Raw genomic sequence first — 144,179 nt, 5'->3', positions numbered from 1 at the left:
TATATGGTATGGCAATATCCCGGAACAGCTTAGGGAGTGGTTCCCGACAGCTGCAGACAGGCTCAGCTCATGCCAGAGCACCATCTCACATATTTCCAAGCACTCTGCCTCCAGGATTGATGAGGCCTTCCATAGGAGTGGCTGATAGGAACATATGTGTCCAGTTTAGGGTTAGGCACAGACATACTGTACCTAAGTAAGAGGTGGTTACACCGACTTACCCCAGCTGAGTGATCAGCCAGTTGTGTCAAATATGGAGGCCAGGCCAGGGGTGGCACAATACGTGCTGCAGCCCCTGGTAGGCCTTGGATACACCTATGCCCTGGGCACCTAGGGTGCACTATTACAGGGGCTCATAAGGTGAACCAGTTCCAATTCGTAATGCACCTAGAGTGCATTGGCAGTAATTTAGAGAGAGAACAGCAGGCTGTGGGTCTGATTAGCAGGCCCACAGCCACATTAAGTCAGAAACCAGTGAAGCAAAAAGCAAAAATTTGGGGTGACCATAGGATAGCAGACCCTACTCTCCTACATAACCCCCCCCCAAACGCAGGGACATTAGACTAACCTTGACCAGTTGTGTCTTCATGTTCTAAGTGGAAGTACCTGGAGAGACCATCTGCGTTGCCATGGTCAGTCCCTGGGCGGTGCTCCACTGTAAAGTCCATCCCCTGTAGGGAAATGGACCACCTGAGTAGTTTGGGGTTTTCACCCTTCATCTGATTAAGCCATAGGAGGGGCTTATGGTCGGTCTGAATCTTGAAGTGAGTGCCAAATAAGTATGGTCTCAACTTCTTCAGGGCCCACACCACAGCAAAGGCCTCCCTCTCTATAGCTGACCAACGTTTCTCTCTGGGGGTCAGCCTTCTGCTAATGAAAGCAATGGGCTGGTCCTGGCCATCTACATTAAGCTGTGAAAGCACTGCTCCCACTCCCAACTCAGAAGCATCTGTTTGGACAATGAACTCTCTTGAGTAGTCAGGACTCTTCAGGATAGGTGCAGAGCACATGGCCTTCTTCAGGTCATCAAATGCCTTTTGACAGATTTCTGTCCACTGAACCTTTTTGGGCATCTTCTTGGATGTCAGATCATTAAGAGGAGTCACAATGGACCCATAGTTCTTAACAAACTTCCTGTAGTACCCAGTCAGGCCCAAGAAAGCTCTGACCTGAGTCTGGGTAGTTGGAGGGGACCAGTCCTTGATGGTCTGGATCTTACTCTCCAGTGGTTGAACTTGGCCTCCACCTACAAGGTGGCCCAGGTATACAACCTTGCTCTGCCCTATCTGGCACTTTGTTGCCTTGATAGTGAGGCCTGCCTTCTGCAGAGCCTCAAGCACTTCCTTCAGGTGGATCAGGTGATCCTCCCAGGTGGAGCTAAAGACAGCAATATCGTCCAGATAAGCTGCACAAAAGTCATCCAACCCAGTGAGGACTTGGTTCACCAACCTTTGGAAGGTGGCAGGTGCATTTTTCAAACCAAAGGGCATCACCACAAACTGATAATGCCCACTAGGGGTAGAAAATGCTGTCTTGGCTTTAGACTCCTCAGCTAACCTGATTTGCCAGTAGCCAGCTGTTAAGTCAAATGTGCTCAAATATTTGGCAGAAGCCAACTTGTCAATGAGCTCATCTGCCCTTGGAATAGGGTGTGCATCTGTCCTGGTGACAGCATTGAGTCCTCTGTAATCCACACAGAACCTCATCTCTCTCTTGCCATCTTTGGTGTGAGGTTTGGGGACCAGAACCACTGGGCTAGCCCAGGGGCTCTCTGAAGGCTCAATGACACCTAATTCCAGCATCTTTTGCACCTCAGTCTTTATACAGTCCCTGACGTGGTCAGGTTGCCTGTAAATTTTGCTTTTTACAGGAAGACTGTCACCAGTGTCCACCACATGTGTACACCAGTTAGTCTGACTGGGTGTCAATGAGAACATATGCCTGTATGCCTGTAGAACTTGTCTGCAGTCATGTTGCTGATGTTCAGTGAGGCTGCCACCTAAGGCCACACCATCAACTGAGCCATCCTCAGGGTTCTGAGTGAGCAGGTCTGGGAGAGGGTCACTCTCTTCCTCCTGTCCCTCATCTGTAGCCATGAGCAAGCCCATGTCTGCCCTGCTGACATATGCCTTCAATCTGTTCACATGGAGCACCCTGTGGGGGCTCCTGGGAGTTCCTAGGTCCACCAAGTAGGTAACCTCTCCCTTCTTTTCCAGAATTGTATGGGGTCCAGACCACTTGTCTTGGAGTGCTGCTGGGGCCACTGGCTCCAACACCCATACCTTCTGTCCAGGCTGAAATTCAACAAGGACAGCCTTTTGGTCATGCCAAGCTTTTTGTAATTCTTGGCTAGCCTCAAGGTTTTTGGATGCCTTCTCCATGTACTCTGCCATCCTGGAGCGGAGACCAAGTACATAGTCCACTATGTCCTGTTTAGGCTTTTTGAGAGGTAACTCCCATCCTTCCTTCACAAGACACAGGGGTCCTCTTACAGGGTGCCCAAACAACAATTCAAAGGGGCTGAAGCCAACCCCCTTTTGAGGGACCTCTCTGTAAGCGAACAAAAGGCAGGGCAGAAGGATGTCCCATCTTCGCCTGAGCTTTTCAGGTAATCCTTTAATCATGCCCTTTAGGGTCTTGTTAAATCTCTCAACAAGCCCATTGCATTGTGGGTGATAAGGGGTGGTGAACTTGTAGTTGACACCACATTCCTTCCACATAGCTGTCAAATATCCAGACATGAAGTTGGTACCTCTATCTGATATTACCTCCTTAGGAAACCCCACTCTGGAGAAAACTCCAAGTAAGGCCCTGGCCACAACAGGAGCTGTTGTGGTCCTAAGGGGAATTGCCTCTGGGTACCTGGTGGCATGATCCACTACCACCAGTATGAATCTGTGCCCAGATGCTGTAGGGGGATCCATTGGTCCAACAATATCAATCCCCACTCTTTCAAAGGGAACCCCCACCACAGGTAGTGGTATCAGGGGGGCCTTTGTTGTTCCACCTGCTTTACCACTGGCTTGGCAGGTTTCACAGGAGCGACAAAACTCCTTGGTGTCTTCAGACATGTGAGGCCAGTGAAAGTGAGGGACAAGCCTGTCCCAAGTCTTGTTCTGGCCTAGGTGTCCTGCTAAAGGAATATCATGAGCCAAGGTGAGTAGGAAGCCCCTAAATTGCAGAGGTATAACCAACCTCCTGGTAGCACCAGGCTTGGGGTCTCTAGCCTCTGAATAAAGGAGTCCATCGTCCCAATATACTTTATGGGCACCTTGAGCATTCCCAGCAGCCTCAGCAGCAGCCTGCTGTCTGAGGGGTTCAAGAGAAGGACAGGATAACTGAGCCTGCCCCAAGTCTGCCCTAGAAGGTCCCCCTGCCCCCAGAAACTCAACCTGATCAGGTTCAAGTTCTTCAGGGACAGTTCCTTCAGGGGTCTCAAGATCAGTTTCCTGTGAAGCCTGATCCTCACTTGTAGGCAGTTGGGAAGGCGCAGCCTTAACCCTCCTGTTCTTCTTCTTGGGAGGTACTTGGTCCATTGTTCCAGGATCCAAGACCTGAGGTTCAGAGAGGCACTTTTTGGCCTGTGACCTGGTCACAGCAAGGACATGTGATGATATCCCTAACATCTCTGCATGAGTCCTGTACTCAACTTCTGACCATAGAGAGTTCTCCAGGTCATTGCCCAACAAGCATTCTACTGGGAGATCAGCACTAACCACAACTTTCTTTAGGCCAGTTACCCCTCCCCAGGAAAAGTTAACAAGTGCCACACTATGTGTAGTAGTGACATTGCTGGCATTGGTCACCAGGTAATCATCGCCTGGCATGTATTGTCCAGGGTCCACAAAGTTAGGTGTCACCATAGTGACACTGGCACATGTGTCCCTGTAAGCTTGAGCCACTTTGTTGTTAATCAAAGGTGTCTGTCTGTATTTGCCCAGGTTACTGGGACTTATGTCAGGGGTCAAATCTATGTCCCCTTCACAAACCAGAACAGCCTGTGTAAGAGTTCTGACTAGGTCAGAATCTCCTTCAGTTCCCAAAGTGATTCCCACTAAACCCTTGGCTTGAGGACCAACACTGCTAACTGTACTAGTGGGTGCAGGTGCCTTAGGGGCTGCAGTGCTGGGGGCTCCACCCTTTTTACACTCACTTGTCCAGTGAGAGGTGTTCTTACAAGTTTTACACCAGGGTTTCTTCTGACCTTCTTTCTTCTTCTTCTTGGAAGTTTGGGACCCACCCTCTGTCTCAGTTTGGGGCCCTGTTGAAGACTTCTGGTCTTTAGTTTTCTGCTCCCCACCCTTCTGGTCTGTTTTCTTCTGGTCACCACCCTGGTTCTGGTTCTGATTCTTTTGCTTAACTCTGGTTCTTACCCATTTATCTGCCCTCTTTCCCAATTCTTGGGGAGAGGTCAAATCTGAGTCAACCAAATGTTGATGCAACTGCTGGTTCTGACAATTATTTAAAATTTGTTCTCTCATCAGCAAATTATACAATCCTTCATAGTCTGTAACCTTGCTTCCCAGCAACCATCCCTCCAGAGCCTTAGTGGCACACTCAACAAATTCAGACCAGTCCTGAGTCTGTGTCTTCTGGGTATCTCTGAACATTAACCTGTACTGTTCAGTGGTTAAGCCTAACCCATCAATCAGAGCACTCTTCAGGACCAGGTAGTTTCTAGAATCCCCATCACTAACTGTGAGGAGTCTGTCTCGGCCTCTACCTTCAAAGGAGAGCCACAAGATTGCTGCCCACTGCTCCTGAGGGATCTGCTGTACTCTGCAGGCTCTCTCCATTGCAGTAATCCATTTATGGATGTCATCCCCAGCTTTGTAGGGGGGCACAATCTTACTCAGGTTTCTATTATCAAAAGACCTGTCTTTATCCTTGTGGATATTGCTGCCACCAGTGGGTTCTATTACCCCACTCTCTCTAGGCTGTCTTGCTCTAGCAAGTTTCTCTTGGGCCAGGGCAATCTCTAACTCTTGTCTCTGGACTCTCAATTCAGCCTCTCTAATTTGAGATTCTCTCAATTTGGTCTCATGTTCCCTTCTCTGAGGGCTAGTCATCCTCCTTCTGGAGTGACCATGAGAACCTCTAGAAGCATAGGAGTTGTCAGAGTCACCTGAGTGAATCCTTCTCCTCCTAGGCTCCTGGTTAAGTCCACCTGAGGGTCTGAATGGGTTGTTACCTGATTCATTCCCAAGTTGACTTAAGTTAGCCTGGTTCAGTCTACTGACCAGCACATGACTATCTCTGTCATCATCTGACTCACTGCTTTCCACCTCCTCCCCCTCTTCTTCTTCCTCTTCCTCTACATCTACTTGAGGAGCTCCAGTGATGGAGGCATCCTCATCTACTAGGATGATAGGGGCAGGGGGGTCTACAGTGTCATCCTCTGAAGGATGGCCTCCTTCAGCATTCCCTGTGGGGTTTGCTTTAGAGGTCTTTAGAGCTTCAGACTGATCCAAAAGCTCTCTTAGGTGGTCTGCAGTAGGGGAAGGCCCTGTCTTCAGACCCCTTAAGACACAAAGCTGTCTTAATTCCTTAAAGGGAAAAATAGCAAATTTGGATGGTGCCCTTGGAGGGTCACTCTCAACAGAGACATTCCCAGTGGAACCCTCTGCTCCAGACATTGCTCTAGTGTGGGTGGATGTGTTGCAATCTACCTACACTGGTGTTTACCTACTAAACCTATCTAGTAGTTGTAGCTAGGGTGTGCTACTCCCTTTGCTCTACAACAACTAAGTTCAGTAGAACTTAAGTATACTAGTCTTGTTTTATATGTACCTAGCAGGTACCTGTATGATCTTTCAAATGATAATCTCAAAGATTGTAATGGTAAAACAACAGCAAGCTCAGATCCCAATCCGCTGCTCACCAATGTGAGAAGTTGGCCTGGTATATAATGCTCACTAGTTCTAGTGATCACTTTGTACCATGCCAAGCAACCCTTATGATGATGGTTGTAATTCAACCTTTTAGACCAGTTATCCTAGTGGTAACGTGGACAAAGCAGTCTTAGGCTAAACTCTGAAAGGCATGTGAAGCCAGCTGTTATACCATACACAACCCCCTTGAATACCAAATGAAAGGGACACCACACAGATATATATTGAAAATATATATTGATTTATTAACTATAAAATCCCCTGGACTCTTTATGAGCACAGAAGCACAAGCGTTAAATCACAAGACAGTTTAAAATACACAAAAGTTGCACAATATGGATGAGCCCTAGGGGCCACCTAAACCATATACTAAATAAGTGGTATAAGAGATACCAGGAGGAAAGTGAAGAGGCCTAGGGCCTTGGGAATCGCTGGAGCTATTCGAGACTGGAAATAACTAAGTCGGGAAAGGCCCACGGGACTCGGGTGCAGTGTTCAAAGTGCACGCACTTTACAATACAAAGTCTATGGTGCGTAAAAAGCACAAAGTTAGAAAGTTAGGAACCTTCCGAGTGACCTACGGAGCTGAAACTTAAAACACAGGCCCTTGGGATGTGTACCAGTGCAGGAGCACCGGCGGAGCTGAGTTACCTCACCCACAGGAAGCGGGTGCACAGGGTCGAAGATGTGTCGGGTTTCGTCACGCTGGTCGATGGTGCTTGGAGCTGAAGATGCTGCAGGCGGCTCGATGAGAAGAGTTCCGGTGGATCCAAGGGTGGATCTGAAGAGTTGAAGACCTGAAAGCAGAGGGGACAGTGTTCAAAGTCACTAGCCAGTGACTACCGTGGAACCAGATTGGAACCAGGCGATGTCGGGTGCAAACAGGCGTTGTCGGGTAGCTTCTTTCTGCAGCCACGTGGATACCCGGGGTCGAGGACGTCCAGGAGTCGGTCACGAGCTGTCCCACGTAGGCTTCTCGCTGTTGGCGGTGTCGGCGACCTGATCGGAGCAAACAGGCCTTGGCAAATGCAAGCCACGCAGAAGTTGAAAGATGCTGTTCACTCGGACCAGCAAGGTCAGAGCGGGTGCTCCTTTTCACAGGAGCTTGGGTAGGTCTGGAGCAACCAGACCTGCTGTTTAAATCTTCGGGTTCGTCGCCAAGATGGCCGCTGGCCGCGTGGCTAGTGGCCGGGATGGCGCGTCGAGTGGCACAGTGCAAAAGGGCCCCACGCAGATCGTGGAGATGCTGGGGGGCTGATCTTCGGTGCAAGGGCTGCTCGGTGGTGGGGGTTCTCAGTCCCCAAAGCACAACGTCGAGGATGCCTCAGAAGCTGCGCAGTCAGCTTTACGAGTGTCTTCCAAGAGGTCCGGTCCCACGTCACTCGGTGCCTCCACGGGTCCCTTCTTTGCAGGGACTGTGGATCGGGCTCTGAGAGGTCTGGGAATCTGGTTCTTGTCGGGCTCTGGGCTCGGGCTCCGGCGGGAGGCGGCGGCAAAGCAGACGTCGAGTTGCTGGTTGGTGCCTGTGTTCACAGGGTGGTCACTCCTTGGCCACAAGGGAGATTCTTCTTCAGTCTTCTGTGCAGCAGAATGTCGAAGTCCAGTCTTCTTCTTAGTTTTAAGTTGATTTCGGGATGATCTGCTGTGCAATGGCACTGCTCCCCTTCTTATTCCAATCTAGGGGGTGGATCACCTACTAGGTCCCTCCTCTGGGAGGAACCAGGAAGGGGGGCGGTTACACCCCCTTTCCTTTGTCCAGCTCCGCGCCAGGACTGGGGCTGGAAGGCCCCAGAACCGGTTTGGGCTGGCCTATGCACGGGGACACCTTGTGTGCCCCGGGCATGTCTGATTCTATTCAGCCCTGTCCTACCCAATACACAAAATCCTGTCTGGGGTGGTGCTCGCACCTCCCAAGGCAGGAAACCCTTTGTCCAGGCCACCATCTGCCGAGTTTCGGTCAGCAGCAGGAGGCCAGACTTGTGTCTGTGGTGGCAGCGTCCATTTTGTGTAGCTGAGGCTCTGTTTAACTTTAACCGGGGTTAGGGTTACACACATGTCGTATCCCTCTAGAAGGGTGGAATGCTATCCCCGTCGCCAGAATTGGCGAGGGGATAGTATTCCAATTCGTATGACACCTTACTCGACATGTTTTGATAAAGCCAAACCAAAGATAGCATTTAACCGCGAGGATTATAATGCACTTAAGAGTATATGGTATGGCAATATCCCGGAACAGCTTAGGGAGTGGTTCCCGACAGCTGCAGACAGGCTCAGCTCATGCCAGAGCACCATCTCACATATTTCCAAGCACTCTGCCTCCAGGATTGATGAGGCCTTCCATAGGAGTGGCTGATAGGAACATATGTGTCCAGTTTAGGGTTAGGCACAGACATACTGTACCTAAGTAAGAGGTGGTTACACCGACTTACCCCAGCTGAGTGATCAGCCAGTTGTGTCAAATATGGAGGCCAGGCCAGGGGTGGCACAATACGTGCTGCAGCCCCTGGTAGGCCTTGGATACACCTATGCCCTGGGCACCTAGGGTGCACTATTACAGGGGCTCATAAGGTGAACCAGTTCCAATTCGTAATGCACCTAGAGTGCATTGGCAGTAATTTAGAGAGAGAACAGCAGGCTGTGGGTCTGATTAGCAGGCCCACAGCCACATTAAGTCAGAAACCAGTGAAGCAAAAAGCAAAAATTTGGGGTGACCATAGGATAGCAGACCCTACTCTCCTACAAGTTCCAAGCCAGGTGTATAAAATCTGCTTGGTCGTGACCACATGTTTTGCATCTTGCCTCATCTCGTAAGCCATATCTATGTAGTTGGGTTGGCGTGTAATATACCTGATGTAGGTATTTGAAGTGAATTATGCGCAGATTACCATTTGGCGTGAGCAGTTTTGTGAGTGTGCATGTTGTTTCCCATTCTTTTTCTGTAAGAGGGACTTCTAGTACTGTGTTCCACCTGTCTTGTGCCTTGGTCGCCCTATGGGCTAATTCAGCCTGTGCCTGAGAATATAGCCTTGAGACCATATGTGATGTGTTTGGGGAGGTAATCAACAATTGCAGGGTATCCATTGTTTGCGGTTCGTCTGGGAAGGTCGGGTAATGTTGTTTTAACGCCCCCTTAAGTCTATGGAACGTGAAGCGGAAAAGCAGTGTCGGGTTCTGTATAAAGGCCAAGTCCTGTTCTGTGATAATGGCACCGTCTTTATAGATGTCTCCAATGGTGCACAGTCCCACCTGTTTTAAAATGTTCATGCCCACCTCCTCACTTGTGACAAATAAATTCGGGTGGTGGTGAAGGGGTAGCGCCGGAGCATAGAGTGGCAGTTTGTGCATCATTTGGCCCAGAGTTCTCCAAGCCGAGTTCGTAGCGTCTATTGTGTTTATGTCGTTATTTTGAAGTGGAAGTCTAATATGTGTATTGATGGCATCTAATGGGATCGGTGCAGCGTCACCCTCCTCCACCGCCACATGAGTTAGGTATGGAGTTCTGTGATACCATTGTGTGGCATATTGGGCCTGAGCGCATAAATAATATAACTAAAAGTCTGGCACGCCCTAACCTCCTTTGTGAATGGGAAATATAAGTGTATCTAAATTTATGCGCGCCTTTTTGCCAGCCCATATCAGTTTCAGCACCATTGCGGTTATACGTTTGAATACCTAGTTTCGCCTTGGCACCGTTGGATTCTCTCCGAGCTTGTTGTAATGCTTGCGTGTAGTCAGGATAGAATTTATTATTTTTTTTTTTTTTTGTGTATCTTATATAGCGCACGGCTACCCCAGGGTGTCCCGGCACTTGCATTGGGAACCCGTCCTGGCTTTTCCCTGTGAGATAACCCGTACTTGGCATCCCCAAGGTGAAAGCCAGGCATCCCGCCGCGGGGGCCGTAGTGGAGATTAAGCAAGCTATTGCCCAGAGTTGCAGAGTGTGAACCCATGATTCGAGTAGGCACCGAAGTGAGAGTTATCGAGTCCGTGGACACTTGGGCTCAGACCCTGCCGGGTCGGGAATTGAACCCTGGTCCCGGGTCTGACCTCAGCTTCCGGGTGTGCCTCCTCTAACCATTGAGCCACACTTCTCCACTTCTCCAATTTCAAGTTTGTTGTTTTGGAATTGAAGATCTTTCTGCTCCCATGCCATCCGCAATATTGCATCTCTGTCACGGTAGTTCAATATGCAAGCCACTATTGGTCTTGGTGGCGTACCTGGTGGCGGTCGTGGTGCCAATGTTCTATGTGCCCTTTCCACAATGAATACATGGGACAGTTTCTCTTTGCCAAACAGGGTGAGGCACATTTCCTCCACATACGTCTCCATGTTGCCTATGTTCGTTGATTCCGGTACGTCCGCTATGCACAAGTTGTTGCGGCACGATCTCGCTTCTAAATCTTCAGACTTAGATCGTATCACCTCTAAAATATTCTCGAAGCCCGTGCACTCAGAGGTGCTTGCATGCGATTCATCTTCAACCGCAGATATCCGAGTCTCTGCTTCATCTAGTCGTTCGCCATGTCGATCCACTTTTGCTGCCATGGTGTCCATGCGTGTTGTTAAATGGTCCAGTTTGCCGTGCATATCTTGCAGGCTATTTTGTATTGCCTTTAGCATAGCCTGCATGCCTTTGGATGGCGAGTGTTCTGTTTCTGCTTCAGTGTCTGAATGTGGGTGCAACCCTCTGGTTGGGCGTCGTTGTTCAAAGTTAAGTTTGGGTTGTTGCTTGTCAGGTTTCCCCATTTTGATGATACACTACCACTTTATGTGATGTTTCGGTGGTGCTTTTGGATACTTCCGAACTCCAATGACGGTATAGATATTGTGCCTCACGGAGTAGCAATGAAATGTAGAGCAGTGACTGGTGCCGTGACATCCACAGATTCTGTGGCACCTGTAATTACGGTCATCCCATGTAGTTACCTTCTTGACGACCTTTTGGCAATTTTGATCGTTGATTTTCGCCACTTATAAGCCTATCATGTGATGGTGTTGATTAGGTGCTCATTGCGCGAACTTCTACTACAACATATGCTTCTACAATGAACAGGGCGTGCAATCAATAAGTGTTGGCATCCATATATGTTGCTTCTTCTCCCCGACACGTTTACGGCATATGTATTCAGAAATGTTCGTCACTTCACGTCGATCGTGCAAGTCTGGAGCCTCAACAATGTCGTGTGCGCTAGTGGTAACACCTATCTCCACAGATTTTCATGCTATTTAATGCCGCGGTGTTGCTTCAGGTTTGGAATGTGCTTAAACTGAGTTATAGTGCTACTCACGTTTTTTGTGCCAATCAAGCATTGCCGCCATGTTCCCACGTAAGTGCATCGCACGCGTTGTGCGCTTCGACACTGGGCTGATTTAACAACAGTGATGGTAGGGGTTGTAGAGCAATTCTTGTCCTGAGCTTGGCCAGATACAGACGTAGGCAGCAGTGTCACTTTTCGAAACTCCCTGTAGCGCAAATATTTTATGTTCCTTCAACCATTCCAGCCCCTACGCACAATTAGCACCGTTTTTGCAGCTTCCAACAGACAAGCGGCGAACGACAGGGGTATATTGATCCCATGTACCACTCCAGCTACAAACAGCAGATAAGCCTTTGGTGCGCTGTTATGCTTCTAATTCGGCCAAATCTTTAGTCACAAACACGGCGTTGGTAAACAATTAGACAGTTCTGGGCGCCGCCGTCTTTGCGAGCATTTTCCGCGCCTTTATTTGTATACGATTGCATTTGGCTGTATCTTTCCTGCGTTAGCACTGCCGCTGTTACACCTGCACCAGCAATTGTAGCTCCTCTTACCCCAGTCGCTCAATGTCCGCTTCTCCGATGTCGAGGTGTATACGTAGAGTCGGGTCGGGTACAAACCAGCCGATTAGGAGCCGTCATTACAGTTTATCGCATATGAGAGTACTTGGTACGTTGTTGCCCGGTCCGCTCCTTATTATGTGTTTTGTGCTCACACGCCTTATCTCCGCATTTCCGTGCAAGTCGGCTGTCGGTCATCGGTGTGTCCTTGCATGGGTTTGCTCGGGGGTTCCGGGCGCTGGTTACACCGTAGACCCCAGGTAGCCGCCATCTTGCCTGCTCTGATCACGATCATCGGCGATCCTTCCAGGTCAAATTTCTCCCATTCCACTTTGAGGTCGGGTTAGAGATCTACACCATTGTGTGCCGCTCTCCTTCCGCCGATCGATTTTCTATTTTAGTATTGGAATCCGTAGCTATATTTACGTTAATTACAGCAATGCATGAGACGTCTGGCGGAGCTGCCTAATTAGCCAGCCATCCTGCAGTGCGCCCTCTAGCGACCCAATGGGCTGCATCCTTGACGTCCGAGGATGTTCCATTTATTTTTGACGCCTCATTACGGTCGCAGGAGTACTTACAGTATGAATTTGTTCATCCGGCTCCTTTAGCAATTCCACCTTTGGAGGATTTTCATTGCATCATTTACACTGATGGTTCCTCATGTGCCATTGTGGTCGGTGCCATGGTGAACGATGAGTTCAAGTCCAGTGTTGTGCACACGCAGACACTAGGGGACTGCACCGCACAATTTGCAGAACTTCGTCCTCTGATGCTCGCATTGGAGTACGCTGATCCTAGTGTGACGACTTTGATTGTAAGTGATTCTTACTACTGTGTCCAGTCTTACAATGAGAACTTGTTCTTTTGGATTCAGAATGACTTTCGTGATTCCAAGGGTAGCACAATAAAACATAAGATGATCTGGGTTCGGGTGGCCGGACTTAAGGAGAAGTTGCCACTTGTGTTTGTAATTCATACTCTTGGCCATCAGCGTGTTGGAGTCCACGCTGTTGGTAACTCGCTTGCTAATGAGCGGCGAAATCAGCGGTATCGAAATATGTAGTTGCAGCAGTTACACGGTCCAAAAGTAAAATAGATGATGACATCTTGGCGGCTATAGCTGCCACTGAGATGGGAGGTGAATATCCTACGGGGTTCCCTTCGAAGTACACATACCACTCAAGACCCGATAAGGTTCCTTATGTTAAAATTCTTGAAGTTGGGGAACGGTTGATTCCCAACTTGGATCGTAGGGCTACGTTGATTACAGCAGCACATGAAGGTGTAGCATCTGCGCATGCGGGCGTCTCGGCCACTGTAACTCAGCTATAACAACGTTTCTGGTGGCGGGGACTATACAAACAGACGCGCGATTATGTCCTTCAATGTGACATTTGCCAGCAGATTAAGCCTTCGACTGCTGCGTCCGCCTCAGACACAGTTGTACATATCTAATAAACCACCGGTTGCGTTTATTTGGATCACTGCGGTCCTTTTTCTTCTGATACTGCGTATAAGTACATCTTAGTAGCAGTTGATTCATGCACGCGCTGATTCACGGACTGTCATAAGAGATTTGCGTGTCTTTGTAGGGATTTTTGCCTGTGGTACCTTCCATTCGGATCAGGGTCTGGCTTTCGCCTCTAAGGCGTATAAGGATGCTATGATTTTGTTGGGGGTCCAAGTCAAGTTTTCGTCTCCATACAGACCTGAGGGTTATAAAGTAGTGGAACGAATGAACCGTGGCTTAAAGCAATCTTTGACAGCACGAGTTATAGGCACTGGCAGAAACTGGTTGGCCCATCTCAATGGCGTGCAGCGTGCTCCTAATATTCTCCCTAGAAAATCTCTGGGTGGGCGGACCCTGTACGAATTGCTCTTTGGTATCAAGATGTATGTCCCTGACCTCGACGGTCTAGACTGCGTGGCCCAAGCCACAGCCTTTGACGTAGATGAACATTGCAATATTTTACAGGATCTACAAAAGACCAGAGACAGTCTTGCATAGGAACATTTGCCCTCCACATCGGATGTTGCTTTGCAGATCCCGGTAGTTGGCTGGCTACCCCGAGTTGGAGAACTGGTTCAAGAGAATATCGATAACAAGAAAGAATTTGGTCCTTCCTATCAAGCTCTGGTTCCCGTTCTTGGAGTGAAGGGCACAAGAACAGTCATTTTACCACCACTTCCAGGTCGTAAGGAAAACAGGTTTATCTCAATTGACAATGTCAAGATACAAAGGGTGGCCGATTCTTAATAGTATGACACCGGCGGTCTCCTGTCCTTCGATTGTGAGAAATTCTGTTTTGGCCACTACTTCTAATGCTGAGCCAGAAGTGGCCCTCGAGATGCCTGCTGTTTCCAATCCTTTATTAAGTACTTTTCCTGTTAATAACATTGATGACCTAGATTACACCTATCCGGCTGATTTATCGATGCCTGATTTGCAAGTACGTTTGGCCACTGAATCCAGATTCTCCTTTGACTCTGTTTCAGTGAATTCGAAAAATCCCTCACGTTGTGCAGTTTATGCCTCTTTATTTGAAAAGCATTTTTTGATTCCCCCTTGGACATATATTTGGCTGGTACTTTTTTCAGTTTACCTTTTTATGTCAATTTGTTTTGTGTTTTATTTTTTCTGTCTCATCGATGGACACTATGTCGAGGAGAGAACATGTATTCGGCATCTTAATGGAACTTTGGCCCCCCTTTCCTCGTCACATTCAGCACACAGACTGAAGAGAAACTTGAATTTTGTTAACATCATTGCTTGGCCTGTTCTTGATGGGATTGTGAGGGATGCGGTTACATTTCAAATCCATGGCCCTACTGAAGTGGTTAATGTCCCTAATCTTCTTAGAGTGAACATGGGGATGTGGTGAAACAAAACATACGTTCTGGTGATTGGGATATTCAGGCTGTAGAATAATTATTCTTTGATTTGAAATATTATGCTGCCTTTGATGCTGAAGATTTATATTTAGAATCTGCTAATTATGGTGAATTATTTTGCTTTCAATATTTTGGTAACCGTTATCTGCATAAGACAAGTTCCAGAAGGGGTACTGTGAATTACACACAGTGGGAACATTGCCCAGCACCATTACAAGGCAGCCCTAGTACATTTTTGAAAAAGTACACTTACTTTACTGACTTTAATCAATCAAATCCTGAGTACTTTTTTTTTAAAATGACACAAAAGTCCATGTCCAAAGTTAGACTTACCGATACTAAATTGTTGTATTAAAAGTCCTTTCTAGACAAATTGGCTGTAGAGGGCTACGAGCTATGGAAGAAAACCATTGACCTTAAATCAGTTTGGGGTTCTAAAAGTTGGCAGGTACAATTCATTGAGGCTTTGCACCGTGCATGTCTCATCCCAAATCATATGTTGTTTTTGAATTCTACCATTTTCCAGACAACGTGGTTTGGATTGGCTACTTCTAAAAAATTAAATACACCTACTATCCCCAATTTGGAAGAATATTCCCTTTGGAATAATGTAACACAGTTTTCCATTCGTGAATTGCAGACACTTTTGCACAATTCATCCTTTAATGTATCCAGTTTGGATCCGAAGGGTTGGCTGATGTGGTACAGATGCTCTGATTCCTGCCAACGTCGCTTTCTGTGTTTAGCTGAAGGGTTTACACAAGTCAGACCTGATCCCCGTTTTGATTCTGACCATTCTGTCACCGCTTACTCAGTAGGCAAATTTTGTCAGAATTGGCTTCAACATTCTACATTAGCTGCAGTTTAATTTCATCTATCCAAGCTGACTGATAATGTGGATTTAAATGATTTCATAAAAGGCCCGGCTAGTGGTAGATCTAAAAGATGGATTTATGCGATTTACAATAAAATCTGAAAACTTCACAAGTTGAGGCTGCTAAGCGCCTTAGAGCAATTGACCAAGCTAATTTGGAAAAGGTGCTTGCTGTTGTGGATAATAGTATTAACATGCTTTCTTCTCGCATTTACACGTTGAATAATATTGTATCTTCTGTTTTTGATATTGTACATGATGAAGTGTCTGTGTTATACCTTGGTCAAAGTCAATTGCGTTCCATTATGCAATTTGCGTGGACCCTGCAGACACTTAAGGCTGGTAGGGTGCATTGGAATTACATGAACGTGTCCTCCCTCTTTGCCCCTTTTAATTTGACAGACAAACAACGCATGCTTTCAATGCGTGATGCATCCTTTTCCATGTTACACATTGAGAGGTTGGAATCTTTACTGTTCTCTGTAGCTGAGGCCACTGCTGCAACGTGGCTGATCCACAGATTAATCACATTACCATTTGCTGTGTACAAATTTACAAATTGTTTGCGATATATTGCGATAGGGAGATATGAACCATTAGGTAGCTCGTTTCTCCATGAGGCATGGTCGCTTCAATTCACTTATAGGTGCCTGAAAGACGAGAAAGAAGTTTATCTTAAGGGGGAGGAATGCACAGAGACACCTGATCATTCATTGATATGCAGACACATCCAGTTGCATGGTTCTTGTAATCAGGACCGTCCGAATTTAGCCTGTGTTTTAAAAGGTACTCCGGTTCCCGCAATCGTTCCAACTTTCACATTACAAGCAAACGGTAGTTATTTACTGTTGAATATACAACAAGAAGTGGTGCCCAAATCAACTACTGATCACAAATAAGCACATGTACTGGTGCAGCAGCATAGTGAGACACTGCTGAGAGAGCAAAGATGACCAGCAAGGATACCAACAAGGGTCCCAAGCAGAGGCTTTGCAAGCTAAATATCTCAGAAAAAGAACTGCTTGCCAGCCAATACAGGGCAGCCATTGTGGAAAGTTTGTGATGCATTCTGGGTGTCTTTTTATGGGTTGGACCTGATTACCACCAGTTGCTGTTTAGTGGTAAATTACATGCGCAAAATGGACTTTTTGCGTGTTATGTACATGCAATTTTGCGACTCGCAAATTGCAATACGCAATTTGGTAGTCGCAAATTGCATGAGCTATTTTTGGGTGTTGGTATTTACTTGCAATTTCATCGAAGCAATTGCGAGTAGCTTTTGCACATGGTAAACTGCCATTTTTGCATGCGCAATTCATTTTGCGACTGATTTTGCACATGCAAAATGGTTGTACATCTGGCCCTTAGTCACTATGTTATAGCCACTCTAGTTACTTTTCATGTTTAAATAAGAGTGTACCCGCCTATGTCAGCATTGGCATCAGTGTGTGAACGGGTATATCACTGTATGCATCAGTGTGTGCCCAGGTGTTTCGCCGTATGGATCAGTGGGTACCTATGTGGCTGGGTGTGACAGTTTATGCGTAGGTGTGTGCCTGGGTATGATAGTGTATAGATCAATTTGTAAGCGGGTGTATCAGTGTATGCATAATTGTCTCAATAAGTGTGTTATTGTATGCATAAGTGTGTCCCTGGATGTGTCAGTGCATACATCACTTTCCGCTTTGATATGTATATGTATATATCAGTGTCTGACTTGGTATACTACTATATGCATTATAGTGTATCTGGGTTAGCCAGCATCTCAATCACTGTCTACCTGGATGTGTCAATATATGGATCATTCTGTTCCTGAATGTCTTACTGTATGGGTCAGTGTGTGACTGTGAGTGTTAGTGTGTACATCAGAGTGTGCCTGGGTATAACAGTGTATGCATTAGTGTATGTCTGGCTGTATCACTGTATGCATCAGAATGCACATACCTCCCTTCCCTATGGCCTACCTACAGAGTGCCTTAGGGGTACCTTTATGTAGAAAAAGGGGAGTTTAAGATTTGGAAGGAGTTTTAAATGGGACTTCAGCCTGGCTGTAAAACTTTCCCCTTAGCCTCTGCAGTAACAGTCCAAGGCATGTTTAAACAGCTACGTGTCTGAAAGGATAACTTCCTTGTGTCAGTACTTGAGTATATCTGAGTGAGTGTATCAGTATCTCTTTCAGTGTGTGACTGTATGTGTATGTAAATATCTGTAAATAAGCAGCTCTGCTACTAACTATTTAGTTCTGGAAATCTGTATGCAAGTGGCAGTATGGACAGCTTATTTTCTGTGTAAGTTAGTGCTGGGGTATATAACTGTGTGTAAGTCATGTAGTGCTAGATACATAACTGCTGTATGGTTGAATGAATGGTGTGTAAGTGCCTGGAGCTCTCTGACTGGAAATAAAACTGCATGTATGCTTTTGTAAAAACGTTTATGAGTTGCAGTATGGGTGGGTGACCCAGTATAACTGGGCACATGGGTCTGTCAGTGTACATGTAACTCAGTGTATTTTACAGGTACATGTATTACCTTTTGAGCATTTAGCACCTTGCTCTATGGCCTGCCTACAGCCTACCTTAAGGGTGACTCGTATGTAGTAGAAAAACAGTTTAAAACTTGGCAAAGGAATTTTAAAAGCCAAGTTGCCTAGCATTAAAACGACCTGCACAGCGCCTGCAGTAGCAGACCTGAGACATATTTGAAAACCAGCTTTTCTGCATGGCTCACTTGAGTCTGTCAGTATTAGACTACATACGTGAGTGACCGTGCCATGTTCTTGGTGCATGTGTCACTGGATATCTGAATAAGTAGGTCACTATATGACTCATATGTTAAAACCTGTATGGATCGCTAAATCTGTATCTACATGGGTGTATGCATTGGTCACTGACTGAAAGGCAGACTGTTGAGGTATGTAAGTATGTGTGCAACTAGCTCAGTTAGTGTTAGATACATATGTGATGTATAGGTCTCTTACTTCATCTGGAAATGCATCGGTCATTTTCAGTGGATGTGTAACTGGCTGTATGCATTTGTAAATAGGTTTATGAGATCCAGTATGAGTGTGAGACTGGATGTTTAACTGGGCATATGGGTCTGTAATTCTGCATATATCTCAGTAAAACTTGAAACCACATGTCTTACCTTCTAAGAACATACCACTGTGCCCTATGGGCTACCTTAAGGGTGATTAATATATAGTAGAAGACTAGTTTAAACCCTGACAAAGGGTTTTAAATGTCAAGTCAACATAGTTGTAAACCTGCACACACAGGCTCTGCAATAGCAGGCTGAAACACGTTTAAATGGCTATTCTCTGGTTGAGTGACTTGGTATTTTCAGTTTTAAGTAATATCTAAATAAGTGTAACAGTTCCTTTGTGGGTGTGTCATTGGATATGTAAGTAACTATGTCATCATATGAATAGCTCTCTTAGTAACTCAATCGGTCTTGGTTGTAAGTGGCTGTATAGAGTGTTTGCTGGTTGTCTTAGTGAGTTTTGGGATATGAAACTGTGTGCAACTGGCTCAGTTTCTGCTTGATACATAAGGGCTGTGCTGGTGTGTGAGTAAATGTGTAAGTCCCTCTGCTGTTGTCTGACTGGGTGTGCAAGTGTCTCCATGCTTTTGCTAATACATATGTGAGTTGCAGTATGGGTGAGAGACTGAATGTTTAACTGAGCATATGTCTCTGTTAGTGTGCTTGTACCTCACTGAAACTTTAAAATATATATCTTACCTTTAAAGTACATACCATTCTGCCCTATTTTCTACCTTAAGTACTTCTCTTACAGTATAGGCACATGGCACCCACCATATGACCTACCTACAACCTACCTTAAATTGTGTCAGTACTGATGTGCATATGTGAGTGAATGTATTAGTCTCTGTGGGTGTCACTGGATGTTTAAGTCCACAGATCTTGTTGAAACATATGAGTTCCTAGGTAACTGTTGCTCTGCTCCATTCTGTGGATTGTGCTCCTCCTCACTAGCAACTCTCCACCGCCTGACTGTCTTAATACAAAATACGGTTGTCTGCTTTCCAAATATTTTTGATCTGTTGTCCGCTTTAAACCCTTCTTCTCTAATGGCACCGGTGAGGATGGAGATTCTCATGCTGCATCCTGGCTACTGCCTATGTTACTGTGCCCTGTATTGATTTGAATGATGTACCCATTACTGACTGTAAGTTGACATATTTTGTGGCTTGAATGTGTCCTTGAAACCATTAAGGTGTCCTAGTTGCTGGTTATGTTGTATGTACTATTTAAAGTTGTGTAGAGTTGGCATCTACCAAATTTGAAATCTGCTTAAGTTGCAGGCTTACACTCTGATTTGAGCTTTCATCCTAGCCAAAGAAAGAAATTCAGTATGAATGAAGAAGGGTGCTGCACTCAAGTTTTTCAGTGTTTTTAAATGTTAATACGATACGTGTGCTATGCCAGATCAGTGCCTGCCCACTTACGAATCAATGTATAAGGCCTAGTGCATAAAATCACTAGGACTCTGACATGCACTACAAACAAAATGTTTTACCTTTTGACCATTCAGATTTATTTATATCAATATCTCAAAAACAAACAATTATGTCACATTTCTGTGATATACAATAGTACATTCTTTCAAACAAGAATCATTCCAAAAATCCATAACGGGGTAATGTCAGTTAGTGCCAAAATCAACAGTGCATCATCAAACCATAATCAAAGAAATTAAAGAAACCCAATGCATTTCGGGGCATGTATTGCCCCTTCGTCAGGGGTCTAGAAGAAAAAAAGAAAGATACAGACAAGGAGTACGTTACTCAATTATTTAAATTGCTCATAATCATTTATCCTTTGTTTTTATATCTAGGCTTACCTATTAAGGTGAATAGATGTATAACTTGTGAGCAGGGTTACTTAATCAATGTTTTCATATTTCTGTGAAAGTAAACCACGAAGCGTCATGAATAAATGCAAAATTTTTTAAAGGAAAGGGGAGAATGGTTGCTGTCCTATTGTTTTGTTACCTGTGTTTATAAGAAAAATTGCATCTGAAAGACAAAGCGGTAAAATGACCTTAGCTGCTTGCTAAACGAATGTTTCTAGTGTTATTAATCACTGCAGTAACATAGTTATTGTGAAGGCTCACCTGTGCCTTAAATTGGGTTACACAAATTTTACGGAGACCTGTTGTAAAAAAAGCGGCTTAAGTTTAGTAGCCTGCAACCTTTAGATTACCTCACTGTTTAGATTATGTCAAAACATCCGTTTACCTGCGAGCCTAGTGAGATATACGTCGGTCTCGCCGAAGTGTCCGTTTTCCAAGCTAAAAATAAAAAGACGCCGGGTGTAAAAGGCTGTTATTCTGTTGAAGCAGAATATCTTATCTCGAGCAAGCCATTAGTTCGGCTTACCTTACGCTGATCAGCGTTCCGCTCATCACGAAGTGCTCGCCATCTCCTTCACCACACGAGTGCCGTGGAGGTTTTGATGGTCCTGCGTTTATTTTTACTCGCGTGTAGTTAAAGGACGGACTAATCCCGCGTTGCTGAGTGCTTTTCTTAACAAAATCAACTTTATTTGCCCTGAATGCTTTACAGGAAACACGAAAGGTGATTGTATGTATTAAAAACGGCAAAATTACCATATTGATGGTCTGAATGTAGGCTCTTTCATATTTATTTTTACTTGCGTATAATATAAGGACGGACTAATCCCGCGTTGCTAAGTGCTTTTTTTTAACAAAATCAACTTTATTTACCCTGAATGTTTTTACAGGAAAACTAAAGATGATTGTGTGTATTGAAAACGGCAAGATTACCATATCAATGGTCTGAATGTAGGCTCTTTCTTTGAAACAGGCTCTCCTCGTGAATGATTAGATAAGGAGCAATTGGTTATCTGCCATTGAAAAAAAATATTTGGGCATAGATCAGGTCCTGACCAACCATCGCATTTCCTTTGTGTATGTTATTTAGAATATGCATGTGACTATAAGGTGAAATAGGGGGGGATAAACATAAGACGCTTCTCAATGATAGAAGCGCTCGTGTGGTGAAGGAGATGGCGAGCACTTCGTGATGAGCGGAACGCTGATCAGCGTAAGGTAAGCCGAACTAATGGCTACACGCTTCGTGTAACCCAATTTAAGGCACAGGTGAGCCTTCACAATAACTATGTTACTGCAGTGATTAATAACACTAGAAACATTCGTTTAGCAAGCAGCTAAGGTCATTTTACCGCTTTGTCTTTCCGATGCGATTTTTCTTATAAACACAGGTAACAAAACAATAGGACAGCACGCATTCTCCCCTTTCCTTTAAAAAATTTTGCATTTATTCATGACGCTTCGTGGTTTACTTTCACAGAAATATGAAAACATTGATTAAGTAACCCTGCTCACAAGTTATACATCTATTCACCTTAATAGGTAAGCCTAGATATAAAAACAAAGGATAAATGATTATGAGCAATTTAAATAATTGAGTAACGTACTCCTTGTCTGTATCTTTCTTTTTTTCTTCTAGACCCCTGACGAAGGGGCAATACATGCCCCGAAATGCATTGGGTTTCTTTAATTTCTTTGATTATGGTTTGATGATGCACTGTTGATTTTGGCACTAACTGACATTACCCCGTTATGGATTTTTGGAATGATTCTTGTTTGAAAGAATGTACTATTGTATATCACAGAAATGTGACATAATTGTTTGTTTTTGAGATATTGATATAAATAAATCTGAATGGTCAAAAGGTAAAACATTTTGTTTGTAGTGCATGTCAGAGTCCTAGTGATTTTATGCACTAGGCCTTATACAAAGAAAGAAATTCACCAATTTAAATGATGCTTTTAGACTGACACTTTACTTTAGACGTCTATGGATACAAAGGGGTTTCCTAACCTCATCCCGAATGTGCAATAGTGCAATAGCTATACTGAGATTAGACACTCATGGCAAAATGCTACTTCACATTATCTTTTCGTTATCTTTGTAGGTACTGAATGTTGCACTCATCTTCACAACACTTCTCTTAGCATACATGAACAGATAGAGAACATCAAGGAAAGTGCCAAAAAATCTACAGAGATACAGAGTGGACCTAATCTAAGCCCCAATAATATCTGGACATGTTTAGACATAGCTGGGGGAAGTCTTTGGATCTAGAGGAATGAAACAATTTGAATCAATTATTATAATAGATTTGATCATGATTGTTATATACATAGCAATCAAAAGTACACTGTCCATCATGCAACACTATTGCACAGATAAATGTACTACTAACACGTTCACACTAGCTATTTGTAAGGATGATAAGGAGAGTGACAACAAAGATGTAAAAAAGGAACCAATGAAGCTCTTTTCTATTGAATTGCTGTAAAGAATATGGCAGAGCTGTGAAAACATAATCATGTACCCCTATGTTTTATAATCAAATATTCCTTTGCATTGTAGTGTTGTTATTTCACAGATATATGACCAAGAGTGACCCGATATTTTATAAGCAAAGGCAGATATTGGTATACAGCTCACAATAACTTTAAATATGCGTGCTTAATTTCACGGTTCTAGTAGAACTAGAAGCTATGTTATTCAAACTTGCATGTGTGCACATTTCAGCGAAGCATAACCTTGCTTTCAAAACTGATATCTGTGTAGTGATGTGTAGTTTGTAATGACAGAACCCGTGTTTCTAATGGGCTCCTTAGAAGTGTGAGGCAAGCATTAGAGTGCAGTAAAGTGAATGCAGAGTTAAAAATGTGGAGTATGCAGGTAACATTCTGATGAATAAAGACGTGTTATACTAAGCTCTGTGTGTGGCGTACTCATTGGCGATTACCTGGGTTGGGGAGGACGCTACAACTGGTGACAAGATAGGGAATAATTTATCTCAAGATTGACAGTGCTCTCCCAGATTGTTTGCCGCAGTCCAGCAAACTGTTTTCAAGTGCCACGTGTGCCTCTGTCAAAGTGCAGAATCGAAGTTTGGCATATGTGGAGTCAAATCACGGCCCCAGTCCATGTAAAACATTTGTAGATAACAAAAGCATCACTAAAAGGTTTATGCATCTTAGGCTGAAAACCTGCTGCGAATGCAACAAAGAGAGGTACTGTGTTACTACTCAATCTTCAGCTATACATTATATGGAGTGATAACGCCGTGAACAGAAGCGCAGTGGGTCACAGATCAACCACCTTTCAGGCAGTAGAAAGAGACATTCAAATACAATAAATGGTCATCTGCTTACAAAAACTGAGTGAAGAAATTCATTGTGCCACAGCGCTGGGTGAGGTAACCCCAAAAGAAGCTGCTGGGATGGTGCTTGTTGAGCAGTCCTTAACCAAAGCAGCCCATCACCAAAGCTGTTGAGTGATGGCTCAAAACAACTCCCAAAGTATCCTTAAAGCAAAGGATTCCCATGGAGACCAAGATGGAAGTCAAGGTTCCACAGACAGCCCACGATGACCCAGAAACTGGCCGCATGAGAGGAAAAATGCTGGTCCAAGAAAAGTCAACGTGACAAAGTCATTCAAAAACTGTCCCAAAATTACACTAGAAGTTACCGGTTTCATTATTGATAGTGGTGTGTTAATAAATATTATGCCTGTGGAGGAATATAATGAGCTGTCTCCATTGCGCTGACTTACACCATCAAAAACTAAAGTGTATACGTGGGATGCATCAATGTCACTAAAAAGTCAAGGTTTATTTGTAGCAATAATAAAGCATAAGAAAAGAAAGTACAAGAACCCATTCGTGTACTTCAATGTATGATGTCAAGCATCAGTTTAGTCAACTTCATTACATCTGCTGATATGGGACTGATATCCGTGAATTATAACATGAATGCTCATCACCAATAGTAAGTCAATGCCCTTCAATGTTTCATGGGTTGGGAAAACTCAAGGCTATGAAAGTCCAATTACACATTAAAAAGAATGTTTATCCTATTGCATAAAAGTAGACAAATTGCCTTCACTTACAGGAAGCTGTTGAAAAAGAACTTGTGTTCTACTCCGATAGTTGGAGCAAACCTACATCATCCTCACACAGGGAAGACCATCACATTATATCACGACAGTGATTGTAATTCCAAAAACCTCATCTATTATATTAAATGTCCATGCGGTAAATTGTGTGTCGGAAAGACAGAGAGAAAACTCAAAATCCGAATATCAGAGCACAAGAGCACAATTCGTAATGCCAACATTAAAAGCAATCTAGCGAAACACTGGATAGAATGTTAACACAACATTGCCCAGATACAGTTTGCCGTCTTGGAAAAAATTAAATTACACGAAGGGGCAGATCTTAACAGATCTCTCCTCCAAAGAGAAATATTTTGGATTAAAAGACTAGGGACTCAGGAGCCGAGAGGACTCAACGAAAAAATAGATTATTCATGTTTTCTGTAACAACCAATGATCCTGCACATCCAGGTCGTTGCAGTTGACAATGGTTATTGACAGACTGTTTTTTCTACTGTATGTACGATGACACATTCTTTCACATTCATTTTCTATTCATTTTTTATTCATAAATTCTCACTGACTTTCCCATCAATTTCTTTTTCCGTTAAGTTGTAGTCGAGAGTGACTTTCCGTCGTTTTAAAAGGTGATCTCAGGCTATTCAATATCTGGAGACTAGGTTAAAATGGCGCTCTTTTTTGGTATGAAAGACCATGAGCTTAGGTAGTCCCTCGTTGATTTTCTTTGTGAAACCTCACATGTAGTGCTGTTGAGCCAGTTAAATGCAGAGTGTTACGGAGCACATAGAGAGGAGACGTTGCGGAGCATTGAGAGCACAGAACAAGCGGAAGTTGTGAAGTGTTCTGGAGGTTATGAGCAAAGATAAACTTTCGAGTCAGAAGGATGTTTTGAAAGAGGATTGATAACGGGAGAAACAAGCGACTAAACGTCTGTGCACGTTTTGTTGACTTCGTGTGATCGAGGTAAGATGAGTTTTTTGAGTAGATAGCGGCTCATAGAGCAGTTATATAGAGTCTTTTGGTAATCTGGTTTCCGTTTTTTTGCATTTTTGTCTCTTGGCAGATCTCGTTTATTCTTTGAAGAGTGACTATATTTCAATGAAGGCACGTTTCACGTTTGTGGTGAGGTGGTGGTTTTTCTTCCTTTTCCACAGCAGCATTTTCCCATTTCATCCTTCAATGTGTCATATAATTGTTTGTTATATTACGCAAAAGTGTTGCGAGCATTGATTTGGAAGGTTTTTTCAAGAGCATGTATATGAGCAGAGTATCATGAAGGAAGTATTTACAATTTTTTTATATATGTGTTTAGTCCTAGGCCCCTGAGGAAGAGTCCATCCGGACTCGAAATGCAACGGGCAACAGTTTGGAACTCACATGAAAGAAATGTTGTTTCATTAAAAATTAACAAAATGTACTATGTCCTTTAAATTGTTTAACGATGAATAAAACCATGCACAAACAGGTTGTGTAACCCAACACTATCATGTTGTAAATTAAGGTTAATGTTTGGTTTAAATTTTCGAGGTAAAATTGAGTATTGATTTGTTAAAAAAGTGATTGTTTAAAGATTGCAGTGGTTTTCCAATCAGAACCACACTAGTAACAGTGCGCAGAGGTCGAGTTGCCAGTCCACTCGAGGTAGGCAGCTACTCCTTACTCAAACACAATATTATTCAGAGTTCCAACTGTCCAACTCCATGGATTTCTCCCATAGTGGTAGTACCCAAAAAGTACAGTAAAAAAGCATCTGCATGGATATGCGTCAAGTGAACAAAGCAATTGAAAGAGAAGGACATCCACGTCCGCACTTTGCCAACATGTTAACACAATTGATTGGTGCAAAGGTATTCTCCCACCTTGATCTGAATAAAGGAAATCATCAGTTGAAACTAGAGGAGATTTACAGGTACATTACAACCTTTTCTACACATGTTGGTCTGTTCCATTACAAAAGACTTCGTTTTGGTGTGTCATCAGCTGCGGAGCTATTCCAAGATGTCATTCGACATATCATACAGCCTGTCATGAATGCTTTCAAATAGAGTGATGACATATTGGTTTTTGGAGTCACACAGGAGAAGCTCAGAAAAGTTCTTACACAAGTGTGTCAATTGCTCACTGATGCCGATTTAACTTTGAATACCATGAAAAGTCAGTTTCAAAAGACAAAAAGCCTGGTTCAGTCTTAGCGGTATTACAGCTGGCTTGCATTGTGGCAGTCCCAAGTACTCCGTTGAGCTGACGGCGGTCCAGCTGCTGAATTTAGAATTTACGGCTAGAGTCAGACGTCCGCTGTAGCAGTGGTCTTCTCTGCTGGCTCATAGTACTCTGCCACTGTCAGGCCATCGGGAATGTGATGTAGATGTTCCCAATGTGCTGGTGGTCTCCTGGCAGCAGAGTCCTGAAAGAGTGAGGTTCATTGGGGGTGGAGACAGGTAGGTACAACTTATGTATATGTAAATACACATATGTGTCCTTTTTGCATGCTATGATATATAGGCAATGTATTTGTCCTTTTGTGTTACATATTACATGCTGTGCACACAACACAAGCCTACAGCAATCATCAACAACACAGTACATAGGACAATAGTAAAAGTAGCTTGCCTGAGATCTTGGTGACAGCAGAGTCACTTGGCATTATGATGGAGTCAGAGCACCAAAAGAGGAACCTTGACAATGGGATACAACACGGAAATGGAAGAGGAAAACAGGAAAAAAGTTAAGTTTTTACCTTTCTCCTTCAATTCTGCTAATTTGAGCTTGGAGGTCTTCCCACCGCAGTTGCCTCTGCAGGAAGGCACATCGTACTCATAATCAGCTTGGTGGGACTCTTGGCTGGAGTCTCGCCACCAGTCGAAAGCCCTGTGATTGTCCGAGCGCCGTCGTTCGGCACTCAGATGGGGAATAGAAGCCTGGGCATGTTCTCCACCCAGGCTGTAATGTAGCCTGGGTGAAGAACATCCAATGTGTGAATGAGTGTTTGAATTGAATTGAAATAACATTTGTATAGCGCATTGCTACCCGGAGGCATCCCAGCGCTAATAGTAGAAGCAATAAGGTGTTTACCCATTTAGGGAAAAAGTAATGTTTTAGGGATTTGTGGAAGGAAAGGTGGTTGGGTTCTGCTAGCAAATGGGGGGTGGAGGGAATTTCACAGTCTGGTCGCATTGAAAGAAAATTGCCGGCCCCGACTTCTGGCCTTCCTGATCCTAGGGATAATGGCCAGGTTAATGGTTTTAGAGTGAAGGCTTCTGTTGGGCTGATAAGACTGGATAATACTATGAAGAATGGGGGAGCCTATTCTGAATAAAGATTTATGGATAATACATAGGGACTTGAACTTAACTCTCTCCTGGACTGGCAGCCAATGGAGTGATCTCAAGGCTGGTTTGGCTGAATGATGTTTAGGGATGCCTAGTAAGAGTCTTGCTGCCCAATCTTGGATGGTCTGTAATTTGGAAAGGGTGGCAACAGGGGCACCTAGATACAGATCATTCGCATAGTCCAGCCGGGACAAGACAAGGGCCTGGACCATAATTTTCCTTGCCTGAAAAGGAAGAAGAGGAAGAACATTCTGAATCATTTTCAAGACACCATTGCATGAGGCGGCCTTCTTTTGTGCCTGTGTTTTAACTTTGAGGTCTAGGTCGATCCAGGCTTCCAGACTCTTTAGCTGGGTCTTGGGGGTGGGGGCTGAGCCAAGGGAGGTTGGCCATATTGCCTTTAAGTCGAGGGGGAACGATTGCCCAGGATCATGATTTTGCTCTTTTCCCCATTCAATTTGAGGAAGCAATCATTAATTCAGCTCGCGATTTCTTCCAAGCAAGAACGCAGGCAGGGAGGGGAGCTTTCCACTTTATTGAGCCCAATCACCAATTGTGTGTCATCTGCATAGGTGACTATGCGTACTCAAAAGGGTAGAACTGCCTCTGTGAGGGTGCAGGTGTATACATTAAGTAAGGTGGGGCTCAGGGAGGATGCCTGAGGCACTCCACAGCAAAGGTGTGTCTTCTTAGATGTCACCTCATTATCAAAGACTTAGAAGGATCTGTTGTTCAGGTAGGATTGTAGCAATACCTAGTTTCCTGAGCCTATGGATCAGGATACAATGGTTTATGGTATCAAATGCTCCGCAACGTTGTGACCAATCACAACGTTGCATCACAGCATTGTGATTGGCGTAGGGGAGCCTATCCTGCTACCTGCTTCCTTTTCCAAGAGAAGCCAGAAAGAGGACGGATTAGAGGAAGGTAAGTGGCTTTTTTATTTTATCCCTCCCCTCCCTCCCTGCCACACTGCTGATTCACGGGTGCAGCTCTACCTGCAATTGTCATTTCAAATGGCTGGGACTCATTTGGAGCATAATGCTAAAATACACAAAATTTAGAACACTTATATAGGTTTTCTCTCAATGCAAGTCTATTGAACCTAATCAAGTGACAGAAATGTGTTACTGACTGCAAAAATTACATAACAAGCAGGTAGCAGCAGGATCTTCTTCCAAAGGAAATGCAGGATGTCCTTGAGGAGAAGATTTAATTCACGCATACAATAGTGAGCTAATTATTCTCGAAAATACTGCTTCTAGATTGTAGCATCCTTTCCAGCCCGGGTACTCACCAATGACTTTGCCATAAATGAAGCTTACTAAAACACTTCTTTATTCTTCTGTGTGTAACTGCGAACTCCACATTCTTAATCTACATTCACTACACTACACCCAAATGCTTACATCACAGTTTTACGGAGTCCATCAGAAGCTACAAGCGTTCTGTCGTTACAAACTCACACAACACTACTTTTTCCTTTCTGTTAAAAGAAAAATTATAATTTTTCACAAATATATACACAATCATAGCTCTTCAATGAGTATTGTGCTGCTTTGATCATACGTCCTGACCGTGTCTTCGGAAACTGGAGACAGGTAGTAAAGTGTCCATAACTGGCATTGGTAATGTAGAAACAGCAGCAGTCAGGTATCCTTCACTTGTCCATTCAGACCCAGTGTCTACATTAACATCAGTGCCCGAAGAGTAATGAGCCACATTTTGGAACTGCGAGGAGTCTTGGATAATAGACTTCCCAGGATGTAGGGCTGTCATCATGTATACTTTGCTGGTTACAACATGAAATGGTTCAGCATCGAAAAGAACATCCAATTTTTGCTTTATTTGCTGATGAATAAGCACTCAATCTCCTTTAGTGAATTTAACATCTTTTGCATGTCAACGCTTGCCTGCATAGGCCTTAATTTTTTCTCACATGTTCCAAGTCTTTCATAAGTGTTTCTTCCTCAGTATTTGTTCTTCTGTTGGTCCATTCAGGTAACTTGGTCTTCATGGATCTCTGGAACATCAAGGTTGGAGGGCTTTCACCTGTGATTGAGTGAGGGCTTGAATGGTAAACTCGAAGAATCAAATTTAAGACAGTTTTACAGTTGAGCTTTTATAGTACAGGACTCTGGACAGCTTTCCAAAGAGTGCTCATAGAACGTTCAACAATGCCATTGGCCTGTGCTCTTGTGATGCTTCACATGAAGATGACTGAGAAAGTCTCTGAATTCACAACTGTTGAAAAAGGGCCACAGTGGTGCCACCAGAGTCAACTATCTTTCTTGACTCCTCCACTACTGAAAGCAGGGCAGTTTCTGTTCCCTGTAGTGGGCGGAAACCTGTCTGGGTCAGGAGAAGAAGTTTATGAGACTCCGTGGGCCTTATTTATGAAGGCCTTGCGTCAGTTTTGCACCGCCGGTGCGTCACTTTTTGTGACGCACCACGGTGTAAAAAATGCGCCTTGTTGCGCCATATTTAAAAAGTGACGCATCTAGGTAGATGCTTCACTTTTTAAACCCCTGCGCCACATTATACCTGCGTCAGGTATAATATATGCAGAGGGGACGTTCCCACGCAAAAAGCCTCGTAATAGTGACGCAGTGAAATCTATGAGATTTCACTGCGTCACTTTTAGGATGCTGTTGCGTCAAAATCTTGCGCCTGCCTCACAGCAGGCGTAAGACTGACGCAAGCCCTTTCACATGGGGCTTTCCCCATGTGAAAGGACGCATTCCTGGAGTTGCGTCACTTTTGTGACACACTCCAGTAATGCGTCACTTTTGCGCTTACAGATACGTCAGAAATACTGACGTATCTGTAACTCCTTGCGACATGATGCGTCATACATTAAATATGACGCATCAGGAATGTCGCAAGGAGTGCGCAGTGAAAAGTGACGCATCGCTGTTTTCACGCAGCGATGCGTCACTTTTCATAAATGAGGCCCCAGGAATGAGGATAGTATTGAGTTGAAATATTTTTCTGTGATTTTACTAACCCCTGGGTGCAAAGACATGGGACGGTAATTTCCCAGGTTGGACGGATCAAGACTGGCTTTTTTTTTAGAACAGCCTTTACCATGGCTTCCTTCCATGAGGGAGAGACCACTCCTGAGGAGAGTGCGATGTTGATCAGGTCTAGGATCACAGGGGAAACCACACCTGCCACCTGTCTCAATATCCATATAGGGGCAGGGTCTTTGGGTGATCCACTTTTTACCTTAGTTAGGAGGCTTTCTAACACAGGCATATCCATCGCTGGAATTGTGTCTAAGGTGGGCTGATTACTGCAGAGTTGGGGGGGCTAGGGAACCATTTTTTATGGGGGGAAATGAGGAGAAGATAGTTTCAATTTTATTTGAGAAGAACTCCGCTAATTTATCACACTGTGCTCCTGAGGAATCAGGGGTAACTGGTGGGGAGGGACTTTAGTAAGAATTTTAGCGATGCTAAAGATCTCACGGGCAGAATTGGATGCTGCTAAGATTTTATTTTCGGAGTAGGCTGCCTGTGCTGCCCTGAATTCAGCTTTGTAAAGATTAATACTTTCTCGATACTTTTGTTTCTTGTCCATTGAGAAGCTTTTCCTCCAGTCTCTATCGAGTTTTTTGCAATTTTGCTTTAAGCCTCATAGTGTAGCTGAGTACCAAGGTTTTTGGATATTTCCTTTCTTGACTTTGATTCTTTTTACGGGAACGAGGACATCAAACGATTTTTGGAGCCAGTTGTTGAAGTTATCATTGGCTGTGACTGCATCTAAGGAAGGTGCAGGTCTAGTTTCTTCTAATACTGTGGCCTAGTGTTCAGTTAAAAGTTTGGACCAAGGGCATGTTTTTGAATAAATGGGGATCGTATATGGAACTATATGAGGTGGTGACCAAGTAAAAGGTTTAAGGAAGTGGTCTGACCACGGGACAGGGATGGGCTCCCATCCTAATAAATCCTCCGAATTTGAGAAGATGGGGTCCAACAAATGTCCCCTTATATGGGTGGGCTCGCTAATTTTTTGTTAGAGTTGGAAGGCTGCTAGGTCCTTGGTGAGTGTGGTTGCCGATACCTGTAGTGGATCATCAAAATGAAGAATGATGTCCCCCAGTAGAGTAAAATTAGCTGATGAGCTAGCCAGGTTTGCAGCTAGGTCAGGTAATGAATTACAGAATTCTACTGAGGGGCCTGGAGTTAAAATACCCAAGAAAGTAAGGGCTGGGGAGAATTCAATTGAGAAGGCAGCATTCTCACAGTCTGGCAAAGGGCTATCAGTCATTCGCAGTTCAAACCGTGTTTGTAGATAATAGCTATCCCGCCCCCCTTTCCCTATAGGGAGGTCCAGCCTCTGAATGGAATAACTGCTTGGAATCAGCCTGAATGAGATCGGGGTTGGAGTTGTGGGTAAGCCATGTCTCTGTGAGAAACAGTACTTCGGGCGATTCTTCTTCGAGAAGGATGGAAATGTCTGATTTCTGTTTGGGCAGTGATCTGCAGTTTAACAGAAACATTTTATATTTCTGTGAATTAGTGTGGAGGGGGTAAGGGTCTATTGTTAAATGAAGTCAGCAGTGTGAACATTTATAAAGGTCACTGGAGGGTAGGATGGAATGTTTACATGTTCCCATTATCAGACATGCTAGGCAGCGTAATGCTTCAGTGCTATTCTGCATCCGCTGAACAATGAGGGGAGCAGGGGTTTTGGCACCTGGATCCGGCCGGACGCGAATGGGCGCAGATGAGTTTGCCTTTGGCGCGCCCGCTGTGCGCCTGGTCCGGCATCCTGAATAAGAGAAGTCAGCCCGGAAGTGAGGAGAGGTAGGGGGAGGAGTCTGGTCCCTCTGCTTCAATCAGCTACGATCAGCTGTGGCGGATTGGGGACCGGTAGTGCAAAGGAGCAATGTGCAAGCAAGTAAGTTAAAAACAATCTATTACCCCCCCCCAATAAAAGAATTCCCATTTAAAAGATGTACGTTTCAGCAGTTCACTGAGTTTCACCGAAAAACAATGCTTTACCCCACGCTGGCAGGTATGCGCTGCTACTGATTAGCGCATGTTCTGTTCAGCCTCTAGTTAAGGGGAGTCAGCCCAGGAGTGAGGAGAGGTAGGGGGAGGAGCCTGGTCCCTCCGTTTCAATCAGCGATCAGCTACGATCAGCTGTGGGGGACCAGGGACCGGCAGTGCAAAGGAGCAATCTGCAAGCAAGTAAGAGTCCATTACTAACCCCCCCCCCCCAGTAAAAGAATTCCCATTTAAAAGATGCGCGGTTCAGCAGTTCACTGGGTTTCACTGAAAAACAATGCTTTACCCCACGCTGGCAGGTACGCGCTGCTACTGAATAGCGCACGTTCTATTCAGCTTCTTGCTACCTCTCTTCACAGTGTGGAAGTAAGGAGAGGTAGGGGGAGGTGCTTGGTCCCTCCGCTTCAATCAGCGATCAGCTACGATCAGCAGTGGCCGACCCGGGACCGGTAGTGCAAATGTTTGGCACTTAAGAGGGTGCCACCACTACTCCCCCTGCACAGCCTAGCTTTGCCCCACAAAACAGCAATGGTGAGCAAAAAACGATGCATTTAGGCCGAGATCTCTGTACTGGGGTGAATTTATGACATTGTTCTGTATTCTGTCCATCAATTGTTCTTTTTGTATTTCTCACCCGAGTGGGACGTGTATGCCGGGACGTGGATACCGTGCTCTCCATGCCACTGGAGTCAAGCTATCCTGGCTGATGAAGGGTGAAACCCCGAAACTGGTGCTAGGATGCTTGTTTTCAGTCCAGGGAGGACCTGGCCTGGCAGTTCCGACTGTTCTGTTCCCATGAGGCACAGGGTCAAGACTGATATGCATATGAGTGGGTTCAAACTGGAATGGCATGGTGAGCAAAAAAACTATGGATTTTGGCCCAGATCTCTGTACTGGGGTGAATGTATGACATTGTTCTGCATTCTGTCCATCAATTGTTCATTTTACAAAACTGCACCAGCACAGAAAAAAATGATAATAGCATCTCGTTATTATCATTTTATTTTACCTTTTTTGCCCTGCTGAAAGGTAGTTTTGCTGTACTGCTTCTATCTTGAATTACGCACAGGTCAGACTTGGGGCTTTCCGACAAACTGTGTTTTATTTTGAACACTGTGTTGGGCCTTGTGCTGACCATTCTCACATTCAATTAAAGTGTTAGACATGCTTTGACCCATCATAGAGCTAAACAACTCTATCCGTTAGGCATGCCATCCCATTCCATCCCATCCAGAGGCTGAGAAATCTTATAAAGCGTCCCACTTCAGTGATGCTTTTCTGGCTAAATCTTCTGCCCTGTTTCACCTCCCTCTCACTCTCTGGTTCCAGCTGTGGTTATTCTTACGCAGTGCCCAAAAGTTGCAGTCCTATTGCAATTAGCACTATAAAAATAGGTTATATAAATAAATACATACATTCATATATCTTCCACAGGACTAAAGGTAACCTATCTGAGTCAAATGGTCTTTTCTAGTTTCATTCATGGAGCAAAGCATACTTCTCCCTGGAAGACGTGTCACCTTCACATATCCCTGATAGCTTTCAAAAATGAAATGTGGTGTCATTTTAAAAACACACGTGAATATAAGGTGTAATAATTGACTGTTGGCAAGAATAGACAGCAGTGCACCTGGGCTTGGTAGAGAGCCTTAGTTTGGCGATGAATGAATAAGTGGAACACTTAACATGAACTTATATCTGCTTAAAATGTTCTTTGAAACATATTATAATATCTCACTCGATGATTAAGCGCGCGTGGGTGGAAGAACATTATATGATGCTTGAATCGAACCCAGAATGCAGTGTGCTAACTTTTCATCTCATCGTCAGTACAGGAAACTGCCGAAGGCTACACACTTCAGTAAATGTTATCCTCCCAGACAATTATAGAACATTTCCCCTCATTATAATCATACCGCAAAGTAATGTTATGGTGTAATTATCACCTGACAATAAAATGTGTCATTGATGAAACATAACTTCATACTGACACATCACTGGAAGTAGTTTCAAAAGAAACGAGTCCCTATTTTTACTCTAATAAAGGTCACCCAGTAGCCGGCAACCTATTAGTATTTTCAGCAAAGCAATTCATGTCACCCAGTGGCTAGACTCTTCACCTCAGGCCAGGCAATCTAATTAAAGATGTGGTCATGAATTTACATTCCATCCCAGCAGCCCTTCGCGTGGTTCGTGAAAAGAAAGCAAGCATGAATAATATTCTCTCTCTCGTTTGGCTTCATGTCCGACGGTATCGAAGCTTCAGCCAGTAGCCTAAAAGGACACAGCGTTGACCAGTGCTTTATATCTCCTGCAGTGGTCAAGTCATACACAGCAAGTAAAAAAGGTCAGACTCCATGTGCCACCATCTTTTTAACAATTAGGAGGGCAGGAAAGGATTGCTTGAAAGTTTGCGGTAATGCTGCCGTACGGTAGTTGTGTCGTCACAACTGGAAATCATGATATTAGAATTACACGGGGAATAACATGCGGAAATAGAGTTCTCGCACAGTTTTCACAATAGGTGCTCGATTCTCAGTTTGTACTTTTTTAGTAGTACGCAACGTACTACAAAGTGTACATTTTGCCAATATTTATATGTACGAGTTCTGTGCCCTGACTAGATTTTAGTCGTGAATGTGGAAGGGACCCAGAAGTGAGTGGCAAAAGGAACAGACAGATGGGATTAGGGAGGAGTAATAGGTGAATAGGGAAGGCTAGAGAGGTTCTTAGGGAGAGACATCACCCACACAAGAGTAAGCCAATTGCATTACTCTGGAGCTGTAGACATGTAGCTTACACTTTTGTAGTAAGTTTACACTCAGTGCTTGTGAATACCAAAAGTAGTAGGCTTACAACAAAGTGTAAACTTACTCAAAAGTGAAACTTACTTTGTGAATGAGTCCCTTGCATTTGTGCCTGTAGTACCAGGTGTTTACTGGTGCTAGCAAGTACAGCTTTCCATGATGTGGTATTGCCACCATTTTTGTACTGTATTATCACACCAAATAATACAGCAAAATGTTAATAATTTAGCAGAAATCCACTGACTGCACATGTATTGCGATTTTCAGAAGTCTCAAATGTATCAGCAAACTGAAAACCATATTCCTGGATTTGCTCATTTGCATATTAAAGTAGATACCACAGTTGTTCAATGGATGGTCACCACGCTTTTAAGATATAAAAAAATTGAAAGAACGCAGTTTAGGAGTTTAAGTATGGCCTTCAAAGTAAAGCTTTTCCATCATTTGTCATTGTAGCCAATAGATTTCTGCACTGTCAAAACAGTTTCAAATATTGGAGAATGTTATATAAGGATCCAATTCTGTCATTTTGTTTCATATTACAGGCAGGGTATGGACTTAAAATGTACCTGTTAAAAGAAAATTACATTACTACTTGTAATAATTACATTTAAGCATGACCCCACTGTTAAGGTGGCAGAGAGCAGAAATTGCATTTCCTCAGATTGAGGGGCATCTTCACAAAGTAAACTCACACGTGAGTGAACCTACATGTGTAAGTTTACTCTAACACTTTTAAGTAATTTTACTATTTTTGGGCTAATCACCATTTACCAGGGTAAAGTTACTCAAAAGCATAGGCCTACCTGTGCCCACCCAACGAAATAGGGGGTGAAGTCAGTAAAACATCAAATACGACCATAGAGGAAGGAGGAGTTAAGTGAAGGATAAGAACAGATTTTGGGTGGGGCATGCACCCACTGTCAAACGAGTAAACCCATTCCTATTCAAAAATTGCACTTCTATAGTTACTACAACCAATATGGTCATAAATCTGCTTCAGCTCAAATTTGGAGTATTTTCAGCAACAGCCATGTCCACTCACCTCCAATGCAACAACCTCCCAAAGAAACAAATGGAGGTAGAACCATAAGCAAATATTGCAGTTTTATTTCAGGTGGGGTCTATTTTTTTTTTAACAATCTTTAAAAATAATTTCAATTTAATATGCTTAAATGTAATAAATATTTATTTTAAAATGTAGTTAAAAGTGCATTAACATTTAAAACAATAGTCTACATTTGAAATACATATAGAAATTATTTAACATTAACAGTTAGCATACAAACTTTTTTAGTCTTTTTTTAACTTAATTTTTTTTATTAAATTCCTTATAATTTACCCTAGGAGATTTCCACCCCAATCATGGAGGTCTCCACCAGGTGTGAGAAACGTAAATTATGCTCATAAGGTTGCAACTAGTAGAATCCATATGGTCTTTTTTGAAGTTTTTACTGACTCCGCCTCTTTTTCAGCTAAGTGAGGATAGTAAGTCTACAATTTTGAGTAACTTTACACTTGTAAATGGTGAATTGCTAAAAATAGTAAAGATACTCAAACGTGTAAGAGTTAGCTTAAACATATCGATTAACTAATGTGTAAGATTACCTTAATCAATATACCCCTCTGCCTCTGAAGGAACTAATAAAACATATTCTCCCTCTTCCCTCATTCAAAGCCAACTTTTCAATTGCTGCCCGTGCTACATTTTACTCATTAAATTTTACAGAATACACATGTCATGCTTGATCAGTTTAACAACCAAACTGTGAAAAAGAAAGCTGGAGCAGACCAAAGCAGTAACAATAGACCCAGGCAAATTTTTGTTACATCAATGTAATCTTGCTTAATTCCAGTAAGTTTCAGTTACTCGTGTTGCCAAATTTTCCCAAAATGACTCTATTACGCTACATCATGCAGACGTGTACTACAAACGCAAAAGAACAATGTAAAGATCAAAATGTGGCTTTTGATCACGGAGTTATTTGTCATTTTTTTTTTGTGAAAAGCAAGTCCAAAGTGGACCTGAGGACGAATTTCTTGCTAAAATAAAACACAAGATGGCAGTTTTGCATTTTGTGTAATTACAGGTGATTATCCACAGTTATAAAACGTTAAATTACACAAATTTAACACATACCAAGCAAAACTAAACTGCAGCTGAAAGAAGCAAAATAACCTCTCACTGGGCACCAACTACCTTTTGAACGTGATGCAATTGAGGGCATATAAGAAGAAAATAAAATGATCAGTATGGCTAGATGGCAGGTATGCAGAAGATAAGGTCATCACAAAAGTGGTTTGTGTGTACCCAGACACTGAACTGTTGATGCTGGGGCTGATTCTCTTGGGGAAACCACTCCAATTTTGATAATTTAGACTATGATTGCGGCACTCCAGGAGGTTTATGCAGTCAAAGTTAAACTAGTTACACCACAGCATCAATATATGATGTATTTTGACTGTAGTTTTCCTCACATAAAGAATGCTACCCACCATCACCTGACATATATAGGTTTCCACAGTCATCATGGTGTAGGTCATTCTGGGAGTTGTAGTCCCTGTTTACATCCTGGGAACATAAGTGAACTTCTTGTTCCACACAATGCATCTTGGACCTTATAGTATCTTAGTAATAGTTCTGATGGCTTAAGAGTTATTTTAATAGGAACAGACAATTCCTAAAACGACATATATAAACAAACAATTGAAATTAAATTAATATCTAAAGTGGGGAATTCCTAAAGGTTAGATATTACTGCTCCTACATAACAAAATCACCAAATCTCACATCAGTTTGAATGTTGATACGGTCAATTTGCTGTCCTCTAGTAAGTAGGCTGTGACATATGTCGCCTCCTTCCTTTATTTCAAAATATATACCCAGATGTCTGACATACACAATCAAGTTCATATGTTAATTGTGGAGTGGTACCCACATGTGAAAAAAATAAGTAAATATATATATATATATATATATATATATATCACCAGCACCTTTTGGGTCGGCTCTTTGTTGCTCAAAATTTGGAGACTTGCTGTTCCATGCAACAAGGTTCGCTATATATATATATACATATATATTTATATTATATATATATATATATATATATATATATATATATATATATATATATATATATTATAAGCGTGGGTTCACTTGAATAAAGAAAAGAACTGCCCAGAAAACTACGAGGTCTACGTCTCTTTCCCTGCCGAAACCGCAGCGTGGCAATTGGAAGTGGTTTGAGTGTTCGGAATATATATATATATATATATGATGAGCAATGCGCCCATGCGCTTTCAGTAGGGATCACCACTTCACTGCTGACCATTCAGCCCTTGTTTTGCTCATCACATTTTGTCAACGGTTAGCCTTAACCGAAAGGGGAGATCCGCCTCGACGGGCGTTCAGTAATGCTGCAAAAGACGAGGACTGAGGCAATGATACATATAGTTGCATTTCCAGTGCGACATTGCACAACAACCTCGGAGCCTTCCTTCAATATCCTACTCAAGGATGGAATATAGGATAAATTATACAGAGACAAACTACCTACTCAAGGACTATACCCTACTCACCTTAGGACCACGTTTACCAGCAATCCTGGTGGCAGGTCCTTGTAAACCACACCCACTTAGGGATTATTGATTTAAATAAACCGCATTTAAATCTCCAAGGTGAGCCCAGTCTGCCTCTGCTTACAAGTCCATGAGGAGGGGGTGTTGTGCCCCGAAACGCCTCAGACCTTTTAAACTTTATTTGGGGGAAAACTGTGAGGCATTCGGGAGCAAAACAAGGACTGGATGCTCAGCAGTGATGTGGTGATCCCTCCTGAAAGCGCAAGGGCGCATTGCTCATCACATATATATATTAATTGTCTATTTAGGTCCACTCCCGAGAGGTTTTAATGTGTATTATGTTTACATATCTTATTGTTGCTGTTTTAGTATACGGTTGATATTTTGAACATGATTAGATTGATTGGTTTTAGATCCAGTTGAAAATATTACATAGTTTTAATAGTATTTTAGCTATTTATAGTTGTAATTTTATTTATAACATGTGATGCACATTTCTTAACCTCTCATGCAAGATTCGGATGTTAAGTACACAACCCATGGACTTTATGATTATTCAATAGCCAATGTATTTATACGGAGATTATGAAATGACAATTGTCTTAATAATTTTGAATTGCAGTGCTAACCTAGACTGTACAAGCATTTATGCAGCAATATATAGGAAAAGTATTTCCTTTATGTCTATTTGCATGCTATGCACCTTTCACTTTAAATTGGTGGCCAGCCCCCATGACTGCGTCATGTGATCAAGGCTTTGGCCGAAACGCGTCGTGGCAAACTGGTGTTTGGGTTCGAAATAAATACTTAAAAACACCTAAGAATTGGGTCTCGCATCATCCTTTGGCTGCAAGTAGCTGAGCTTAACCAAGCTGAGGACGACACATACCGCACATATATATATGTGGAACTTTTGGATATATATATATATATATATATATATATATATATATATATATATATATATATATATATATATATATATATATATATATATATATATATATATATATATATATATATATATCCAAAAGTTCCAATCTCCTGTCGACTCTGTCTCACAGGCAAAGCAACAGATACGGACCACAGGGTTAGTCTGATTAATTTATTTCTGTGCAAAAGTCGGCATGACGCGTTCCGCGCTGCAAGGAAAGCTTAATCACTTGACATGGTGAAGTAAGTGCATTGGTTTAAATACAGTTGGACTGTTTTTGTATGTGATTGGCTTAGATAGCATACAACTTCAATTGACATGAAAGAAATACTGTGTTTAAAAACTGCAGACACATATTCTATAATGTTTCATCACATAAATGTCTTTGAGATGCTAAAATCAACCAACAATCCACATTAAAACAAATCATAAATATAAGTGCAAAGAGTGCAAAAGTGCATTATTTAAATATAGTGCAAGAATAGAATTAAATTAATTGCAAGCTTTATCCATAACAGCCTGGTAAATGGGGATGGTGTGCCGTTAATCACTGTATAAATACATCCAAGTTGATGTTGGGGGGGGGCACATAGTGAAACAGATGTGTATGTGACAGAGCAACATTGGAGCCCCAATGTTTTTTTTGCCCCGTATCTTGGTACAATAAAGTTTTTCCAAACGTTATTAGAGGTTTTTCTAGAGAGCTAACAGTGGTCACAGAGATTTGCATATGATCAGAAATATAGTAAAGGTCTGTTACAGGGACCGATTTAGTGCTGTTTGGTTGATATTTTGGTTTAAATACCTGAGTAATAGTGAAGGGGGACCATCACGTTTGTTGATAATATATCATATTCAATTAGGCTGTCTATATATCATATTCAATTAGGCTGTCTAGGGAGCATTGTCTCACTCAAATTGCCAACGGTGTGTCATGAGGTGCTTAAATGTCCTGATGACAACACTAAGTAACTGTTACAGAATAGACTAGTTTTGAGCTAAAAGACTAAAATTTATTGAATAAATAATACATTAGCTTAAAAACTATTGCTATATAAAATTCTATTAAAAATAAAAATTCATATATACGAAAACATGTTACTAGAATAAATAATCAATAAATATCATACAAACATAATCAAACCCCTAGTAAAATTCACAGTATAAAAACTCGCCAGACCTATGTACCAATTTAAAAGACGTAATCCTGTTTGTTTAGACTTAGATGTTATTAGAGGCAAGTAAATATATCTTCAGTAACGTTGAGACCTGACGGTTGTTTGGTATTAAGTTCCAGAATATATCTGGTCTCTAAACGGCAAAGTTTCTCCTCTCTGTTGCCCTCCCGTCTGCTAGCAGGGACACAATCAATGAGAAAATATCTGAGTTCACGGCTTTTAGATTCATGCTTTGATTTAAAATGTCTTGCCACAGGGTAGGTGTTGTCTTGGTTGTTTATGGCTCAGAGATGTTGTAGTATTGTTTTGTGCACTTGGTGCTTGGTGCTCCCTACATAAATTAGATTACAGGGGAAATATAACACATAAACTGCATATTCAGTTTTGCATGTCAAACGTCTGTGAATTTTGTGTTCCCTTTGATCAAATGGCGAGAAATACACACTTTTGTCTACCCCTTGTTGGCGAGCTTTACAAGATTTACAGTTAAAAAAGCCGGTATGTGTTTGAAGCCAGTTGGAAGATTCAATAAGTTCTGGACTGGTTTCAACTAATTCGTCTTTCATTGACTGTCCTCTGCTGTATGTAATATATGGTCTTGTAGGTAGTTTATGACCTATAACGGGATCACTTAAAATTAGACACCACTTTTTCTTAATGATGGATTCAATCTTTTTGTGCTGATTACTGTATTGGACAATGATCCTGAACTCCTGTTTAGTTTCTATAATGTTAGCATCCATAACTCTGGTGGTAGAGTCTGATCTCAAACCCAATACATCTACTCTGTTTCTAAGCATAGATTTAGAGATGGCTGCATTGGCAACTTTGTCAGAATAGCCTCTTTCCAAAAATCTCATCTTGCTTTCTTTTTGGGCTAAAAGGAGATCACAGTCTTTGCTATGGATGCGTCTTAGTCTCAGAATTTCCCCATAGGGGATGCTGTTCACTAGGTGTTTAACATGTGCACATCTGGCATGAAGTATGGAGGTCCCTGCCGTTGTTTTACGGTGAAGTTTAGTTTCAATTTTGTTGTTTTCAATAGTTATCTCTGTGTCTAGAAAGGTCACTGATGTATGGCTAATGCTTGCAGTGAAATGTAGGTTAAGATTGTTCTTGTTAATTGCCTGAACACATTTCTCTGCTGTCTCTACACTTCCGTTACATATTATGAATAGATCGTCTATGAAACGTAGCCAAGTTATGACCTGTGTGGTCATTGCCTCCCTGTGTTCAACCATGGGGACCAGCTCCTCCCACCAACCCATGTGAAGACATGCGTAGCTGGGGGAGAAGCTGGCCCCCATGGCAACAACCTGTAGTTGCCTATATAACAAAATGTTGAACATAAACATGTTAATTATTTAAGCAAAATTTCACCATTTCCAACAACATTTCTTTGTGTTTCTGCATTCTACCCAATGACTTTTCCAAATAAAAATCAAGTGCTTTCAAACCATCAATATGTACAATATTAGTAGACATTGAGCTGACATCTAGGGCTAGTAATAAAAAATTGGATTCCCAAATTATGTCCTTTATCCTGCGTAAAAAGTCACAAGTATCGCTCACATAAGAAGTGAGAGCTTTCACACAATTTTGTAAGAAGAAATCCACATATTGGGACGTATGTTCTAGGCAACCATTCCTCACTGAGATGATGGGCCGGCCCGGCGGATTGTTCAAATCTTTGTGGATCTTGGGTAAAAAATAAATTGTTGGAACCACAGGAAAGTCATTTTTAAGAAATTTCAGTTCTTGTCCAGTTATAAGGTTTTTAGGTCTCCAATTTGGATCATTTTTTAATTAAATCCGAGTACATGGTTTTAAGTTCGGTTACCGTACATCTAGTGTAACACTTTCTGTCATTTAATTGTTTGTAGGCTTCCTTGGTGTACATTTCTTTCGACATTAATACAATATTGCCCCCTTTGTCTGAAGCACGAATAATGACTTTTTGTTATTCTTTAGTTTAGTCATCAGCATATTGTACTCAGCTTGTTCCTTATTGTATTTCTTTTTACCGCTGTAGGTTTTAATGTTGAGTTCCTTAAGTTGATCGGGTATTTTCTCATGGAATAAGTCAATTGAATCTTTCAACATGACTGGGTTAAAAGTTGATTTGGGTTTAAATTCTGTCAATGGGCCAATAATTGAATTCAAGTGTATATTAGAATGTAAATTCGATGTATTTGTTTGCTCCTCTTGGGAACCTGATATATTGGTTGCTGTATCTGCATCCCACAATTCCTGTATGTCATTGATACGATTTGCTGCTGTCTGTGTATCATTGCAAGTCTCCAGAGTTGTATTAACCATTGTTGTTGCTGGATTAGGCGGATTGCGATTTAGCATGTGGATTTTTTTCAATTTTAGCTTCCGTGTACTTTTAAATATATCAAGTCTCGTTTTTGCATAATTGAAGTCCTGGGTTGGGCAGTATGTTAGCCCCCAACTTAGTATTTTTTATTTTCTCTATTATTGAGTGTCACATCTGAAAGGTTGACAATAGTTTTGTTAGGTGTTGTGGTGATGTTTATTTTCCTTTCCTCCAACCTCCTCTTTTCTTGTAAGTTGTTCCTGTTGCGTTTTGCCTTCCGACCATGCCGCGTTTCCAGTTTTTTCCTGACTGTAATTTGTTCTTTGTGTTCTGGGGCGGAGGCTTTGCATCCTTTCTTCGCATAAAAAAGCCAGTTCTTCATCAAGGGTGCGTTTGGGCATTGCTTGTCTAGCCAAGCCTTCTTGCTCCGAATCACTATCTCGGACCGAGCTCAGGTCTGATTGTGAAGTACCCGATGTTCCTTCATCTGTTCGTTTTTTTTTAGATATGGTTGATGTCACTTTCTTATTATCTTTGTTAGATCTGTACACCTCATACTTTTGGAGAATGTGAAAATTTGGCCCATTTCGTAATCGGTTTTGTCACGAAAGAATTTGTAGGTTTTACGTTCCTTTATTTTATCTTTTTCTTTCTTCAATTTGGTAATCATTTCCTGACGTATATATCCCAACATAACAGGAACCCTTTCGAGATAGGCCACACAAAGTCATATTTGCTCCAACTTAGTTTAATGGCAGCTTGCACACAGGGTCTCATCCGAAGTCTGCTCAGAAAATCAAAAGCCAAATGCGTTTCAGGACTGCTCCGTTCGTCAGCTGCGTACTTGCAGGCAACAGATGGAAGCCTGATGTTCATGCACTTGTTTGAAATAATACCCCTGCCCACTTGGGCGTGGCCAACACTGCGGCATTCTGGGGTATGTAGTTCGGTACTTGATAATCGCCAGTGGGTAGACTTCCATGTCTAAAATAAACAAACTCAATCCCAAGTGGGTAGAAGTAGATTTCGGGCGGACTCCTGTTCCACTTTGTAGCTGTTATTCAGAAGCATCACTTGCGCCCCCCTGTAGAGCGCAAGAACCTTCATCCCCTCGTACTGGAACTGGTTAGTTTCAGCAGGGACCTGCAGCTGCGGTGGGCTGTTTCTCACGACCGGGATGGCCGTATATAAATCCCAACAACACAGGAACCCTTTCGAGATAAGCTACACAAAGTCATATTTGCTCCAACTTAGTTTAATGGCAGCTTGCACACATGGTCTCATCTGAACTTTGCTCAGAAAATCAAATGCCATACGCGTTTCGGGACTGCTCCCTTCATCAGCGGCGTACTTGCAAGCAAAAGATGGAAGCCTGATGTTCGCGTACTTGTTTGAAATAATATCCCTGCCCACATGGGCGTGGCCAACACTGCTGCATTCTGGGGTATGTAGTGCGGTACTTGATAATCCCAAGTCGATAGACTTCCATGTCTTAAATTAACAAACTCAATCCCAAGTGGGTAGAAGTAGATTTCGGGCAGCATCCTGCTCCGCTTTGTTGCTGTCATTCAGAAGCATCACTTGCGCCCCCCTGCAGAGCGAAAGATCCTTCATCCCCTCGTGCTGGAACTGGTTTGTTTCAGCAGGGACCCACAGCTGCGGTGGGCTGTTTCTCACGAACGGGATGGCCTTATATAAATCCCAACAACACAGGAACCCTGTTGGACCTAGAATTGCTAAGCCACTTAGGGTAGCCTGGCCTAGGGTAAGACAGTCACTAAATAGAGGCACATGTGTAAAGGTTGAACACCACCCAGCAGTAATTAAATGCACATCCACACAAAAATGACGCTACACCAATCTTTTGTGGAAAAATACGAATTGTTTTATACAAGTTCTTTTCCCTTCTGGATTTCAAATTCCCACTATCATATATATCAAGTTCACTGTATCTTCTTTCTTCTCTATACTTTACAGGCAAACATATACATTCTTCAACTTCTTAGACAACCCCCTTTTCAGTACTAGCTGAAGATTGTTCCATACACCAGTGGCTGAGAGAGAATGTGCAATTCAACTGACATGGGCTTCTGACACCTCCAAACCCTCTAAGCAGAAGGTGAATATATATTATCTCAGCTGGCTTATCAAGAAACTACTACCTAGCAGGCCCCCTATTCCATTTTGTACACGGGAACCAGCCAGTGCTGCACTGTTTCTTGGCGAATAGGCCAGGCAGGATGAAGTACAGCTCAGTCCTCCTTTACCGGCAGGCGTTGGGTTTGTCCTGATTCTCCCTCCCCTCAGGCTTCCCAGCTTACTTGGCGGTGAAGTATTTAATTCTTTGTTACCGGCCGCTCCCTTCCACTTCGGGTGAGTTCTCTGCTGAAGAAAGGGCTTCCCTGCTCCCTCTCCTATCAGGAGAGCAGGCGCCCTTCTGGGTGTGACTCACGGCGCTCTCACAGGTTGGCAGACGCTCTACGGAGCCGCTCCGGTAGACGCTCTACGGAGCCGCTCCTCTGGGATCTCCCCTCAGGCTGCCTTCGATGATTTCCCCGCGGTGCGCTACCGCGCATGTGCGGGAGAGAAGCGGTCCAGGAACAGAGTCTGCCCCGCCCGCCTGACGCTGGCAGTGGCTCTTCAACGGGCCTGCTCGATCCTAGGCCCCTCCTGTCATTGAGAACTGTATCAGCTTGGGATATGCGCAGTGGCGCACAGCTTCCGGCTCGGCCAGCCCCCTTCCTCCTCAGATCAGTCGCGCTGCCACCACAGCGCTATCGATTCCCCAGGGGTCCCCCCCCACGGCGGAATCAGCACGAACAACACAGCCACCAGAGCCCCGACTCTCCTCTCCTCTTCCTCACGAGTGGGGAGGTGTATTCACTGGCTGCACGACCAGACACCGGTGAGGGGCCACAGTTTCACGAGGGCAGTAGTCTGCTTCACCGCCCTAGAGAAGGGGGTTAGAGGTGAAGTCTCTCACTTTTGAGCCCCAATCCTCTATTCTCAGCAAGAACACGCTAACCCTCCATACTGGACAAGAGAAGGCGAAGGGGGGATTCTCACTTCCGTTCCCCACAGCAGGGATCTCCGCAGCTCCACAGTTAACTGGGATTAACCCCTTCACCTGACTTGAGGTAACTCCCTGTCCAGGGTCAGCAGGACGGGACTAACTTGGTTAGGTCAACAGGAATGGGGGGTGGTGATCCCAATCAGGAGGCAACCCTTGTGAAGCCGTCGACCCTGTGAGGACCCTACCCCTTCCAGACCTCAGCCTTCACTCTAGCTGTTCCTCTCTGACAAGACAAAATGGCTTCCTGACCTCTGCCCTTATATAGCCTGTCCACTCAGGGTCCAGTAGGGTCCAGAAGGTTCTAGAAGGCTCTAATGTTAACCTATGGGGCATTCTAGGGAATGGCAGTTGTGACAGTTGAAAACCACCATTTTGTATATCTGGGTGAATTCTTGTCAGGAAAAGGCACCTAGGCCTGAGGTGAAAAACTATGAGGGCAAAAGAGCATCTATCCCCCAGGCCAACACCATAAAAATCTAGTGGACACAAAAAGATAAAAAAGGTATGAGGTTCAAAAAGGGGACAAAATAAATAATTAATAGGTGGGGCTACGCAAAAGGCCAGACAGGTCTAACACGCGTCCCCCCCAGCTGAAAGTGGGGAGAGCTACCCAACCCCTTGGGAGTCCTCCTCACTAAGGTGGAAATATCTAGAGAGACCGTCTGCATTGGCGTGGTCCACTCCAGGCCGATGTTCCACCCGGAAGTCCATTCCCTGTAGGGAGATGGACCATCTCAGCAACTTGGGATTCTCCCCCTTCATCTGCATCAGCCAACGAAGGGGTCGGTGGTCAGTCTGTACCAGGAAGTGCCAGCCAACAGGTATGGCGGCAGCTTCTTCAGAGCCCACACCACCGCGAAAGCTTCCCTCTCAATTGCACTCCACTTCTGTTCCCGGGGAAGCAGTCTCCTGGATAGGAAAACTACAGGCTGAGCCAGGCCCTCTTCATTCAGTTGCGATAACACTGCCCCAATGCCATGTTCTGATGCATCTGTCTGGACAATGAACTCCTTGGAGAAGTCTGGGGCCCTCAGGACCGGTGCTGCACACATTGCCTGCTTCAACTTTTCAAAGGCTTGCTGACAAGCCTCCGTCCAAACTACCTGTTGAGGTTATTTCTTTGAGTTGAGCTCCGTGAGAGGTGCTACAATAGTGCCATACCCCTTCACAAAGCGACGGTAGTAGCCTGTGAGGCCCAGGAAAGCTTGGACCTCAGTCTGGGTCTTGGGGGGTTCCCAGGCCATGATTGCCTCAATCTTTGCCTGAAGGGGCTTCACTGTCCTCCTACCCACCAAGTGTCCAAGGTTCACAACCGACCCCTGCCCAATCTGACATTTGCTGGCCTTGATTGTCAATCCAGCTTGCTTCAGAGCCTGGAGAACTGCTTGCAAATGTTGCAAATGGTCCTCCCAACTGCTACTGAAGACAGCAATGTCATCCAGATAAGCAGCGGAGAAACCCTCCATTCCGGAGAGGACCTGATTCACCAGCCGCTGAAAAATGGCAGGGGCATTCTTGAGCCCAAAGGGCATCACACAAAATTGGAAGTGTCCCTCAGGCGTGGAGAAGGCTGACCTTTCCTTTGCTCCATCTGTCAGGGAGATCTGCCAGTACCCCGAGGTGAGGTCAAAGGTACTTAGGTATTGGGCAGCTCCTAGCCGGTCAATCAATTCATCCGCCCTAGGGATCGGATGAGCATCAGTTTTTGTAACTGAGTTCAGTCCCCGGTAATCCACACAGAACCTCAGTTCTGGTGTGGTGTCTGGTGGAGCGGCTTTTGGCACTAGAACCACCGGACTGGACCAGGGGCTGCTGGAAGGTTCTATAACTCCTAGCTCTAGCATCTTGGTAACCTCACCATGAATGCTAGCCTTCACCTTGTCGGACAGCCAGTAGGTCTTTGACTTCACTGGTGGGCTGTCCCCTGTGTCCACATCATGGGTGCACAGGTGAGTCCTTTCCGGGACAAGGGAGAATAACGTAGAGTACTGCTCCAGTATCTGGCGACAGTCCTCCCGCTGTTCAGGAGTTAGGGTTGAAGAGAGAATCACTCCCTCCACTGACCCATACTTTTCTTGAGACAAGAACAAGTCTGGGAGAGGTTCCCTTTCCGCTTCCTCTCCCCCATCAGTCACCATCATTAAGATGACCTCGGGCCTCTCATGGTGGGGTTTGAGTCGGTTGGCATGAAGCACCCATAGGGGCTGTCGTGGGGTCTTAAGGTCCACCAGGTATGTGGCCTTACCCTTCTTCTCCAACACCTCAAAGGGGCCTGTCCAGCGATCCTGGAGGGCACTTAGCTCTCCAGGCTCCATCACCCACACTTTCTGGCCAGGCTCCAACTCCACCGGGCGAGCGTTGTGGTCATACCACTCCTTCATTACTGCCTGGCTGGCCTCCAAGTTGTCAGAAACTTGCTTCCACAACTTCGCCATTTGGCTCCTGAAGGCCAGCATGTAGCTCACCACATCCTGGGGGGGTTTCTTGGGAGATTTTCCCCATCCATCCTTCACCAGGCTGAGAGGACCGTGTACAGGATGCCCATACAGAAGCTCAAAGGGGCTGAAGCCCACTCCCTTCTGTGGCACTTCCCTGTAGGAAAATAGCAAACAGGGTAGGAGGACGTCCCATTTCCTCCGCAGGCTTTCAGGCAGACTTCTGATCATGCCCTTCAAGGTCTTGTTGAACCTTTCTACCAGTCCATTTGACTGGGGGTGATAGGGAGTGGTGAACCGGTAGGTCACTCCACACTCCTTCCACATTGCCCGCATGTATGCTGACATAAAGTTGGTCCCCCTGTCGGACACAACTTCTTTGGGGAAACCCACTCGGGTAAAGATCCCCATTAGGGCCCTAGCCACCACAGGTGCAGTGACAGTCCTCAGAGGAATTACCTCTGGGTACCGTGTGGCATGATCCACCAGAACCAGGATAAACCTGTGACCAGCTGTTGTTGGTGAATCCAATGGCCCTACAATGTCGATGCCCACCCTTTCCAAGGGGGTGCTAACGACAGGAAGTTGTTCCAGGGGAGCTTTCAGCTTCACCCCTGTTTTCCCACTGACCTGGCAGGATACACATGTCCGACAGTAGGTGTTGGACGCCACTTTCATCTGAGGCCAGTAAAAGTGGGGGACAAGCCGAGCAAAGGTCCTGTCCTGACCTAAGTGTCCTGCCAAGGGTATTGCATGAGCCAATTCCAGCAGAAAGGCTCGGTATCGTTGCGGGACTACCAAGGCCCTTGATGAACCAGGTAAGGGTACCTTGGGTTCACTGTAGAGGAGTCCATCCTCCCAGTAAATGTGGTAGTGTCCCGCAACATCCCCTGCTGCCTGGGCTTCAGCCTGTCGCCTCAGTCCCTCAAGGGTAGGGCACACCTTCTGGCCCTCACAGAACTCTTCTCTGGTAGGTTCTCCCTCCACATGCCACTCAGCAGGGATGGGTAGGTCCTCCAGAGAGACTACTTCCCCTCCACGGACTCCTGGTCCACCACCGCAGGTGGCCGATCTGTCACATGGGGTGTGGAAGCCGAAGCAGGCTTCTCCTGTCTTCAGGTCTGTCCCTTTTTGGCAGCGGGTTGGGCCATTGTTCCAGGCTCCAACCCAGGCGAACTCCCTCTCCGGGCAGTCGCAGACCTTGTGCTTGCACAGGCCCAGTCAGGTGTACCCAGCATCGCTGAATGCGTCCGGTATTCCACCTCTCTCCAAGCATTGTGCTCCATGTCATGCCCCAGCAGACAATCAACTGGCACGGCAGGGCTTACGGCAACTCGAAGTGAACCTGCAACCCCTTCCCACTCAAAGGGAACCTCAGCCACGGGATAGTGGCCCATTCTGCCATCAGCCATTGTGGCGGGGTGGAGTACATTGGGAACCACCTGCTCTGGAGACATCAGTTGACTTCTCACCATAGTCATACTGGCTCCTGTATCTCTCAGAGCCTCCCCTCTCTGGCCATTGATGGTGATCCATTGCCCATACTTAGCAGTATTTGGGGGCACCTGGATCTTAGGAACCATCTCCCCTTCTCCCAGGGACACTAAGGTGACACCCGCCCACTCACCCCCCTTATCTAAGGGCAACTCCTCCCCGAGCGCTACACTAGCTACTCCCGGGGCTTTTCCTCCGGTGGGAGGGGGTGGTCTCTTTGGGCATCTGACATCCCCCTTATAATGTCCAACACCACCACACTCGAAGCAGTGGACAACCCTTGGCTGCTGGCTTTGGCCAGGATGAGGGTTTCTGAGCGGGTTTGCCTTAGGGGTGAAACCTGTTCCCTTTCCCTGGAAACTGTTTTGGGGACCTTTAGAGAACTCCCGCTTTTTATCTCCCCCCTCCTTCTTCTGAGGGGCGCCCTGTCCGGCCTTTTAGGAATCCCCTTGAGTCCTCTTTGAGGACACCCAGGTACTTGCCCAGATGTCCGCCTCCTCTGCAAGCTTCCGGGGGTTAGTCAGCTTGCTGTCCACCAGGTGTTGGCGCAGCTCGGGAAAACATTTCTCGAGTAGATGCTCTTTCAAAAAAAGATCATACAACCCCTCATAATCCTTCACCTCACTGCCCTGTACCCAGCCCTCCAATGCCTTCCTCGCATAATCCAGGAAATCCACCCAGTTCTGGGTGGATAACTTGTGGCTCCCCGTGAACTTTTGGCGATACTTCTCAGGGGTTAGCCCAAACTTTCTAATCAATGCCAGCTTCACGGTGGGGTAGTTGGTCTGCTCCTCCGGTTCTAAGGTTAACAAGGTGTCCCGACCAGTAGGAGGCATATACTTATACAACCCACCCCCCCAGTGCTTTTCCTGGATCCCATGGGCCCTTAAGGAGACCTCATAGGCAGCCGGCCATTTGGCTATGTCGTCTCCCTGACTATAGCTGGCAACTATGTCCTTAGGCAAGTAGGGTCTGGACTCCCTGGTTGGTTCTCTAGATTCGCTGCCACCATTCGGAGTAGGAGGGGGTCCCCGTTGCAGGGCCTGGAGTTCTAACTCTTTTAGTTTGAATTCATGAGCCATCCTCCGCTCTTCCCTCTCCTGTTCTAGCCTGGCCAACTTCCATTTCAGTTTCCTCATTTCCCTCCTGTCAGCGAGTTCCGCTTCGGTCAAGCTTCCCCCGGAGACACTACTGCCCCTCCTAGAGTAGGCCATTGGTCCTGGGAGTAGGTTTTCCACCTCAGGGTGGAATAATCCCTCTACCTCTATGACCGTGTCCCGGTCTGTCCCCTCATCCTCCTCCTTCCCTTCCCTGTGTGCTTCCACCCAAACCTTCAAACTGGTCTGAAGTTCCCCCTTCTTGGCACCACGCTTAAAGAACACCCCCATTTGTTGGCAGAAGTCCTTTAGCTGGGCCACAGAATAAGTGTCCAGTTCTTCCAGTGCAAATTCCATTTTGCTAAAGGCAATTCAAGGTCAAACACACAAAAAGAATAGAGTTACAAGGGCAACCTGAAGCTACCTCCACCCCACCACCAGGAATAAATTTGGAAAAAGCAAAAGTAAAAATTAGGAAGTCCGCCAGGAGAAAACTCCAGGTGTAGGTTAGTGGATTACACTTAGTTACTGCAGAGTAGTCGCAACCACAGTTTCCATCCCACCACTAGACACCAATTTGTTGGACCTAGAATTGCTAAGCCACTTAGGGTAGCCTGGCCTAGGGTAAGACAGTCACTAAATAGAGGCACATGTGTAAAGGTTGCACACCACCCAGCAGTAATTAAATGCACATCCACACAAAAATGACGCTACACCAATCTTTTGTGGAAAAATACGAATTGTTTTATAAAAGTTCTTTTCCCTTATGGATTTCAAATTCCCACTATCATATATATCAAGTTCACTGTATCTTCTTTCTTCTCTATACTTTACAGGCAAACATATACATTCTTCAACAGATCATGTGCAATAGTACTGTACTCCAATTAACACTTTTTAAACCTCCTTCTGAAATTAAGCTCTTGTCAGATAATTACATCCTTCCCACAGACATTCCATTTCAGGGAAACAGACTGACATTCTCCAGTACAGGTTATCAACTTCTTAGACAACCCCCTTTTCAGTACTAGCTGAAGATGGTTCCATACACCAGCGGCTGAGAGAGATTGTGCAGTTCAACTGACATAGGCTTCTGACACCTCCAAACCCTCTAAGCAGAAGGTGAATATATATTATCTCAGCTGGCTTATCAAGAAACTACTACCTAGCAGGCCCCCTATTCCATTTTGTACGCGGGAACCAGCCAGTGCTGCACTGTTTCTTGGCGAATAGGCCAGGCAGGATGAAGTACAGCTCAGTCCTCCTTTACCGGCAGGCGTTGGGTTTGTCCTGATTCTCCCTCCCCTCAGGCTTCCCAGCTTACTTGGCGGTGAAGTATTTAATTCTTTGTTACCGGCCGCTCCCTTCCACTTCGGGTGAGTTCTCTGCTGAAGAAAGGGCTTCCCTGCTCCCTCTCCTATCAGGAGAGCAGGCGCCCTTCTGGGTGTGACTCACGGCGCTCTCACAGGTTGGCAGACGCTCTACGGAGCCGCTCCGGCAGACGCTCTACGGAGCCGCTCCTCCGGGATCTCCCCTCAGGCTGCCTTCGATGATTTCCCCACGGTGGCGCTACCGCGCATGTGCGGGAGAGAAGCGGTCCAGGAACAGAGTCTGCCCCGCCCACCTGACGCCTGCAGTGGCTCTTCAACGGGCCTGCTCGATCCTAGGCCCCTCCTGTCAGGGAAAACTGTATCGGCTTAGGATATGCGCAGTGGCGCACGGCTTCCGGCTCGGCCAGCCCCCTTCCTCCTCAGATCAGTCGCGCTGCCACCACAGCGCTATCGATTCCCCAGGGGTCCCACCGACGGCAGAATCAGCACGAACAACACAGCCACCAGAGCCCCGACTCTCCTCTCCTCTTCCTCACGAGTGGGGAGGTGTATACACTGGCTGCACGACCAGACACCGGTGAGGGGCCACAGTTTCACGAGGGCAGTAATCTGCTTCACCGCCCTAGAGAAGGGGGTTAGAGGTGAAGTCTCTCACTTTTGAGCCCCAATCCAATATTCTCAGCAAGAACACGCTAACCATCCATACTGGACAAGAGAAGGCGAAGGGGGGATTCTCACTTCCGTTCCCCACAGCAGGGATCTCCGCAGCTCCACAGTTAACTGGGATTAACCCCTTCACCTGACGAGGTAACTCCCTGTCCAGGGTCAGCAGGACGGGACTAACTTGGTTAGGTCAACAGGAATGAGGGGTGGTGATCCCAATCAGGAGGCAACCCTTGTGAAGTAGTCCACCCTGTGAGGACCCTACCCCTTCCAGACCTCAGCCTTCACTCTAGCTGTTCCTCTCTGACAAGACAAAATGGCTTCCTGACCTCTGCCCTTATATAGCCTGTCCACTCAGGGTCCAGTAGGGTCCACAAGGTTCTAGAAGGCTCTAATGTTAACCTATGGAGCATTCTAGGGAATGGCAGTTGTGACAGTTGAAAACGACCATTTTGTATATCTGGGTGAATTCTTGTCAGGAAAAGGCACCTAGGCCTGAGGTGAAAAAGTATGAGGGCAAAAGAGCATCTATCCCCCAGGCCAACACCATAAAAATCTAGTGGACACAAAAAGATAAAAAAGGTATGAGGGGCAAAAAGGGGACAAAATAAATAATTAATAGGTGGGGCTACGCAAAAGGCCAGACAGGTCTAACAAACCCTTTTCGAGATAAGTCACACAACGTCATATTTGCTCCAACTTAGTTTAATGGCAGCTTGCACACAGGGTCTCATCCAAATACTGCTCAGAAAATCAAACGCGTTTGGCGTTTGATTTTCTGAGCAGACTTCGGATGACTACCAACTGTCTTCAATTGAATGCTTCTAAGAGCGAGGTGCTACTAGTTGGTAAGAACACGCACCTGTGGGGAGATCATTGGTGGCCTATTACCTTGGGCAAAGCTCCTACGCCTAAGGCCGAAGTTGAAAACCTGGGGGTCTGGCTAGACTCTTCCCTCAGCTTCTGTACCCACACCAAAAAGGTTGCCGCCACATGTTTTGGGATTTTGCCCAGCCTGAAGCCTGTATTAAAATTCTTTGACCCGGCTACTAGGCGGTTAATTGTCCAGTCTACGGTTCTGCCAGACTGGACTATGCCTGCTCTTTGTTGTTGGGAGCTAATCAAGCTGAAATTGTCCGTTTGCAACACATCCAAAATGCGGCGGCCAGAGCCTTAGTTGGCCTCCCCCGGTTCAGCTCCATTTCAGCCACCATCCGGAGGCTTCATTGGCTCCCGGTAGTCCAGCGAATACAATTTAAGACCATATGTATTTCATCTAAAATTCTGAGATTGTACACCCCTAAAATACTTGGATCCTTGCTGACCTTGTATTCTCCCACTCGGACCCTAAGCTCGGCGAACCAGAACCTAGTTACAGTGCCCAGGATCAAGCGCAGCCGTGCAGGCGGGCGCTCCTTCCGTTTTTTAGCAGCAAAACTTTGGAATGCCCTGCCAGCCCACATTCCCTTATGTTGGTCATGTTATAATGCTCCAGGAACGTTAATCCATTTGCTATATGAATGTGCTATGGTTTCTTCCTTTTGGAGTTCAGTTTGGAAAGTTTGCATGTCAATTTTTAAGTTTAATAATACTCTATCTTTTATGCATGTTTTTCTTGGATCCCTTTCGCCTGATATTGATATAACCTCATCTGAATCTAAACTGTTAGACCTTTTTATTGCTCTAGCCCTTAAAGTTATTCTATCGTCATGGAAAGATAATTCCAAATTATCTTTATCCATGTGGTGGAATTTTATTTGTGATGAACATAGAATTGCTAATGTATCTTCTTCCTCCATTTCTCAAAAAATAAAATCTGATCTTATTTGGCTCCCCTTTGCTTCTTATCTTTCCTCCACTATTCCTCTTTTCTTCTCTCTACTTCCTCCTTTCTTCTTTCTCTTCTTCTTCTCCTTCCTTTCCTTTTTCCTTTCTTTCCTTTTATCTTACCCTCCCCTTCCTCTGCATCTTCCTTTTTGCTGTATTTTATCATATACTATTATGCCTGATTGTATTTCCCTATTCTTGTTCATATATTTCCATTTTTATGGCATGTACTCTGTTCTATTTGCAAAATTCTTCAATAAAAATGTATTAAACAAAAAAAAAAGAATTTAGGAAATTGATTAAGACCTACCTTTTTCCTCTTAGATAATTTGCTGTGTTTCTGTTGTCTCCTCTGCCTATCCTCTTTATCTGGAATTAGGGCCAGGACGCCTCTTCGCTGGGGCAGCTAAGCGCTCTAAAAATCTATATAACATAACATAACATAACATAACATAACATAACATATAACATAAAAATCTAAACATTCAATGATATGATCACAAAAAGCAAGCCATTTCAAATGTATCATTGAGCCCTTTTGGAGAAAGGGTATCCATGTACCAAATCCAGGGAGACTAGCGTTGAGATGATAATCTAGACATGTCTTTGTCAGGTACATTAACATTAACCAATTCTAACACACAGAATCTTAACTGTGCAATGGTGTGGTAATGTGACAACCAAAGTTGGGATAAAGGAGAGCTCAATATTTTAGTCCGGATTCTGCTTTTATGTTATGTGATTCGAGTTCTTAGTGCTCTCTCCGTGTTGCTAACATAATGCATGCCACATGGGCATTTAATCACATCATTGGCAGTGAAATTGAGTGTGATATTTTTACAAGCATGAGGATGTGTGATGATTTTACCAGTAATCACATGTTAACAATGAGAGCGGTTTAAACATTTATTCATCCCTTTATGAGAACCAGATTCAAGCAATGAAGGTCGATTCAAAATCTCTTTAAGGTTGCTCGATCGTTTGTAAGCGAATAGTAGAAGATTAGAGAACATGTTCTTAAAATCAGACTCAGATTGAAGAAGGTCCCAACGGTTCAATATTATTTTCTTGATCAAAGAGGAATGGGTGGAATATGTGGAAGCGAACACGTCTCTGGATGTAGAGTGATTTCTTCGAGTATTCTCTAAGAGACGCTTTCTGTCAAGGAACTTGGCCCTGTCGTGTGCTTGATGCAGTACCTCTTTCGGATAACCCCTCTCTAAGAATTTTTGTTTGAACTTGGATAGTGCCGCCGGAAACAACGACATCACCCCTTCGCAAGACCTCTGCAACTCCCTCGCCTCCTACTTCCCCAACAAGATCGCGGACATACACAACAGCTTCAGCACTCAACCGACGCACGCCACGACCGAACCACCGCCCCCCACCACCACCCTCCGCACCTGGACCCCGATCAGCACCGAAGACACCATCCGTACGATGAACTCCATCCACTCCGGATCTCCGACCGACCCTTGTCCTCACCACGTCTTCAACAAGGCCGACGCTGTCATCGCACCCCACCTGCGGGACATCATCAACACCTCCTTCAACACCGCTACCTTCCCGGAGAGCTGGAAGCACGCCGAACTCAGCGCCCTACTAAAGAAACCATCAGCCGACCCCACCGACCTCAAGAACTACCGACCCATCTCGCTGCTTCCGTTTCCCGCAAAAGTCATTGAGAAGACGGTCAACAAGCAGCTGGCCGCCTTCCTCGAGACGAACGAATCCCTCGACCTTTCGCAGTCTGGCTTCCGGGCCAACCACAGCACCGAGACCGCCCTGATCGCAGCAACCGATGACATCCGAGCCCTGCTCGACAAAGGAGAAACAGCGGCCCTCATCCTCCTAGACCTCTCCGCGGCCTTCGACACTGTCTGCCACCGTACCCTAGTACAGCGCCTCAGCAACGTCGGAAACCAGGAGAAGGCACTGGAGTGGATCATCTCCTTCCTCGCCGGAAGGACACAGAGAGTCCACCTACCCCCATTCAGATCAGAAGCCACGGAAGTCCTCTGCGGCGTTCCTCAAGGCTCCTCGCTCAGCCCAACCCTCTTCAACGTCTCCATGAGTCCCCTCGCAGCCAGCGCACGCCAGTACAACCTCAACATCATCTCCTACGCCGACGATACCCAGCTGATCCTCTCCCTCACCAACGACCCCGCCACCGCCAGAGCCAACCTACACGAAGGGATGAAAGAGGTAGACGAATGGATGAAGAACAGCTGCCTAAAACTGAACTCGGACAAGACGGAAGTCCTCATCCTCGGATCCTCACCCTCCGCCTGGGATGACTCCTGGTGGCCCCCCGCCCTAGGCAGCGCACCCAAACCAACAGGCCACGCACGCAACCTGGGCTTCATCCTGGACTCCTCGCTCTCCATGACCAGACAAGTCAACGCCGTCTCCTTGTCGTGCTTCAACATCCTGCGCATGCTACGCAAGATCTTCCGGTGGATCCCCACTGAGACCAGGAAGACGGTCACCCAGGCCCTCGTCACCAGCCGACTGGACTACGGCAACTCCCTCTACGCCGGAACCACCGCCAAACTCCAGAAGAGACTCCAGCGGATCCAGAACGCCTCAGCATGACTCATCCTGGACATCCCCCATCGCAACCATATCTCCGGACACCTGAGAGACCTGCACTGGCTCCCGGTCAACAAGAGAACCACCTTCCATCTCCTCACCCACGCACACAAAGCCCTGCACAACCAAGGCCCAGGATACCTCAACAGCCGCCTCAACTTCTACGCTCCCAAACACCAGCTTCGATCGACCGGCCACGCCCTCGCCGCCGTCTGCCGCATCCGAAGAGCCACCACAGGGGGAAGGTCCTTCTCCTACCTCGCCGCCAAGACTTGGAACTCCCTCCCGACCCACCTCCGCCTGACCCTCGCCTTCAGGAAGCAGCTCAAGACCTGGCTGTTCAAGCAGTAGCGGACCCCCCCTCCCCTAGTGCCTTGAGACCCTCCGGGTGAGTAGTGCACTATACAAATGCTTTGATTGATTGATTGATTGATTGTACTGTTACATAACTCAGAGTACGAAGTAATACGTCTGATCCTTGTAAATTGTGAAAATGGAAGATGACGCTTTAATGACCAAGGGTGAAAACTATCGTACTGCAATGAGTTGTTACAATCTGTAGGTTTGCTGAACACACTGGTAGTGATAGAGGTGCCCAATCGGTTGATGTGTACATCCAAAAATGCAATATCCTTGGAATCAATCACAGACGTGAACTGAATCCTGGAGTTCTTATGGTTCAATTGTTGTATGCAACTTTCAAGGTCATCACGTGAGCCATGCCAAATGACCAAAATATCATCAATAAAACGATGATACAAAATGAGATGGTCTGTCCAGTTTGAATCAGAAAGAATGTGCTCCATTTCGAATCTCATCATGAAAATATAGGTGTAGCTGGGGGCACTCAAAACCCAATTGAAGCCCCATTAGATTGAAGATAAAACCAGTCCTTCCATTGAAAGTAACTGTGAAATAGACAAAAGTATAAAAGTTTGTGAAGAAAAATCTGGTTGGCTCGTAAATCCTCGTGTCTTAAAAGTGCCCATTCGATGGATTCAATGCCTTGAAGGTGGGGAATCGACGTATGCAATACTACAACATCTCCGGTGCACAACCATACCTCTTCACTCTCAGGAATATGTACTTCATCCAAAATTTGAAGCAAATGAGTGGTGTCTCTCAGATAAGAAGCACCTGCTTGAACAATAGGTTGAAAAATGTGTTAAGATACTTTCCTAATGGACCATGAATTGATCCGCATCCAGATACAATTGGTCTTAATGGAGGATTTTACAAGTCTTTGTGAATCTTTGGAAGCATGTATATACCCGGTCTCCGAGGCTAACAGGTCCACAAAAATTCTTTGTTTTTTTCAGAAATCCATTTCATATCAACCGCCTGAGTCAGGATCGATGTCAGCAAGATTTGGAAAGAGGCAGTGGGATCTTCGCTTAAAGGTATGTAAGTTGATTCATCTTGCAGAATATCCTCAATCTTGTATCCGTCTCCCTTATCTGCCTTGGTGAAGTGTAAGGATTGATTATTTTTCAATTACTTGAGAGCAAGGTATTTACTAAAGGTACATTTACCTCTGCCTACGAGTATACCTCATCGAGTTTATAGTCACTGGTGTTGTGACTGTATTTGCTGATCTTTTGCTCATGGATCTCTTTGGCGTATCCATTTAACTTAGTGTTGATTTCAACCAAAGTGTTTTGCCAGGCTTCTGCTCGGCTTCTGATTCCATACGAAGGGAACCAGCTTCTTTCAATTCTTTGATTTCCAATTCTAAACCAGCCAATACTTGAGACAATTCCCCCAGCGATCCATACATTTTTGGTTCATTTTAAAGAGCATAGGTTGATCGCAAGGCGTAATCCTTGTGGTATTCTGCTTGCTTTGTGATATTGAATAAGAGTTCTTGCGTGTAGTCACTGGTTTATTTCACGCTGCATGAGGTATTCTAATTATTTGAATTGTTGATGCACTGGTCCATGAGAAGTATCAAATGACCTAACCACTTTAATAAGCCCATGAATATCATTAGTTTCGGTGGAAGTTCAACCTTTGGTTTCAGCTTTGTTTTCTGTGAGATATAAAATGTCATCAAAAGACATATTTGGTGGTGCAAAATATGATGTGAGGCAGAATAAATTGTAAATACAATGAAATGATACAGCTGGAATGTACTCATTAAACACCTTATAACATAATAAACTATTCTACCAAAGTCCATTCAATAAAGTGTGCACCTAGTAAGGGGCTCAGACAGCCATCTTATACTACTAGAAAGTGAAAACGCATGGATTAGACATCCAAGACTCCCAAGTGCCCTACTACTTTTGAGTTCTTCACTTCAATTCATGGCAATTAAAAGAAACGGAACCCTTTTTCAAGTCTGGTTCCTGACTGGAAGCGTGGTTTCCTGGATTCTTTTCAGATTCATTGAAAGACGAATTGAATCCATTTGCAATATTAGTTTAACGTTCTTGTTGAACATTTTGCACACTTACAGTGACTTGTAGTAGTGCACTTGGGAGTCTTGGATGTCTAATCCGTGAGTTTTCACTTTTTCGAAGAAAGAACTTTGTTTTGCTTTTAGCCCTGTGTGCCTGCCATGTCTGGGGTGGGTGACATCTGGACTCTGTGCATTCCTTCTAGACAACAACACCCAAAGGGACCTTAAGTGTTATTGAGTGGCTATCCACATCCTGATGGAACATCCTGGGCTGGATGGGATGCAGGAGCTGACACAACTGAATAGGCTGCTTCCTTACCCCACAAAAAGGACTGCATACCCCCCTGTAGGGAGTCTGAAGCCAGAGTTGGGAAGGAGGCTCTATGTGCACTTCAAAGCCCCTCTTTGAAGTCACCTGCACTTCAAATGCGCAACTGGATATAAGTACTGGGTCTCTGACCCCACCAAATCAGACATTACTGGATTTGTGATGAAACTCTGCCAGGAGGAAGGACTGCTGTGCTGCTACAATGACAGTCACTCTACTGGACTGCTGTTCTGAAAGAACAGCTTTTCCGCTGTGCTGCCCTGTTCTCTGCTACACTCTGCCCCGCCGAGGAAGAACTGGACTCTTAGACTTGAAGTCAGAGTAATCTCCAAGGGCATGCTGGCTTGTCTCCTGTTTTGGGATGCCAAAGTCTTAGCCCGTGCTCTTGTGCCTGGTCCATTGGAAGTGGAACCAGGGGCTTACTCATAGGAAATGCTGCATTCACTGCTGTATGAGCAGAATCAATGCATCACTGCTGTTGCGGGAACAGAACCATTGCATTGCCATCAGAACTTATGCATCAAAACCACCACATCACTGCCGCATCCCCTCCACTGCATGGAGAAAACCCAGCACACAGCTTTGGAATCCACATATCTCGGACCTGGTGCTTTGTCTTTGAAACCGAAGCATTGGCATCATTGCATAGGGAAAATCAACGCATGACCTTGACTGCAGTATTAACACTGATGCATCGCTCAACTGCACTCCGTATCTTGCTGTTGCATCCAGAATTAAGGTACTTTTGTTCATCAGGCCTTGCATGGTTTTTGTACCCGTCCCGCATTCCATTGTTGTTCTCCTGAACTCTTGACTCTGCCCTTGTCCAGCGCGACCAGATAACCCCATAGACACTTAGTTTCTAATCGCTATTTTTCACTTTTAATCTTTAAATTTCATATCTTGACTTCTATTTTTTGGATTTTTATAGTTTTGGTCATGTTGTATTTATAAAATCCTAATCTATTTTTCTAAACTTGTGTGGAGTCTTTCTGTGTTGTTTTCATTGTGTTACTGCTTGAATTGTTGCAGAAATAATTTACTCATTGCCTCTTAAGCATGCCTGCTCTGTGCCAAGCTACCAGAGGGTGAGAACAGCCTAATTTATGGTGTGTATCTGACTAACCCTGACTAGGATTGTGGCTCCTGCTTGGACGTGATTCCAGCTGCAGTAAAGATTTCACTCTATCCCTCCCTCTGATAGATTTTTCCATCTTGTCAATTCCCCAGAAGATAAAGGATAAATGATCTCCCTCAAGAAATGTCTATGGATGTCATGTTGTGGGATAATTTATGTCATTACAGGCACTTGCACCTAGATGTTTCAATATGCGTTTTTGTAGTGCGTACTTTGTTGTCACAATATACAACAAATTGCATGGGCATTTCAGGACATAAATGGTGTATGCACTTTTGCATGTGATAGATATATATATGCACAGATCCTTTTTTCAGTTGCTTTTTACAATGTACAATAGGCAAATAGCAATTTAGTAATTTTTATTGAATTACAAATTTGCGTTTACTACAAAATACGAATTTAGAGTTTGGAAGGGGCATCCCTTTCAAATACTGAATCAGAATGGTATGTATTGCAACCAAAATCCGATAGCAAAACAGTAATACTTTACTACCAGTTTTAAACTGGTGGTAATCCATTTGCAAAGGTAAAGGGGTTCCCTGGAGACACCTTCTCCTTTGAGAATATTAAAAAGAACATTTTTTTAGAGCAGACATTGGTCCCCCAGACCACTGCCTGCCCTTAAAAAATTAAACTGCAAATTTTATTTTCTTCTTTTTAAATGCATCCCCGTTTTCATTTAAGGAAAATGGGCTGCATTTTAAAAAAATAAGATTGTTCTGTTAAAAAGCAATCGCAGATATGGTGGTCTACTGACCTCACCATGCCAGCATTCCTGTGATGCTGTGATTCCTAATTAGTAGCAAATTTCAACCTGCCTCATTAATATGCATGAGGTAGGTCTATTTATGATGCACTAGGATTACGCATGAAACTCATTTGAGTTTCATTCATTAGGAATCGGCGAGAATCGCAATTAGGAAAGCGCTAAGCATAATGTTTTTATATCTGACCCAAATTTCTTTATCCCATAATTATTTCATTGATTTCATATTCTTCCATTTATATACCTTGTTACGAGGCCTCACATTTGTGCCAGTTCCAGAATCTATTTCCTATTTTGTTTTTCATTCTAATTGGTGTTTCTTTCTTAAGTTTTTGTTGGAATTGTCTGCATGTCAAGACTGTAGATAATAACGGTGCTTTCTTGAAATACATTCTAGGTGATAAAATTTTTGAGTATGTGTCAGTGCTGTTTCGAGACTCTTCTTCTTTTATTGCCTTTTTTGTTATAAGAAATTGCCAGTTAAGTGTCATTATTGTTACTAGTTCTCTTCTTCTTTAGGTAACTTAGGCCCACATGCATCATTGTTTCATTTTGCACTTCCTAATTTGCGATTTTTAGGGAATCGCAAATTAGGAAATGCAAAATGGGATGCATGTACATTTTCACAAAATATTTGAGAATCTGTAAAAATCGCAATTTTTACCGATTCTCAAATATTATGCGATTAGCAAAGTGCGAATTCGCAATTCCCATTCATTCCTATGGGCTAAAATGCCCATAGGAGTGAATGGGAATTGCGAATTCGCACTTAGAATATCACAAATCCTGATTGCATATCAAGGGTGGGGAGGGGGATTCAAATGACCCCCCCCTGCACCCATGAAATGTTGTTTTCGCATCATGTTGCACACACACATGTCCTAAGGACATGTGTGTCCGTAACATGAATGTGTAAAAAATGCTTTTGCAGCGTTTTTAACACTTTTTGCAAATTTACCGAGTGGTTCAACCACTCGGTAAATTTGACACTCTAATTGCGAATTCGCAATTATAAAAGTAATCATGCATTGCTTTTAAGAAATCGCAAATTTGCGATTTCTTAAAAGCAATCACGATTTTTAGAAATCGCAAAAATGTTGCGATTTCTAAAAATGCTTGATGCATTCCAAAAAGCATTTTTGGAATCGCAAACAGCCGATTTTAAGGAATCGCACCGCTTGCGACTCCAAAAATGCTTGATGCATGTGGGCCTTAGTACTTATTGGCCCACATGCATCAAGCATTTTTGGAGTCGCAAACGGTGCGATTCCTTAAAATCGGCCGTTTGCGACTCCAAAAATGCTTTTTTGGATGCATCAAGCAATTTTAGAAATCGCAACATTTTTGCGATTTCTAAAATTGCGATTGCTTTTAAGAAATCGCAAATTTGCGATTTCTTAAAAGCAATGCATGATTACTTTTAAAATTGCGAAATCGCAATTAGGGGGTCAAATTTACCGAGTGGTTGAACCACTCGGTAAATTTGCAAAAAGTGTTTAAAACGCTGAAAATGTCTTTTTTTCAACATTCATGTTACGGACACATATGTCCTTAGGACATGTGTGTGTAAAACATGATGCGAAAAATACATTTCAGGGGTGCATGGGGGGGTCCTTTGGACCCCCCCCCCTGCACCCATGAAATGCATTAACAAATTGCGATTTTCAAAGTGAAAATCGCAATTTGCTAATGCCTTCCCATTGCTTCCTATGGGCCTTTTGGCCCATAGGAACCAATGGGAATAGCGAATTCGCAAATTGTATTTCGGTAATTTATGCGATTCGGTAAAAATTGCAATTTTTACCAAATCGCATAAATTTACCGAAAATATTCATGCATCCCGTTTTGCGAATTCTAAAATGCGAATCGCTATTTTTCGCACTTTAGAACTCGCAAAATTCCGGGATGATGCATGTGGGCCCTTATCTTTTCAGCAACTTTGTGCATTTTTCCGCTCTACACAACCGTCTTTGGATAGTCTGTATCAACAATATACAACACATTTTTCAGGTTTGTCTGGCTATGAAAATTCCTTTTCCCACCACCGCATGGTGGGGTTTAAATAGCTGGAAGCACAAAAATTTGGCAGTGCCGTAAACTTGGTGGAAGGTCTCATTAGCAAATAAGAAGTAGTTTTTTTTTAATGTGATCTCAAAAATGTTCAATGTCATTTTCGTATGTTCTCTTGCATTGATATTTTGTTTTTTCAACCCTAAACCATGTTTAATGCATCCATCGTTATCATGTGATAGTTCTCTTGCCAGGAAATATTATGCTGATTCCACAAGGAATCTTTGGACTCCTTTAATTATGCACTCAGCTGTTTCACATTTGTGCCCACATGCATCAAACTCCCGTTTTGCGATTCCAAATTTGCGATTTTTACCGAATCGCAAATAAGGAATCGCAAAACGGGATGCATTATTGAAAGTGCATAATATTTGCGATTCGGTAAAAATCGCAATTTTTACCGAATCGCAAATATTATGCGAATTCCAATTTTCGATTTTGCAATTCCCATTGATTCCTATGGGCCAAAAGACCCATAGGAATCAATGGTAATTGCGAATTCGCAAATTGGAATTCGCAAAATGTTGATGCATTCCATGGGTGCGGGGGGGTCCAGAGGACCCCCCCCTGCACCCCTGAAATGTATTTTAAAATGGATGTTTCACACACACATGTCCTAAGGACATGTGTGTCTGTAACATGACAGTGTTTAAAATGCTAATTTGAGCATTTTAAAATTTTTTCGCAAATTACCACGAGGTTCAACCTCGTGGTAATTTGCACTTGCAATCTTTAAATTCGCAATTTTTTAAAGAATGATGCATTGCATTTAAGGAATCGCAAAATTGTGATTCCTTAAATGCAATCGCATTTTTGAAAATCGCAAAATTAGCGATTTTCAACAAAAACAAATGATGCATGTCAAAAAGCATTTTTGGAATCACAAACGGCCGATTTTAAGGAATCGCACCATTTGCGACTCCAAAAATGCTTGATGCATGTGGGCATTGGTGCCAGAAATGCATTTATAAATGTTGAAGTGTTCTCAAAGAGAGAACCAATACTGGAAACTATAGTCCTACCAAGAGAGCTAGTGGCATGTTTGCGCACCTTCGGCAGAAAGTAAATTGTAGGCTTTATTGGAAATTCAGCTTCCTCATCACTCAATATCCTTGCATCTATCCAGTTAGCCGGTGTATCTGCATACATATCTTTGATTTTTTTTTCATTGGTTTTTCCAAACATTTTTAGTAGCGTTTCTGATTGTTCAGTCGTCAGTATGCTTCTTTCAAGTGATCTTCCTTTGAATGACAATATTCCCGCTATCTGCTGTCTTTATTATAATACTGTCCTTAGTCTTGACTTTATCCAGGGCCTTTCTTTCTGCTTTACTTAGATTTGCTGTTTGTTATTTCTAATTGTATTCATTTTCTCCAAGTCTCTCATGACACATTCTGAGAATAAGTCAATTCTATTCCTTGGTGGGAGAATAGGGCAGATTTTCGATTTCTCCTGCCATTTACTTAACCACATGGCTGCTATGCGTTTTCCCCTCCTGTGCTGGGAATTGCTGTTTTACTTTATTTCATGACGAGCTGGGCTCGTCATCAGTGTACGAGGAGGCTACACCATGACGAGCCCAGCTCGTCATGAGTGTGGAAGGGGTTAATCCTGCTCCTATTTGTGCAATTTCCACTTCTTCAAGTACACTCTTCTCTGACTCCATAATCTCCTCTCTATTGCCTTTATGAGCCACAGACTCAAGATCCCCTACAGTGTAATCTGTTTCCTGTTTGTCTCCATGACTACGGGTCTCTCTGATGTCCTACATTCTTTGAAAGCATAGATCTTACTAGTTTTATTTTTCTGATATATATATATAAAACTACTTTTCGCATCCACAAGAATAATCTGTATTTTAGGGCAGAAATTCAAAACTCTTTTCTGAACGTTTTCCTCATCTTTGTTAATTCTCTTTCCTATATATTTATAATTGCCATTTCTAGTGTTTTCTTGTTGTTCATTGGCTTCCCATTCCATGGTTTGGTTATGTTTGTGGTTCGACTTCTTATTATAGTCTGTCTTCGGTTTTTTCACCCCGACCTCTGTCTTTCTTTGGCTTGTGGCCCAGATCCATCATACTCAGTTCATATAAAAGCCACTGTTGTTTCCAAACTTCCATGGATGATTCAACCTCTTCATGCGATTTTATCTCCCAAGTTTCTGTGCTTTCATGTGTTTCATTTCATTTCTCTATCATCTCTCTTTTCAGAAATGGTTCAACGCTTTTATGTAAGTGTTAGAAATGGGATCTCTGGTTGGCTAAGGTTTGCGCCAAAGCCAGGCAGAGACCACCACTCAAGTCAGGGCAAGGGAGTTACATGCCAAAGATAACCCCTGCTCACCCCCTCGGTTAGAATAGTAAACACATAATATACACGGTGCCACCTGGCACTAGGTCATATTTACAAGGGATTATATACACCTGAGAGGGCCTACTGGACCACTGTCAGAACCATGACAGAGTGAACATAGTAAAAGTAAAATATATCATAAACGTACAGCCAGTAACCAATGGTAATCACTGTACTTAGCATCAGCCTGTAACATAAACTACATTATGCACAGTATCACCTTAGGCCCGAATTACATTCTGCACCAACCTCACTAGCATTAAGCATGGGCGAATTTTGCGAATTCGCGATCCGCGAATTTGCGGATTTGCGAATTCGCAATCCGCAAATTTTTGTTTTTTTGCATGTTCGTGGGGTTTTTTGCGTGTTCGCGGGGTTTTTTGCGTGTTCGCTTGGCTTTTTGCGTCTTCGCGAGCCGCTTGCATAGCGAAGTTACCCATGCAGTCGTTTATGGGAGAGGGAGAGAGATAGATAGATAGATAGATAGATAGATAGATAGATAGATAGATAGATAGATAGATAGATAGATAGATAGATAGATAGATAGATAGATAGATAGATAGATAGATAGAAAGAGAGAGAAAGAGAGGGAAAGAGAGAGGGAGAGAGAGAACGAGAGAAAGAAAGAGAGGCCGGATCTCTGAAGGCCAGATTCCTGAGTTGCCCCTACAGAACATACAGCTTTTTATTTTTAGCAAAATGCATATGAAAATTGTGCTGTAAAGGTCTCTATTAGTTTAACCCCTCCTGACAACTCAAAATGGGTGTATTTGCCATCCTCTCCCTTCTTCCTGTTTTTTATATCTGTAAGTGCTTCATGATGAGGTTTTAATTCCTTGGACAGGTGCCTCGTTGCCTACTTGTAACTATTCTCTGACCCTGCTTCAAGGGTCAGAGCAGGGTCAGAGAATAGTTGCAAGTAGGCAACGAGGCCCCAGGAAGCAATTAGCAGCAGGTGTCCAAGTTGAAGTTAATTTGTTTGTAACCCTTTTGTAAAAGGTTACAAAGAAATCAGGTTCATTTTTTGCACCTGCTGCTGTAACCCTTGCATGGCTGAAAATTCGTCCCCGCTGATTCGCGGGTTTTACCGCGATTTCGCGAGATTCGCGGATCGCGAAATCACGGAAAATCCGCAAATTTGCCCGCGAAACGAATTTTACGCCCACCCTTAATTAGCATAAACACATCATGCAATCCTCTCATAAGTCTAACCACATTAGACCCTAACCTCCTAAGCATAACTCACCTTAGGGGCATAAATCACACAGTAGAACATGATCTCACTAGAATAAACCATGATATGCAAAACAACCTCATACATAAAACTATATTTAGAGGTATCAAAACAGGGTGCTTAAATAATACTACATGAATCACATTTCGTAGCACCACATAAGTCACATTTAGCACCACAACATAAATTACATTTAGCACATAGTCTCCTAAGAAAGACCGTAGTAGAGGCATAAATTACATTAAGACCTGGCGCCCTACAAGCCTCTTAGTCCCCCTGACCTTTTCCAAAGGGGCTCAAACGCCCTGTGGCCAGAATGTCAGGGCTGCTGCCTAGCAGCTGAAATCCAGAGTGCGCCACTGCGCAAACCTAAACGTCGCAGCTGGCACTAAGTGCTGTGCACATGTGCAAGTATGGGAAAAAAGTGCATCTCACTCCTAACTCAATCAGAACTGCCCCAAGGAATAAAAGGCCTAAACGTTGCAGCTGCCCCCTACTTGCTGGGCAGCTGGGAAGATCAAATGCAGGCCTGGGCTCTCAATGTGTCCTTTGAACAATTTGCCAACATTGTAGCTGTCTGAGCTGGTGTGGCGCAGCTGTGAGTCATGAAAAGGGCCCTGGCACCACTGTGCCCTCTGGGCCTCGCTGGGGCTCTCAACCAACATGACCCCAAAACGTGGCAGCTGCTCCCTAGCAAGCAGGGCAGCTGGAAATCAAATTAAGGGGCCGGCAATACGATTCCCTCTGGCCCCAACGGGTCCTTTAAAATAACTTGCCCCAGGTTGGAGTCACACACGCTCTATAAACAAAAGATGCCCCTCTTGGTGGAGCGACCCGCAGCCAGACGGGGCTGCTCTGACTCTGTGCCTCTCTTGCCACCCACACAGAACTTTTAAATCACCTCAGCTCCATCATTGGAGCGGCCCCCAACAGCAGGTCCACTCAGCAAATGATGCGGCCATGTCCCCCGCCCAGCCCTCACTCTTCGGGCTCCTGCGCAGGGGGACTTCTCTTCTGGCAGCTCAGGGGCTCCCAACTAAGCATGGGCGAATTTTGCGAATTCGCAATTCGTGAATTTGCGGATTTGCGAATTCGCAATCTGCAAAATTCGCGACTTTGTGCAAATTTGCGGATGTTTCTTTTTTGGCGTGTTCGCGGTGCGATTTGCGTGTTCGCGGGGCGCTTTGCGTGTTCGCGGGGTGCTTTGCATGTTCGCGGGTTTTTTTTTCTCGAGACCGCTCATTGTTGTGCCCTTCTACCCTCTGCCCCACTCGTTTTTGTGCCATGCTGCCCTCTGCCCCACTCGTTTTTGTGCCCTTCTGCCCTCTGCCCCACTTGTTTTTGTGCCATTCTGCCCTCTTCCCCGCTCGTTTTTTTGCCCTTCTGCCCTCTGCCACACTCGTCGTTGTTCCCTTCTGCCCTCTGCCCCTCTCCTGTTTTATTTTAGAATGGCGCCGGCAAGCTGCCAGCCCCATTCTAAAATAGTTACTAAGTTAGCTTCATCAGGAAGCACTAATAGATAAAAATAAAGCAGGCGCTCTAATTCAGTTACACTCGAGCACCTGCTTCAATTAGTCCTTCCTGTTGAAGCTAACTTAGTAACTATTTTAGAATGGCGCTGGCAGCTTGCCGGCGCCATTCTAAAATAGTTACAAGCTTGAAGCATGAACTTTTGCCCTCGGATCCATTCCACTCACGGATTCTCGGATTTTCTGCAAATTCGCGGGAGTTCGCGGATTGCGAATTTGCCGAAAATCCGCAAAATCCGCGAGCGGAACAGATTTTGCGCCCATGCTTACTCCCAACAGCTTACGGGAGCTCAGCTGGGCATTTCCTGCCTCGCCAGCATTTGCGGCCGGCCACGCTGCCATTGGCGGCCGCAGCAGCCTCTTCTTTGTCTTCACCCGGGCCCCCTCCTGGGACCCGGGATCTTTCACTTGAGCGCGTGGAGGCTTGGTAGGCTCCCGTCCTCCTCAGTACGTCCCGGTGTGGGGTAGGCTCCAGCCCGGGTTTCTGACTGCTACTCATGCTCCTGGCCTTTTCCGCTTCCTTCCACCGGCCCCCCCACAACCAGGCAGGTCGCGGACCGCGGCGGCAGGGGTCTTTTCCTTGCGGCAACAACGGGTAGGCTCCCTCTTTTTAAATATACAAAAGCGGGGTGGGCACTAAGCATGGGCGAATTTTGCGAATCTGGCGTTCGCGAATTTTGCGAATTTGCGAACTCGCAATCCGCAAAATCCGCGAATTCTCGTGAATTTGCGGATTTTTTTTGTGTTCGCAAGGATTTCTGCCAGTTCGCAAGGATTTCTGCCAGTTCGCAAGGGTTTTGTACCAGTTCGCAATCGCGAACTTACATGTCGGCTCGCAACGGTCACGATTATGTTGTTTCTACGTCTGGTTCATCATCACAGGTTCCCAGCACCCTCTGTTTCACCCCTGCCACCCTCTGTTTCACCCATGTCACCCTCTGGTACATCAATGCCACCCTCTGGTTCATCATCACTGTAGATTATGGGGGGAAAAAGCAAGCACACCTGCCTGCTTCAACTGACATGAATTAATTTGGGGTTGATTTATTAATGTGTCACTGTTTTAAAATTCCAGTCTGGCACCTGCTTCCTTATCTGTAATTTGCTTTCTGTTGCAGTGCAATTTTTTTTTCCAGGACCTTTGTGGCCTACTTGTAGCTATTCTATGAGCCTGCTGTGAGGGTCAGAGCAGGGTCATACAATTGTTGCAACTAGCAAATGAACTCTGGAGGGGCCCTTGTCAGGAAGCACTACAGGGAATGGTTACTAATGATGAGTTTGAACTTTTGAACCTGCTGAATGCTTTCACTATTGCAAAACTCGTTTTTCTGCAGAACAGCATTACAGCAACTGTAATGCCCCAAACAAGCTTATATGAGAAAGTTGATTTCTAATCCAAACGTTATCCAAAGAAAATCAAAAGGCCTCAAATCCAAAAAAGTGCAGGCAAATGTCAACCTGAGGAGTTATTCTGATAAAAATCATCATTTTCAGAAGGTCTATGCTGCTTGCTAGTAGATTTCTTGTGCAGAATTGCAATTTTTGTAATTTCGCGAGTGTGAGATTGTTGCTGCCCGCCGCACCTACAGGTTCGCAATTGCGAACTTACACCGCACGCCGCAAAATTGTATCAGCAAGAAAAAAAAATCCGCTGCGTGCGAATTAGCGGATTTTCGGTAAATTCGCGAGCGTTCGCGGATTGCGAATTTACCGAAAATCCGCAAAATCCACAAGCGGAACGGATTTTCCGCCCATGCTTAGTGGGCACCCGCATTTCTCAAACCAAAAAGCAGGGTGGGCACCCGCAAGCACGATCAATCAGCGGGGTGGGCTCTCACTCGCAGCCATCATGGGGAATCCCTAATCTGGGTATTCCCTCTCTCTCTCCCCAAGCAGGGCGACGCTGCAGAGATCTCTTGCTCCTGCTTGGGTGAATCATTAAAATAAAGCACCTTTAAGAAATAAAAGTAAAGCACGCACAGGGCACAAAAAGATGCAGCAAGGTCCTGGAGTAAAAAGAAATAAGTCCTTAGAGGAAGGGGGCATTGCAGGGCCCAGGGAGGCCAGCACACAGGGCCCTCCAGCAGGGAGGCAGCCTCCATGGCGGTTCCTCCTGGTCCCCAGCAGCAGCAAGACCCCCTCCCCCGAGTACAGGAACAAAAGTGAACATTTTCATGGGGTCACAGACCCAATATTTATATTACAAACTCCCTTTGTGTCACAGCAAAGGGCTTGGGGATACCGGTTAGGACTGGTTTAGAGGGGATTTGGAGCACTTTGTTTTGCCCAGCTCTTCTCCCCTTCGTCAGGTGGGGGCTCAGTGATTAGACGCACCACAAGGGCATTGTGGAGGGAAGGCACAGCCCTATTCAGGTCCTAGGTGCAACTCCTCCCTCCCATCTGCATGCAGATCTCTCTATTCACCACTGGGCGGACTCACCCTGTCTCCTGGAGCCACCTACACCTCTCAGCTCCTGTAAATCACAAGACAGACATGCAATTCACATCAGGCCGGCAGACACACAGTACACAGAAATGCCAACTTCGAAAAGTGGCATTTCTCCACCAGTCGCCATAAATCTGTGCACACCATTCCGCAGCATTTATCCTCACAAGTTCATACATACCAAACTCGCCACTGCATTCCTCTCATACCAGGAATTACCAGGGACACTCACATCCCCCATGCATTCCTATGGGAGGGGAGGCCAACCTCACCAAACGCACTCAGAGAGCGCACGCACTTTACACTGGGCCACAGTGCTAAAGTGCCCAGAGGCCTAAAATCACTACCACTATGTTAGAGCTTAAGGCAAAACGTTCAGGGGTGAACCTGCCTAATGGCCAAGTCCAACACAACCCTCTTCCAGCCAAAACACAGGGCAGACCAATAACCACTGTGATGGGCTTCCCTGCTTGGGGAGATGGAACACGGACGCGTGCCCGCACTGCAGGGACACCCTCCGGTTCAACGCCCCTCTGAACCTACATGGTTCTCTCTGAAAAATAACTTTCAGGCCCAACTAGGCTACCCCACTGGCACTCCTTAGTTGTCCTCGGCTAGGACTAAGCCCTAGGCCATCTAGATACCACTGGTCCTTGCCAATCCACAGAGTGGGGGGCAGTAACCCCTGGCATCCAATAGCCATTCCCCACTCTCCCTCTCAGTGTAGTTCCAAACTACCACTAATCCTTCAACCTAGGGTCCGCACCCTCAGGCTGACCAGAGGTCACAGGCAAAGAGTCTACTCACCCTACCTCTACTTCTGGCGTTGTGCACCCTCCCAGGGAAAGCACCCACCAGAACACAACTCTCCCACCAGTTCAGGACCTCTCTCCATCATCTGGTCTACCACCTGGGATCCACATTCACCAGATGCACAGGGGTCAGAGGCGAGAAATACCCTCCCTCTGTACCCCCTTCCAGAGTTCTGCACCCTCCCACTGTAGAGCAGGGACCCTTCACTTAAGATGAGCCCCACCTGCTCTCAGGGTAGTACTACCACACTCAGCCAGGGACCCTAAAGATCCCAGCTAGGCCTGCACCACCCCTTCTGGGAAACACAGGGTCTCTTCACTTAAGATGGGCCCCACCTGTGTTCACAGGGGTACCCCTTGAAGGCAAACCAACCAGGACACTGATTACAGCCACCCTGCCGTCCAGGTCAGGAAACACCTGCTCCTGGCTCCCAACTCAGGGATGCTACCCTTTGGTCAGATGCCCGGCAAACCAGGACTTCACAAGGGTGACACATAACTAATGTGTCGTGCCAGTCTGCCTGGTGCAGATCTCACGACCTCCTGTTCAACTGACTGTGCGTGCAGATCGCCCAGGACAGAAGTTGGCCAATCATTGGCTACTCAGCCCTTCTGGTTGGCCCCTGACCCACTGGTTCCCACTGGGGACTCTTTCCCTCTCTCACCCCTCAATCTGGACCTCTGCACCCTCCCAACTGGAGCGGTACTGCCAGACACTAGAACTGCTAGAGCTCTGCTTACAGATGCTCCACGTTCCACAGACACTAGGAGATCCTCCTCAAATGGTCTACAAGTACAGCCTAGGCTTCCAACCTGGTGTTCTCCTCAGGAACCATCCAGGTCCTAAGACGGGGTTTCAGGTCACCATGGGACACACCATCCCACACTCACTCCTTCTTCTCTGAGACAGGACGTGAGCCCCTACACCGCTCCCCCTACACAGGGACCTATTTGGGCTACTCTGAACCTCTTCCACCACTCTGGGCTAGAAGACACCTCAGCCACTCCTTTTGGAATCACTCACCAATGCCTCTTTCAGATCCACTAACACAGGGAGATCCCCCACACAGAATAGTCAAACAGGAGAGACTAGACTCCCAACGTGGTGTTCCTTCTAAGAACCATCCAGTGTCTGAGACAGGTTGAGGCTCGGACTACGGCCCAGTCTCACACCTTCCTCGCAGGAAATGATGTGAGGCCTTGCAACCTTCTCACTGTGAGGTCACCTAACTCTGAACCTCTTCTACCACTCTGGGTTGGAAGGTACCTGCACCATTCCTCTAGGGTCACTCCCCAATGCAAGTTCCTTATTTCAGAGGACTCAAACCCAATTGTCCAGTGCAACACACCATTCATCCACACACGCCCCCTAGACCGGTGAGACAGTATCTACTGCCCAGAATCTCAACCTGCACCCCTCTTACTAAGTGCCAGGTACCATACTCCGGGAACGGGACTGGAACTTCATGCACTGGACACACTTCTGCTGCCACCACTGGATCCCACCCTACTGGTGAATCCAGACAACTCACACTGCTCTTAGGGGATGATCTACTCTCCCGAGATAGTTACTCCATACCAATTAAGTCCCCACTGTAGGCAAACCCAAGAACTAGCAGACCGCACAGGGGCAGTCACTCCTTCAGCATCAGGACAAGCCAAGAACCAGCCGCATGGTCCAAGGGCAGTCACTCCTTCAGCTTCAGGCCAACCCAATAGCAGTCTGCACAAGGGCAGTCACTCCTCCAGATTCTCTGGTTTCTATCCTTGGCAGGGCACCCAACTCATAGTACACAAGAAACACCTTTCCAAAGAAATGATACTTATGACAAACTTAGACACAATAATCCCTTTCCATGCGACTATCTAAAATGCAGAGTTTTGCAATGCTGCCAGTTGTTGTTGTGGTACTGCGCAAACGCATGTCCTATCCTCACCGCTGACAACCAATGTTAGAAATGGGATCTCTGGTTGGCTAAGGCTTGCGCCAAAGACAGGCAGAGACTACCACTCTAGTCAGGGCAAGGGAGTTACACGCTAAAGATAACCCCTGATCACGCCCTTGGTAGCTTGGCACGAGCAGTAAGGCTTATCCCGGAGGCCATGTGTAAAGCATTTGCACACGCACCCAGCAACAACATCCCAGGCACACTACAAAAGGAACTTCACACAAGGTTATATCAAAAATAGCCTTTGTATTCTCACAACACGTTAGAATAGTAAACACACAATATACATGGTGCCACCTGGCACTAGGTCATTTTTGCAAGGGATTATATACACCTGATAGGGCCCACTGGACCACTGTCAGAACCATCACAGAGTGAACGTAGTAAAAGAAAAACATATAAACGTACAACCAGTAACTACTGGTAATCACTGTACTTATCATCAGCCTTTAACATAAACTACAGTATGCACAGTATCACCTTAGGCGCGAATTACATTCTGCGCCAACCCCACTAGCTTAAACACATTATGCAAACCTCTCATAAGTCTAAACTCATTAGACCCTAACCCCCTAAGCATAACTCACCTTAGGGGCATTAATCACACAGTGAAACATAATCTCACTAGCATAAACCATGATATGCAAAACAACCGCATACATAAAACTACATTTAGAGGTATCAACACAGGGTGCGTAAATCATCTTACATGAATCACATTTCCTAGCACCACATGAATCACATTTAGCACATAGTCTCCTAAGAAAGACCATAGTAGAGGAATATATTACATTAGGGCCTGGTGCCTTACAAACCTCCCAGTCCCCCTGGCCAACTGGCCTTTTCCAAAGGGGCTCAAATGCCCTGTGGCCAGAATGTCAGGGCTGCTGCCTAGCAGCTGAAATCCAGAGTGCACCACTGCGCAATCCTAAACGTAGCAGCTGGCACTAAGTGCTGCGCAGCTGTGCAAGTATGGGGCAAAGGAGTGCAACTGACTCCTAACTCAATCAGAACTGCCCCAAGGAATAAATGGCCTAAATGTTGCAGCTGCCCACTACTTGCTGGGCAGCATGAAAAATCAAATACAGGCCTGAGCTCTGAATATGCCCTTTGAACAATTTGCCAACGTTGCAGCTGCCCGCGCTTGAGCGGCGCAGCTCTGAGTCATGAAAAGGGCCCTGACACCACTGAGCCCTCTGGGCCTTGCTGGGGCTCTCAACCAACATTCCCCCAAAACGTGGAAGCTGTCCCATAGCAAGCAGGGCAGCTGGAAATCAAATTAAGGACCTGGCACTACAGTGCCCTCAGGCACCAACAGGACCTTCAAAATAACTTGCCCCAGGTTGGAGCCACACAGGCTATGTAAACAAAAGATGCCCCTCTTGGTGGAGTGGCCCGCTGCCAGATGGGGCCCCTCTGACTCCGTACCTCTCTCGGCACCCACATGGGACTTTTAAATTGCCTTAGCCCCATCGTTGAAGGGGCCCGCAACAACAGGTCCACTCACCGAATGATGCAGCCATGTCCCCCGCCCAGCCCTCACTCAACAGGTCCTGTGCAGGGGGGACTTCTCCGCTTCTGTCAGCTCCGGGGCTCCCAAGAGCTTATGGGAGCCCTGCTAGGCAGTTCCTGCCTCTCAGGAGTACGCGGCCCGCCGCGCTGCCCTTGGCGGCCACGTCAACCCCTTCTATCTCTTCACGAGGGCCCCCTCCTGGGACCCGGGACCTTTCACTGGAGCACGTGAAGGTGGGGTAGGCTCCCATCCTCCTCAGTACGTCCCAGCGCGGGATAGGCTCCCGCCCAGGTTTCTGACTGCCACTCATGCTCCCGGCATATTCCGCTTCCTTCCGCCGGCCCCACCCTCAACCAGGCGGGCCGTGGATCGCGGTGGCAGGGGCCTTTTCTTGGGGGCAATGAGGGGTAGGCTCTCTAATTAAATATACAAAAGCGGGGCAGGCACCCGTGTTTCTCAAACCAAAAAGCGGGGTGGGCACCGGCAAGCACGTTCAATCAGCGCGTGGGCTGCTGCTCGGCAGCCATCACGGGGGAATCCCTAACCTGGGGATTCCCTCTCTCCCTCCCCAAGAAGCGCGACGCTGCGGAAATCTCTTGCTCCTGCTTGTGAGAATAATTAAAATAAAGCGCCTTTAAGAAATAAAAGTAAGGCTCTCCCAGGGAGCAAAAAGATGCAGCAAGGTCCTGGAGTAAAAAGAAATACGTCCTCAGAGGAAGGGGGCAAAGCAGGGCCCAGGGAGGCCAGCACACGGGGCTCTCCAGCAGGAAGGCAGCCCCATGGCAGTTCCTCCTGGGCCCCATCACCAGCAAGTCCCCCCCCCCCGAGTACAGGAACAAAAGTGAACATTTTCATGCGGTCACAGCCCGTATATTTATATTAGAAAATCCCTTTGTGTCACAGCACAGGTCTTGGGGATACCGGTTAGGACTGGTTTAGAGGTAATTTGGAGCACTTTGTTTTGCACAGCTCCTCTCCCTATTGTCAGGGTGGGGCTCAGTGATTAGACGCTCTACAGGGGGCGGAGCCAGAATTGTGGAGGGAAGGCACAGCCCTATTCAGGTCTCTGATGCGACTCCTCCCTCCCATCTGCATGCAGATCTCTCTGTTCACCATTGGGCTGACTCACCCTATCTCCTGGAGCCACCCACACGTCTCTGCTCCTGTCAATCAGAAGCCAGACATGCAATTCACATCAGGCAGTCAGACACACAGTTAACAGAAATGCCAACTTCAAAAGTGGCATTTCTCCACCAGTCACCATAACTCTGCGCACACCATTACACAGCATTCATCCTCACGAGTTCATACATATTAAACTCGCCCCTGCACTCTTCTCATACTAGGAATTACCATGGACACACATATCCCCCATGCATTCCTAAGGGAGGGCAGGCCAATCTCACCACATGCACTCAGAGAGCGCATGCACTTTACACTGGGCCACATCGCTAAATTGCCAAGAGACCTAAAATCACTACCACTGTGTTAGAGCTTAAGGCAAAAAGTTCAGGAGTGAACCAGCCAAAAGGGCCAAGTCCAACAGTAGCGTGTAAATCTGCCCATTCTCATCATCATATTTGTATCTGAGGATGTTTTTGTTTTTTCAATCAGACTGTTCCTTGTGTTTTTAAGGTGCTCCCCATTGTTCGGAGGTTTTACTCACTTTTCCATGCTTTTTACTTCCTTTTCTAGCTCGTTTATTTCTATTTTCAAATTTTTCATATGTTTTATGGTCATACTGAATTAGGATTTATAGCATGTATAATAATGCAACTGAAGCATGCTATTATACCCTAACTCCATTCTTGCAGCATCGCGCCTGACAGCAGGACGGCTTGGCATTCGAAATATTTGTAAGCCTAGTGAGATCCTGTTTACTTCCAGACATTTTCCAATTGATGTGATTTACCACCACTTGTTTATTCTCGAATTTTTACTCTTTCAGATTGTTTCATTTTGGGTGCCAAGTCATCTGTGTTACCACCTTTGTGTAGTGCTGTGCTGGACACGTTCTAGTGTCTCAGCAGGCACTAGTTTTACTAGCCACTCTCTTGAGGGCTGGGCACACACCCCACACCCATCCAACACAGGCATCATGAGTGACCTGGGCCTGACAATAAAGGGGGGGCGAGTGCACGTGCTTGTGGCCAGTTCACCAGTATACTTCATGAGTCTAATATGTGCTTTGGTTCACAGTGACATTTTTATCCCATGTGTGTATTTCCTGTACCAAACACTGTGGCATCACCGGAAAGGTAAATATATCAAATGGGGGACCAGTTTTATCCATGTTGTTAGAGTCAGAACACATATACTGGGAACATGACAGCAGGGCCTCAGTGTGCAGAGTTTAAAAACCAGCAGCAACAGTCCACGAGGAAATGGGGTGACCAGGCAAAACAAGGCATTTTCTCACATGACAGAACAGTACAAAAAGTAACTTTTACTCTAGTCTCTCATTGTAAATGTAATTTATCAGCTTTTGATAATTCCCCAGCAGCAGTGAATTCTATATATTGTGCCCCTATTTTGTTTACATTATCTATGATACCGGCCAATCAATCTTATCCAATATTCTGCCCCCCTCCCTTTGACTTTATAAAGTTATAATCAAGCACTGAGTCCGAGCACTCCCTTGTTGTACTTTGCCGCTGTCCAATGCATTTGCCACTGAGGAGGATGGTGAAACACTCACTTATTCCAAACAGAAAACACTCTTATGTGAAGACCCACAAAGCCATGCCCATTTCCTGTCCACTCACACTACAAATACGTTGTGTTGTTAAGTCAGAGTTAAGGAGACATCTCTGATGCAGCAGTAACTGAAAGAGCACACCTCAAAAAGTCCGCTTTCAGGAATAGTGTTATTCATGTTGTATTCCATGTAGTGGATTTGGGCACACATACAATTACTCTTCCGTGACATTGTACAAACACATTTTTTTCTGCACCACAATTTTGTTTCTTAGTTGAATGGAAAACATAAAAACACAGTGAAATTACTATTCATGGAGATCTTCTGGTGTAGCACTTAATTGTACTGGACACCGAAAAAATAATTATGAGGGCCTTGCCCAGAGCAGGAAATATGCCAGGGGTAGAAATCATATGGTGCTTACTTCTCACCCCATCCCTCAGCTCAGCCACCACATTAACTAGTGCTCGCAATCTTTTAATGTATTCTTTTCAATTACCTCCGTGAAGCTGACCCTTCAAGACTCAGAGCCCACACTGCCTCAGAAAGGGGAGTCAGGCACCTTACAGGGCCCGGTGCCAGGCCTCTTCAGGGACTGGTTTCCCAGCTCTCTGTTGCTCTGCTTCAGTCCAATGCCCAGCAGAGCTGGAAGGCAGCAGCAGGCATGGTCACAAAGAGTCACTGAGCGCCGATTGCGGCAGAGCAAGGATCTGTGATAAATGATTTTGAAATGTGTCACCCACCCTTCCTCAGCTGAGCCATCTGCAGCTCTTATGGGTGATATATGAAAGCGCTAATTTTCACAGAAGTGCCTTTACAGCTAAAATATGCAGTATACATATGCAAAATGTTAATTAAACAGTGTTATTTTATTGTAGGCAAGACACAGCCTTTTTAGTGAAGTTAACATGGTCACAAGCTCCTCTGGAGGTTTGAGGAGCTACTAGAATCTCACGCTTGACCGGCTGGAGATACTTTTTCAAGAGGCATCTGGTGATAAGAGCAAATGTGTCCTAGGAAGATGGTTGTCCCAGCTGTACAGTGTGATAGGTGCATGCTGGGTGCTTCTACAAGTATGATAAGGTGTTTGTGTCTCACAGGTTCTCACAGGGTGCAAACATTCTGAGGGACCTCAGCACCACCGCCACAATCAGCATGTTTCCAAGTGAAATATTTTAGAGGACTTCACAAGGACCAGAAATGGGATATGCTGAGCATGATGAAATATGAATTTTGGTGAGGTGGTCCTCATGAGCTCTTCCCACGGCTATGGTGAATGTACTTGTATTGGCATTGCCTCTTTACTTGGGAGAGGATGTGGCCTAGCGACTAGGGCGGTTGACCGCAAATCTGGGAAACAGGGTTAGAGACTCGGCAAGGACGCTCAACATCCGGTGATTCTGGGAAAATCACCTAATCTCCCCGTGCCTAACAAAAAAAATGAATGTGTCCCTATGTAACACAACTGGTGCTCGTGTAAAGCGCTCTGATACCTTCCTGTCGAGTTCACTCTATATAAAACTCTGGGGTGACGCTCGCAGCGGTGGACTTTGGATTACCTGCCTAGCCGCCAGGAGGGAGAACGAGGGACACAGCGGGACTCCGTTGACCAGGAGTCTCCGCTCTTGCCGCCAGAACACAGCTCCTCCCCCGGAAGTCCTCCCTCTATATCTTAACTATCTGATCCCGTTGCACGTTATAGCCCGGAAGAGACCGGACAGGGCCCACCCTCTCTCGTCCAACGCCCAAAACGTGAGGACATTCACTCTCCATTGTTGTTCAGGATTGTGGTTAATGGCGGGCCGTCGAGGAATGAATGCTTCCACCACTATAGGGCATGTTATCGGCACCCTAGACCAATTTATTGTGAGAAATGCAAAAACCACAGTTGATGGACAGAATGCAGAACAATGTCATACATTCACCCCTGTACAGAGAGGACCCGTTTCTGGCATTCCAGCCGTCTTCAGCCCAGCTTGCTTGAATCCAGTGGTGTGGAGAGCATGGGACTCACGTCTGAGCATACCCATCCCACTCGGGGTAACAAATGCAAAAACCACAGTTGATGGACAGAATGCAGAACAATGTCATACATTCACCCCAGTACAGAGATCTGGGCCTAAATCCATCGTTTTTTTGCACTCCACACCACCCCAGTTCAGACATGGCCATATGCAAATCAGTCTGACCCTATGCCTCATAGGAACAGTCCAGCCCGAACTGCCAAGCCATGCCTTCCCTGGACCGGAAACAAGCATCCGAGGACCGGTTTCTGGCATTCCAGCCATCTTTACACCGGCTTGCTTGAATCCAGTGGTGTGGAGAGCATGGGACTCATGTCTGAGCATACCCGTCCCACTCGGGGTAACAAATGCAAAAACCACAGTTGATGGACAGAATGCAGAACAATGTCATACATTCACCCCAGTACAGAGATCTGGGCCTAAATCCATCGTTTTTTGCACTCCACCTCAGTCCAGACATGGCCATATGCAAATCAGTCTGACCCTGTGCATCATGGGAACAGTCCAGCCCGAACTGCCAAGCCATGCCTTCCCTGGACCGGAAACAAGCATCCGAGGACCGGTTTCTGGCATTCCAACCATCTTCACACCGGCTTGCTTGAATCCAGTGGTGTGGAGAGCATGGGACTCATGTCTGAGCATACCCATCCCACTCGGGATAACAAATGCAAAAATCACAGTTGATGGACAGAATACAGAACAATGTCATATATTCACCCCAGTACAGAGATCTGTGCCTAAATCCATCGTTTTTTTGCACTCCACACCACCCCAGGTCAGACATGGCCATATGCAAATCAGTCTGACCCTGTGCCTCATAGGAACAGTCCAGCCCGAACTGCCAAGCCATGCCTTCCCTGGACCGGAAACAAGCATCCGAGGACCGGTTTCTGGCATTCCAGCCATCTTCACACCGGCTTGCTTGAATCCAGTGGTGTGGAGAGCATGGGACTCATGTCTGAGCATACCCATCCCACTCGGGGTAACAAATGCAAAAACCACAGTTGATGGACAGAATGCAGAACAATGTCATACATTCACCCCAGTACAGAGATCTGGGCCTAAATCCATCGTTTTTTTGCACTCCACACCACCCCAGTTCAGACATGGCCATATGCAAATCAGTCTGACCCTGTGCCTCATGGGAACAGTCCAGCGCGAGCTGCCAAGCCATGCCTTCCCTGGACCAGAAACAAGCATCCGAGGACCGGTTTCTGGCATTCCAGCCGTCTTCAGCCCGGCTTGCTTGAATACAGTGGTGTGGAGAGCATGAGACTCACGTCTGAGCATACCCATCCCACTCGGGGTAACAAGTGCAAAAACCACAGTTGATGGACAGAATGCAGAACAATGTCATACATTCACCCCAGTGCAGAGATCTGGGCCTAAATCCATCGTTTTTTTGCACTCCACACCACCCCAGTTCAGACATGGCCATATGCAAATCAGTCTGACCCCGTGCCTCATGGGAACAGTCCAGCCCGAACTGGGGTGAATGTATGACATTGTTCTGCATTCTGTCCATCAACTGTGGTTTTTGCAATTTATTGTGAGGGCATCATAGATACTGGAACGCAAGATAGGCATCGCAGAACAGCGTCTGTCCCAGGACCCGGTATATCTAAGAAGATCCTCACTGGTTCTGATTTCCCAAGTGCGCTCACCGGCCCATTTCTCTCCCAACCCCGCAATGGCTGGACAAGCCATAGGGCAAAACAGACCTGTCACCAACTTAATAGATCCACCTATCGGAAGGGTTGACTCGGATCTAACTGTGAAAGTAACAGACACTAATACTCCCTCTGATTCCCCTGTGTGTAATGAAGGCGCCATCCCCAAAAGGAAATGCGCAGGTCCTACTCTTCGGGGCAGAAAACCCAAGAAGCAGAAAATAAGCAATCACATCGAAGCTTCTAGTGCGGAGTCAGCCGAGCCAGCCGATCTTGTGGTATCTGTGGCCAATAATTCTAATCAACCACAACAAGTTGTGACTCCAAATTTGTTTAATCTAGATCTACTGCTTGATAAAGTATCAGAGACTCTGACTGGAATTATACAGCTATTGGAGCAGAGGCTTACTTCAATTGAAAATAGGCTGGTACAATTGGAGACTTTAACTGAAAAAAATGTTGATCTTACCAAGGAAATGATAGCTACAGCAGCCCATGGCAGAGTACAGGCTAACCCAATGGGGCTTTTGCGAACTATCTCTCACCCCTAATCTCCCATTCCGCAAACTCCACAACCGGACACTTGTGACCAATTGCCAAGGGCTCTGCAAAATCAACGCCCATCTAGAGTAGCAGGATCTCCACGACCTCCTCCATTGGCGATCGGCAAACCCCTGGATCTACAAAAGAAGGTGCTTCCTCACTTTGAACCACCACGTATTAATCTCCCGCCGAAAGTGCTCCTTATGTGGTGGTCCTGGCAGGGGTACCCAAACTGGCAGCTAACCAACGGGAATCATACAGGAAACTTAAAAACAAAGTGATGTATTGGCTAAATATCTGTAGACCCCTCCCAAGGAATGTGCGCTCACAAATTTTGTTTGCCAGAAGGGTTGGTTGGGTGGGCCCAAAAACTAAAAATGTGGAGGGGGATTGTGTAGTCATTAACTTTCAGAACCCAACAGTGGTGTATCATGTTTGTAGGACCAATCTGAATTGTGTTATTTCTAATATTAACACCATGAAGCTAAGTTACTTTTATCCCCCATCAAATGCCCCTTTTACCCACCACATTAGGTACCCTGCCCAATGGCAGTTACAATGGGACAATCGGTATAATGAGGAGGGTCCGTGGGGTAGGGGGGGTAGCGATGAAACACTAGGCTTCCCCGTATCCAACAGGTTTAGCTCTCTAGAGCAGGTTGACTGACTAAGGTCTAATACTATATGCTGCTTACAGTCCACTCCAGTTCACCAGAGGTTGGAAAGCCCTGGCGAATCCATAGGGACACTAAAACCCTCCTCAAAATTGGTTGAAATTATGAACTGCTCTGAGAACTCGCCCCAACTCCTGAGTCAGGATAGGGAAGGTCAAATTCATCACGTAGCATTAAGGGGCCAACTCATTTCTTCCTCCACTGGTGGTCGAACAGAGTGCCGCGACTTTTCACATCTTACTCTCTCTTCCTGCAGGGGTGGCCAGGATCACTCAAAGCTGCAGGATAATCAGGGAAATATACTGATGCCTAGGGAAAAATCCCTGAAGATTTGTTCCTGGAATATTGCAGGCCTTGAAAGTAAGATTGATAATCCCGAGTGGGGCGTATTTATAGATCTCTACGGGATCTGTTTATTCCAGGAAACTTGGGCCCAGACTCCCCTGCATAGAATGGGGTATATTACCTATGCGGAACAAGCCACCAAGGGCCGGAAAGGAAGACCATCAGGTGGGTTGTGTATTCCGGTGGGTATACATCTCGGATTCACGGCAAAAAGAATTAATACAAACAGCCCTGATCTAACCTGTATTCTTATGACTCATAAGAAACTACCCAAATTTGCCCTAATTAATTTTTATTCGCGGCCTGTACGATATGGTGGAATCTCCCAGACCCTAGAGGCTTTGATCACTCTATTGGAATCCCTATCGGGGGATACCACTCTGTTGATTGGAGGCGATTTTAATTGCCACTTCAAGCCTCTTAGTGGTCTTCCTCTCATCTCATCAGAAGAAGACGAAATATGGTCAGTTCCTCCCCCGAGTATGTATTGTGCTAAAGGTTGGACCCCTTTGGTTCTCCAACTGACCTCACTTACCTACTCATTCTCTGTAAGAGCTTACAATGGGCAATTCTGTGGGGACTCCCCAGGGCAACCGACTTATAGGGCAATGGGTCACGCCTCTGTGATTGACTATTTTTTGGTCAGTCTGGAATTTTGGTTTAAAATTCTTGACTTTAATGTAACAAGACGAACGGAGAGCGATCATGATCCTCTGACGATCGAATTAGATCTTCAGATGGTGGGTGAGCACTATGATGATGCGATACCCATAAATGACGACCTGAGGGTAGTGCAAGGTGGGAGGCGTGTTCGCTGGTCAACGATCAAGCAGTCAAGCGAAAATATCACCTCCCTGTACCAGTCTATACTCCCCTATTCGAAAGGGTGAACTCCATCTCCGGTAACCCCCAGCAAACGATGTGGGTGGTGACATAGGTGGAATCCACATGGATTTAGTTGAAACCCTGAAGGACTCCTTCTATAAAGCAGCCACCACTAAACAAAAAAAGCGAAAGGACACAAACCCCTGGTTCACCAGCGGATGTAGGGTCGCTAAGAGTGCACTCCTTAAATCCCTTAAGCAAGGCAATAAGGCATGTGTCACAGATGCTAGGCAGGCATATAAAAAAATCATTCATAACACGAAATCAGAATGGGAAACTGAAAGATGGCAAGCCATTAGGGCTGCGCTCATCAAAAAAGATCTATGGACCTTCTGGAATCTCGTCCAAAGTGGGAAACCGGAGGGTAAATCCGCGATCGATCCAAACATTCTTGAAGAATCATGGGCCCTTTATTTTAAAGAGCTCTACTCTACTACCCAGATTAAGAATAGTGAACCCCTGTCCACCTTATTGACCACTGATTTGACATGGGATACGCCCCCCTGTACGCTAATGGAAGTCCAACTGGCACTAAAAAGTTTATAACAGAATAAAGCCCCAGGTTTAGACCGGATCCCAGGCGATCTGTTCAAAGACGAACAGATCATAAGGGCACCTTATTTGCTATCACTATTTAATGACATCTTACAGGGCTCACCATCACCACCTACCTGGACGGGTGCGGAGATAATCCCCATATATAAAAAGGGTTCACCGCTTGAACCGTCCAATTATGGGCCTATTAGCCTTATCGATGTGAGCCAGAAAATCTTTGCACGCATTCTATTGCAACGTTTGTAGACCTGGATTGACGAAAATAGCATCCTGACCCCGCTTCAAGCAGGTTTCAGGGCTAAAATTTCAACTATAGACCAAGTTTTCAGGCTCCAGGTCCTGCATTGGAAACACGGTGCCAAAACCCCAAGCCTAACCTATGAGTTCCTTGAATTCAAGCCCCATTATGGCTTCTTGACTGAGTTAGATGTTATACAGCCCACTCTAGCCAAGAAACTTTTTCTACAATTCAGATATGGGACACTCCCTCTATATGCTTTTATTGATAGATGGACGGGAGGCCCCCACTGCCCATGCCCTGGTTGCAGGAAGGAGGAGGAATCTCCTCTTCATGTTCTACTCTTCTGCCCCACATATGCTGTAATTCGGAAGAAGTGGGTCATTCAGTTATGTAAAAATCTGTGCGTTAGAAACTACCTTGTTTTTTACAGGATTTTGAGAACTGATACTAGTCTTGTGATAGTCGCTGTAGTTGCAAAGTTCCTGTTCTTAATGTGGCAAATGCGAAGGAAATTGACTAGCTAAATTATGTAATCCTTCTGTATTAATTGATCTCGGGAATGAATTTGTGTAAACATGTAATTTCTTATGCTCTTTTAATGTTATTTAGATCTAATTAAACATTTTATAAATCTTAAATTTTCCTTCCCCATTTCTGATATCTCGTTGTGATGATGTATTTTAAACTAAATGGATTGTGACGAAATGTACTTCTGATTTTGAAAAATGCGAAGATTGAGTAACTGGAATAAGTATCCTTTTAACATGTATGTGTTTTTATGGTTATATCCAACCGAAATAAAGCTTTTTGGAATGGAATGGAAAAACTCCAAAACAATAAACCCACAATACTGAAAGGAATCCAAACTGAAATAATGGCACTTGACACGACCTTCTCAGTAGTTCGTTTGAAACGTTAGTAATTTTTAAGACCCACTTGCCTTATGAATAGTACTAACACATTTCCCCTCCTTACAGTCCTTCGGCGCTTTCATTTTTGAATGAAGGTCAGAGTTAAGACTATTGAGCAATCCCCTCGCACTGCCTCCTTACAGAGTTCTATTGCTCAGTTATGTTTTTCTTTGACCTTAGCTTACTGGCCGTTCCAATACTCCCATCAATCAAATACATCCGGTTTAGCAATCAGCACTTCATTAAATTTATTACCTATTTCTTCGCACAGACCTTCTTGCCTGAGAGAGAAGTGAAAAGAAATGTAGGGCTGAACAGCCGTGATTCATACGGCAATATCGCTCAAATTCTCAAATTATTGTCTAGATGTGCAAATGAATTCAGCGCCTTGCACCATTGCGAGCATGTTTTGGAGGTCTGTGAAATGCCTTCTTAATTCATTGGCATGGTGTTGACAGACGTGTATTAAGAGATACAAGGGACACATGAAACATTGGTATGTACCATATTTCGAATGTAAGAATACGTAAAGCAAAGGGGTATAAATCGCTTCACTATGAGAATCAAAGGGGATGTCCATACAGTGAAAGCAGCCAGTAGGGCAGAAAAAATATGTCATACACAGAATCTATTAAAATCACAAATATGTATTAACACCTGTAAATAATATGTCATAAGCACATCATTCAGCCTTGCCAAGCTTATGACATGCAAATCACATATTTATTATTAATTTATTTATGCGTTTTTATCTAGCGCATACTTTACCCGAAGGTGTCAGAGCGCTTCAAAATAGATCCAGTTACATTACATAAGGACTTCAGAGCACATGAATTACATAAAAGATACAAACAAATGAATTCTAAACTCAAAAAGAATGATAGTACATATGTCTACTACAGATGCTCGTGGTTAGAGTTACATATATACAAGTTGCAAATTCACTCAAGATTACGTATTAAGAAAAGTTGAAGTGATTAGGGTTGGAGAAATATATATTACCTATTTACAGAGCATGATCGTCTCGCCATTGCTGGGGTTCTGCGGTGCTCATTCAGCGAGGCCTTCAGGGTGCTGTTGCACTCAGTCACTGCCAGTGTTCTTAGGCCTGGAGGGTCCCCTAGCTGTAGGGGTAGAAGGCCGGATGGTGGTGGGCAAAGGCGGCGTGCTGGATCCTGTTCTTGAGCTCGTGCTAGAGGCTATGAGAAAGGGGTAGCTCGGCGCTGTAGGGCGTGAAAGTACAATAGACGGTGTAGGGGAGTTCGTAAATGGAGGAAAGGTAGTCATTGGTTCGGTGCTGTGGAAGAGAGTCTGGAGTAGTGGGTGCCAGCCAGTCTATAGTGCGCCGCTTAATGGCGTTCATGCAGAGTGAATTGGGCAGCGCAACAGGTGGGGCGGGCAGGCACTAATATCCAGAGGCTGGATAGACAACTCCAGGGGCGGCTCTAGGCTCATGGCGGCCCTGGGCAGGGAGCGTAGGTAGGGGCCCCAGAAGAGGGCCCCGGAAGAGGCGCCGAGGCCAGTGAAGAGGGGGGTCAGGGTGTTTGGAAGTGGAATAGAGCCGGAGGTCGCCAAATCCCTGCCACTGGGGCCGCCACGCAAATATGTATCCATCCTCAGAGGATTATTATATTAAGGATATATCTTGGCGTGGCGGCCCCTGGTGTTTGGCGGCGCTGTGCAGGTGCACAGCTTGCACATGCCTAAGGGCGGCCCTGACAGCTCTGATAAACTAGCCCGACCGTAGAAAAGCCGCAGAGTCCCCATGGGGAACACGGTTGACTCCTTCAGTCAAGATGCCTCCGTCTCCAAGATGGAGGAGGGCAGTGTTGGGCTCACCTCTTGATCCTCCACCCCTGCCGTTGTTCCACTTACTCTCCACCTTGCTGATCCGGGCGCTCTGAATGGGGTCAGCTGTCCTCCATGCTTGTTGTCCCAGTTGCCTCAATGCTCTTGGGAACTTGAGAATGGTTTACAGCACCGGGGCCAGCTCAGTGGAGCGGGAGGCTCATAGCTGAGGAGTGCATGGGTTGGAACAGCTGCCTCATTCACTTTATCACGCGCTCTGGCAAGTCATAGCCAGGCAGGGGAGCAACTGGTGCAGCGTCGGAGAACCCCTGCCCTTGGTCAAGAATTCAGGTTCTGGTTGCCATTTTTGCGAGAGGGAATGGATTGCAAGAGGGACAGCAGGTCGGCTGTCCGCAGGCACCCAGCAGGGAACATTTCCCCGGATTTTTCACCACTGCTCGGTCGTGACTCCAATACTCGCCATGTTGCTGTGTGACCGTGGACAGAGTTCTGGGCTCTATCTACAGCTGCTTTCAGCTGTGAAGGATCGCAAGATCACTGGCTACTGTTCCAGGGGGACAAAGGCTCGAAGGGGGGGCTTCTCCGGGGATTTATGCCAAACGGAGATCCCTGGCCTGGGAGCTCCCGGCGAGAGCTCTTACTCGTCGGGTATCTTGGTGTGTACATACATACATACATACATATATCACAGCAGAGAAAATAATGCATTCCCAACTAGTCACTGCTTGCCAGTGTATCAATAATTTGGTGCACATGTGCATAACAGTATTCTACTGCTCCCTTTTGCGAGTTCAACTAGAAGCACGTGATTTGCTAATGTACTGCCTAATCATGCACGAACTTCTATACCTAATAATAATGGTAGTGTGATTAAAACAAATTAATTCGGTGCATGGAAATCATTGCAAATGGTACGTTTTATCGATCCGAATTGCACTGACTGCGTACCACCACTGAGAAAAACATCAATCAAACACATTCGGGACATTCGCCTCACGTTTATGAAATGTGATATGCTAATCGTGCAAAAGCAAACCTTGACACACCAGCCTGACTACTGCATTCCAAGGAGAGAGCCAGTGAGAAAAGAGAACGTGTTGTATTCCAAACCCTAACATTAACAGCAGCTCTCTGCAGTGATTGAATCAACTCGGGAAGAAAAATGACGCTTCCTCTACTGAGACGTGTAAATGACAAGCCGAAAAGAATCTACATCTCAAAACTGAGATCTCTTCTGGTGATTAAAGTTCTGTAAATAACATTGCACTACATATTCTTTCTAAGGGTAAATATTGTTGCTGGAACTTTATAGTAAGGGGCCCAAGTATTACAAACGCTTTGTAGAAAGGAAGGAAGTGAGAACATGTTGGTGGGTGGGTGCACCTCCTCTCGGTGCCGATTTCTAAACGACAAAATGGGGTCCTGGGGGGGGCGGCCGACCGAAGGGAGGCCTGTCCCGCCCGGGGGAATTTGGGGCCGGGGAAAAGGGGGGGTGGGGGGGGGGGGTAGAGACGGCGCCGCCAGGGGACGGTTTGGGCGTTTTGGTAGCTTTTGGGCTGGGGGGCGGGGCTTGGTTGGGCTTCTTTTGGGCTGGGCGGTGGTTTCCCGCCCGGCTACGCGGCAGAGACTCCTTTGTTAGTGAGGTGTCTCGGCCGCCGGGCGGGGGTTTTGGTGTGTGGAAATTTTTTTTGGGACAATTGGACGTTGGTTGTGAAAACTCACCCGGGGTATCAAGAAAATGGATGGCCGAGGAGGAGCCAAGATGGCGACCGGAGCGGACGTGTAAGCTCTCGGCTCCGCCGGCCCTTGAATCCAGCACCATCATCCTGCTTGATATCCTGAAGCAAATCACCTGCGGGATGTGCGGTAAGGTGTGCTGACTTAGCCAGCGTTCCTCCGGATCCTCCGACTGCCCGGTGTCCGAAGATATCCTGGAATTGCCTAACTGCCCTGGACCCCAGCTTGTATCGCTGCGCACCGCCGGACCTCTGAGGCTCCGTTTCGACCGGGCTGCTCGCTTGGAGCCGGAGTGTGGGGGGCGCTGCCTTTGCTCGGGACGTAGAATGTCCTGCACAGTCTGCCAAAGATTAGATCGCGCATTGAAATTGTAGCGTGAGTGCTTGGGGCAGACTCCTTTTTAAGGCGCTGACGGAGTGCTGCCTCGACCCCATCGCTGCTCCTGCCTGGCATCGGCGAGCCCCCCCCCTCCGCCCTGACTAACTAACTACGTTGATGCGGCTCCATGCGAAAAACCGCTGGCCGTGAGATGACCCTGGAGACACCGAGGGCTTGCATCGATCATCGGTAGTGCCTTGCGAACCCCCCACCCCCCAGCTCCAGCGCTATATTGTCGGCAAGATGGCGACGCCTGTTCACTTGTATCGTGGGGAGGATTGCCCGTCCTCGCCCTGTGACTGCGAACCCATGTACACACAGGGGGCCAGATCGCATTCATCCTCCTTTGATCTGGAACTAAAGGAACCGCAGCCTGCGTGGTCAATTGGTGATGTTATGGCTGCTCTGGGTGAATTGAGATCGGCGCTGGAACATGGCTATAGTGCACTGGGCGTGAAGCTTGATGCCATTGTGATCGACCTGAGGCGGGAGCGGAAGGTCTGTCCCCCACAAAGTTTGGATCTGCCCGTACAGCTGGCTGACTGGGATACAATGTCTTCGAGGGTCCGCAACAATGATGTTACTGTTTTCACCGGAGTTTGTAGCAAATCAATGCCACCCGTCGGACCGGTTGGTGCTACTTTGTTTCCCTCTCGTTCCGAGACTGACTTTCAGCCTTGTTTAATATCACCACTGTTTCGGGCACTAGTTACATGGCCTCTCGCCCCCTTGCTTGCTCTGTTTTTGAGGTTTCCATTCTCTCAGTTGTGGAACTTTTACCATCTGGATGTGTCGGAGAGACTTTCAACTGAGGACAGTGAACTTTTTGGAGGCTGGCGACGTCCATTTTGCGCTCATGTCCCTCCCCCTCTCTCAATGTGGCCATTTTGTTTCTTTGTCTCCGAAGGTATTGGATTTTCGTGGGGGGTGGGTGTGGGGGGACATCCACGATCGGGCCAGGGCTAGGCGGCTTCCTTAGTGGAATTGACATACCGGAGGGTGGGGACTGGGTTGGGACTGCTTTTTGCCTGATTTGTCTGCATATTCAGAAATGATTCACCCCATTTGCAGTATTGTTTGCTATTACTATTGTGCTGATGATAATTGGGGTGGCGGATGTTTATGGGGCCGGCGGTGACCGGGAGTATGTGGAACTGACCTCCTCTCGACTTGTTTTTCTTTTATGGGAGTTATAGATTAGAATGCTCTTTTCTTACTCCCTATATTCAGATGTTATAATTCTTCCTTGTTCTCTTCTCCTCTTTCTTCCTTGTCCAATATTTCGGGTTTATTGGGCGACAGACACACTGCTGGGGGGGGGGGTAGGCCGTAGCCTCTGCATGCGTGTAGGGTAGGGGGTTGGGGGATGGGATTTTAGTTTTCTTATTTCGGTTTCTATGGTGCCTTGAATTTTTTCCTTTGTTTTTTCTCTCTTTCTTTATTCTCTCTTGGGTCTGGGTTTGCTGCAGCTTTGGGGCGGGTGGCGGTGGACGTTGATATGATGGTTGGTATAACTCCCGTTGCATAAATTTTGAGCTGCCATGCTGCCGTGAGGGACTTGACTATTGGGTAACTTGATTGCGTGGCTCACTTGCTGCTACTGTCATTTCACGCTTGCACGGACTCCACTTTCTTTGCCTTTCTTTTTGTATTAAAAAGATTGAAATGTCAGATTTCAATAGTTGCTACTAAAATGTAAAACAAACCTTCATGACTCCTGGGACGCGGGATCACACATCTTCCAGTGTAAATTTAAATGCTTGCATGTTGTATTAATGTGATACTGTGTCACCGTATTGCTTGCTTTGGTGCAACAAACGTATCCGTGGCCGGCCGGATGGTTGTGGGCCCGTATTTGTTCTTTGCCTAATGCACAATAAAGGTTTACAAAAAAAAAAAAAAAAAAAAAGAAAATGGATGGCCTGCGCAGGATGGACATTACGGACAATTTGCTTCGTGGGCGTTGGTTGTGGGGGCAGAGGGACTGTGCAGGCTTGGGCGATACCGGGGTTTCCCGGCAGGCTGGACACTTCGTGAGCAGGGACGGGCGGAAGGTGTGCTGGACGCATCGCAGGAGGACGGCGGAGCTCGGGTGAGCAGCATGCGGCTCCACGCGGCCGAGCGGATGGGCCTGTTCTGCCTGGTGTGGGCGGTCAGGCTCCCACGTGGGACTAGGTGAGTCCCGCTGCCCCTACCCGAGGGGTCCATGCGGCCCCGGGGTTTTATATTTTGGGGCAGTGGTGAAAAGACTGATGTGCTCCTTGGAGGGCGAAATTTATAGTCTCTTCGCAGAAGGTAGCGAGTTGTGGTGACAATTACTTGTGTACAAGAGGTGGGGGGTTGGGTGTGTGGACGGAGGTGGAGTGATTTGCATCAGACTGGTCTCTGTCTACAGTAGCATACTGGGCAACAAAAAACGAAGGAAGGACTGGAATTCAGCCCGGAGTAATTATGAGATTAAATCCAGCGAGTGAGTATAATTGTTCGGGGAAGGTACATTTGTGTTTATGGCGCTTTAGGTGTATAATTGTTTCGAGGGAAGGTACATTTGTGTTTATAGCGCATTAGGTGCTTCTGGGGGTTGAAATGTTTCGTAGTGCACGCTGGGGGTATGGACATGAAGGGTATTCCTCGTGGCGCGAGCTGGCTCAACATGAAGGATGTCCACGAGGCTGTAATTTGGGGGGTGGTGGGGGGGGGGCGGGGCGGGAAGAGACGGGGGGGGCGCTCCGGTGCCTGTGGCCACTGAATTCCGGGCGGCACTATACTTCATTAAAGGGGAGTCTTGTGGGAGGGGGAACAAATAGGTACTTGCTATCATTTGGAGCTGCCCACGGTGGCAGTGTTCAGAGCATAGGAAACATAGTCACAGTGAGAGAAGCACCCGGTCCGGCTTGGGGGGTGTGTACTGGGACTTCGGGAAATTGCGAAGTGTTTGCAACCTTTCCAAACAGGATTGACTTCGTCGCAACTTGGCAATATTGGTTTCACCACATCCTTTCGAAACTTGTGACTAGTGCATGAGTTACCATCCTCCGGCAAACAAATAATTATTTCAGAGTAGGAAGGAGAACGCCAGACGGTTTTCATGCCTGTTCCATGGCCCTCATGTCCTTTTGTCGGCTGCACAGGTTTGCTGCCTGTCTAGCGGAATAAATGTGCCCTTTAGGTCGGTTGCTCTTAAGATGGATGAGTTCCCTTTTGGTTGTTGTACTGGGCAGCAGGCACCAGCTCCCTGGGGCTTGCTGTAAGCAAAACCAATGACCGACAGAGCTTCAGAGGAGAAACAAGGAAGTGAACAGGGAAAGTACTCAGGCTGTTTATTTGAATGCGGCGTTTGTATTGGAATATCCGCCCACTGTGTACTTCTGCATATTTCACATTAAAAGAGTGTTTTGTGCAATCGCTATGTACAGGTGGGTCTGGTTGGATGTGTTTTAAATGTTCTGACTGTTTGTAGGTCAGTTACACTGGCTGTACCCAGTCCGACCGTTGGTGTTCACAGTGTCATGTTTCACGTGCCCTACTCATGCCCATGAAGTAGTTCTAAACCCGGATGAGGGTAAATTGTGTGTCTGAGAGACGGTTCAAGTCGTTCCTTCGCGCGTGCCATGATCTGCTGTGGGGTGCAGTGAGTACCCTACAAAGCACCCTGGGAATTCACTCGTGTTTGCTTTTGAGCATGATAGTGATGCAGAACAATTCTATATACCACAACCTGACAATTCTGTTGTATCTGGAATCATAGGTATATCACTACCCGCTACTAATGAAGGTATGAAGCCACGTGGCTGTTACGATTACGAGTGTATGCCGGTGCATATCCTCATGGTAGGAATCTACCCAGATTGGACGAAGGGTACTGCGCTGAACCATATGGGTACAACATCATGTTGGCATTAGACTGTGGATGTATAAAACGTTCATTTCAAGAACATCCCACACAATTTCATTTCTAACGTACCCTAGGTACCCACTTGTTAAAGTACTATCTTTGGCTCCGCCCAAGGTGTTTTACCCACCTGTTACAGAACTATCATTTGGCTCCACCCAAGGTGTGTTTTGTGTATTTGGATCCCTGCAATTATCGAGTTGGTTTTATGCTGAACCCCCTCCAAAGGTTAAGTCCATCCTGGTGGTCTCTACTGACAAGAATGGGAGGAGGAAGCCATTGATGAAGCGTGGCCTTGTCTATCATCTTTTGAAGCCTATGCTATGAATTCAGAGCAATTTGTTTGACTGTCTTTTGCATCTTGTTTGAGGTCTGTCCAAGGTTCCTACTGAACTGTCTATTTATCACGTACTTTAGATCATGTTCCGCAATAGTTTGGAATATAGCATAAATGTCATTCAAAATCACACAAATTGTTTTACATGGGGCGTTATTTCTAGAATACGATGCTAATTTTCTGCCAATTTTGCCCAAAACAAATAGTGAATTTTACGAAAAACTAAAATAAATTAAATACAAATCATTTTACAATTATTGTTATACCACGTTTTCTCTATTGGCTAAATTATAAACCATGGACTCTTGATGAAGCAATACAAATCTTTGATTATGTCGGTTGAGATTGGATAACCATGCCATAAATGTATCAGTGAGATCCCGGAAACTTATATTTAGTGTTATTCAATTATTTAGCCAAAATATACTTTTGTTACAACCTTATTTTAATTTTAGTGTAAAAAGGAATCTTGACTTCAGACATATAATTTAGCTCATGAAGGTTCATTTCTAATTATTTGTCACAAATGCAAATTTGTGACTTCAGGCGGGTTATAAAATTGGTCCATCGACTCTCTTATGGAGGCCTGACGTTTGCTAACACTCTGGCACAGTAATATCAATGAGAATTTTTCCATGCTTTTGTTTCAGTGATGATATTGCGCCAAGGTCAACAATATTCACCAAATTTTGAAAGCCTATCAGCATTCATCCCTATTTCCCTTCTATTTGACATACTAAATCAGCGGCGGCGGGCATTCCGTTAGAACGGAGGGGCGCCAGCCCCCACCACCCGCAAATAAAGTGATATTGAAATAGTTTTAAGTCCATTTTATTATTGTTCTATTGTATTCCCCTGGACCCGCCCATATAACTCTGGGGAGTCTTAGGGTCCATCCAACGTACTTTGAGGTGTCGGCCTAGGGCAGGTTTGAGGGGGGCTCGAGCGGGCGGTACGGGCGTAAAGCGTGACCAGGGGCAGAGCCTCGGTTGGGCCGCGGGCGTTTCAAGTCGGGTGAGGGTGAGAGGTAGGTTCTTAGCAGTGGGCTTTTTCCTGGCGGACAGGCTCTGGGGGTGACACACTGTGCGGAGGACTTCTTCCTGGGCGCCAGAGAGGAGGCACGGTCCCATGTCGGTGTATTCATTCTCCGTAGTGAGCTCGACTCCGTGGCAGGGAGCACGCCCGCCGGAGGACAGGGTCGTTTCAAGTCGTGTGTGGGTGAGAGGTAGGTTCTTTGCAGTGGGCTTTTTCCTGGCGGACTGGCTCTGGGGGTGACGCATGGTGTGGAGGACTTCTTCCTGGGCGCCAGAGAGGAGGCACGGTCCCATGTCGGTGTGGTCATTCGCCGTGGTGAGCTCGACTCCGTGGTCAGGGAGCACGCCCGCCGGAGGACAGGGTGGTCGCGACGCCCAGTGGGGTATGCCGCGGATCGGTGCCGCTGACATGTCGGGGGCTGCGGGGTTTGGTAGGTGACGGGGGGGGAGTTGGGGGCACTGCGGCAGGGGTTTCTTCCTGGCGGACGGGCTCAGGTGTGGGACACGCATCCGGAGGGCTTCTCTCTGGTGGGACGGCTGGCTTCAGCGGACTGCTTGCGGGCGCTGGGCGGCTTCTCAGGTCTTATGTTGATAGGGGGGGCCCTGGGCGCCAGAGAGGGGGCACGGCCCCGGTTTTCAGTGCGGCATGGCCATATACAGTTGGTGATGGAGGGCATGGCCCTACGCATTGGTGACGGAGGGCATGGCCCTGTGCATTGGTGAAGGAGGGCATGGCCCTATACATTGGGTACAGTGGGCATGGCCCTATACGACGGTGACGGAGGGCATGGCCCTATACGTTGGGGATGGAGGGCATGGCCCTATACGTTGGGGACGGAGGGCATGGCCCTATATGTTGGTGACGGAGGGCATGGCCCTGTACATTGGTGACGGAGGGCATGGCCCTATACATTGGTGACGGAGGGCATGGCCCTATACGTGGTGACAGAAGGCATGGCCCTGTACATTGGGATGGAGGGCATGGCCCTGTGGTAAGGGGGTAGGACCTGCCGGCGATTCAAAGGCATGGCCCGGGCAGCACGGGGCTTGAGGGGGGTCCGCGGCACGCCATTTAGTTAGGTGTTCCTTCCGACTGGGTCAGGCGGCACGTCCTGGGTTAATGGAGGGGGAGTCCTAGGGGGGGGGGGTCGAGGACCGTTAGCACGTCCCTCGAGTGGCGGTTCTTCCTAATATATGGGGGAAGAGTAGGAGAACTGTTTGGATTATCGGGGGGTAGGCAAGCACAATAAAGTAGTTAGCCAGGTGGAGAGGCAAATTGACGTTATGCTAATTGTTACTGTTTGTGGATTGTGGGAATCAGTTAGGGGAGGGGGTGGGGGTGAGGCAGGAATTTACATATTTATGAGGTTTAGATTGTGCGGCACAGGCCAAGGTTGTTATTGTGTAGGATGCACCTGCTTCCAATAAAGCGGCCTTTATCACACTTACATTGAGTCTCGGGTCGGTGCTTTCTTCCCCCCCCCTTTTCGCCAATGGGCCCCAATGGGGTCCTGTGGGGGGCGGCCGACCGAAGGGAGGCCTGTCCCGCCCGGGGGAATTTGGGGCCGGGGAAAAGGGGGGGGTAGAGACGGCGCCGCCCGGGGACGGTTTGGGTGTTTTGGTAGCTTTTGGGCTGGGGGGCGGGGCTTGGTTGGGCTTCTTTTGGGCTGGGCGGTGGTTTCCCGCCCGGCTACGCGGCAGAGAATCCATTGTTAGTGAGGTGTCTCGGCCGCCAGGCGGGGGTTTTGGTGTGTGGAAAATGTTTCCCTCCCTCCCTCCCTGGGTCACGATTCGGGTGGGGGGGCCCAAGGGCAGGCATCGCTCCTTACGGGGGAGTTTCCTTTGCGGGGGAGTTGGGGGCAACGTGGATTTTGGGCGACGTTTTGTTGGAGGCTGGTGCAAAATGGGGTTTTTTTGGTTTGGGTGGGGGGGTTTTCACATGTCGCTGGAGCAGCTGTGGGGTGCATTCGGTATGTAGGGGCGGTTCTTCCTAATATATGGGGGAAGAGTAGGAGAAATGTTTGGATTATCGGGGGTAGGCAAGCACGATAAAGTAGTTAGCCAGGTGGAGAGGCAAATTGACATTATGCTAATTGTTATTGTTTGTGGATTGTGGGAATCAGTTAGGGGAGGGGGTGGGGGTGAGGCAGGAATTTACATATTTATGAGGTTTAGATTGTGCGGCACAGGCCAAGGTTGTTATTGTGTAGGATGCACCTGCTTCCAATAAAGCGGCCTTTATCACACTTACATTGAGTCTCGGGTCGGTGCTTTCTTCCCCCCCCCCCCCTTTTCTCCAATGGGCCCCAAAGCAGCTTGCAAGCACAACTCACGGAAGTCCTGAATTCATGGTCATGTTGCATGTTAAGACGTCATCAGTAGTTTTGTTTCAAATTCTGTGCTTTGAACAATCCAAGATTCAAGCCTTTTTTAGAGTACTCTGCCTGGTATGTTCGCAAATCCATAATTCCTAAGAAAATCTAAAACGTAAAATGTGAGGCATGCTTTCTATAAGAAGCTGTTGAAGAGAATGTTTGCTCCTTAGTAAAAGCGCAGCTGTTGGAAAGTATGCGGCGCTCCATTGAAATAGCAATTGAATGCATTGAATGTGGAAGATGGTTTACAATTAAACCAAAAGGACAAGACGCTCTAATTGAAGTATTTTATTTTAGGAATGCGCCACACAGGCTCTGATTCATTCTGTAAATGCTTGGCTAATGACACATTCGGCTGCTCATTATACTGTTCTTCTTACAGGGGACTCAGCTTTACAGCAGCATGGAATGAGAGGCAAGCAGCACTTTTAAAGCAAACAATAAGAGGACACGAAGCTACAACCAAACGATAAAAGAGAAGGTCATGGAACAAGTAGCCTCATCTAACTGCTTCCATTACTTACCAGTAATCTCATATCTCTGATTCTACTTTCTTGTCCCAATGCTTACATCATGAGGTTTGTCCACGCGAGGTTGGTCTTGAAGGCGGAGTTTATTTTCTAAGCCAGTCTGCCAGTCTCTCAATAACTGACACTCTCCCACAACATTCTAGAATGAATTTTTATTTAGAATGCTTGCACCTGCCAAGTCAGGGTTTAGTTTAGTTTAGTTTAAGTTTATTAGCATAGTTAATTAAAACCATTGCAAAAGTAGCACTACAAAATTTGTGTAACGTGGTTAAAATCATTTTAAAGAATTAGAATTAAAAAAAATTGTAATAAAACATGATCGGATTACGGTATTTGGAATAGTCAATGGATCACGAGATATTGTGACTTTTATATGATTTGGAAAACTGGGCAGCGACCATGCATGCTCAGATATCGTAGCGAGATTGTCTCTGCTTGTTACAATTAAGTTCTCGCCATTGCTCCTTGTCCACTTCCAATAGCTGTTTCACACAGTTGGGCTTTGAGAGCAAACTTTAGCTGCATTTTTTTGTTCGGCCGTCCTCAGATATTTTACCAGTCTGCAGTTTAAATGAATGTTCGCTGGGTTTAAGCAGGCCAGCACCGCTTGCCTTCTGGTGCGGATCCCTTTCTGATTCTCTTTAGCATCTCTTCCCCTCATTGCCTCACTGCCATAAGTTATCGAGGGGAGAAGTTTAGCCTGAACTGCCTTCAAAAGGGGGATCAATGTCGGTTACCAGCATTTTTTTTTCCAAATATTTATCTTTGTTAAGGCAGTTAACAGACCTTTCCTTTTTATTTCCTCTTTTTGATGCCAGAATGAGCCTTCCTTGTCAAATACAACCCCTAAATACTTGTACTCACTGGCATGGTCGATTTTGATGCTGCCAAGGAACCAATGTTTCTGTATGCTCTTTTTGCTGTTAATTGACATTGTCTTTGTTTTGGGCAAGTTTATTTTTAAGTTATTTTCTTTTGCGTAGTTTGCATTTCAGTTAGTAGGTGTTGCACGCCAACGTAAGTATGACTTAGCAGAAGTACGTCATCTGCGTACATGCGATTGGTTAGAGTTTTCCCTCCCAACCTGGGGGCGTGGGAGTTGCAGGCATCCAGCAGATTAGGAAGGTCAGCCATAAATAAATTAAACAAGGTTGGGGCAAGCACACAACCTTGCTTCAATCCATTTGTGGTTGGTACTTTCGAGGAGAGATGAGTCCCTCCACCTAGCTTCACCTGTACCCAGGTGTCCGTGTGTAGGAGCATCAGGATGTTTAAAATAGACTGGGGAATGCCCCATTGTGCCAATTTCTCCCATAGTCTGCCTCTCTCGATGTTGTCAAAAGCAGCTATAAAATCAATATAACATAGATGTAATGGTAAGTTGGAGGTTTTTGCCGCATCGATTATTAGAGAAATTGCGAGGATATTTGTAACTGTGCTGGTTGCTTTACGGAAACCGGTCTGATTCAGTGGTATCATATGAATCGTCTCTGCCCAGAGTGTGAGCTCCTCTAGAATAATTCCCGCAAAATACTTCACTTCGTTGTCAATTAGCGCAACTAGGCGGTAATTGTTGGGCTCGGCCTTGTCTCCTTTTTTGTGTATTGAGACTATTGTTGAGCCCCTCCAGGCTTCTGGTATTCTATTTTGCAGTCTGATTTCCAAAAACAGAGGTTGTAGAATATCTGCCCATTCTTTGCACTTAGCTTTAAACAGGGCTGGTGGTATGCCATTTGGTCCCGGGGCACCCTCTTTCTTCCCTTTAGCAATCGGTTTTTGTATTAGGAGTGACTGCAGATGGTTTATTATTCCCAGTAGTTTGCTTGCTATGGATGGGCATTGCTGCACATTTAGCTCAGGTATACTAGCTAAAAGTATACAAGCTACAGCTGTTCTCTTTGAGAGCCCTCGATTGGCCGTTCGTTCTCCTGCGTTTTCCATACAGTTGTTAAAATGGCTGTTAAGATATTTTATCCAGGCTCCTTCTAAGATATGTGACCCAATATCCTCAGATTTTGGACGCAATATCCCATTCACAGTTTTCCAAAAACGGGCGCTATCATTGCTATTTTTTATCATATAAGAGTTTACCCAGCTTTCATTCTCATAGTCTCTCTTGATGTTTCATTTTAATCTTTTTAGGGCTGCCCTCTGTTGATGCAGGGAAGCTTGTGCGTTAACATTTCCTGGCGAAGTTCTCAGCCTACGCAGACTTGAATTTATTGATCTTTTTAATGTCTTGAGATGTGATCTATACTTTTTCTGTATTTTGTTTGTTCCCCCTTTTCCTAGGAAGTTAACTTTAGTGGGGGTAGTGCCTGCAATCTTTTGCGGCAATGTGGCTGTGAAGACCTCCCAGTGAGCTATTAAATCATCTGAGCTCAGAGTTTGCAGGTTGTAGAGATTTATTGCGGCTTCCCACAGCAGATTGAAGTTGTACATTGTGCATTTGATCCTTTTTTGATCTTGGGTGTTAATGGGCCCCAGGGATATATCTGGCCTTATTAAAGTAGGTGCAGTAGCTGTTATCTGAATTTCCTGGGGGCGGTGGTCACTATCACCCTTATCCCCCATTCTGAACCCAAGAATATAAGGGAACAGCTCGAGACTGACAAAAGTATAGTCCAGAATGGAGCATGCAGAGATGGAATAGAGGGATTCAACTGGGGGGCAGTCTTCCGGAAATCTTTAGTTCAGTGCTCGGAGATTGTGCTGTTCTAGATCCTCATGGAAGTGGCTACGGTGAACTTTCTTCTTTGCATGCAATGGATCTGATTGTTTAGGAATATTGAAAACTTTGGTTAGAGCTGCTACCTCCTCCCCTTCTGCCGAGCCATAGAGATGTTGATTTAGGTCCCCCGACAGAATGAATATTGGATTTTCCATCTCTGCTGCATACTCAGACAAGAGATTGATGATTTTAGTAGAGTCCTTTGCTTTTCGTTTGGGATTGACATATGAATTTATTATGCAGACCTCCTTTTCCTCTATGTCCAGCTTGATCCTAATTCTAATTACTAATGTCGTGCTTGACATAGAGTCCATGGGGGTTGCTGAGGGTATGCTTATTGCAGAGATGTAAGTAATCAGCCCACCTGAGCAGTCGCCATATCTGCTGATGTTTGCTGCTGGGGTGGCAAAACATGTATAGCCCTTAATGTGCTGTGGCTCTGTGAGCCATGTTTCTTGCAGCAGAATTATGTCAAAAGTAGTAACATAATTCAAAAAATCAGGGTCCTCTATTTTTGTTGCTAGCCCATTGATATTCCATGAGCATAAGCTAAGGGGCAATTCCATAGACCTACTATGAACTTTGTGTCGTATGTTGCTTCAATCGTCCTGTAAGTGCATAGTTATTGTGCTGGATATTTTTTCCCTGCTTGTGCCTTGATTTGAATAGGAAGCTACTTCCAGCCGTAAATCTGATAGATCCCTCTGGCTGATTGTATTCACTTGACCCGTTCTTCCCTGTGCTCCTCTAAGCACACTCTTTGCATATGCTTTATATTTTGCTGATGCCGGGCTTAGAGTACTCAGTAGCGGGAATGGATAGAGTGGTTTTTGTAGGGGGGTAATGTCAATACCCTTGTTTTGGAATACCCTTTGTTCAGCTAGAATTGTGTCTGCAATTCTGGTTGTGGACCATGTTTTCTTTGTAGCCTCTCGATTAGTAGAAGTGGTAGGAGATATAAATTCTACAGACAGTAGATCCTTTGAAGTTATGCTAGCCAAATTTGGAATGGACTTCATTAGTCTTAGAATGTTTCCTCGATTTAGTGTGTCCTGGTGACTCTTTGAGGTAAATAGCGATGAAAGACCAAGGCCTCTATTTCTTGTTGTCTGGTACCTGATATTTGTAGTGTCAGATATTCTTAGTGAGGATGTAAATATATTTGCTTTTGCTGGTTGGATCTCCAGCTGATTACTTGTTTCTTCTGCCATGTGGTTCATTTTAGTTGGTTTTAGTATTGTGGGTGTATGGCTTATTTGTTTTGATTCTTGGCCCCCAATCTGGGCCCTTTTTTCCAATGGTTTGTATCTGGGGCTCAGCTTGGTTGGTGTACAGAGCTTTTTAGTCTCCCTGGCCGGTGAGGCCTTGTCCAGCAACTCTGTCATTCCATGCTTTTTTCTCCTGGGCTCGCTAATAGGGCTCCTGTTGGTAGATATTTGTTTCCTCGCTATCAAACTTGAGGCCCTTCAGTCATGTCCTACTCCACAAGCCTTTTGAGGTGTTATAGGTTCACTCCTCAGATCTGATCTGTTTATTGGCTGACCGTTGGCACTTCTTACAGATGGTCTAGACGGCACAATAGTGGTAGACTCTTGCTTTTTTACTTCTATTTGGTCTGTGTTCTCCCATTGCTTTTTTATTTCTATTTGGTCTATGTTCTCCCATTGTAGAGTCGTTTGGCTGGATCCTACTCCTGTGTCGGGATGTGCCTTGATTCCATGTGACTGTTTTGTAACTATTACCTGTGCCGTAATCTGGTTAGGATTGGCAGGTAGTGGTTGAGCCTGCTTAGTTGTGTTTAAGTTTACGTCTTTGAGGTTATTATCCTGTCTGTTCTGCAGACCATCAAAAATGGGAAAGTATTTCATTGCGTTTGTTTGGGGCTTTTGGCTGTGCCCTTTCCTTTTCTGTTGACGGCGTTGTTTAGCATTGAGTTTTTGGAGCACTCCATCCTCGTGTCCAATTGCCTTCTCGGTGTCTGCCTCTGAGTTGCGTATATATATATATTGGCAGATGTTTTGTTTTTAGTTGTTCCCTCCGTGCTGTTTGACATGTCCTGGTCTTTAGTTGAATTACTTTTTGTTGCATTTTTTATATCCGTTATCAACCCACTTAGCATTATGGGCAAGGTAGATAGTTTATCAACAACCGGCTCACATTTACAGCTGAGATATGTATTTACTTGCGCTCTTGTTATCAGGCCGTTTAGATTACCCAGTTTTTCATCAATGCCTGCAGTAACAACTGCCAGTGTGTTCAATAAAGACAATTGGATCTCCATTTTTTCAGACTGATATTGAAGTGCTTCAACTGCTAGCTGTATTGTATTTAGAAGTGAGATCCAAGTACCAGAGTTTTGTTCCTTTCTTTGCTCAGTCCCTTTTTCGCTTTTATTATTTTATCCTACCGAAGAAGAATCTCTTGGACACTCTTGACGGAGGTGCACTCTTTGTGCTTGATCTGATATATAAGTAGCGAGCATGTTCTCCCATTCTTGTGTGTTTAGATAGGACATGGTCGCCCTTCCCTCCTCTTTCTGGCTTAGACCTGGGACCCCTGCAGCTGGATCTCCATGCTGGCTCATCACCGTACCGTGGACCGAAAGTTGTGGCGTCAGGAAGTTTATTCTATCTGTGTCTTTAATGGGAGTACTGTAGCTTTTTATTGCCATGTTGGTTGAAATGCTGGTGTTAGTATCGGTATTTTGAACCCTATCTCCTAATTCCAAGTCTGATTTGGTTTCATTGTTGCATTTATTTCCATTGATGAGCTGCTATTCAATTTTAGCATTGACCTCTATTTTTTGAGGGTCATGTTCTGCAGTCAGACTCTTATGAGTGCTGTCATGTTGTCTGAGTTTTATTGATGTGCAAGCTCTCACAAGGACACCACACTCCTCCCTTCCCATAGAATGTTTCATTATCAAAATTACAATATGCTAAAAAGTCACAAATTACAATATGCTTAACATATTACTTATTACAAAGTTGAATGTGATACTGAATATATGCATTCAATATAGTTGTACCAAGTCTTAATCTGAATTAATGCAAATTTAAAGACTCAGCAAATTAGTTGACAACTTTACTTGCAGATTACATAATCCTAAAGATAAAATAATGTCTTACGTTCTCTGAGTCTTCAGATTAGGATTGAAAATTGGTGCGTGCTCTGGGACTTGCACATGCTCAGGTGTAGTGTCTGTTGTAAATCCATTAAAAAGATCACAACTCCACTTGCATTCCTGAAAACCTTAATCACTTTTTTTCTTGTATAAATTTAGATCCTTGTGCACATCCTACCGGTGCTCTTATATTCACAATGTCACCAATTTATATTTTCATCAAAATACTCCTTTCTTTTTAATTGTGTTCTGAGTTCCTTCACTCACCACTCACTTGATCCATTACATTTTTTTCCTTTGTCCCACACCATCCAAAAAGGTCAAAGCTTAGTGCTTGTAGACCGACCCTTCAAAAGTTCACATGGTGACTTACCCATGAAGGAGTGTGGATTCTTACGATATGCATTTATGCAATCCTGTAAAACGTTCTTCCAATCCAAATTATTCACTTTGTTAACTGAATGCTCTCCTTCAAAGTCTTATTAAGCCTTTCCACAACTCTGTTTTTTTATGGGGATGAGATATGGAACTCTTTTGTGTTCAACTCCTCACTTATATGCTTTAAACTAATTTGAACAAAATTGAGGACCAATATCAGTCAATATAGATTTAGGGAAACGCTTTCTTTTAAATATTTCACTTAAGAGCTGTATCATACTGGTAGATGAAATATCCTGGCCACAACCTACATCTAGCTACCTGGAGTAGACATCCATAAGTACAATTAGATATGGAAATTGATGTTTCCCTCGAAGTGGACCAAATACGTCCATCAAACCTCCTCCCAAGGATGTTCTGATAACCTTCTACAAATCATTGGAAACTGTTTTGGTACAAAACCTTTACCACTAGTACAGCATTCAACGCAATCTCTCACACTTCTTTCTACCTCCGCATCTAAACCGGGCTACCAGAAATTGGAATGTAATCTATCCTCAGTTTTACCAATTCACATATGTCCTTCATGTCTGTTTCCTAAATCAACAGGTCGGGCTAGTCTTGTACCTCTCAACAGAATACCTCTGTCCATCGACAGCTCTTCTTTCAACATTGACCACAGCTTTCTAAATACCTGTGGTTTATTTACTTTGATGGCAATAGAAACTTCCACTAATCCACCATCTCTTTCTAACTCAGTCAACCATTCATCTTCAGAAATGGCACCTGCGGTAACTTTATGGACACTAATATCCTCCCCAACCAATTCATCTCCCTCTTCATTAGTAACACCACCATCAATTTTAGCCAGACGTGAAAAGCATTTTGCTGAATAATTGCACCTGATATATACTCTACTGCAAAACTGAAATCCTGCAGAGATATAATCCACCTCCTTATCAATGCAGATATTGCATCCCACCATTTTCTTATGATAGCCTCCCTTAAAGGTTTGTGAATATATCTAACCATGAAGTAAGTACCCCACACAAAGATTCTATACCCAGAGCCTCAGGCTCGATAACCGAATAGTTCCTGTTAGCCTCTTTCAAACCTCTTGATGCAAATTAAATTAATTCCTCCATATCTTCCATTTTCTGAATCAAAACAGACCCTAATCCTTTCTGACTTTCATCCGTTGCTATGATTGTCTCTTCTCTTGGAACAAATACCTTCAAACACAATGCATTTTTCAAGTTGTTCTTCGCCTCCTTAAATTCCTTCTTGCACTCCTCAATCCATTCAAAATTTGCTTTCTTTCCTAAGAGAGATCTTAAACTCACAGTCTTCTTTGCATAATTTGAGACAAACATGTTATATTATTCTATCATTCCTAAAAGGAAACCAACTCTTCTCTATCACTTGGCTCCTTCAAGTTCATAATGGTTTCAAGCAATTCCTTCTTTGGCAAAATTCTGGGACCTGCAATAAGATGACCTAGGCACTTACACAAAATGTACATTCCTTCAGAGTCAGACCTGACTTCCTTAATCTCCCAGCATCATTCGTACCCTTGCATCGTATTCTTGTTAATTGTTTCCATATATGAGCATGTCATCTTAGTAGTATCAGACTCCCTCAAGACCTTTCAGTACTTCCAACATTACTCTTTGGAACACTGATGCTGCGGAAACAAGGCCAAAAGTTAACCTCTTCAACTTGTATGCACTAATTGGTGTTATAACTGCTGTTAGGGCCTGCAAGACCAGATCCAATTCAATCTGATAATAAGCCGATGTATTATTGAGTGTGGTAAATACATTTGCCCCAGTTAAAGTTGCCATCATCTCTTGAATATTTGGAAGTGGAAACTTATCCACCATAACTTCATGAATCGGTTCCCTCAATGTATCTGATCTGTTTTCTAGCTACTACAATAGGTTCTAGCCACTCCATGGCTTCAATTGGTTCTATCATATCCAGATCAGCCAACTTCTATAATTAATTTCTCACCCTCTCCTGCATACTTAAAGTAATGAGTCATTACTTAGCTACAACAGGCACAACATTCTTCTTGAGTCTTATGTGATGCTTGCATCTTTTGAAGCAACCAAGTTTTCCTGAAACAGATATGGCAACTCATTAACAAATTTAGAAGTGAGCGGTTGGATGTCTTGAACAATCACATAAGGTATTGAATTGGAATCTAACTTGACCCCTAGTAGTTATGATGAGACCATACAATCAAATTATCACTTTTTAGTGACAAATAAAAATTCTCTTCACAGTTATGCACCTTAAATTCCATGTTTGCTGTAAAACAACCTAACATTTCGATGGCTGTCCCACCATATCCACCTGAACGAATATCCACCTCAGCTAGTTATATATGGTGACTAAACTTTTTGGCAAATATGTTTTTAAAACAATTGTCAGATGAGAACAGGAATCAAACTTTTTTTTAATTGATTTTTCAAAAACCTTTATTGAACAAAATTGTATAGAAAAGTTCCATGATTGCACCCAATCAAGACATCATGTACAGACATACGATATATTTCAGCAAAAGATACCTCGAGTACCGAATGTATGGAAACAATACAAAGAGGCAATATCGATAGGAACACGAATACAGTGGGGTGGACCATGGAAAGAAGCACCTTAAGTGAGGGAGAGAGGATGGTGGAAAAGAGGGAAGGGAGAGCATGGAAGCAAGCAACTCATTGACCATCACCGGCGGCCTCCAGGGGCGGGTCATTGGCAGGGAGCGCTGGAGAGGTCGCCGGGTGCTGGGAATTGCGACTTAGGAGATAGGACATGAGTGGGCCCATATGTCAATTGGGCAGGATCTAGCAGGCATGAGGTCCCAGAATTCGGACCGGAGAGTCTGGCAGCGTGAGGCATCCTCGAGCCAAAGGGCAGCCTTAGGTGGTGGCTTGCGGCCCCAGCACATGGAAACCCTGCACCACGCAAGGACAAGTAGCATGGCAATCAAGTGGCTGAAGGCATCCTGGCAATATTTAACAAAGCCTAAAAGGCAAAGTGGAATATATGACATTTCTCAGCATAAAAACACTCCGCATACCATCACAACGCATATTTTTGTCCGCAGATACCATGACTCCACAATTTTTTATAACGAAGGAATGACAATGGAAAAAGTATCTAAACATATAAAACTACATTTACCACGCATTTCTTAACACTTCCTTTCCCAACAAAAATGAAAGTCAAAGAAATGCTTTTTTCCCAATTCTATCACTTACTTACTTGCACGGGATAGTGGGAAAAACAGGGGTTTAGGGTGGCGTAGAAGTCACTCTGCAAAGTAAAGTTATTGTTAAATTAAATTACCGCTTTCGTCACAAATATTAATAAAGATAAAAAAAAGAAGATTTTTTTCTTCAATACCCTATGCTTACCTTGTTATCTGCTACACCGTCTGTAATATTCTACAGCCTCTCAACATAATTTTTCCCTCACTCCGTCCTTTTTTTTAACAAATAAGTTTCGTCCTTTTTTTACCGCATGGAGAGAATACAAATTCACCATCTCCTTACCCCTGCTTGGAATAATGTTGGAATCTGTAATAAACACACAACTCGGTCAGTATTTGGAATCAAATGCATGCTGGCTCCCTCCCAGTCTGGCTTCCGTCCCGGTTTCAGTATCAAAATGGCCATTTTGACTGTTACTGACTCGCTGAGACGTAACCTCGATGCTGGAGGATCTTCAATCCTGATCCTCTTAGATCTCTCCGCAGCATTTGATACGATATCTCATCAACGACTAGCGGAGAGATTGATCGAGTGCGGCATTGGGGGTTTAGCCTTACAGTGGCATAGAAATTTCTTAAGGGACAGATGGCAAACCACCATACTAGGATCCTTCGTCTCTCAGAATAAATTCCTGTTGGACAAAGGGGTGCCCCAGGGCTCTTGTTTAAGTACCACTCTTTTTAATATATACCTGGCCCCCCTGGCCAAGATAGTCCAACCTTTCGGCATTGAGATAGTCTTGTATGCCGATGATACGCAGCTGCTATTTCCAATAGGCCAAAATACTGCTGATTAGAAACTTTGCGTGGAATGCTAGCTATCGCGGACTGGATTAAGGAGCACTGTCTTCAGCTTAATTCGGGAAAAACGGAGCTCATGATCTTAAACAAGGATGCCCTTTCCTGGACACCTGACTGGTGGCCCCCGCAATTGGGTGAAGCCCCTACTCCGTCCTCCTCAGTGAAAAGTTTAGGAATCCAGCTGGGTGTAATGCTTACTATGAAAGATAATGTTAAGAACATCGCAGGGTCTTGTTATTATCGCCTGCGTCTCCTACACAGAATTATCCCTTACCTACCACTTGAACACCGTAGAACTGTAGTTCATGCAATGGTTAATAGCCGGTTAGACTATGGAAACGCTCTGTTGGCCGAAGGAGGCATTACCACTCTGGCAAAACTACAGGTTATTCAAAATACCGCTGCCAGAATGGTCCTAAATCGTCCTCCGGGATCTCCATCCCTCCCCTTGCTCAGACAACTGCACTGGCTTCCGGTGGTAAAAAGATCTTTATTTAAGATCTGTTGTTTCTCCTTTAAAGCACTCAAAGGAGGAGGACCACGCTACCTCCAAAATAAACTCTTTAAACAAATACGAGAATGCAATTTAAGATCTAATGCATTATCTCTCTTGAAGATTCCACGTATTCGGTTAACACGCACAGGTGGCAGAGCTTTCTCTTACATTGCCCCTAAATACTGGAACTCGCTACCTGTGGCCCTTTCAGGAAACAATTAAAAACCTTTCTGTTTTAGCCTGTCCTTACAGAACTTTTTGCTTCTTTCCCCTTTCGGAATCCCCTTAGTAAGTACTGAGATGCCCCCGGGTGAGTCATGCGCTATACAAGGAATCATAACATAACATAACATTACGTGTATGCAATGCACCGTTGAGTGTCCGGATTCACCATCAATAAATACAGTAAGTCTCCTTTTTTTTTCTTACTTCTTTTTCCACTCTTTTAAAAAAAAGAATAACATCCAAATTCCATTGTGCTTCTGCAAACTCCAGGCAGTACTACTCAGCTCCTTTTTTTGCTAAATTATTTTCATTTTGTCCATCACCCCATCTGCTCCAGTCAAGTAGAGAATCGGTTTGGAGGAGGTTGATCCCGCTTCAGTAACCAGGCCACCATGCACCCTCTTTGTTCACGTGCTTACAATAGTCCAGTCGCACATGACATTCCAGCGTGTCCCACATGCCACTAACTTACTTTCGGCCTCCACTAGAGCCACCCCCTCCTACTCCCTCCTCTTTCGCCAGGTCCTGAAGCCAAGCCAATTTGAACTTGGCTCTCCCGAGCATTACAGACTCACCAATCTGTGCCCCAATATGTCGCTGAGATAGAATTGTGTGCAGAAAGAATGCAGAGTGAAAGTATGTGCAGAATGAAAGTATGCGGAATGAATGTATTTGCAGAGTGAAAGTATGCGTGGTAAAAGTATTTGTTATGAAAAATTTGTAGTGAAAGGGGGGGGTGGAGCTTGCTTGCGACCGGGATGACCCCTTGAGCCTCGAGCTCCATCCTGCCATGACACTATCCTGGAAATATCCTACATCACCAGTGAATTTACTGCCTCAGAAGAAGTTGCCCCTGCTGCTGGAGGGGCAGCGCTGAAGCGGAGCGGAGTCCCGGGCTGCCAGGGAACATTGGACCTGGAGCTATCGTGGCTGGAGGTGGGCGTAGCTTCCAGGCCGGCAAGCCGTGAAGTGTGGTGAACAGCGAGCCGGCACGATGTCACTCTACGTGTGACGCTGCCTCCGACATCCGGGCGGTGGACGATTGCCAATAGTGGAGCCCCACGTGAAAAGCAAGTGGCGGGAGACTGACGAACTTCTGCGGGTGGTGAGGGGAGATTCCTCCCCCCTTCCCTTCTATTCTTTCCTACGGTGCTTGTGAGCGGAGGCTGTGGGTTAGGGCACAGTGCGCGGTGAAGACCTCGGACCGCGAGTGCCCTTGAGTCACGATCGGTCGCCTCACGCGGAGTGGCTGTGGATGGGGAGGCAGGAGGCCTGTGCGGCTGCCGAACGCCACCCCCTGCGGATAAACGATGCGGCGCTCGGAGCCCCACTAGGGGTAGAGAACCTGAGGATCAGTAGACCCCCATTGGCGAGGGGGGTCAGGACTGCAGTGGGGACTTCGGAGTTGCGGCCCCCCCCACCTGGAGTGAGCAGACAGTGTGGCCTGAGACGCCCTGGAACAGGGTGCGCTGTACTTGGGAGGAGCAGTAGAACGGACGAGGTAAGGGGAAAGGGAGCCCCCGATAGTGGCTGCGGTGGGGAGACGAGTAGAGCGGTGTGAAGGGCGGAGCCCTGCAACCTGCCCGGGGGCTCCATTTTGCACACCACACAGCAGCCAGAGGCAAAGGGAGCAACACAGGAAGCGTACCTTGCCCTCCCACCCCCACCCACTGTACCGATTACAGAGGCCGCTCTTGGATAGCCTGTTGGGCTGAGAGTGCAGCAATCCCCCACAGACACAGGACCTAGAGGCGGGGGACGCAGTGCGGATCGACCAGGCCTGGAGTACTTGCCCAGATAGTTTGGCAGGAGTGGAGGAGTCACCTGGCTGACCGAGGGAAGGTGAAGACGAGTTGAGGACTGCTCTCCTGCCACTACTAACAGTGGATTGTGGCCAGTGGATAATACAGAGTGAAGACGCAAACGGGCCCGTGGAGTACCGGAGCAGCCCAGCAGTACTGCTCGACGGAGAAGAGCCCTGGGGGTGCGGGAGCAGTGAAACTTGGCAAAGGAGACGGAAAGGATCTGGACCTCCCTGGATCTAACTGATGCGTCCTAATCGCTGACCTGTGGGGGATACCAGCGACGACTGAGTTGGTGGCTCCTTTCTCCTGCCGGACTGATGCATCCTGACCACGAGGTACGTGGAGACTGTGGCTACGAGTGCTGGCTCCCTTGCCCCCTCACAGGGCATAATGGGGAGAGGCGACAAGACCTAATCAAAGCTGCAGTTCGAGCAGAAGCGCTCGAAATTCCACAACGTCAGCAATGCAGAGTCCACGAGACAGCCAGCTACGGAGAGTGATCCCATTGGCACAGACATACGGAGCATACTCTTATCAATGGAAAAGCATTTTCAGAGTGGGATTGCGACGTTTGGCACGAAAATGGATGCTTTAACCCATTGGATGGATAGAATGGCGGTAAGACTGGATAAACAAGCGGAGAGACTCGACATGTCGGAAAGGAGGATCACCGAGGTGGAAGAAGCACATACCATGATAGACGCCGATCACAAGAAACTAGGGAAACTCATGCAGTCCCTGCAGGACAAGACTGAGGACTTGGAGGCCTGCTCGCGGTGCTGCAACCTAAGAATTACAGGACTGCCGGAGATGACCCCCACTGGAAATATGTAGCTGTTCATAGAGAAGCTACTGGTATCGTTCCTCGGGGAGGACGTCTTCTCACCAATGTTTGTAGTGGAGCTGGCACACCAATCCCTTGGCCCCTGACCATGCCCAGGCGCCCCACCGCGACCCATTATCGCCAAACTGCTTAACTATAGAGACACTGATGTGGCGCTAAGAGTGGCACGGGAGAAGAAGTCACTGAGGTTTGAAGGCTCTGACATTTTGATATACCCTGACTTTACAGCGAGAGTGCAGGAAGCACGAAAGCATTTTGTCCCATTCAAGAAACAACTGCGCGATCTGGGCATTGACTATGCTATGCTGTATCCGGCGAAACTCCGGGTGAATCAGCAGGGGCGGTCCCATATATTCACAGATGCAATGGCCTTACAGCAGGCTTTAAAGGGGTGGTCGAAGGAACAACGCAGAAGCCCGGACAGACAGCTGCTGGACGAGGCTGCGGGTGGCCAGATGGAGGAGCAGGACTGATAGAGACGGACATTTGCGTCAAAGAAAAGTAAGGCGGAGGGGGGGACCATGATCCTGGGTAGTATATCTAAAGATGTGACATTGCTAAGGCTTAAAAAAGCTGGAGCATGGACATTAGTGGGGCTAAGATGTGTGTCAATGATGTGTTTAGAGAGGGAACAACAATGAATACAGGTTTACTTTAGAACCGGGTGATGTTTAAAGATAGACACAGTGGGATAAGGAGGGGGGCACCGAGCAATGTGTACTACAGTATTATTCTCATATGGGCAGAGTGACCTCTGCCCATATGTGCTGATCACCACAGTATTTATTTTTAGGGTTAGTTTGTGAAGTGTTGTGAAGGAGAGGTAGGGTGGGATCTGGGGTACTGCGTGACCATGTTGGGGGCGGTCAACTGTGGGAGCAGGCAGGGGGTGTGCGAGAGGGTTTTTGCATGGTTGAGGGACTTGTTTTTGTTTTCGCATGCAGAGTACAGGGCATGTACACAAGATAGAGCAGGACACACTATGTGCAGGGACTATACTGATGGCGGGACAGGCTACAGTTGACAGCCCTGGTAGGGCTCACATTATCAGAATGCTGTCTTGGAATGTTAGGGGTCTTAATGACCACCGGACGTTGCTCAGAGTTCTGAGCTGCTTGCACAGGCACGATATAGATGTGGCCCTGCTACAGGAGACTTATCTAACATTGACAAGTGCAATGCTGCGCTACAGAGGCCTTAATAAAAATATTACCGCAGCAGGGTTTACCACGCACGCTAGAGTAGTTCTGACGTGGGTGAACCCAAAGTCATATTACACATTAGAATTGCTGAGGGCAGATCGAGGGGGGGCGTTTTGTAATTTCGTAGTGTAAGGGGCGGGGCTTGGAACTGGTGATGGCAAACGTGTACGGACCTAACTATGACTGCCCAGAGTTTTTTTCTTCACTGTCCACGATCACATGTAGTTTTCTAGACTCACAGTTCTTATGGGGGGAACTTTAATTTGGTGAGGGACCCGGACTTGGACAGATCGGCGGGTCCAGCCCGGTGACCTGCCGCGGCGGCGCTCGCACTAAATAGCGTGATGGTCAGTACGGACCTCAAAAATGTCTGGCGGACGCGCAAACTGGGACAGGGGGGGTACACGCATTACTCGGCCTACCATAATGTGCACTCTCGCATAGACTATTGGCTGGCCTTCACGTATCTGATGGGACAAATCCAGGCCTGTCAGGTCCTACCGCGTACACTGTTGGATCATTCCCCGCTGCTCCTGGTCCTGGCCAACTCCAAGAATACAATTCCACCGTTTACATGGCGCTTCCCACCCTACTCACTGCTGGATCCGCTCTTTAAGGGGGAGCTTGCAGAGGCATTTGAAATATATTTTGAGGCAAACTTAGGGACAGTGCATAGTTTCCAAACAGTGTGGGAGGCTTTTAAGGTTTACATTCAGGGCATTGCTATGACTAAACACTTGGGGGTCCTTAGTGCTATTAGACAGAGACTGAAAGACTTGGAACTGGAACTAGGACAATTGGGGGAACACTTGGTGTCTGACGATAATAAAGAGCTAGAGGAGGAGATTAAGGAACTGTTAGGCGAATATCATGATGAGGCAGACAGGGAGTTCCAGCACATATGGATCAGCGAGCACGTTCGGGAGGGAGATCGACCAGGATCGGTACTTGCATGGGTACTGAGTGCGAAACGTGGGAAGACACAAATCACTGCTATACGCTCGGCTGACGTGAGCAAGTAACTGAAGAAACTGATATTGCGGCTCGGTTTCGACAATATTATACTGACTTATACACGTCAAGAACGGCGGACCTAGATGGGGAGACCATAGACTATCTGGAGCACATTGAACTTTCGTCACTCACAAACACACAAAGGGAATTCCTGATGCTCACCGTTGAGAAAGATGAGATAGTAGAAGCACTGACTGGTATGAAGACGGGAAGCACCCCAGGCGCTGATGGCCTCATGATGGGTTTTTACAAAGCCTTTATTGATCTCCTAATTCCGCATCTGTCCGCACTCTTTGATGATATGTGCGAGGTGGGCAGCATGCCACAGTCAATGAGGGAGGCAATTCTGGTGGCAACCCCCATGCCGGGTAAACCCCTGGAGGAATGCAGCTTGTACCGCCCGCTTTCCCTCTTAAATGTAGATGCCAAAATATATGCAAAAGTTTTACCTAACCGATTAGCGCTCCTGGTCCCACACCTGGTGGTCCCGGAGCAAGCGGGGTTCATTCTGAGTAGAAACCTTTTTTTCGGAACAATGCAGCATGTGAGATAGGATACAAAGGCAGTGGCGGTGTTTCTAGACATGGAGAAAGCCTTTGACTCTGTAGAGTGGCCCTTCATGCGACACGTTTTGCAGAGAATGGGACTGGAGCAGGTGTTCCTCCACATGATCGGTACCCTATACACCCACCCCAGAGCGAGGATTCGAGTGGGCAATTTGGTTACAGACTACTTTGCTATTTCCAGGGCGACTAGACAAAGCTGTCCGCTCTCCCCCTTGCTGTATGCTCTTGTCGTGGAGCCACTGGCATGTGTGCTCAGGGAATATCATGGAAACGAGGGCATTGGATTCCCAACATACAAGATAGTAGTCTTCACCTACGCTGATGACACGCTGCTTTATGTCCACGAACCTGAGAACAACTTGTCGGCGGTTCTTAGGGAGGTGGTGCACTTCGGCGCACTCTCTGGCCTGAAAGTCAACTGGGCAAAGTCCTAGGCTTTCCCACTCACCCCATCCACGAAGAAATTTGAGATGGAGTATCCGCTGCAGTGGACCACAGACTCGGTCAGGTACTTAGGGATCCAGTTGCATATGGACTCCGAGATTGCATTTCGTGAGAACTACGGGGTCGCCATCAACAAATTGGAGGATGATGTAGAAACCTGGTGTCACCTCCCACTCTCACTGATGGGGTGTGTCTCCATTATGAAGATCGTGGTGCTACCTAGGCTGCTGTTTCTATTCATGAATATCCCAATGGTACTCCAGAGGGCCTTTTTTTCAGAGGTTGAAACAGTCCATGGTTAAACTTGCCTGGGCGGGCCAATAGCCAGGGTACGATGGCAGGTCCTCACGCTGCCATACAGCATGGGTGGCCTAGGTGCCCCGGATTTTGAATTATACTACAGAGCCGCACAGGGAGCCCACATGTACACGTGGATTCATGGAGGCGCAAATATCCCATTTGTCCGGATGGAAAGACTTTTCGTGGACCCTCTCCCTGTACCGGCAATGATATTTAAACCAGTTGACTGTCGAACGGGAATACTGGACTCGATAACAGCTACCAATCATGCATGGCATTGTTTGCTACAGTAGCAGGGGTGTGCACTTTTGTACTCGCCTGTTATGCCATTTGAGTGGGCTCTTGGTTGGCTCCTTGCAGAGACGGGGGTGATAAGGGCCCTTCATCAACTGAAGGTACTGACGGCAGGAGACTAGTTTCTGGATGGAAAGGTTAAGACCTGGAAACAGGCGTCTGAGGATACGGAAGCGTGCGCCGTGTTGCAGAGCTTCCAATTCTACAGGGTATGCAGGGCCCTGCAGGAACAGTTGGGAGAGGATCTAGATGATCCGCCGGAGGTCCCTGAACTTACTTATGTGATTAAAGCTGAATCCCCACGTGAGGTGGCTACCAATAATTACAAAATCACTATGTCTCACCAGGAGAATAGGTACACCGCAGTGCGGCTAGCATGGCAAAGGGATTTGTAAATAACAATAGATGATGATATGGGGCAATACTGCTGTACAAACACTAGGAGAATCTCGCTACATGGCAAACACCGGCTTATACACTTTAAATATATCAATAGGGTGTATTACACAGGGAACGTTTATGTCGGGATGGATTGCGTGAGGAGGCGACATGCGAGAGATGTCACGCGCCAATAGCAGACTTTTTACACTTGGCTTGGCTATGCCCCGCAATACGCGCATACTGGATAGAGATATTCAGAGAACTAAGTAGAATAATAGAAATATGATTGGACCTAGACCCAATGGTAGCCCTCCTAGGTTACTCTAAAACACTGCCCAGAGCAAAGCGCAGGTTGATAGATATGGGCATGCTTAAAGCCAAGTGAGTGGTGGCCTTGTGCTGGATGAGGGGGCCGACGCCTAAGGTGAAGCGATGGACACATGATATGCTGTACTGCTGTACACAGTCGGAACATTTTAACGAACTACTCCCTCCATGAAGCAGACCGAACAATTTCTAGGGGCTATTTCTGACGCAATTAACCAGTGGGAAAGGGGAAACAGCCCAGGCAGTGCTGGACCCTTTGGAGGAAGAGCCAACGCAGCACGATGCGACACACAATGGATGAACACGATTGGATGGAAATAACTGGAACTGAGTGAAGAAGTTAGGGAAAGCCCTACAGGTAAAGTAGGCACCCCGAGTAGGTGTGTACATGGAATGCACGCTGGTGGGGGAGGATGGGCGGGCGGGAGCCTGGGCGATTGAGATTGACTTGGAAGGGGAGAGTTTGAAGAGGTATGGAAATACCGCCAGGCAGAAGGTGGCGGGGAAACTGATGGGGCACCCGTAATGTTATCTAAGAGGACTCCTTTAGTTTTAGTAATAATGTTGGTGATTTTGACATAATACGCTGTCTGCCCCATGTAGGGTTGTTGGCACTATGGCTGTGTTCCTTGTGAGACGGAGATATGCTGCTGCCTATTATGTTTCCAGACGTCTTGCTCGGTACAACTGTATGCTTTTGGTTTTGTTGCGTAACAAAATTAAAAATAAATTAATTTAAAAAAAATAATTCGTAGTGAAGGTTGTTTACCAGGCAAAGTGGAGGATCGGGCTGGACCAGTGATGAGGTGATCTCTGAAATAGCAGCGCAGACCTCACACCAATACGCAGAGACCTGGGGACACAGCCAGGTGAGGTGTGAAAAGTCAGCCGCAGGAGCAGAGCAGCTTAAGCATCCATCAGTAGGAATGAGTCCCATCTTTTGCAGCTAGACGGGAGTCCAGTAGAACCTATGCCAATATTTAAAATGAATAAGGCGTAGACGGTACTTTGGGGACAGGCGTTTAATCTGGTTACAGCAATAGAGCCAGTCAGCTTGAGAGATTTTGACACACAGGTCCTCCTCACCCCATGCCACACGCACTCGGTCAGTGGAAATGGAAGACCCTGCCAGCGTTAGGGAATAGACTTTAGTGACTGGTTTTCAAGGGGAGGGGGACATATAAAGGAAGTCGAGAGTGTCCATCAAGGGAGGGAGCTGGGGAAACGAGGGGTGAAGCTCCCTGCAGACAGCCCTGAGTTGATAGTAGAGTAGAGTGTCCATGGGGCCGGAGTCGGCAGCAAGTGAGAAAAAAGTGCCCCCAGGGTAGAGATCCGACACTATAGAGAGTCCTAAGCGAGTAGCGTGTTTAACCATCCCAGAAGTTTGAAGAGGAGAAAAAGACGGTTGATGAGCGATTGGCACCATATTCGTGGAGAACATATCAGAGCCGGAAAATTTACGGAGCCCCTCTCAGGCCCAGCGTAGGCTCTCGACCGTATCGATCTCAGTGCGTGGGAGTTTTCCCGGGGCGAACAGGGTGGTTGAGAGCAGCCATGGGGCTGCAAGGACATCCTCCACTGCCATGTGCAGCTGAAAGAGGTTGGATAGAGCCAAAAATGAAGAAAACTGGCTTGGGCACTAAGGGCATAATGTTTAAATTTAGGGCATCAAGTCCTCCGCATGACATCGGGAGGGTAAGAATGTTATCTGCGATCCTAGGCTGCTGACCAGCCCAAACCAAAGTAATGAGCAAAGAGCGGATTTTGTGAAAAAAGTGGGCAGTGAGAGGGATGGGAATGTTCACGAACAAATACAAAAACTTCGGAAGCACCACCATCTTGGCGATAGCTGTGCGACCGGCCAAAGATAAAGGCAGCCGGCTTCAGAGGGGAATCTTGGACTCAAACCAGTCCACGACAGGCCAAAGTTAGCTTTCCAAATTTCGTCCACGTCCTAGGTGCCCACACGAAGAGGTAGTCTGGAGTGAATGGCGTGGTGGCATCAGTGAGGGGAAACAGAACAGAATTATTCCTGTTCACCTGGATTCCAGAGTAGCCCCCAAACCGTATCATCTCACAAACCAAAGGCTGGCATTTTCCTGGGGATTATGGACATAAAGAGTGGCATCGTCCGCGTACATGGAGACAAAAAGAGTGTGAGCCGCAAAACCGATGCTCCTCTGGGTGTGTTGCTGTCGAAGGCTGGCCGCGAGGGGGTCCATAGTGATGGCAAAAAAGCATGGGTGATAGCGTGCAACCCTGCCGGGTACCACGCCCGATGGAGATGGGCTCAGATATTTGACAGTTGACCTGGAGACAGGCAGTTGGGAGGGTGTAGAGAAGCAATATTTTGTGAATGAAGACCGGGCTGAAGCCCAAGCGAGGAAGGAGATAAAAAAGGAAAGGCCACTCCAAAGTGTCGAAAGCTTTAGTGGCGTCAAGCAGGGTGGCCACTGCAGGAAGCGCAGGGTTAATTTGATGAAGGACGGAGAAGATTGTCCGGAGAATTAGAGAGGTCGCGCGGCCTGGGATAATACCAGACTGGTCCGGACGGGCAATTAGCAGCATGAGGGAGAAGGCGGGAAGCTAGAAGTTTGGCGAAGATTTTATTGTCCATGTTCATCAGTGACAAGGGACGATAGGAGTTTCTCAGCTTGGGGGGGTTTGTCCGGTTTTAGAAGTGAAGTGAGAAGGGCCTCGCGGAGCGAGGGGTGAAATCGGCTGGTCTCATAGGATTCATTATACACGGCAGCCAAGTGAGGAACCAGAATGTGGGTGAAGGATTTATGAAAGGAGACTGGCAGGCCGTCCGAACTGGGGGCCTTATCACCAGGCATTCCATTAATTGCGGCAAAAATTTCTTCTTTAGAGAAAGGCACGTCAAGGAGTTTCTGGTGGGGGTTGCCGAGCCAAAGGAGTTGGAGGGTATCGAAGAATTGCTTGAGAACCTCATGCGGGGAGGACACATCTGGCTGTGTAAAGCGGGAGGGAGGACGTCCAAGATTTGAAGTCACCTAGCCCCTGAGCATTGCTGCGAAAGGATGAGCCCCGTGGAAACAGGAGTTACAAAGTGGGCCAAGTCAAAACAGGTGAATAAGTAACCTGATAAAATTATGGTACACTGCAGATTCAGCCATTGTCACATAAGTCGCAATTGGCAGAGGCTTGAGAGTCTTGAGAGTTCGCATGAGTTGATCAATGCGATCGGTCTAGTTTTTTAGCAAGTCAAGTCAAAAGATACTTTATTCGACAGCTAAGACACATAAAAGCACAATTCATTGCAAAACATTGGTACATAAAACCTTAAAAAACATTTAAAAAATTCTATTCTAAAAATGCTATATGCAGAGCAGATACAAAAGTATCCCAAATTACAAATTCCTCAAAAATCTTTAGGAATACAAACAGAACAGCAATATAAGGTACAAACAAGCAGTAAATAAATGACCAAAATATATTGGGTCTGTCTCGTAAAGTGCACATTAGGGGACCGAGACCCCTGACTCAAGAGCCGGCAAGCTGTTCCTGTATCTGATGGCCGCTATTAAAAAGCTTGCAACCCCCAAGCAAACTGTGATAGAAGATAGCATTTGAAGATAGGTCAAAGCCGGCCTCTCTTGAGCAAACTGTCGGTCTTTAAACAGTGGTAAAATGTGAGACCTGCGCTGAGGGTTGTAAAAAGGGCAGAAAAACATTAAATGTAATGTATCCTGGTCTGAAAAATTGTCATAGGGGCAGGGTTTGAGTGAATCAGAGTAGCCATGGGGAAATGCCAAGAGCCAAGGGATCAGATTCAGACGAAATCTAGTCAATACAAAGTGATGATATGCTTTGTTAACATAAGTTAAATAAGGCTGCATCTGTGGGGCCATACTCAATATAACAAAACTCCTCACAGACGGTTTCACTACTTTTGCCTCATCCCTAAGCATCTGTTGCGTGTCCAAAAACTGCTTTTTAAAAGCTCTGATAGCAGTTTTGCTCAGTGCCCCTGGATTCAGGAACAGCCATCCGGTCTGTACTTTTATGTAATTCAACCAAGGGATGCTCAAGGCCCCATCCAGACTAGAGCAGTCGCCAATTATGAGCTGGCCCAGATATGGTGCTGGGGATGCCCGGATTCGAGCCAACGCAGCAATGGTGCAACCGCAATCTCGTCTGAGATATATCCAGCTCCCAATTCTTCATGCATGTTAAAAACAGGTATTGCGATGGGGACCGCAAGGAGTTTCCGCATATAGTCATTCTCAGCTATGTGGATTTCCTTCGCATCTTTATACCCCCAAATGTCGCTCCCATACATAGCCATCGGGATGCATTTTGCGTTGTTGATCCTTAATAGAGCAGGGAGTGGTTTAGACCCCAATCTCTTTGCAAAATTCAAAGTAGCCCCCGCGGCTTTGGCCAAAGTGTTCCTTTTAAGTAAGATTTGCAGACCCCAGGATCCTTTTTCGTCAAAAAGTACCCCTAGATAAGGAAACGTGGGCACCTTAGTCAGTTATGCCACTTTGCAATAAAATTTGGCCTTAGACATCTTACAACCTATGGTCATACTGTGAGATTTCTTATAGTTCATAGTTAGATCTAATGACTCCATAAAACTTCTAAAACAATTAAAAAGACGTTGTAGGCCCAATGCAGTTCCGGCCAGCAGAACTGCATCATCTGCATACAAAAGTGCAGGTATCATTTTGTAGCCGGGTCTAGGGATGTCTTTACAACAGGCTATTAGGGTTTCACCCAATCTATTAATGTAAAGTGTGAACAGCAGAGGGGCCAGAATTCACCCCTGCCTGACCCACCTTTTTTACTTCCCATGAATTAGTCAAACTACCATCTGTGTTGTACCTTACAGCTGCTGTGGTGTTTTCATGCCATTATCAAAAATGGGGTGAGCCAACGTGGTACTGGACCTGGGTACAATTCGGTATCAAAAACAATGATCCAAGCCCTAGATTTATGGTAGAGCAAATCAAACATATAATTGTGAGTTCCTTATTGTGAGCTTTCCATCACTTGCTCATAGTATTTAATATAAACATTTAGACTAAGGATGCAGCAGCCCAGACTGATATGTTGAGGAATAAACACATTTTTACTCCACCAAATTTCAACAATCATTTCAAAATTAGTTTTTGACACTTTTGGTACATCAAGAGGATGCTCCTAAGAACGTGCAAAAGGAGAAGTGCTCAAGAATTAAAGGAGTGAGTGAAAAAGAGCAAAAGTTGGTGGCAATTTAAAAACAGGGAAAAAAACAAGTTCTGGTTCACTAATTATAGTCAATATTGTCTTGGCCGTATTTAGTATTCACACATAGTACTTTTTCATTAATGTTTTCACAATCAAATTTCTTCCTTAGCACGCTTTCAATGATTAGGGCTATATGCTCCAAGAAAGTGTATGGGGGCGTTGACCGTTCAATCCGACTTATTGCCTGGGGGTTAGTGGGCACCTCATCCTGCGGGTCTTCTTCAGGATGGGAGGGCAACCTCAGTACCAGTGTGTTGTCAAACTCCTAGGTATAAATGGTATTGTGTCAGGGTTGTGCATAGAATAAAGACAGTTTGTTAACCAGACTGTGCTACATGGCACTGTCATGGACTCACCCATGTGGAGATCAGGGCAGTCAGTGTAATCAATGAATGATGCAAGGCATCGTGAGAACTCTCCAAGGTTTCTCATGAAGGTCGTGGAAGACCACGTGTCCATCCGTGGTTGCTTTCTAATCTCTGTAGGAAGGGGCTATGATTAGAACCCAGTATTCATAATTCGGTGGGTTATCTAATTAGCAATCTCAGGGTACGTCACCACTTACCCCATTCAACAAAGTCTGCTCCTTTTCTTATCAGGTGCTAGACTTGGTCACTGTTAGTGTGTAGGAATCCTGTCATCGTAAGTTCAGTTTTCACTGTGCAGGCTTCCTGAATCTACTAACATTAGTGTGCCTATCACCATCATGCAGGCTCTGTTTTCGATGTTACATTAGTTTCTATTGGTGTGTTTGTCATTGAACAAGCACTGATCCTCCTCAGTATGACACCGTATTGGCTATCACACTATACATTCACTGCAGGTGTGCCTGTCACTGGGCAAGCACTCATGCATATGTGCTTTGTTCGTAAGAAAACAATCTCTCCTTCTCTTAAGATGGCGGCTGAGTGCACTGCAGTGAATTCGCACACACTGTGTGTGCCTTTCTCAAGATGGCCGCTGCACCCTAGTAATTTCTGCTCTGCAGCACTCTAGTTGTTATCAGCGAAGTAGTCTTCCCCTTCGCCCCACTTACTTTGTTCTTCCTGCTATGCTCCATTAGGCACCAATGTGCCTGATATGCAGACGTCCTACATTGCCAGCAACTCCAAATTTCCTGAAAGTCATAGTTTTCACTAAACACAACAGCGCCAGTGACAGGAAAGTTGGGAACACCAGCCACAGGTATGACGACTTCATTTCCTCAATTCATTAGCTGTTGGGGTGTTTTAAAGGTGATGAACGGTTTGGTGCCAATTAGGAAGCTGAAAAACTGAGACAGGCCGTCAAAATAAACACACTTTTAAGCTCACTAGGGAGTGGAGAAACGGGTCACAAAATAGTATAAGGGTACACTAGCCTGAACAAGTTATCAAAGGGGAAGCCAGAAACAGGGATAAAAGTCACCTGCAGGGCTACAGAACACAACTGAACAAAGTGGAGGGAAAACCTAGCCCAGAAGAACAGGCACACTAGGCTAAGAAAACAAGAAAACCTAGGAGAATCACTTACCACACAAATGCAGGAATCCAACATGCTGCTGGGGGAGATGAGCCCAGAAGGAGATAGACATACACGTCATGCACCAAAATACAACATCACGCACCAGAACACAGGCTAGGCCACCAAAGTGCAGGGCCACCAAACTGTAAGCATAATAGGGTACAGAAATACAAAAGAACATGAAACAAAGGCCAAAATGACCAGAGCCTTAAGCAGGTTTAACCCATGCCCAGTGCCCAAACAGGTGCACATGGCAAAGAGTGTGACCCAACCAGGCACCAAAAGGTGTAAAGAACGAAATCCCTCAAAGCCAGAACAAGCATTCATGCACTATTAAACAAGGTAGGCCCAGGGAAGGTAAGGGGGAGAATACCACTAGAACCCAGGACCAACCGGCCCCACAAAAAAGAGTATAGAAACCAGAAAAAAACATGTAAGTGAGTAAGCACACTTTTTTGAAAGTGTGCATGTACAAAAGTGCCTTGGTGCTGGCGTACCTTAAATCAGCTTGAGTAAAGAAACCTAAAGTTACTTAGAGTAAGAAATAAAGAGCCACGTCTTTAATGATTTTCTGAAAAGGGTAAAGCGCAATTGAGATCTTAGGTACAAAGGCATAGAGTTCCACAATTTGCTGCCAAAAAATGAGAAACTTCTGCCCCCAGCTGGACTTCTTTATTTTGGGAATGATCATTAATTTAGAATGGGAGGACCTCAGTTCTCGCTGTGGGGAGTACTAATAAACAATATAATGGGGAGTAAAGAGTACCAGTGCCATGGAAGGCTTTATGCATCATACCAAGAGCCTTAAACTTGACCCTTTCCACTACTGCAAAAAACACAGTTGATGGACAGAATGCAGAACAATGTCTTACATTCACCCCAGTACAAAGAACTGGGCCTTAATCCATCGCTTTTTGCACTCCACACCACCCTAGGTTCGATAATGGCTATATGCAAATCAGCTTTGACCCTGTGCCTCATTGGAACAGTCCAGCCCGAACTACCAAGCCATGTCTTTCCTAGACCGGAATCAAGCATCCAAGGACCGGTTTCTGGCTATCAGCCTTCTTCAGCCTGGATAGCTTGACTCCAGTGATGTGGAGAGCCTGGGACTCATGTCTGAGCATACCCATCCCACTCGGGGTGAAAATTGCAAAAAACACAGTTGATGGATAGAATGCAGAACAATGTCTTAAATTCACCCCAGTACAAAGATCTGGGCCTAAATCCATCGTTTTTTTGCACTCCAGACCACCCTAGGTCAGACAATGGCTATATGCAAATCAGCCTTGACCCTGTGCCTCATGGGAACAGTCCAGCCCGAACTACCAAGCCATGATTTTTTCCTAGCCCGGGATCAAGCATTCAAGGACCGGTTTCTGGCTATCAGCCTTCTTCAGCCTGGATAGCTTGGCTCCAGTGATGTGGAGAGCCTGGGACTCACGTCTGAGCATACCCAGCCCACTCGGGCTGAAAATTGCAAAAAACACAGTTGATGGGCAGAATGCAGAATAATGTCTTACATTCACCCCAGTACAAAGATCTGGGCCTAAATCCATCGTGTTTTTTTGCACTCCACACCACCCTAGGTCAGACAATGGCTATATGCAAATCAGCCTTGACCCTGTGCCTCATGGGAACAGTCCAGCCCGAACTACCAAGCCATGTCTTTCGTAGACCGGAAACAACCATCCAAGGACCGGTTTCTGGCTATCAGCCTTCTTCAGTCTGGATAGCTTGACTCCAGTGATGTCGAGAGCCTGGGACTCACGTCTGAGCATACCCAGCCCACTCGGGGTGAAAATTGCAAAAAACACAGTTGATGGACAGGATGCAGAAAAATGTCTTAAATTCACCCCAGTACAAAGATCTGGGCCTAAATCCATCGTTTTTTTGCACTCCACACCACCCTAGGTCAGACAATGGCTATATGCAAATCAGCCTTGATCGTGTGCCTCATGGGAACAGTCCAGCCCGAACTACCAAGCAATGTCTTTCCTAGACCGGAATCAAGCATCCAAGGACCGGTTTCTGTCTATCAGCCTTCTTCAGCCTGGATAGCTTGACTCCAGTGATCTGGAGAGCCTGGGACTCACGTTTGAGCATACCTAGCCCACTCGGGGTGAAAATTGCAAAAAACACAGTTGATGGGCAGAATGCAGAACAATGTCTTACATTCACCCCAGTACAAAGATCTGGGCCTAAATCCATCGTTTTTTTGCACTCCACACCACCCTAGGTCAGACAATGGCTTTCTGCAAATCAGCCTTGACCCTGTGCCTCATGGGAACAGTCCAGCCCGAACTACCGAGCCATGTCATTCCTAGACCGGAATCAAGCATCCAAGGACCGGTTTCTGGCTATCAGCCTTCTTCAGCCTGGATAGCTTGACTCCAGTGATGTGGAGAGCCTGGGACTCACGTCTGAACATACCCAGCCCACTCGGGGTGAAAATTGCAAAAAACACAGTTGGTGGACAGAATGCAGAACAATGTCTTACATTCACCCCAGTACAAAGATCTGGGCCTAAATTCATCGTTTTTTTGCACTCCACACCACCCTAGGTCAGACAATAGCTATATGCAAATCAGCCTTGACCCTGTGCCTCATGGGAACAGTCCAGCCCAAACTACCAAGACATGTCTTTCCTAGACCGGAATCAAGCATCTAAGGACCGGTTTCTGGCTGACAGCCTTCTTCAGCCTGGATAGCTTGACTCCAGTGATGTGGAGAGCCTGGGACTCACGTCTGAGCATACCCAGCCCACTCGGGGGGAAAATTGCAAAAAACACAGTTGATGGACAGAATGCAGAACAATGTCTTACATTCAGCCCAGTACAAAGATCTGGGCGTAAATCCATCGTGTTTTTTTGCACTCCACACCACCCTAGGTCAGACAATGGCTATATGCAAATCAGCCTTGACGCTGTGCCTCATGGGAACAGTCCAGGCCGAACTACCAAGCCATGTCTTTCGTAGACCGGATACAACCATCCAAGGACCGGTTTCTGGCTATCAGCCTTCTTCAGCCTGGATAGCTTGACTCCAGTGATGTGGAGAGCCTGGGACTCACGTCTGAGCATACCCAGCCCACTCGGGGTGAAAATTGCAAAAAACACAGTTGATGGACAAAATGCAGAAAAATGTCTTACATTCACCCCAGTACAAAGATCTGGGCCTAAATCCATCGTTTTTTTGCACTCCACACCACCCTAGGTCAGACAATAGCTATATGCAAATCAGCCTTGACCCTGTGCCTCATGGGAACAGTCCAGCCCAAACTACCAAGCCATGTCTTTCCTAGACCGGAATCAAGCATCTAAGGACCGGTTTCTGGCTGACAGCCTTCTTCAGCCTGGATAGCTTGACTCCAGTGATGTGGAGAGCCTGGGACTCACGTCTGAGCATACCCAGCCCACTCGGGGTGAAAATTGCAAAAAACACCGTTGATGGACAGAATGCAGAACAATGTCTTACATTCAGCCCAGTACAAAGATCTGGGCGTAAATCCATTGTGTTTTTTTGCACTCCACACCACCCTAGGTCAGACAATGGCTATATGCAAATCAGCCTTGACCCTGTGCCTCATGGGAACAGTCCAGCCCGAACTACCAAGCCATGTCTTTCGTAGACCGGATACAACCATCCAAGGACCGGTTTCTGGCTATCAGCCTTCTTCAGCCTGGATAGCTTGACTCCAGTGATGTGGAGAGCCTGGGACTCACGTCTGAGCATACCCAGCCCACTCGGGGTGAAAATTGCAAAAAACACAGTTGATGGACAGAATGCAGAAAAATGTCTTACATTCACCCCAGTACAAAGATCTGGGCCTAAATCCATCGTTTTTTTGCACTCCACACCACCCTAGGTCAGACAATGGCTATATGCAAATCAGCCTTGACCCTGTGCCTCATGGGAACAGTTCAGCCCGAACTACCAAGCCATGTCTTTCGAAGACCGGAATCAACCATCCAAGGACCGGTTTCTGGCTATCAGCCTTCTTCAGCCTGGATAGCTTGACTCCAGTGATGTGGAGAGCCTGGGACTCACGTCTGAGCATACCCAGCACACTCGGGGTGAAAATTGCAAAAAACACAGTTGATGGACAGAATGCAGAACAATGTCTTACATTCAGCCCAGTACAAAGATCTGTGCCAAAATCCATTGTTCTTTTGCACTCCACACCACCCTAGGTCAGACAATGGCTTTATGCAAATCAGCCTGGACCCTGTGCCTCATGGGAACAGTCCAGCCCGAACTACCAAGCCATGTCTTTCCTAGACCGGAATCAAGCATCCATGGACCGGTTTCTGGCTATCAGCCTTCTTCAGCCTGGATAGCTTGACTCCAATGATGTGGAGAGCCTGGGACTCACGTCTTAGCATACCCAGCCCACTCGGGGTGAAAATTGCAAAAAACACAGTTGATGGACAGAATGCAGAGCAATGTCTTACATTCACCCCAGTACAAAGATCTGGGCCTAAATCCATCGATTTTTTGCACTCCACACCACCCTAGGTCAGACAATGGCTATCTGCAAATCAGCCTTGACCCTCTGCCTTATGGCAACAGTCGTGCCCGAACTACCAAGCCATGTCTTTCCTAGACCGGAATCAAGCATCCAAGGACCGGTTTCTGGCTATCAGCCTTCTTCAGCCTGGATAGCTTGACTCCAGTGATGTGGAGAGCCTGGGACTCACGTCTCAGCATACCCAGCCCACTCGGGTGAAAATTGCAAAAAAAACAGTTGATGGGCAGAATGCAGAATAATGTCTTACATTCACCCCAGTACAAAGATCTGGGCCTAAATCCATCGTGTTTTTTTGCACTCCACACCACCCTAGGTCAGACAATGGCTATATGCAAATCAGCCTTGACCCTGTGCCTCATGGGAACAGTCCAGCCCGAACTACCAAGCCATGTCTTTCATAGACCGGAAACAACCATCCAAGGACCGGTTTCTGGCTATCAGCCTTCTTCAGACTGGATAGCTTGACTCCAGTGATGTCGAGAGCCTGGGACTCACGTCTGAGCATACCCAGCCCACTCGGGGTGAAAATTGCAAAAAACACAGTTGATGGACAGAATGCAGAAAAATGTCTTAAATTCACCCCAGTACAAAGATCGGGGCCTAAATCCATCGTTTTTTTGCACTCCACACCACCCTAGGTCAGACAATAGCTATATGCAAATCAGCCTTGACCCTGTGCCTCATGGGAACAGTCCAGCCCAAACTACCAAGCCATGTCTTTCCTAGACCGGAATCAAGCATCTAAGGACCGGTTTCTGGCTGACAGCCTTCTTCAGCCTGGATAGCTTGACTCCAGTGATGTGGAGAGCCTGGGACTCACGTCTGAGCATACCCAGCCCACTCGGGGTGAAAATTGCAAAAAACACAGTTGATGGACAGAATGCAGAACAATGTCTTACATTCACCCCAGTACAAAGATCTGGGCCTAAATCCATCGTTTTTTTGCACTCCACACCACCCTAGGTCAGACAATGGCTATATGCAAATCAGCCTTGACCCTGTGCCTCATGGGAACAGTCCAGCCCGAACTACCAAGCCATGTCTTTCGTAGACCGGAATCAACCATCCAAAGACCGGTTTCTGGCTATCAGCCTTCTTCAGCCTGGATAGCTTGACTCCAGTGATGTGGAGAGCCTGGGACTCACGTCTGAGCATACCCAGCCCACTCGGGGTGAAAATTGCAAAAAACACAGTTGATGGACAGAATGCAGAACAATGTCTTACATTCAGCCCAGTACAAAGATCTGGGCCAAAATCCATTGTTTTTTTGCACTCCACACCACCCTAGGTCAGACAATGGCTTTATGCAAATCAGCCTGGACCCTGTGCCTCATGGGAACAGTCCAGCCCGAACTACCAAGCCATGTCTTTCCTAGACCGGAATCAAGCATCCAAGGACCGGTTTCTGTCTATCAGCCTTCTTCAGCCTGGATAGCTTGACTCCAGTGATGTGGAGAGCCTGGGACTCACGTTTGAGCATACCTAGCCCACTCGGGGTGAAAATTGCAAAAAACACAGTTGATGGGCAGAATGCAGAACAATGTCTTACATTCACCCCAGTACAAAGATCTGGGCCTAAATCCATCGTTTTTTTGCACTCCACACCACCCTAGGTCAGACAATGGCTATCTGCAAATCAGCCTTGACCCTGTGCCTCATGGGAACAGTCCAGCCCGAACTACCGAGCCATGTCATTCCTAGACCGGAATCAAGCATCCAAGGACCGGTTTCTGGCTATCAGCCTTCTTCAGCCTGGATAGCTTGACTCCAGTGATGTGGAGAGCCTGGGACTCACGTCTGAACATACCCAGCCCACTCGGGGTGAAAATTGCAAAAAACACAGTTGGTGGACAGAATGCAGAACAATGTCTTACATTCACCCCAGTACAAAGATCTGGGCCTAAATTCATCGTTTTTTTGCACTCCACACCACCCTAGGTCAGACAATAGCTATATGCAAATCAGCCTTGACCCTGTGCCTCATGGGAACAGTCCAGCCCAAACTACCAAGCCATGTCTTTCCTAGACCGGAATCAAGCATCTAAGGACCGGTTTCTGTCTGACAGCCTTCTTCAGCCTGGATAGCTTGACTCCAGTGATGTGGAGAGCCTGGGACTCACGTCTGAGCATACCCAGCCCACTCGGGGTGAAAATTGCAAAAAACACAGTTGATGGACAGAATGCAGAACAATGTCTTACATTCAGCCCAGTACAAAGATCTGGGCGTAAATCCATCGTGTTTTTTTGCACTCCACACCACCCTAGGTCAGACAATGGCTATATGCAAATCAGCCTTGACCCTGTGCCTCATGGGAACAGTCCAGCCCGAACTACCAAGCCATGTCTTTCGTAGACCGGATACAACCATTTAAGGACCGGTTTCTGGCTATCAGCCTTCTTCAGCCTGGATAGCTTGACTCCAGTGATGTGGAGAGCCTGGGACTCACGTCTGAGCATACCCAGCCCACTCGGGGTGAAAATTGCAAAAAACACAGTTGATGGACAGAATGCAGAAAAATGTCTTACATTCACCCCAGTACAAAGATCTGGGTCTAAATCCATTGTTTTTTTGCACTCCACACCACCCTAGGTCAGACAATGGCTTTATGCAAATCAGCCTGGACCCTGTGCCTCATGGGAACAGTCCAGCCCGAACTACCAAGCCATGTCTTTCATAGACCGGAAACAACCATCCAAGGACCGGTTTCTGGCTATCAGCCTTCTTCAGACTGGATAGCTTGACTCCAGTGATGTCGAGAGCCTGGGACTCACGTCTGAGCATAACCAGCCCACTCGGGGTGAAAATTGCAAAAAACACAGTTGATGGACAGAATGCAGAAAAATGTCTTAAATTCACCCCAGTACAAAGATCTGGGCCTAAATCCATCGTTTTTTTTGCACTCCACACCACCCTAGGTCAGACAATAGCTATATGCAAATCAGCCTTGACCCTGTGCCTCATGGGAACAGTCCAGCCCAAACTACCAAGCCATGTCTTTCCTAGACCGGAATCAAGCATCTAAGGACCGGTTTCTGGCTGACAGCCTTCTTCAGCCTGGATAGCTTGACTCCAGTGATGTGGAGAGCCTGGGACTCACGTCTGAGCATACCCAGCCCACTCGGGGTGAAAATTGCAAAAAACACAGTTGATGGACAGAATGCAGAACAATGTCTTACATTCAGCCCAGTACAAAGATCTGGGCGTAAATCCATCGTGTTTTTTTGCACTCCACACCACCCTAGGTCAGACAATGGCTATATGCAAATAAGCCTTGACCCTGTGCCTCATGGGAACAGTCCAGCCCGAACTACCAAGCCATGTCTTTCGTAGACCGGATACAACCATCCAAGGACCGGTTTCTGGCTATCAGCCTTCTTCAGCCTGGATAGCTTGACTCCAGTGATGTGGAGAGCCTGGGACTCACGTCTGAGCATACCCAGCCCACTCGGGGTGAAAATTGCAAAAAACACAGTTGATGGACAGAATGCAGAAAAATGTCTTACATTCACCCCAGTACAAAGATCTGGGCCTAAATCCATCGTTTTTTTGCACTCCACACCACCCTAGGTCAGACAATGGCTATATGCAAATCAGCCTTGACCCTGTGCCTCATGGGAACAGTCCAGCCCGAACTACCAAGCCATGTCTTTCGTAGACCGGAATCAACCATCCAAGGACCGGTTTCTGGCTATCAGCCTTCTTCAGCCTTGATAGCTTGACTCCAGTGATGTGGAGAGCCTGGGACTCACGTCTGAGCATACCCAGCCCACTCGGGGTGAAAATTGCAAAAAACACAGTTGATGGACAGAATGCAGAACAATGTCTTACATTCAGCCCAGTACAAAGATCTGGGCCAAAATCCATTGTTTTTTTGCACTCCACACCACCCTAGGTCAGACAATGGCTTTATGCAAATCAGCCTGGACCCTGTGCCTCATGGGAACAGTCCAGCCCGAACTACCAAGCCATGTCTTTCCTAGACCGGAATCAAGCATCCATGGACTGGTTTCTGGCTATCAGCCTTCTTCAGCCTGGATAGCTTGACTCCAATGATGTGGAGAGCCTGGGACTCACGTCTTAGCATACCCAGCCCACTCGGGGTGAAAATTGCAAAAAACACAGTTGATGGACAGAATGCAGAGCAATGTCTTACATTCACCCCAGTACAAAGATCTGGGCCTAAATCCATCGACTTTTTGCACTCCACACCACCCTAGGTCAGACAATGGCTATCTGCAAATCAGCCTTGACCCTCTACCTCATGGCAACAGTCGTGCCCGAACTACCAAGCCATGTCTTTCCTAGACCGGAATCAAGCATCCAAGGACCGGTTTCTGGCTATCAGCCTTCTTCAGCCTGGATAGCTTGACTCCAGTGATGTGGAGAGCCTGGGACTCACGTCTCAGCATACCCAGCCCACTCGGGTGAAAATTGCAAAAAAAACAGTTGATGGGCAGAATGCAGAATAATGTCTTACATTCACCACAGTACAAAGATCTGGGCCTAAATCCATCGTGTTTTTTTGCACTCCACACCACCCTAGGTCAGACAATGGCTATATGCAAATCAGCCTTGACCCTGTGCCTCATGGGAACAGTCCAGCCCGAACTACCAAGCCATGTCTTTCATAGACCGGAAACAACCATCCAAGGACCGGTTTCTGGCTATCAGCCTTCTTCAGACTGGATAGCTTGACTCCAGTGATGTCGAGAGCCTGGGACTCACGTCTGAGCATACCCAGCCCACTCGGGGTGAAAATTGCAAAAAACACAGTTGATGGACAGAATGCAGAAAAATGTCTTAAATTCACCCCAGTACAAAGATCGGGGCCTAAATCCATCGTTTTTTTGCACTCCACACCACCCTAGGTCAGACAATAGCTATATGCAAATCAGCCTTGACCCTGTGCCTCATGGGAACAGTCCAGCCCAAACTACCAAGCCATGTCTTTCCTAGACCGGAATCAAGCATCTAAGGACCGGTTTCTGGCTGACAGCCTTCTTCAGCCTGGATAGCTTGACTCCAGTGATGTGGAGAGCCTGGGACTCACGTCTGAGCATACCCAGCCCACTCGGGGTGAAAATTGCAAAAAACACAGTTGATGGACAGAATGCAGAACAATGTCTTACATTCAGCCCAGTACAAAGATCTGGGCCAAAATCCATTGTTTTTTTGCACTCCACACCACCCTAGGTCAGACAATGGCTTTATGCAAATCAGCCTGGACCCTGTGCCTCATGGGAACAGTCCAGCCCAAACTACCAAGCCATGTATTTCCTAGACCGGAATCAAGCATCTAAGGACCGGTTTCTGGCTGACAGCCTTCTTCAGCCTGGATAGCTTGACTCCAGTGATGTGGAGAGCCTGGGACTCACGTCTGAGCATACCCAGCCCACTCGGGGTGAAAATTGCAAAAAACACAGTTGATGGACAGAATGCAGAACAATGTCTTAAATTCAGCCCAGTACAAAGATCTGGGCGTAAATCCATCGTGTTTTTTTGCACTCCACACCACCCTAGGTCAGACAATGGCTATATGCAAATCAGCCTTGACCCTGTGCCTCATGGGAACAGTCCAGCCCGAACTACCAAGCCATGTCTTTCGTAGACCGGATACAACCATCCAAGGACCGGTTTCTGGCTATCAGCCTTATTCAGCCTGGATAGCTTGACTCCAGTGATGTGGAGAGCCTGGGACTCACGTCTGAGCATACCCAGCCCACTCGGGGTGAAAATTGCAAAAAACACAGTTGATGGACAGAATGCAGAAAAATGTCTTACATTCACCCCAGTACAAAGATCTGGGTCTAAATCCATTGTTTTTTTGCACTCCACACCACCCTAGGTCAGACAATGGCTTTATGCAAATCAGCCTGGACCCTGTGCCTCATGGGAACAGTCCAGCCCGAACTACCAAGCCATGTCTTTCATAGACCGGAAACAACCATCCAAGGACCGGTTTCTGGCTATCAGCCTTCTTCAGACTGGATAGCTTGACTCCAGTGATGTCGAGAGCCTGGGACTCACGTCTGAGCATAACCAGCCCACTCGGGGTGAAAATTGCAAAAAACACAGTTGATGGACAGAATGCAGAAAAATGTCTTAAATTCACCCCAGTACAAAGATCTGGGCCTAAATCCATCGTTTTTTTTGCACTCCACACCACCCTAGGTCAGACAATAGCTATATGCAAATCAGCCTTGACCCTGTGCCTCATGGGAACAGTCCAGCCCAAACTACCAAGCCATGTCTTTCCTAGACCGGAATCAAGCATCTAAGGACCGGTTTCTGGCTGACAGCCTTCTTCAGCCTGGATAGCTTGACTCCAGTGATGTGGAGAGCCTGGGACTCACGTCTGAGCATACCCAGCCCACTCGGGGTGAAAATTGCAAAAAACACAGTTGATGGACAGAATGCAGAACAATGTCTTACATTCAGCCCAGTACAAAGATCTGGGCGTAAATCCATCGTGTTTTTTTGCACTCCACACCACCCTAGGTCAGACAATGGCTATATGCAAATAAGCCTTGACCCTGTGCCTCATGGGAACAGTCCAGCCCGAACTACCAAGCCATGTCTTTCGTAGACCGGATACAACCATCCAAGGACCGGTTTCTGGCTATCAGCCTTCTTCAGCCTGGATAGCTTGACTCCAGTGATGTGGAGAGCCTGGGACTCACGTCTGAGCATACCCAGCCCACTCGGGGTGAAAATTGCAAAAAACACAGTTGATGGACAGAATGCAGAAAAATGTCTTACATTCACCCCAGTACAAAGATCTGGGCCTAAATCCATCGTTTTTTTGCACTCCACACCACCCTAGGTCAGACAATGGCTATATGCAAATCAGCCTTGACCCTGTGCCTCATGGGAACAGTCCAGCCCGAACTACCAAGCCATGTCTTTCGTAGACCGGAATCAACCATCCAAGGACCGGTTTCTGGCTATCAGCCTTCTTCAGCCTTGATAGCTTGACTCCAGTGATGTGGAGAGCCTGGGACTCACGTCTGAGCATACCCAGCCCACTCGGGGTGAAAATTGCAAAAAACACAGTTGATGGACAGAATGCAGAACAATGTCTTACATTCAGCCCAGTACAAAGATCTGGGCCAAAATCCATTGTTTTTTTGCACTCCACACCACCCTAGGTCAGACAATGGCTTTATGCAAATCAGCCTGGACCCTGTGCCTCATGGGAACAGTCCAGCCCGAACTACCAAGCCATGTCTTTCCTAGACCGGAATCAAGCATCCATGGACCGGTTTCTGGCTATCAGCCTTCTTCAGCCTGGATAGCTTGACTCCAATGATGTGGAGAGCCTGGGACTCACGTCTTAGCATACCCAGCCCACTCGGGGTGAAAATTGCAAAAAACACAGTTGATGGACAGAATGCAGAGCAATGTCTTACATTCACCCCAGTACAAAGATCTGGGCCTAAATCCATCGATTTTTTGCACTCCACACCACCCTAGGTCAGACAATGGCTATCTGCAAATCAGCCTTGACCCTCTACCTCATGGCAACAGTCGTGCCCGAACTACCAAGCCATGTCTTTCCTAGACCGGAATCAAGCATCCAAGGACCGGTTTCTGGCTATCAGCCTTCTTCAGCCTGGATAGCTTGACTCCAGTGATGTGGAGAGCCTGGGACTCACGTCTCAGCATACCCAGCCCACTCGGGTGAAAATTGCAAAAAAAACAGTTGATGGGCAGAATGCAGAAATAATGTCTTACATTCACCACAGTACAAAGATCTGGGCCTAAATCCATCGTGTTTTTTTGCACTCCACACCACCCTAGGTCAGACAATGGCTATATGCAAATCAGCCTTGACCCTGTGCCTCATGGGAACAGTCCAGCCCGAACTACCAAGCCATGTCTTTCGTAGACCGGATACAACCATCCAAGGACCGGTTTCTGGCTATCAGCCTTCTTCAGCCTGGATAGCTTGACTCCAGTATTGTGGAGAGCCTGGGACTCACGTCTGAGCATACCCAGCCCACTCGGGGTGAAAATTGCAAAAAACACAGTTGATGGACAGAATGCAGAAAAATGTCTTACATTCACCCCAGTACAAAGATCTGGGTCTAAATCCATTGTTTTTTTGCACTCCACACCACCCTAGGTCAGACAATGGCTTTATGCAAATCAGCCTGGACCCTGTGCCTCATGGGAACAGTCCAGCCCGAACTACCAAGCCATGTCTTTCATAGACCGGAAACAACCATCCAAGGACCGGTTTCTGGCTATCAGCCTTCTTCAGTCTGGATAGCTTGACTCCAGTGATGTCGAGAGCCTGGGACTCACGTCTGAGCATAACCAGCCCACTCGGGGTGAAAATTGCAAAAAACACAGTTGATGGACAGAATGCAGAAAAATGTCTTAAATTCACCCCAGTACAAAGATCTGGGCCTAAATCCATCGTTTTTTTTGCACTCCACACCACCCTAGGTCAGACAATAGCTATATGCAAATCAGCCTTGACACTGTGCCTCATGGGAACAGTCCAGCCCAAACTACCAAGCCATGTCTTTCCTAGACCGGAATCAAGCATCTAAGGACCGGTTTCTGGCTGACAGCCTTCTTCAGCCTGGATAGCTTGACTCCAGTGATGTGGAGAGCCTGGGACTCACGTCTGAGCATACCCAGCCCACTCAGGGTGAAAATTGCAAAAAACACAGTTGATGGACAGAATGCAGAACAATGTCTTACATTCAGCCCAGTACAAAGATCTGGGCGTAAATCCATCGTGTTTTTTTGCACTCCACACCACCCTAGGTCAGACAATGGCTATATGCAAATAAGCCTTGACCCTGTGCCTCATGGGAACAGTCCAGCCCGAACTACCAAGCCATGTCTTTCGTAGACCGGATACAACCATCCAAGGACCGGTTTCTGGCTATCAGCCTTCTTCAGCCTGGATAGCTTGACTCCAGTGATGTGGAGAGCCTGGGACTCACGTCTGAGCATACCCAGCCCACTCGGGGTGAAAATTGCAAAAAACACAGTTGATGGACAGAATGCAGAAAAATGTCTTACATTCACCCCAGTACAAAGATCTGGGCCTAAATCCATCGTTTTTTTGCACTCCACACGACCCTAGGTCAGACAATGGCTATATGCAAATCAGCCTTGACCCTGTGCCTCATGGGAACAGTCCAGCCCGAACTACCAAGCCATGTCTTTCGTAGACCGGAATCAACCATCCAAGGACCGGTTTCTGGCTATCAGCCTTCTTCAGCCTTGATAGCTTGACTCCAGTGATGTGGAGAGCCTGGGACTCACGTCTGAGCATACCCAGCCCACTCGGGGTGAAAATTGCAAAAAACACAGTTGATGGACAGAATGCAGAACAATGTCTTACATTCAGCCCAGTACAAAGATCTGGGCCAAAATCCATTGTTTTTTTGCACTCCACACCACCCTAGGTCAGACAATGGCTTTATGCAAATCAGCCTGGACCCTGTGCCTCATGGGAACAGTCCAGCCCGAACTACCAAGCCATGTCTTTCCTAGACCGGAATCAAGCATCCATGGACCGGTTTCTGGCTATCAGCCTTCTTCAGCCTGGATAGCTTGACTCCAATGATGTGGAGAGCCTGGGACTCACGTCTTAGCATACCCAGCCCACTCGGGGTGAAAATTGCAAAAAACACAGTTGATGGACAGAATGCAGAGCAATGTCTTACATTCACCCCAGTACAAAGATCTGGGCCTAAATCCATCGATTTTTTGCACTCCACACCACCCTAGGTCAGACAATGGCTATCTGCAAATCAGCCTTGACCCTCTACCTCATGGCAACAGTCGTGCCCGAACTACCAAGCCATGTCTTTCCTAGACCGGAATCAAGCATCCAAGGACCGGTTTCTGGCTATCAGCCTTCTTCAGCCTGGATAGCTTGACTCTAGTGATGTGGAGAGCCTGGGACTCACGTCTCAGCATACCCAGCCCACTCGGGTGAAAATTGCAAAAAAAACAGTTGATGGGCAGAATGCAGAATAATGTCTTACATTCAACACAGTACAAAGATCTGGGCCTAAATCCATCGTGTTTTTTTGCACTCCACACCACCCTAGGTCAGACAATGGCTATATGCAAATCAGCCTTGACCCTGTGCCTCATGGGAACAGTCCAGCCCGAACTACCAAGCCATGTCTTTCATAGACCGGAAACAACCATCCAAGGACCGGTTTCTGGCTATCAGCCTTCTTCAGACTGGATAGCTTGACTCCAGTGATGTCGAGAGCCTGGGACTCACGTCTGAGCATACCCAGCCCACTCGGGGTGAAAATTGCAAAAAACACAGTTGATGGACAGAATGCAGAAAAATGTCTTAAATTCACCCCAGTACAAAGATCGGGGCCTAAATCCATCGTTTTTTTGCACTCCACACCACCCTAGGTCAGACAATAGCTATATGCAAATCAGCCTTGACCCTGTGCCTCATGGGAACAGTCCAGCCCAAACTACCAAGCCATGTCTTTTCTAGACCGGAATCAAGCATCTAAGGACCGGTTTCTGGCTGACAGCCTTCTTCAGCCTGGATAGCTTGACTCCAGTGATATGGAGAGCCTGGGACTCACGTCTGAGCATACCCAGCCCACTCGGGGTGAAAATTGCAAAAAACACAGTTGATGGACAGAATGCAGAACAATGTCTTACATTCAGCCCAGTACAAAGATCTGGGCCAAAATCCATTGTTTTTTTGCACTCCACACCACCCTAGGTCAGACAATGGCTTTATGCAAATCAGCCTGGACCCTGTGCCTCATGGGAACAGTCCAGCCCGAACTACCAAGCCATGTCTTTCCTAGACCGGAATCAAGCATCCAAGGACCGGTTTCTGTCTATCAGCCTTCTTCAGCCTGGATAGCTTGACTCCAGTGATGTGGAGAGCCTGGGACTCACTTTTGAGCATACCTAGCCCACTCGGGGTGAAAATTGCAAAAAACACAGTTGATGGGGAGAATGCAGAACAATGTCTTACATTCACCCCAGTACAAAGATCTGGGCCTAAATCCATCGTTTTTTTGCACTCCACACCACCCTAGGTCAGACAATGGCTATCTGCAAATCAGCCTTGACCCTGTGCCTCATGGGAACAGTCCAGCCCGAACTACCGAGCCATGTCATTCCTAGACCGGAATCAAGCATCCAAGGACCGGTTTCTGGCTATCAGCCTTCTTCAGCCTGCATAGCTTGACTCCAGTGATGTGGAGAGCCTGGGACTCACGTCTGAACATACCCAGCCCGCTCGGGGTGAAAATTGCAAAAAACACAGTTGGTGGACAGAATGCAGAACAATGTCTTACATTCACCCCAGTACAAAGATCTGGGCCTAAATTCATCGTTTTTTTGCACTCCACACCACCCTAGGTCAGACAATAGCTATATGCAAATCAGCCTTGACCCTGTGCCTCATGGGAACAGTCCAGCCCAAACTACCAAGCCATGTCTTTCCTAGACCGGAATCAAGCATCTAAGGACCGGTTTCTGGCTGACAGCCTTCTTCAGCCTGGATAGCTTGACTCCAGTGATGTGGAGAGCCTGGGACTCACGTCTGAGCATACCCAGCCCACTCGGGGTGAAAATTGCAAAAAACACAGTTGATGGACAGAATGCAGAACAATGTCTTACATTCAGCCCAGTACAAAGATCTGGGTGTAAATCCATCGTGTTTTTTTGCACTCCACACCACCCTGGGTCAGACAATGGCTATATGCAAATCAGCCTTGACCCTGTGCCTCATGGGAACAGTCCAGCCCGAACTACCAAGCCATGTCTTTCGTAGACCGGAATCAACCATCCAAGGACCGGTTTCTGGCTATCAGCCTTCTTCAGCCTGGATAGCTTGACTCCAGTGATGTCGAGAGCCTGGGACTCACGTCTGAGCATAACCAGCCCACTCGGGGTGAAAATTGCAAAAAACACAGTTGATGGACAGATTTCAGAAAAATGTCTTAAATTCACCCCAGTACAAAGATCTGGGCCTAAATCCATCGTTTTATTTGCACTCCACACCACCCTAGGTCAGACAATAGCTATATGCAAATCAGCCTTGACCCTGTGCCTCATGGGAACAGTCCAGCCCAAACTACCAAGCCATGTCTTTCCTAGACCGGAATCAAGCATCTAAGGACCGGTTTCTGGCTGACAGCCTTCTTCAGCCTGGATAGCTTGAATCCAGTGATGTGGAGAGCCTGGGACTCACGTCTGAGCATACCCAGCCCACTCGGGGTGAAAATTGCAAAAAACACAGTTGATGGACAAAATGCAGAACAATGTCTTACATTCACCCCAGTACAAAGATCTGGGCCTAAATCCATCGTTTTTTTGCACTCCACACCACCCTAGGTCAGACAATGGCTATATGCAAATCAGCCTTGACCCTGTGCCTCATGAGAACAGTCCAGCCCGAACTACCAAGCCATGTCTTTCGTAGACCGAATCAACCATCCAAGGACCGGTTTCTGGCTATCAGCCTTCTTCAGCCTGGATAGCTTGACTCCAGTGATGTGGAGAGCCTGGGACTCACGTCTGAGCATACCCAGCCCACTCGGGGTGAAAATTGCAAAAAACACAGTTGATGGACAGAATGCAGAACAATGTCTTACATTCAGCCCAGTACAAAGATCTGGGCCAAAATCCATTGTTTTTTTGCACTCCACACCACCCTAGGTCAGACAATGGCTTTATGCAAATCAGCCTGGACCCTGTGCCTCATGGGAACAGTCCAGCCCGAACTACCAAGCCATGTCTTTCCTAGACCGGAATCAAGCATCCAAGGACCGGTTTCTGTCTATCAGCCTTCTTCAGCCTGGATAGCTTGACTCCAGTGATGTGGAGAGCCTGGGACTCACGTTTGAGCATACCTAGCCCACTCGGGGTGAAAATTGCAAAAAACACAGTTGATGGGCAGAATGCAGAACAATGTCTTGCATTCACCCCAGTACAAAGATCTGGGCCTAAATCCATCGTTTTTTTGCACTCCACACCACCCTAGGTCAGACAATGGCTATCTGCAAATCAGCCTTGACCCTGTGCCTCATGGGAACAGTCCAGCCCAAACTACCAAGCCATGTCTTTCCTAGACCGGAATCAAGCATCTAAGGACCGGTTTCTGGCTGACAGCCTTCTTCAGCCTGGATAGCTTGATTCCAGTGATGTGGAGAGCCTGGGACTCACGTCTGAGCATACCCAGCCCACTCGGGGTGAAAATTGCAAAAAACACAGTTGATGGACAGAATGCAGAACAATGTCTTACATTCAGCCCAGTACAAAGATCTGGGCGTAAATCCATCGTGTTTTTTTGCACTCCACACCACCCTAGGTCAGACAATGGCTATATGCAAATCAGCCTTGACCCTGTGCCTCATGGGAACAGTCCAGCCCGAACTACCAAGCCATGTCTTTAGTAGACCGGATACAACCATCCAAGGACCGGTTTCTGGCTATCAGCCTTCTTCAGCCTGGATAGCTTGACTCCAGTGATGTGGAGAGCCTGGGACTCACGTCTGAGCATACCCAGCCCACTCGGGGTGAAAATTGCAAAAAACACAGTTGATGGACAGAATGCAGAAAAATGTCTTACATTCACCCCAGTACAAAGATCTGGGTCTAAATCCATTGTTTTTTTGCACTCCACACCACCCTAGGTCAGACAATGGCTTTATGCAAATCAGCCTGGACCCTGTGCCTCATGGGAACAGTCCAGCCCGAACTACCAAGCCATGTCTTTCATAGACCGGAAACAACCATCCAAGGACCGGTTTCTGGCTATCAGCCTTCTTCAGACTGGATAGCTTGACTCCAGTGATGTCGAGAGCCTGGGACTCACGTCTGAGCATAACCAGCCCACTCGGGGTGAAAATTGCAAAAAACACAGTTGATGGACAGAATGCAGAAAAATGTCTTAAATTCACCCCAGTACAAAGATCTGGGCCTAAATCCATCGTTTTTTTTGCACTCCACACCACCCTAGGTCAGACAATAGCTATATGCAAATCAGCCTTGACCCTGTGCCTCATGGGAACAGTCCAGCCCAAACTACCAAGCCATGTCTTTCCTAGACCGGAATCAAGCATCCATGGACCGGTTTCTGGCTATCAGCCTTCTTCAGCCTGGATAGCTTGACTCCAATGATGTGGAGAGCCTGGGACTCACGTCTTAGCATACCCAGCCCACTCGGGGTGAAAATTGCAAAAAACACAGTTGATGGACAGAATGCAGAGCAATGTCTTACATTCACCCCAGTACAAAGATCTGGGCCTAAATCCATCGATTTTTTGCACTCCACACCACCCTAGGTCAGACAATGGCTATCTGCAAATCAGCCTTGACCCTCTACCTCATGGCAACAGTCGTGCCCGAACTACCAAGCCATGTCTTTCCTAGACCGGAATCAAGCATCCAAGGACCGGTTTCTGGCTATCAGCCTTCTTCAGCCTGGATAGCTTGACTCTAGTGATGTGGAGAGCCTGGGACTCACGTCTCAGCATACCCAGCCCACTCGGGTGAAAATTGCAAAAAAAACAGTTGATGGGCAGAATGCAGAATAATGTCTTACATTCACCACAGTACAAAGATCTGGGCCTAAATCCATCGTGTTTTTTTGCACTCCACACCACCCTAGGTCAGACAATGGCTATATGCAAATCAGCCTTGACCCTGTGCCTCATGGGAACAGTCCAGCCCGAACTACCAAGCCATGTCTTTCATAGACCGGAAACAACCATCCAAGGACCGGTTTCTGGCTATCAGCCTTCTTCAGACTGGATAGCTTGACTCCAGTGATGTCGAGAGCCTGGGACTCACGTCTGAGCATACCCAGCCCACTCGGGGTGAAAATTGCAAAAAACACAGTTGATGGACAGAATGCAGAAAAATGTCTTAAATTCACCCCAGTACAAAGATCGGGGCCTAAATCCATCGTTTTTTTGCACTCCACACCACCCTAGGTCAGACAATAGCTATATGCAAATCAGCCTTGACCCTGTGCCTCATGGGAACAGTCCAGCCCAAACTACCAAGCCATGTCTTTTCTAGACCGGAATCAAGCATCTAAGGACCGGTTTCTGGCTGACAGCCTTCTTCAGCCTGGATAGCTTGACTCCAGTGATGTGGAGAGCCTGGGACTCACGTCTGAGCATACCCAGCCCACTCGGGGTGAAAATTGCAAAAAACACAGTTGATGGACAGAATGCAGAACAATGTCTTACATTCAGCCCAGTACAAAGATCTGGGCCAAAATCCATTGTTTTTTTGCACTCCACACCACCCTAGGTCAGACAATGGCTTTATGCAAATCAGCCTGGACCCTGTGCCTCATGGGAACAGTCCAGCCCGAACTACCAAGCCATGTCTT

Source organism: Lissotriton vulgaris, chromosome 4_1 (genome assembly GCF_964263255.1).
Source record: "Lissotriton vulgaris chromosome 4_1, aLisVul1.2, whole genome shotgun sequence".
In the NCBI taxonomy this organism is placed as follows: Eukaryota; Metazoa; Chordata; class Amphibia; order Caudata; family Salamandridae; genus Lissotriton; species Lissotriton vulgaris.
This window is presented reverse-complemented; position numbering follows the sequence as displayed.